This window comes from Oncorhynchus kisutch, linkage group LG10, assembly GCF_002021735.2.
Source record: "Oncorhynchus kisutch isolate 150728-3 linkage group LG10, Okis_V2, whole genome shotgun sequence".
NCBI lineage: Eukaryota > Metazoa > Chordata > Actinopteri > Salmoniformes > Salmonidae > Oncorhynchus > Oncorhynchus kisutch.
In genome coordinates this window covers 52930027-53072857 of record NC_034183.2, presented here as the reverse complement: position 1 = coordinate 53072857, position 142831 = coordinate 52930027, and the positions used below count along the sequence as shown (strand labels likewise).

Sequence of the window (142831 nt, the reverse complement as noted above, 5' to 3'; positions counted from 1 at the left end):
TCATGCTAGTGCCGCGATATGTGTTCTACAGACATATAGCAGAGATGTACAGTGTTCCAGTTGTGTACCTGTTGCTGGAGGGACGTCAGCCCCCACGGTCCTGGTAGCACTGGGTGGGGGAGGAGGTGGGACCGCCCTCCTGGATGACATCACACATGCGTATCATTGTTATCGCTGGCCCACATTGTGTCACAACATCAGTCTATGTAAGTGTGGGTACGGTAGGTGTTATGAATGGGGTTGTGTTATGAATCACCTGGTGGTGTCTCTGTGTGGTGAGGGTGCTAGCTCTAGGGGTTCAGGGGTGTTGCGGTAGACCAGGCTATGGTGAGGCAGGGGTGGAGGCAACCAGGTTGGGTAGGGCAGGTAGGCTGGGGTAGGCTGGTAATGGTAGTGGTACACCTCTGGATCCTCCTCCTGCAGTATTTAACCTTTATTTAACTAGGCAAGTCAGTCAAGAACAAATTATTATTTACAATGACGTCCTAGCCCTGCCAAACCCTCCCCTAACCCCAGACGATACTGAGCCAATTGTGTGCTGCCCTATGGGACTCCCGATCACGGTCGGTTGTGATACAGCCCGGGATCAAACCAGGGTCTGTAGTGACACCTCTAGCACTGAGATGCGCCACTCAGGAGCTGTAAAAAACAAAACACTGGGGGCCAGCTGGCCTGGAAGGGAGGATAAAAACAGCCTATTCAGACACAACATGTGTCAAATGGCACCCTATTCTGTATTAATATATTTTTTTTTAATAGTGCACTATATAGGGAATAGGGTGACATTTGGGGCACATCCTCACTCTCCCCTTCAATGGGTTGGATGACCAACTGCTTATGGAGCCTCAACACAACCACTAAACTGACAAGGAACAGTGTGACCCAAAACAGACTCCAAAAATAACTTTTAGGTGCATTAGCTAATGTGAGGAGCCAATCTGACCTCGGTCTGTTTTCTTTTCCAGATTGTCATATCAGGTTAGGTATGTCTCTACCTACTGAAACACATGTTTTCAGATGAATAATGTAAGATAAGCGTGCTGCACACGGACAGGCTGGATGATAAGTTGGCACATGTGACGAACAGTAAATGTACCTCAGTGGTGGAGAGTGGGGCCGGGAATAGCCAAATGACTGTACCTCAGAGGTAGACGGAGGGTGGAGCTGGGAATGGCCAAATGAGCTGAGGGCTGACATGGTCATGTTGTTCATGATGACCTGGTGCATCTGAGCATTTTGGATCATCATCAGCTCTACCAGGTCTGGAGAATAGCAGAGAGCAACATTACACACACACACAAACACACACACACACACACACACGGAAGCTAACTTATATATGCCTGTTGTGCTGTCCTTTATCCTTTAAGTGACAATCAACCTGTTTCAACCCGCATGGTGTCCAATCACGAGTTCTAAATCAAATCTGACATCCTGAATGTTCTATCCTCTCCCTTCCTCAATTTCTGCCTGATATCCTTCCAGTAATATGAAAATACATATTTTTCCCCCTGGCTGCTTGTCAGGGTACTCTGGCGACAGCCTGATGCAACATTTAGCAAAACGACACTATATTATACAACTCTGTCAAAATGAGAGGAATCCAAACTACTCATTGAATAATATCAGAAAGAATGCCACTACTGAAATGAACCTCAATATAAGTGGGTTGAAAGTAAGAAGAGCAGAAAGGTCAGCCAGAAGGATGTCAGTCAGAGCAAACAATCACTGCCCTGGCCTGAGCGACCAACAGACAGACACTCACTGCCCTGGCCTGAGCGACCAACAGACAGACAATCACTGCCCTGGCCTGAGCGACTAACAGACAGACAATGAGGCTAGAGGGGGAGAAGGAGTGCCATAAAGAGCCTTGACCGCCATTATAGATGGTTGAGCTCTGGCCCTTAGGTCCAGCTGGCACCTGAAGTGACATTCACAGTTTCACAGACACACACACACAGAGAGAACGAGTGAGGTGAGAAAATACACTGTATAATATTGCAGGCATGTGTTGGAGGCAGAAACCCATGTCAGGCAAGCTGAGAGACGTGGGCTCTGTCTGAAAAGTTATCTTGACAGCCTGCCATACGCACCCTGCTTAACGTGTCCTGGCCGGATGGAGGGAGTGGGAGATGACACAGCAGCAGGGAGCTGCTGGAGGATGGTTGTGGGCTGCTGGGAAGCCTGGGATGGAGACATGAGACTTTAATGAGGCTCGCTGACTGGAGGCATATAGCCAGGGAGAATATCTATCTCCCATATCTAATACTGCCATGGATGAACTACTGTTAAGAGGCAGGCAATATCAGCCCACTCTCTCAACATAGTTAACAGTAGCAATGCGTGATAAAACATCCAATTAAAACTACAAGGTAGTGAGCTGGAGATATGCATCAAGAAGATATGACTCATCAAGCTATTACAACAAAACTCATATCACAGCTGTTGGAATCTAAAGATGCCTCCCTTAATGATGCTGCAAATGAAGTCAATGGCATATAGAGAGCCAACTTTCTCTTTAAATGAGCGTGGGTGTTAAATATCACATAGAATTACAGTCTCTATGATATGCCAAGTAAACAGGTCAACTGTATTTTTTTGCTATTGAAAAAATCCCTGTTGGCCACACTTACAGGCTGTTGAAATATCTGCACATTCTGTGCGTCCTGGTTCCACTGCTGAAACTGTGGGTCATTATCATTTGTCCCAGCCATTGAGTTTCATATGTCGGTTAAAAAAAAAATTGAGCTGTAAAACAGTGACTGAAGATAAACCTTGTTTTGATCCAACCCAGGCTTGGAGTATACACTCACCAGTTGGGTTGCCAAGGTTTCAAAGCGCAAACAACAAGTGCGAGAAATATGCGCAGGTTGTTGCGCACACATAGGCAGGCTGGTGCGTCACTTACTGTAATGATTATGCTGCTATGGGATATTTAAACTAGGACTAATTAGTCACTCTCTCTATCACATCTATTTTCTTAGCATTTAGGCCGGTATGTACAGTACAGTATGATATAATCGAGTTCTAAACGTTTCTAAAAGAGCAAATGAGGTGGTCACACTTGAATTGATTTTGACAGCTGTGGCACAAAGGTAGCCTTCTTCCATGTAGCGAAGTGAGTGAATTCACAAAAGTAGCCTATAATTGAGATTTCCCGCCCCTAGACAATAAGCTTGGCAAATCCATATGGTCGCATGCAATGTTGACGGGAGGGGCAGGGAACAGGTGGGCCGCCGCTACGTAGGTCTCTCACTCTAAATTGAGTGGGCTAAGTTACGGACACCTGGGATAAGCCTGGGCCAGCTCTCTTTCACTTCATAGACCACTAATTACAGCTTTCATTTGACGAGTTTTTCGCTCTGACTCTCGCTATCTCCGTTCTCCTCCTCAGTGTTTCTCTCTTCTTTCCTTCTCCTATATGCTGTCACTGTCTCCCACGCGGATCCCATCCGCCCCCACCGCAGCATTTCAAACGGTGTAATTAATCAATGTGTGCGCCATCTCGGAATGATCGCCTCTATTTTTAAAAAGCCCTTTCACCAGGGCCGTTTCTAGCATTTTTGGGGCCCTAAGTGAGATTTATTTGTCTCCACCACGTCGGGGACAAAAGATATGAGTGCCCCCCCTCTTGGAAGAGGATAGTAAAAAAATCGCAGCTTTAAAGTGAATGTTCTGCAATTCCAAAATAATGTGCCATGGGGCATAGAGACATTTCTTGCAGTTCTACACATTTTGTCATGGGATGGAGATAAAATGTTTCCGTTTGAAAGCGAATTCCTATAATTCTGAGTGAGAGTGACTAATATAATCAACGGGGCCCCCTGGAGGTCAGGGCCCCTGGACACCAGGATTGGGCTCAATTCGAATTGAAGGCAGTCAATTCAGGAAGTGATTTGAATTTTAAAAATCGAAAACAATTTTGAAATAAATAGCTTCTACTTTTCAGTTTATTGAGAAGTTGTCAAAACATTTAAAAATGGTGTATTATTGAATTGTGATTTTAGTTTACTTCCTAAATTGACTGCTGGGCATTTACCTTGAGATTTGGCCATGATTACTACAAGGTTTACATGGCTAGAAACGTACCTAGCAATCTATAAAATGTTAGCTGACATGGGCTAATTGAGTGACTGTCAACGACTGACAGAGGAAACTGCTGATGGGTCTTTCTATAAACTGGGGAACCAGTTAGCATTTCTCTCTCTGTTTGGAGCTGTTACAAAGTCATTAATAATAATAATATGTTTTTTTTCCCCATTAAGATATAAAGGGGGAACATAGATACATTCAATATAATGAATGAGTTGAAACCCTTTCTCATGCTTGGAGTCTTTACAGATTTGGCAAAAATCGTATTGATATTGCTGTCGGACTCTTCTTTTTAAAAGGAGGTCTCAGAAGTGCACTGTAACCGCTTAACATTTTGTATCTCCCTATCTCATGGTGTGAAAACAGTTTTTATGGGCACACATGTTCAAAATAATGCATGTGATTGCAAAATCTAATGCTTCAAACAGAAATAGTAGCTTTAATATGATTAATAAAACTAAAATAGATACTGTCATTTAGTGAGGTTCTTTAATAATTATGCATAATAGTTGTTTGATGTGCTTTTACAGCCTGGTCTCATAGACTAGACAAAACATAGTGAATGTAAATCCGGGACACTCAAATTAGCATGATACACTACATGGCCAAAAGTATGTGGACATCCCTTCAAATTAGTGGATTCTGCTATTTCAGTCAAACCCGTTGCTGACTAGTGTATACAATCGATGCAAATGTAACTGCAAGTGCTGTAAGTGCTGTTAACGATAAGTCCTGTTATTGTGAAGTGGAAACGTAAAGGCGTAACAACGGCTCAGCCGCTAAGTGCTAGGCCACACAAGCTCACAGAACGGGACCGGCGAGTGCTGAAGCAGGTAGCGCGTAAAAATCGTCTGTCCTTGTGTGCAACACTCACTACCAAGTTCCAAACTTCCTCTGGAGCAACGTCAGCACAAGAACTGTTCATCGGGAGCTTCATGAAATGGGTTTCCGTAGCCGAGCAGCCGCAACACAAGCCTAAGATCAATTTGGCGCAATAACAAACGTTGGATGAAGCAGTGTAAAGCTCACCGCCATTGGGCTCTGGAGCAGTGGAAACACGTTCTCTGGAGTGATGAATCACGCTCCACCATCTGTCAGTCCAACAGACAAATCAGGGTTTGGCGGATGCCAGGTGAACGCTACCTTCCCCAATACATAGTGCCAACTTTAACGTTTGGTGGAGGAGGAATAATGGTCTGGGGCTGTTTGTCATGGTTTGGGCTAGGCCCCTTAGTTATAGTGAAGGGAAATCTTAACGCTACAGCATTCAATGACATTCTAGACGATTCTGTGCTTCCGAATTTGTGGCAACAGTTTGAGGAAGGCCCTTACTTGTTTCAGCATGACAATGACCCCGTGCACAAGGCAAGGTCCATTCAGAAATGGTTTGTTGAGATCGGTTTGAAAGAACTTGACAGGCCTGCACAGAGCCCTGACCTCAACCCCATCAAACACCTTTAGGATGAATTAGAACTCAGACTGCAGGCCAGGCCTAATCGTCCAACATCAGTGCCCGACCTCACTAATGCTCTTGTGGCTGGATGGAAGCAAGTCCCCACAGCAATGTTCCAACATCTAGTGGAAAGCCTTCCCAGAAGAGTGGAGGCTGTTAACGCAGGAAAAGGGTGGACCAACTCCATATTAATGCCTATTATTTTGGAATGAGATGTTTCAACGATTAGTTCATGTAGTGTATGTTACGTTTCGTATGGTTACGTTGGGGTTGATGGGTGTGCGTATAACGCAAACATCTAGCAACCCAAAGGTTTCAAGTTCAAAGCTCATCATGGACAAATTCATAACATATTGTACATTTTGCAAATTAATAACATATAGTACGAATTGTAATTAGTAACATATACTAAATGGAGTGTCCTCAGATTAACATACAGAATATTACAAAATGCTCTGAGACCAGGTTAACGTTTTAGTCTGAATGACATCAAGTGATAAAGAGATTGTGTGATACTGCACTCAATTTCAATACAGCCAAAGTGCAGGAATTAATGTTGATCTTGAGGATTGACAGAACATTTGTGTCTATGTTGTGAAATGGTCAAGGTAATTTGCCTACACCATAGATGACATGAAATCAAGATTCCTGAGGTAAGATTAAGGTCTGTGTACATTTTGATCCTTTGTTTTCCAAGCAAAGGAATAGTGGGGGAGCATAAACATATTGCTTGTTCGTGTTTTTGTTTTTATAAAATATAAAACCCAAAAAATGACTTGGTATTTCAATGTTAAAATGTGGGTGGGGTTAAATGTGGAATACCTGGTCAAGTGCACAGCCAACACTTCCTGTCCTTTCAAAGTAGGAAGTCACCCTTCTAACGCCATTTATGAATCTATTAGTCTATTCATTAATTGATTCATAGCTGCTCATAACATGCCACAGTGCCAAGATAGGGTAAGATCACTTTCTGCATAAGATTTAGTGTGTGTTGACTTATTAATGAACTGCTGTTACTGTAAATGGTTAGCTGACTGATATATCCTAGTTACTTGACGAACCATTGGTATTGGTATGTGTATGTTGTGTAGTAAGCTGTTAGAAGCCCATGTGCCTCACCCCAATATTTTGGTCCCTTTCCCCCTCATAACTTAGCCTACTGTTCCGACTTGGTGGTGCACATGTAGCCTATAGCCTGTTTTAGAGAAATGTCATCATCAAATATTGTAAGAGCTTTCATTGTCTGTTTACAGTGCCTTGCGAAAGTATTCGGCCCCCTTGAACTTTGCGACCTTTTGCCACATTTCAGGCTTCAAACATAAAGATATAAAACTGTATTTTTTTGTGAAGAATCAACAACAAGTGGGACACAATCATGAAGTGGAACGACATTTATTGGATATTTCAAACTTTTTTAACAAATCAAAAACAGAAAAATTGGGCGTGCAAAATTATTCAGCCCCCTTAAGTTAATACTTTGTAGCTCCACCTTTTGCTGCGATTACAGCTGTAAGTCGCTTGGGGTATGTCTCTATCAGTTTTGCACATCGAGAGACTGAAATGTTTCTCATTCCTCCTTGCAAAACAGCTCGAGCTCAGTGAGGTTGGATGGAGAGCATTTGTGAACAGCAGTTTTCAGTTCTTTCCACAGATTCTCGATTGGATTCAGGTCTGGACTTTGACTTGGCCATTCTAACACCTGGATATGTTTATTTTTGAACCATTCCATTGTAGATTTTGCTTTATGTTTTGGATCATTGTCTTGTTGGAAGACAAATCTCTGTCCCAGTCTCAGGTCTTTTGCAGACTCCATCAGGTTTTCTTCCAGAATGGTCCTGTATTTGGCTCCATCCATCTTCCCATCAATTTTAACCATCTTCCCTGTCCCTGCTGAAGAAAAGCAGGCCCAAACCATGATGCTGCCACCACCATGTTTGACAGTGGGGATGGTGTGTTCAGGGTGATGAGCTGTGTTGCTTTTACGCCAAACATAACGTTTTGCATTGTTGCCAAAAAGTTCAATTTTGGTTTCATCTGACCAGAGCACCTTCTTCCACATGTTTGGTGTGTCTCCCAGGTGGCTTGTGGCAAACTTTAAACAACACTATTTATGGATATCTTTAAGAAATGGCTTTCTTCTTGCCACTCTTCCATAAAGGTCAGATTTGTGCAATATACGACTGATTGTTGTCCTATGGACAGAGTCTCCCACCTCAGCTGTAGATCTCTGCAGTTCATCCAGAGTGATCATGGGCCTCTTGGCTGCATCTCTGATCAGTCTTCTCCTTGTATGAGCTGAAAGTTTAGAGGGACGGCCAGGTCTTGGTAGATTTGCAGTGGTCTGATACTCCTTCCATTTCAATTTTATCGCTTGCACAGTGCTCCTTGGGATGTTTAAAGCTTGGGAAATCTTTTTGTATCCAAATCCGGCTTTAAACTTCTTCACAACAGTATCTCGGACCTGCCTGGTGTGTTCCTTGTTCTTCATGATGCTCTCTGCACTTTTAACAGACCTCTGAGACTATCACAGTGCAGGTGCATTTATACGGAGACTTGATTACACACAGGTGGATTGTATTTATCATCATTAGTCATTTAGGTCAACATTAGATCATTCAGAGATCCTCACTGAACTTCTGGAGAGAGTTTGCTGCACTGAAAGTAAAGGGGCTGAATAATGTTGTACGCCCAATTTTTCAGTTTTTGATTTGTTTAAAAAGTTAGAAATATCCAATAATGGGACACATGATTGTGTCCCACTTGTTGTTGATTCTTCACAAAACATTACAGTTTTATATCTTTATGTTTGAAGCCTGAAATGTGTCAAAAGGTCGCAAAGTTCAAGGGGGCCGAATACTTTCGCAAGGCACTGTATATGCCCCCTTTATTTATCATACAATTCTGACTCGGTGTACAGGGAGAATACTGTAAGAATGGCCCATATTCTGAATTCTGTCGCTGTACATTTCAAAAGTGCTGAACAAATAGTTATATTGACTACGTCCATCTTAGCTTGCTCATTAATGTCTTAATCGAAAATATAGATTGAGCTCATGCCAAAGTTTGTACATCTCAATTGTCAGTAGAAACCACATATGTTTAAGGAAGTCAACCATATCAGCTCTGTTTTTTTAAAAGGCAGTAAATATAGGCTGAATTAACTGTTTCGCTGCCAGACAAGGCTCCGCCGACAACCTGGTGTATCGGTGGTAAAGATTCACGTCATGGTGCTGAAAAGAAAGCTCTGCTGTTAGGACAGCTTAGGTGTAGTGTAGGCCCTAACAATGTATGGGTACCATTTGTCACCGTTATAGTGCAATTAATGTATTGTTTAGTGTTGTGTAGTGGCTTTGCTGGCATGCATCGAAAAAACATTTTGGGAGTTTGCCCCACCAAGATTTATATGCTGAAATTGTCACTGGTCAGTGGTTGCACATCTAACTAACTAATAATAATATATCCTTTCACTGTTTGCAGCAGGTCTTCAGTTCACTGTTTACAGCAAGTCTCTGGCTACCCAGACCTGCCTGATCAGCCTGATAGTGTGCCGTGGGTGTGTCCAATTTACACCTGTGCAAATCTGTGTGTATAGCAATGGAATTAAACATCCAACCATTGCCTCAAGTGTGGTGCTGTCTGTCCACCCCACACCCGAATGTTTGTGGGGTCGTGTCCAGAAACAACCCCTAGACACTGTGGAGATCTGAGAGAATTGGACAGATTTAAGCAATACCGCCAAAATTCCACCACGCCTATCAGAGGGTAAGGTGGAGCTCTCACCATGTCACCACCCATCAATCCCTCTCAGATCTCCACAAGTGTCTAGACTCTTGGCTGTAGGGTCTAGGGGTTGTTTCTGGAAAGGCCATTGGTATTAGAGTAGCTCAGTCAGTCTGGCACTGTAAAGAAAAGGCATAACTGTCAAATACTTGCTTCATCTGTCCTCAATTGCATTTCCTTGATTTGTTGCGTCCTCTCTCCTCGTCTCCTTCTCAAAAACTATTGGATGAAAAGGTCAGAGGTCTCTCCCCTCTCACCCTCTTATCTAATGGGTTTTGAGAAGGAGGCGAGGATGTGAGGAATGAAGGAAATGCAATTGAGATTCTCCCCTTGTTTCCTCCATTCCCCACCTCCCTCTCAAAGCACATTGGGGGAGTGGAGAGAAGAGGAAGCAAGAACATGATGTCTAGTCTTCACACACACACACACACACACACACACACACACACACACACACACACACACACACACACACACACACACACACACACACACACACACACACACACACACACACACACACAGCTTGAAGTGTTTATTGATTCAAATTATTTCATTATTGGTTATTATTATTGTCAATTATTTTATTGATAGAACCCATTGTATTATCTTATTGCATTGAATTATTATATCAACTTTTTTTTTTTTAAATATAGAAATGCTGTTGTTTATCTTTTTCATTCTTCTGGAAGGTTCAGCATTGCTATAAATGATAGAGAATTTGATTAAAGCAAGTGACATTTTAAATTACTTGTAGATATTTGTTGTTGCTAGGAGTTACGGACTCATTGTGCCCAACTAAACTCTTATTCCTGTAACTACACATGTGAAGCTACAAGACAATCATATTTAAATGTATATCAAACCATTTAGAAATGTTGACCCTTATGTCACACATTGGCCCCTTTTTTATACACTGAACAAAAATATAAAGATAACATGGAAAGTGTTGGTTCCATGTTTCATGAGCCAAAATAAAAGATCCCAGAAATTTTCCACAAGCACAAAAACCTTATTTCTCTCAAATGTTGTGCACAAATTTGTTTACATCCCTGTTAGTGAGCATTCCTTCTTTGCCAAGATAATCCATCCCCCGGAATTCCCCTCGCCATTTTAGCAGCCAGACATTTTGCATTTCCCAACATCTTTGCAGGAACTAGTCGTTTCTAAGTGGCGTGGAGGCAACCACATCGCACTGTGCAACCAAAACAAAGATCTACACACATGCAAGAGGCTTCCAACTCGATACAATTTTTTTTTAAATGATTTTCTGAATATTCTCTGGTTTTTGGAGTTCCACCTGCAGCTGCTGGACACAGAAGTTTATAATAGGCTTTGTTTCTTCAGAGTCGAGAGTTCAAAAACTGCTGCCGTGGCCTTCCACAAGCTAAGGTGTAACGGCTGTATGGAAGCGTTCACGTATCCTCGTGTCACGAGGATCCTCGGTCGTCGTCGCCGGCCTACTAGCTGCCACCGATCCCCTTTTCTGTTTCATTTAGTGTTGTCTGATTAGTTGGACCTGTTTCTTGTTTGGGTTTTGGGCTATTTAAACCCAGTAGACCCGCCGGCTTTTGTGCGGGCTTGTTTTCTGCTTTTTGATGTGTGTGATTTCTGTGGAAGTATGTTGTTCTCGAACCGTTTCGTCCTGTTGTTTTGGACTGGGTCTTATTGCGCCCGTGTGTGTGGCGTTGACCGACACTTTTGTTTTGGACTGGGTCTTATTGCGCCCCTGTGTGTGGCGTTGACCGACACTGTTGTTTTGGACTGGGTCTTATTGCGCCCGTGTGTGTGGCGTTGACCGACACTGTTGTTTTGGACTGGGTCTTATTGCGCCCGTGTGTGTGGCGTTGACCGACACTGTTGTTTTGGAGTGGGTCTTATTGCGCCCGTGTGTGTGGCGTTGACCGACACTGTTGTTTTGGACTGGGTCTTATTGCCCCCGTGTGTGTGGCGTTGACCGACACTGTTGTTTTGGACTGGGTCTTATTGCGCCCGTGTGTGTGGCGTTGACCGACACTGTTGTTTTGGACTGGGTCTTATTGCCCCCGTGTGTGTGGCGTTGACCGACACTGTTGTTTTGGACTGGGTCTTATTGCCCCCGTGTGTGTGGCGTTGACCAACACTGTTGTTTAGGACTGGGTCTTATTGCGCCTGTGTGTGTAGCGTTGACCGACACTGTTGTTTTGGACTGGGTCTTATTGCGCCCGTGTGTGTGGCGTTGACCGACACTGTTGTTTTGGACTGGGTCTTATTGCGCCCGTGTGTGTGGCGTTGACCGACACTGTTGTTTTGGACTGGGTCTTATTGCGCCCGTGTGTGTGGCGTTGACCGACACTGTTGTTTTGGACTGGGTCTTATTGCGCCCGTGTGTGTGGCGTTGACCGACACTGTTGTTTTGGAGTGGGTCTTATTGCGCCCGTGTGTGTGGCGTTGACCGACACTGTTGTTTTGGACTGGGTCTTATTGCCCCCGTGTGTGTGGCGTTGACCGACACTGTTGTTTTGGACTGGGTCTTATTGCGCCCGTGTGTGTGGCGTTGACCGACACTGTTGTTTTGGACTGGGTCTTATTGCCCCCGTGTGTGTGGCGTTGACCGACACTGTTGTTTTGGACTGGGTCTTATTGCCCCCGTGTGTGTGGCGTTGACCAACACTGTTGTTTAGGACTGGGTCTTATTGCGCCTGTGTGTGTAGCGTTGACCGACACTGTTGTTTTGGACTGGGTCTTATTGCGCCCGTGTGTGTGGCGTTGACCGACACTGTTGTTTTGGACTGGGTCTTATTGCGCCCGTGTGTGTGGCGTTGACCGACACTGTTGTTTTGGACTGGGTCTTATTGCGCCCGTGTGTGTGGCGTTGACCGACACTGTTGTTTTGGACTGGGTCTTATTGCCCCCGTGTGTGTGGCGTTGACCGACACTGTTGTTTTGGACTGGGTCTTATTGCGCCCGTGTGTGTGGCGTTGACCGACACTGTTGTTTTGGACTGGGTCTTATTACCCCCGTGTGTGTGGCGTTGACCGACACTGTTGTTTTGGACTGGGTCTTATTGCGCCCGTGTGTGTGGCGTTGACCAACACTGTTGTTTTGGACTGGGTCTTATTGCGCCCGTGTGTGTGGCGTTGACCGACACTGTTGTTTTGGACTGGGTCTTATTGCCCCCGTGTGTGTGGCGTTGACCGACACTGTTGTTTTGGACTGGGTCTTATTGCCCCCGTGTGTGTGGCGTTGACCAACACTGTTGTTTAGGACTGGGTCTTATTGCGCCTGTGTGTGTGGCGTTGACCGACACTGTTGTTTTGGACTGGGTCTTATTGCGCCCGTGTGTGTGGCGTTGACCGACACTGTTGTTTTGGACTGGGTCTTATTGCGCCCGTTTGTGGTGTTGACCGACACTGTTGTTTTGGACTGGGTCTTATTGCGCCCGTGTGTCTGGCGTTGACCGACACTGTTGTTTTGGACTGGGTCTTATTGCGCCCGTGTGTGTGGCGTTGACCGACACTGTTGTTTAGGACTGGGTCTTATTGCGCCCGTGTGTGTGGCGTTGACCGACACTGTTGTTTTGGACTGGGTCTTATTGCGCCCGTGTGTGTGGTGTTGACCGACACTGCTGTTTTGGACTGGGTCTTATTGCGCCCGTGTGTGTGGCGTTGACCGACACTGTTGTTTTGGACTGGGTCTTATTGCGCCCGTGTGTGTGGCGTTGACCGACACTGTTGTTTTGGACTGGGTCTTATTGCGCCCGTGTGTGTGGCGTTGACCGACACTGTTGTTTTGGACTGGGTCTTATTGCGCCCGTGTGTGTGGCGTTGACCGACACTGTTGTTTTGGACTGGGTCTTATTGCGCCCGTGTGTGTGGTGTTGACCGACACTGTTGTTTTGGACTGGGTCTTATTGTCCCCGTGTGTGGTGTTGACCGACACTGTTGTTTTGGACTGGGTCTTATTGCGCCCGTGTGTCTGGCGTTGACCGACACTGTTGTTTTGGACTGGGTCTTATTGCGCCCGTGTGTCTGGCGTTGACCGACACTGTTGTTTAGGACTGGGTCTTATTGCGCCCGTGTGTGTGGCGTTGACCGACACTGCTGTTTTGGACTGGGTCTTATTGCGCCTGTGTGTGTGGCGTTGACCGACACTGTTGTTTTGGACTGGGTCTTATTGCGCCCGTGTGTGTGGTGTTGACCGACACTGTTGTTTTGGACTGGGTCTTATTGCGCCGGTGTGTGTGGCGTTGACCGACACTGTTGTTTAGGACTGGGTCTTATTGCGCCCGTGTGTGTGGCGTTGACCGACACTGCTGTTTTGGACTGGGTCTTATTGCGCCCGTGTGTGTGGCGTTGACCGACACTGCTGTTTTGGACTGGGTCTTATTGCGCCCGTGTGTGTGGCGTTGACCGACACTGTTGTTTTGGACTGGGTCTTATTGCGCCCGTGTGTGTGGCGTTGACCGACACTGTTGTTTTGGACTGGGTCTTATTGCGCCCGTGTGTGTGGCGTTGACCGACACTGTTGTTTTGGACTGGGTCTTATTGCGCCCGTGTGTGTGGCGTTGACCGACACTGTTGTTTTGGACTGGGTCTTATTGCGCCCTTGTGTGTGGCGTTGACCGACACTGTTGTTTTGGACTGGGTCTTATTGCACCCGTGTGTGTGGCGTTGACCGACACTGTTGTTTTGGACTGGGTCTTATTGCGCCCGTGTGTGTGGCGTTGACCGACACTGTTGTTTTGGACTGGGTCTTATTGCGCCCGTGTGTGTGGAGTTGACCGACACTGTTGTTTTGGACTGGGTCTTATTGCGCCCGTGTGTGTGGAGTTGACCGACACTGTTGTTTTGGACTGGGTCTTATTGCGCCCGTGTGTGTGGCGTTGACCGACACTGTTGTTTTGGACTGGGTCTTATTGCCCCCGTGTGTGTGGCGTTGACCGACACTGTTGTTTAGGACTGGGTCTTATTGCCCCCGTGTGTGTGGCGTTGACCGACACTGTTGTTTTGGACTGGGTCTTATCGCGCCCGTGTGTGTGGCGTTGACCGACACTGCTGTTTTGGACTGGGTCTTTTTGCGCCCGTGTGTGTGGCGTTGACCGACACTGTTGTTTTGGACTGGGTCTTATTGCGCCTGTGTGTGTGGCGTTGACCGACACTGTTGTTTAGGACTGGGTCTTATTGCGCCCATGTGTGTGGCGTTGACCGACACTGTTGTTTAGGACTGGGTCTTATTGCGCCCGTGTGTGTGGCGTTGACCGACACTGTTGTTTTGGACTGGGTCTTATTGCGCCCGTGTGTGTGGTGTTGACCGACACTGTTGTTTTGGACTGGGTCTTATTGCACCCGTGTGTCTGGCGTTGACCGACACTGTTGTTTTGGACTGGGTCTTATTGCGCCCGTGTGTGTGGCGTTGACCGACACTGTTGTTTTGGACTGGGTCTTATTGCGCCCGTGTGTGTGGCGTTGACCGACACTGTTGTTTAGGACTGGGTCTTATTGCGCCCGTGTGTGTGGCGTTGACCGACACTGTTGTTTAGGACTGGGTCTTATTGCGCCCGTGTGTGTGGCGTTGACCGACACTGTTGTTTTGGACTGGGTCTTATTGCGCCCGTGTGTGTGGTGTTGACCGACACTGCTGTTTTGGACTGGGTCTTATTGCGCCCGTGTGTGTGGCGTTGACCGACACTGTTGTTTTGGACTGGGTCTTATTGCGCCCGTGTGTGTGGCGTTGACCGACACTGTTGTTTAGGACTGGGTCTTATTGCGCCCGTGTGTGTGGCGTTGACCGACACTGTTGTTTTGGACTGGGTCTTATTGCGCCCGTTTGTGGTGTTGACCGACACTGTTGTTTTGGACTGGGTCTTATTTTGCCCGTGTGTCTGGCGTTGACCGACACTGTTGTTTTGGACTGGGTCTTATTGCGCCCGTGTGTGTGGCGTTGACCGACACTGTTGTTTAGGACTGGGTCTTATTGCGCCCGTGTGTGTGGCGTTGACCGACACTGTTGTTTTGGACTGGGTCTTATTGCGCCCGTTTGTGGTGTTGACCGACACTGTTGTTTTGGACTGGGTCTTATTTTGCCCGTGTGTCTGGCGTTGACCGACACTGTTGTTTTGGACTGGGTCTTATTGCGCCCGTGTGTGTGGCGTTGACCGACACTGTTGTTTAGGACTGGGTCTTATTGCGCCCGTGTGTGTGGCGTTGACCGACACTGTTGTTTTGGACTGGGTCTTATTGCGCCCGTGTGTGTGGTGTTGACCGACACTGCTGTTTTGGACTGGGTCTTATTGCGCCCGTGTGTGTGTCGTTGACCGACACTGTTGTTTTGGACTGGGTCTTATTGCGCCCGTGTGTGTGGCGTTGACCGACACTGTTGTTTTGGACTGGGTCTTATTGCGCCCGTGTGTGTGGCGTTGACCGACACTGTTGTTTTGGACTGGGTCTTATTGCGCCCGTGTGTGTGGCGTTGACCGACACTGTTGTTTAGGACTGGGTCTTATTGCGCCCGTGTGTGTGGCGTTGACCGACACTGTTGTTTTGGACTGGGTCTTATTGCGCCCATTTGTGGTGTTGACCGACACTGTTGTTTTGGACTGGGTCTTATTTTGCCCGTGTGTCTGGCGTTGACCGACACTGTTGTTTTGGACTGGGTCTTATTGCGCCCGTGTGTGTGGCGTTGACCGACACTGTTGTTTAGGACTGGGTCTTATTGCGCCCGTGTGTGTGGCGTTGACCGACACTGTTGTTTTGGACTGGGTCTTATTGCGCCCGTGTGTGTGGTGTTGACCGACACTGCTGTTTTGGACTGGGTCTTATTGCGCCCGTGTGTGTGTCGTTGACCGACACTGTTGTTTTGGACTGGGTCTTATTGCGCCCGTGTGTGTGGCGTTGACCGACACTGTTGTTTTGGACTGGGTCTTATTGCGCCCGTGTGTGTGGCGTTGACCGACACTGTTGTTTTGGACTGGGTCTTATTGCCCCCGTGTGTGTGGCGTTGACCAACACTGTTGTTTAGGACTGGGTCTTATTGCGCCTGTGTGTGTGGCGTTGACCGACACTGTTGTTTTGGACTGGGTCTTATTGCGCCCGTGTGTGTGGCGTTGACCGACACTGTTGTTTTGGACTGGGTCTTATTGCGCCCGTTTGTGGTGTTGACCGACACTGTTGTTTTGGACTGGGTCTTATTGCGCCCGTGTGTCTGGCGTTGACCGACACTGTTGTTTTGGACTGGGTCTTATTGCGCCCGTGTGTGTGGCGTTGACCGACACTGTTGTTTAGGACTGGGTCTTATTGCGCCCGTGTGTGTGGCGTTGACCGACACTGTTGTTTTGGACTGGGTCTTATTGCGCCCGTGTGTGTGGCGTTGACCGACACTGTTGTTTTGGACTGGGTCTTATTGCGCCCGTGTGTGTGGCGTTGACCGACACTGTTGTTTTGGACTGGGTCTTATTGCGCCCGTGTGTGTGGCGTTGACCGACACTGTTGTTTTGGACTGGGTCTTATTGCGCCCGTGTGTGTGGTGTTGACCGACACTGTTGTTTTGGACTGGGTCTTATTGTCCCCGTGTGTGGTGTTGACCGACACTGTTGTTTTGGACTGGGTCTTATTGCGCCCGTGTGTCTGGCGTTGACCGACACTGTTGTTTTGGACTGGGTCTTATTGCGCCCGTGTGTCTGGCGTTGACCGACACTGTTGTTTAGGACTGGGTCTTATTGCGCCCGTGTGTGTGGCGTTGACCGACACTGCTGTTTGGGACTGGGTCTTATTGCGCCTGTGTGTGTGGCGTTGACCGACACTGTTGTTTTGGACTGGGTCTTATTGCGCCCGTTGTGTGGCGTTGACCGACACTGTTGTTTAGGACTGGGTCTTATTGCGCCCGTTGTGTGTGGCGTTGACCGACACTGTTGTTTTGGACTGGGTCTTATTGCGCCCGTGTGTGTGGTGTTGACCGACACTGTTGTTTTGGACTGGGTCTTATTGCGCCCGTGTGTGTGGCGTTGACCGACACTGTTGTTTTGGACTGGGTCTTATTGCGCCCGTGTGTGTGGCGTTGACCGACACTGTTGTTTTGGACTGGGTCTTATTGCGCCCGTGTGTGTGGCGTTGACCGACACTGTTGTTTTGGACTGGGTCTTATTGCGCCCGTGTGTGGTGTTGACCGACACTGTTGTTTTGGACTGGGTCTTATTGCGCCCGTGTGTCTGGCGTTGACCGACACTGTTGTTTTGGACTGGGTCTTATTGCGCCCGTGTGTGGGCGTTGACCGACACTGTCTGTTTTGGACTGGGTCTTATTGCGCCCGTGTGTGTGGCGTTGACCGACACTGTTGTTTTGGACTGGGTCTTATTGCGCCCGTGTGTGTGGCGTTGACCGACACTGTTGTTTTGGACTGGGTCTTATGCGCCCGTGTGTGTGGCGTTGACCGACACTGTTGTTTTGGACTGGGTCTTATTGCGCCCGTGTGTGTGGCGTTGACCGACACTGTTGTTTTTGGACTGGGTCTTATTGCCCCGTGTGTGTGGCGTTGACCGACACTGTTGTTTGGACTGGGTCTTATTGCGCCCGTGTGTGTGGCGTTGACCGACACTGTTGTTTGAGACTGGGTCTATTGCGCCCGTGTGTGTGGCGTTGACCGACACTGTTGTTTTGGACTGGGTCTTATTGCGCCCGTGTGTGTGGTGTTGACCGACACTGTTGTTTTGGACTGGGGTCTATTTGCGCCCGTGTGTGCTGGCGTTGACCGACACTGTTGTTTTAGGACTGGGTCTTATTGCGCCCGTGTGTGTGGCGTTGACCGACACTGTTGTTTTGGACTGGGTCTTATTGCGCCCGTGTGTGTGGCGTTGACCGACACTGTTGTTTTGGACTGGGTCTTATTTGCGCCCGTGTGTCCTGGCGTTGACCGACACTGTTGTTTTGGACTGGGTCTTATTGCGCCCGTGTGTGTGGCGTTGACCGACACTGTTGTTTAGGACTGGGTCTTATTGCGCCCGTGTGTGTGGCGTTGACCGACACTGTTGTTTTGGACTGGGTCTTATTGCGCCCGTTTGTGGTGTTGACCGACACTGTTGTTTTGGACTGGGTCTTATTTGCCCGTGTGTCTGGCGTTGACCGACACTGTTTTTTGGACTGGGTCTTATTGCGCCCGTGTGTGTGGCGTTGACCGACACTGTTGTTTAGGACTGGGTCTTATTGCGCCCGTGTGTGTGGCGTTGACCGACACTGTTGTTTTGGACTGGGTCTTATTGCGCCCGTGTGTGTGGCGTTGACCGACACTGTTGTTTTGGACTGGGGTCTTATTGCGCCCGTGTGTGTGGCGTTGACCGACACTGTTGTTTTGGACTGGGTCTTATTGCGCCCGTGTGTGTGGCGTTGACCGACACTGTTGTTTTGGACTGGGTCTTATTGCGCCCGTGTGTGTGGCGTTGACCGACACTGTTGTTTTGGACTGGGTCTTATTGCGGGACCCGTGTGTGTGGCGTTGACCGACACTGTTGTTTAGGCCTGGGTCTTATTGCGCCGTAGTCGTGTGGCGTTGACCGACACTGTTGTTTTGGACTGGGTCTATTGCGCCCTGTGTGTGTGGCGTGAACCGACACTGTGTGTATGACTGGGTCTTATTGCGCCCGTGTGTGGTGGCGTTGAATCGACACTGTTGTTTTGGACTGGGTCCTTATTGCGCCCGTGTGTGTGGGTTGACCGACACTGTTGTTTTGGACTGGGTCTTATTGCGACCCGTGTGCTGGGGAGGTGTGACCGACACTGTGTTTGGACTGGGTCTTATTTTCGCCCGTGTGTTGTGGCATTGACCGACACTGTTGTTTAGGACTGGGTCCTATTGCGCCCGTGTGTGTGGCGTTGGACCGACCACTGTTGTTTAGAACTGGGTCTATTGCGCCCGTGTGTGTGGCGTTTGACCGACATGTTGTTTTGGACTGGGCTCTTATTGCGGCCCGGTGTGTGTGTCCGTTGACCGACACTGCTGTTTTGGACTGGGTCTTATTGCGCCCTGTGTGTGTGGCGTTGACCGAACACTGTTGTTTAGGCACTGGGTCCTATTGCGCCCGTGTGTGTGGCGTTGACCGACCTGTTGGGGTGTGTGTGGCGTTGACCGACACTGTTGTTTTGGACTGGGTCTTATTGCGCCCGTGTGTGTGGCGTTGACCGACACTGTTGTTTGGACTGGGTCTTATTGCGCCCGTGTGTGTGGCGTTGACCGACACTGTTGTTTGGACTGGGTCTTATTGCGCCCGTGTGTGTGTCGTTGACCGACACTGTTGTTTGGGACTGGGTCTTATTGCGCCCGTGTGTGTGGCGTTGACCGACACTGTTGTTTTGGACTGGGTCTTATTTGCGCCCGTGTGTGTGGCGTTGACCGACACCTGTTGTTTTGGACTGGGTCTTATTGCGCCCGTGTGTGTGGCGTTGACCGACACTGTTGTTTAGGACTGGGTCTTATTGCGCCCGTGTGTGTGGCGTTGACCGACACTGTTGTTTTGGACTGGGTCTTATTGCGCCCGTGTGTGTGGCGTTGACCGACACTGTTGTTTGGACTGGGTCTTATTGCGCCCGTGTGTGGTGGCGTTGACCGACACTGTTGTTTTGGACTGGGTCTTATTGCGCCCGTGTGTGTGGCGTTGACCGACACTGTTGTTTTGGACTGGGTCTTATTGCGCCCGTGTGTGTGGCGTTGACCGACACTGTTGTTTTGGACTGGGTCTTATTGCGCCCGTGTGTGTGGCGTTGACCGACACTGTTGTTTAGGACTGGGTCTTATTGCGCCCGTGTGTGTGGTGTTGACCGACACTGTTGTTTTGGACTGGGTCTTATTGCGCCCGTGTGTGGTGTTGACCGACACTGTTGTTTTGGACTGGGTCTTATTGCGCCCGTGTGTGTGGCGTTGACCGACACTGTTGTTTTGGACTGGGTCTTATTGCGCCCGTGTGTGTGGCGTTGACCGACACTGTTGTTTAGGACTGGGTCTTATTGCGCCCGTGTGTGTGGCGTTGACCGACACTGTTGTTTTGGACTGGGTCTTATTGCGCCCGTGTGTGTGGTGTTGACCGACACTGCTGTTTTGGACTGGGTCTTATTGCCCCGTGTGTGTGGCGTTGACCGACACTGTTGTTTTGGACTGGGTCTTATTGCGCCCGTGTGTGTGGTGTTGACCGACACTTGTTGTTTTGGACTGGGTCTTATTGCGCCCGTGTGTTGGCGTGACCGACACCTGTTGTTTTGGACTGGGTCTTATTGCGCCCGTGTGTGTGCGTTGACCGACACTGCTTGTTTTGGACTGGGTCTTATTGCGCCCGTTGGTGGTGTTGACCGACACTGTTGTTTTGGACTGGTCTATTGCGCCCGTGTGTGTGGCGTTGACCGACACTGTTGTTTTGGACTGGGTCTTATTGCGCCCGTGTGTGTGGCGTTGACCGACACTGTTGTTTAGGACTGGGTCTTATTGCGCCCGTGTGTGTGGCGTTGACCGACACTGTTGTTTTGGGACTGGGTCTTATTGCGCCCGTGTGTGGTGTTGACCGACACTGTTGTTTTGGACTGGGTCTTATTCGCCCGTGTGTCTGGCGTTGACCGACACTGTTGTTTTGGGACTGGTCTTATTGCGCCCGTGTGTGTGGCGTTGACCGACACTGCTGTTTTGGACTGGGTCTTATTGCGCCCGTGTGTGTGGCGTTGACCGACACTGTTGTTTTGGACTGGGTCTTATTGCGCCCGTGTGTGTGGCGTTGACCGACACTGTTGTTTTGGGACTGGGTCTTATTGCGCCCGTGTGTGTGGCGTTGACCGACACTGTTGTTTGGACTGGGGTCTTATTGCGCCCGTGTGTGTGGCGTTGACCGACACTGTTGTTTTGGACTGGGTCTTATTGCGCCCGTGTGTGTGGCGTTGACCGACACTGTTGTTTTGGACTGGGTCTTATTGCGCCCGTGTGTGTGGCGTTGACCGACACTGTGTTTTGGACTGGGTCTTATTGCGCCCGTGTGTGTGGTGTTGACCGACACTGTTGTTTTGGACTGGGTCTTATTGCGCCCGTGTGTGTGGCGTTGACCGACACTGTTGTTTTGGACTGGGTCTTATTGCGCCCGTGTGTGTGGCGTTGACCGACACTGTTGTTTAGGACTGGGTCTTATTGCGCCCGTGTGTGTGGCGTTGACCGACACTGTTGTTTTGGACTGGGTCTTATTGCGCCCGTGTGTGGGTGTTGACCGACACTGTTGTTTTGGACTGGGTCTTATTTGCCCGTGTGTCTGGCGTTGACCGACACTGTTGTTTTGGACTGGGTCTTATTGCGCCCGTGTGTGTGGCGTTGACCGACACTGTTGTTTAGGACTGGTCTTATTGCGCCCGTGTGTGTGGCTGTTGACCGACACTGTTGTTTTGGACTGGGTCTTATTTGCGCCCGTGTGTGTGGTCGTTGACCGACACTGTTGTTTTGGACTGGGTCTTATTGCGCCCGTGTGTGTGGCGTTGACCGACACTGTTGTTTTAGGACTGGGTCTTATTGCGCCCGTGTGTGTGGCGTTGACCGGACACTGTTGTTTGGACTGGGTCTTATTGCGCCCGTGTGTGTGGCGTTGACCGACACTGTTGTTTTGGACTGGGTCTTATTGCGCCGTGTGTGTGGCGTTGACCGACACTGTTGTTTTGGACTGGGTCTTATTGCGCCCGTGTGTGGGCGTTGACCGACACTGTTGTTTGGACTGGGTCTTATTGCGCCCGTTGTGGTGTTGACCGACACTGTTGTTTGGACTGGGTCTTATTGCGCCCGTGTGTCTGGCGTTGACCGACACTGTTGTTTTGGACTGGGTCTTATTGCGCCCGTGTGTGTGCGTTGACCGACACTGTTGTTTTGGACTGGGTCTTATTGCGCCCGTGTGTGTGGCGTTGACCGACACTGTTGTTTTAGGACTGGGTCTTATTGCGCCCGTGTGTGTGGCGTTGACCGACACTGTTGTTTTGGACTGGGTCTTATTGCGCCCGTGTGTGTGGCGTTGACCGACACTGTTGTTTTGGACTGGGTCTTATTGCGCCCGTGTGTGTGGCGTTGACCGACACTGTTGTTTTGGACTGGGTCTTATTGCGCCCGTGTGTGTGGCGTTGACCGACACTGCTGTTTTGGACTGGGTCTTATTGCCCCGGTGTGTGGTAGTTGACCGACACTGTTGTTTGGACTGGGTCTTATTGCGCCCGTGGTTGTGGCGTTGACCCGACACTGTTGTTTTGGACTGGGTCTTATTGCCCCGTGTGTGGTGGCGTTGACCGTACACTGTGTTGTTTTGGACGGGGGTCCTTATTGGCCGCCCGTTGTCTGCTGTGTCGTTGACGCGACACTGTATGTTTAGGACTGGGTCTTATGCGCCCGTGTGTGGTGCGTTGACACGAACACTGCTGTTTTGGACTGGGGTCTTATTGCGCCCGTTTGTTGTCGGCAGTTGAACCGACCACTTTTGAGGGGGGGTTGTTTTGGACTGGGTCTTATTGCGCCCGTGTGGTGTGGCGTTGACCGAAACCTGTGTTTAGGACTGGTCTTATTGCGGCCCGTAGTGGTGGTGGCGTGACCGACAACTGCTTTTTGGACTGGGTCTTATTGCGCCCGTGTGTGGTGGCGTTGACCCGACATCGGTTGTTTTGTACTGGGTCTTATTGCGCCCGTGTGTGTGGCGTTGACCGACACTGTTGTCTTAGGACTGGGTTCTTATGCGCCCGTGTGTGTGGCGTTGACCGACACTGTTGTTTGGACTGGGTCTTATTGCGCCCGTGTGTGTGGCGTTGACCGACACTGTTGTTTTGGACTGGGTCTTATTGCGCCCGTGTGTGTGGCGTTGACCGACACTGTTGTTTTGGACTGGGTCTTATTGCGCCCGTGTGTGTGGCGTTGACCGACACTGTTGTTTTGGACTGGGTCTTATTGCGCCCGTGTGTGTGGCGTTGACCGACACTGTTGTTTTGGACTGGGTCTTATTGCGCCCGTGTGTGTGGCGTTGACCGACACTGTTGTTTTGGACTGGGTCTTATTGCGCCCGTGTGTGTGGCGTTGACCGACACTGTTGTTTTGGACTGGGTCTTATTGCGCCCGTGTGTGGTGGTTGACCGACACTGTTGTTTGGACTGGGTCTTATTGCGCCCGTGTGTGTGGCGTTGACCGACACTGTTGTTTTGGACTGGGTCTTATTGCGCCTGTGTGTGTGGCGTTGACCGACACTGTTGTTTTGGACTGGGTCTTATTGCGCCCGTGTGTGTGGCGTTTGACCGACACTGTTGTTTTGGACTGGGTCTTATTGCGCCCGTGTGTTGGAGTTGACCGACACTGTTGTTTGGACTGGTCTTATTGCGCCCGTGTGTGTGGCGTTGACCGACACTGTTGTTTTGGACTGGGTTTATTGCGCCCGTGTGTGTGGCGTTGACCGACACTGTTGTTTTGGACTGGGTCTTATTGCGCCCGTGTGTGTGGCGTTGACGACACTGTTGTTTTGGACTGGGTCTTATTGCGCCCGTGTGTGTGGGCTGTACCGACACTGTGTGTTTTGGACTGGGTCTATTGCCGCCCGTGTGTGTGGCGTTTGTACCGACACTGTGGTTTTGGACTGGGTCTTATTTGCGCCGTGTGTGGCGTTGACGAGCACTGTTGTTTTGGACTGGGTCTTATTGCGCCCGTGTGTGTGGCGTTGACCGACACTGTTGTTTGGACTGGGTCTTATTGCGCCCGTGTGTGTGGGTTGACCGACACTGTTGTTTGGACTGGGTCTTATTGCGCCCGTGTGTGTGGCGTTGACCGACACTGTTGTTTGGGACTGGGTCTTATTGCGCCCGTGTGTCTGGCGTTGACCGACACTGTTTTTTGGACTGGGTCTTATTGCGCCCGTGTGTGTGGCGTTGACCGACACTGTTGTTTTGGACTGGGTCTTATTGCGCCCGTGTGTGTGGCGTTGACCGACACTGTTGTTTTAGGACTGGGTCTTATTGCGCCCGTGTGGTGTGGCGTTGACCGACACTGTTGTTTTGGACTGGGTCTTATTGCGCCCGTGTGTGTGGCTTGACCGAACACTGTTGTTTTGGACTGGGTCTTATTGCGCCCGGTGTGTGGCGTTGACCGACACTGTTGTTTTGGACTGGGTCTTATTGCGCCCGTTGTGTGTGGCGTTGACCGACACTGTTGTTTAGGACTGGGTCTTATTGCGCCCGTGTGTGGTGGCGTTGACCGACACTGTTGTTTTGGACTGGGTCTTATTGCGGCCCGTGTGTGTGGCGTTGACCGACACTGTTGTTTTGGACTGGGTCTTATTGCGCCCGTGTGTGTGGCGTTGACCGACACTGTTGTTTTGGACTGGGTCTATTGCGCCCGTGTGTTGTGGCGTTGACCGACACTGTTGTTTTGGACTGGGTCTTATTGCGCCCGGTGTGTGTGTGGGTTGACCGACACTGGTTGTTTTGGACTGGGTCTTATTGCGCCCGGTGTGTGTGGCTTGACCGACACTGTTGTTTTGGACTGGGTCTTATTGCCCCGTGTGTGTGGCGTTGACCGACACTGTTGGTTTGGACTGGGTCTTATTGCGCCCGTGTGTGTGGCGTTGACCGACACTGTTGTTTTAGGACTGGGTCTTATTGCGCCCGTGTGTGTGGCTTGACCGACACTGTTTGTTTGGACTTGGGTCTTATTGCGCCCGTGGTGTGTGGCGTTGACCGACACGGTTGTTTTGGACTGGGTCTTATTGCGCCCGTGTGTGTGGTTGACGACACTGTTGTTTTGGACTGGGTCTTATTGCGCCCGTGTGTGTGGCGTTTGACCGACACTGTTGTTTTGGACTGGGTCTTATTGCGCCCGTGTGTGGGTGTTGACCGACACTGTTGTTTTGGACTGGGTCTTATTTGCGCCCGTGTGTCTGGCTGTTGACCGACACTGTTGTTTTGGACTGGGTCTTATTGCGCCCGTGTGTGTGGCGTTGACCGACACTGTTGTTTTGGACTGGGTCTTATTGCGCCCGTGTGTGTGGCGTTGACCGACACTGTTGTTTAGGACTGGGTCTTATTGCGCCCGTGTGTGTGGCGTTGACCGACACTGTTGTTTTAGGACTGGGTCTTATTGCGCCCCGTGTGTGTTGGCGTGACCGACACTGCTGTTTTGGACTGGGTCTTATTGCGCCCGTGTGTGTGGTGACGACACGGTTGTTTTGATGGGTTTATTGCGCCCGTTGTGTGGCGTTGACCGACACTTTGTTTTGGACTGGGTCTTATTGCGCCCAGTGTGTGTGGCGTGACCGACACTGTTGTTTTGGACTGTGTCTTATTGCGCCCGTGTGTGGTGTTGACCGACACTGTTGTTTTTGGACTGGGTCTTATTGCGCCCGTGTGTCTGGCGTTTGACCGACACTGTTGTTTTGGGACTGGGTCTTATTGAGCCCGTGTGTGGTGTGACCGACACTGTGTTTTGGACTGGGTCTTATTGCGCCCGTGTGTGTCTGGCGTTGAACCGACACTGTTGTTAGGACTGGGTCTTATTGCGCCCGTGTGTGTGGCGTTGACCGACACTGCTGTTTTGGACTGGGTCTTATTGCGCCCGTGTGTGTGGCGTTGACCGACACTGTTGTTTTTGGACTGGGTTCTATTGCGCCCGTGTGTGTGGCGTTGACCGACACTGTGTTTTGGACTGGGTCTTATTGCGCCCGTGTGTGTGGCGTTGACCGACACTGTGTTTAGGAACTGGGTCTTATTGCGCCCGTGTGTGTGGCGTTGACCGACACTGCTGTTTTGGACTGGGTCTTATTGCGCCCGTGTGTGTGGCGTTGACCGACACTGTTGTTTTGGACTGGGTCTTATTGCGCCCGTGTGTGTGCGTTGACCGACACTGTTGTTTTGGACTGGGTCTTATTGCGCCCGTGTGTGTGGCGTTGACCGACACTGTTGTTTTGGACTGGGTCTTATTGCGCCCGTGTGTGTGGCGTTGACCGACACTGTTGTTTAGGACTGGGTCTTATTGCGCCCGTGTGTGTGGCGTTGACCGACACTGTTGTTTTGGACTGGGTCTTATTGCGCCCGTGTGTGTGGCGTTGACCGACACTGTTGTTTTGGACTGGGGTCTTATTGCGCCCGTGTGTGTGGCGTTGACCGACCACTGTTGTTTTGGACTGGGTCTTATTGCGCCCGTGTGTGTGGCGGTTTACCGACACTGTTGTTTTGGACTGGGTCTTATTGCGCCCGTTTGTGGTGTGCCGACAATGTTGTTTTGGACTGGGTCTTCATTTTGCCCGTTTGTGTCTGGCATTGACCGACAATGTTGTTTTGGACTGGGTCTTATTGCGGCCCGTGTGTGTGGCGTTGACCGACACTGCTGTTTTGGACTGGGTCTTATTGCGCCCGTGTGGTGGCGTTGACCGACACTGTTGTTTTGGACTGGGTCTTATTGCGCCCGTGTGTGTGGCGTTGACCGACACTGGTGTTTTGGACGGGTCTTATTGCGCCCGTGTGTGTGGCGTTGACCGACACTGTTGTTTAGGACTGGGTCTTATTGCGCCCGTTGTGTGTGGCGTTGACCGACACTGTTGTTTTGGACTGGGTCTTATTGCGCCCGTTTGTGGTGTTGACCGACACTGTTTTTTTGGACTGGGTCTTATTTTGCCCGTGTGTCTGGCGTTGACCGACACTGTTGTTTTGGACTGGGTCTTATTGCGCCCGTGTGTGTGGCGTTGACCGACACTGTTGTTAGGACTGGGTCTTATTGCGCCCGTGTGTGTGGCGTTGACCGACACTGTTGTTTTGGACTGGGTCTTATTGCGCCCGTTTGTGGTGTTGACCGACACTGTTGTTTTGGACTGGGTCTTATTTTGCCCGTGTGTCTGGCGTTGACCGACACTGTTGTTTTGGACTGGGTCTTATTGCGCCCGTGTGTGTGGCGTTGACCGACACTGTTGTTTAGGACTGGGTCTTATTGCGCCCGTGTGTGTGGCGTTGACCGACACTGTTGTTTAGGACTGGGTCTTATTGCGCCCGTGTGTGGTGTTGACCGACACTGTTGTTTTGGACTGGGTCTTATTGCGCCCGTGTGTCTGGCGTTGACCGACACTGTTGTTTTGGACTGGGTCTTATTGCGCCCGTGTGTGGTGTTGACCGACACTGTTGTTTTGGACTGGGTCTTATTGCGCCCGTGTGTCTGGCGTTGACCGACACTGTTGTTTAGGACTGGGTCTTATTGCGCCCGTGTGTGTGGCGTTGACCGACACTGCTGTTTTGGACTGGGTCTTATTGCGCCCGTGTGTGTGGCGTTGACCGACACTGTTGTTTTGGACTGGGTCTTATTGCGCCCGTGTGTGTGGCGTTGACCGACACTGTTGTTTTGGACTGGGTCTTATTGCGCCCGTGTGTGGTGTTGACCGACACTGTTGTTTTGGACTGGGTCTTATTGCGCCCGTGTGTCTGGCGTTGACCGACACTGTTGTTTTGGACTGGGTCTTATTGCGCCCGTGTGTGGTGTTGACCGACACTGTTGTTTTGGACTGGGTCTTATTGCGCCCGTGTGTCTGGCGTTGACCGACACTGTTGTTTAGGACTGGGTCTTATTGCGCCCGTGTGTGTGGCGTTGACCGACACTGCTGTTTTGGACTGGGTCTTATTGCGCCCGTGTGTGTGGCGTTGACCGACACTGTTGTTTGGACTGGGTCTTATTGCGCCCGTGTGTGTGGCGTTGACCGACACTGTTGTTTTGGACTGGGTCTTATTGCGCCCGTGTGTGTGGCGTTGACCGACACTGTTGTTTAGGACTGGGTCTTATTGCGCCCGTGTGTGTGGCGTTGACCGACACTGCTGTTTTGGACTGGGTCTTATTGCGCCCGTGTGTGTGGCGTTGACCGACACTGTTGTTTTGGACTGGGTCTTATTGCGCCCGTGTGTGTGGCGTTGACCGACACTGTTGTTTTGGACTGGGTCTTATTGCGCCCGTGTGTGTGGCGTTGACCGACACTGTTGTTTTGGACTGGGTCTTATTGCGCCCGTGTGTGTGGCGTTGACCGACACTGTTGTTTTGGACTGGGTCTTATTGCGCCCGTGTGTGTGGCGTTGACCGACACTGTTGTTTTGGACTGGGTCTTATTGCGCCCGTGTGTGTGGCGTTGACCGACACTGTTGTTTTGGACTGGGTCTTATTGCGCCCGTGTGTGTGGCGTTGACCGACACTGTTGTTTAGGACTGGGTCTTATTGCGCCCGTGTGTGAGGCGTTGACCGACACTGTTGTTTTGGACTGGGTCTTATTGCGCCCGTTTGTGGTGTTGACCGACACTGTTGTTTTGGACTGGGTCTTATTTTGCCCGTGTGTCTGGCATTGACCGACACTGTTGTTTTGGACTGGGTCTTATTGCGCCCGTGTGTGTGGCGTTGACCGACACTGTTGTTTAGGACTGGGTCTTATTGCGCCCGTGTGTGTGGCGTTGACCGACACTGTTGTTTTGGACTGGGTCTTATTGCGCCCGTGTGTGTGGTGTTGACCGACACTGCTGTTTTGGACTGGGTCTTATTGCGCCCGTGTGTGTGGCGTTGACCGACACTGTTGTTTTGGACTGGGTCTTATTGCGCCCGTGTGTGTGGCGTTGACCGACACTGTTGTTTTGGACTGGGTCTTATTGCGCCCGTGTGTGTGGCGTTGACCGACGCTGTTGTTTAGGACTGGGTCTTATTGCGCCCGTGTGTGTGGCGTTGACCGACACTGTTGTTTAGGACTGGGTCTTATTGCGCCCGTGTGTGTGGCGTTGACCGACACTGCTGTTTTGGACTGGGTCTTTTTGCGCCCGTGTGTGTGGCGTTGACCGACACTGTTGTTTTGGACTGGGTCTTATTGCGCCCGTGTGTGTGGCGTTGACCGACACTGTTGTTTAGGACTGGGTCTTATTGCGCCCGTGTGTGTGGCGTTGACCGACACTGTTGTTTAGGACTGGGTCTTATTGCGCCCGTGTGTGTGGCGTTGACCGACACTGTTGTTTTGGACTGGGTCTTATTGCGCCCGTGTGTGTGGCGTTGACCGACACTGTTGTTTTGGACTGGGTCTTATTGCGCCCGTGTGTCTGGCGTTGACCGACACTGTTGTTTTGGACTGGGTCTTATTGCGCCCGTGTGTGTGGCGTTGACCGACACTGTTGTTTTGGACTGGGTCTTATTGCGCCCGTGTGTGTGGCGTTGACCGACACTGTTGTTTTGGACTGGGTCTTATTGCGCCCGTGTGTGTGGCGTTGACCGACACTGCTGTTTTGGGAATAAACATTCCACATATCAACTACCCTGCTCTCTGCGCCTGACTCCTCCACCCACTACTTCTGGAAGTACATGACACCTCGTTACAATGTGCAGAGAGTAAGCATTTGTAGTCATGTGTGAATGTTGCTGTCTTATCCGACTTGCCAAAACTGAAGATCCTTCTGGAAAAATCAAGTAATTCTATTCTATACAGTTCAACCTGAGTGCTCAATTAAGTAAATATACACTTGGCCTGCTGCGTTAACAGGTAGGCTATCCTAAATAAATCTCCAATGTCTGTTGTGTGCTGCCTGCATCTGAATCACACTTAAATTATCTTCAGTAATATTTAATGAAAACACAAATACACTGGACAGTGTGGGTTAAGGGTTAGCTCCATCCCATTATAATTTATTAATGCTTTAAGCCTCTGATGAAACCTCATGCCTGAGATGAGTTCAGCTCCCCTTCTCATCACAGATAACATCATTAACATTAACTCAGCATTAACTCAAACCTCCACTGAATACATTATAGAAAATAGAGTGACAACGCTGCAAATGTTATCACGTTACTGTAAATGTTATCCTATTAGTGAGTTCATTTTGTGTGCTGGTGTTGGCACTACGAACAAGTAGGTAATAATGCTGAGGGTGCCGTTATGAATGGGTAGACTAGAGAAGGTTCTGCTTTTTAAACTTCAACCCCTCATCGGTCCTTATTCTGACTCACTTGCACCCCCCGCATCCCCTCCCCACCATTGCCCCCCTCACCCCCTGCGGCATGTGCTCAAGAACATGACCATTACCTTTATTGGTTCCTATGGCAACCCTACCCTGCTCTTGCAACCCATAGGTAATGGTGGTAGCAATGACAGTATGTGTGCTCAGTGGGGATTGTTAGTGTAACAAAAATGAATATGTTTACATTTAGGACAGATAAGTGCTATTTTGGAACGTACACTCAATCTCTCCTTCTCAGTCTTTGTATATTTCACTTGCTTGGTTTCACACACACACACACACACACACACACCTATTCATAATTCTTTAAAACACTAATGCTCATAACTAGGGATGAAGAGAGAAAGAGAGGGGGGGGTACAAAGAGAAAGGGGGAGGGAGAGAGAGAGAGAGAGAGAGAGAGAGAGAGAGAGAGAGAGAGAGAGAGAGAGAGAGAGAGTAAGTAAATGTTATTCTTTCTTTGACATATACCTTTTGAAAGAGAGAGAGGGAAGGATGGAGGGAGGGAGGGAGATAAGGCCATGAATACATGTCTGTCCTCCTTTTTTCTTGTCAGTACCCCAAGGAGAGTAGTTGAATGACAGACACACACACACACGCACATGCACATTCACACACACTCTGCGTGGTAGCATGTGTGTGGTGCTCCCCACCACCGACTGCTTCTAATTATCACGTCTCTGCACACACACTCAGCTCTTGAATACTGCATTACCCAGTTAGCAACAGACTCCAATTTCATTTGGTCTTTGAGGGAGCTGGGGAACGCTGGGGAGTTGGGGAACGCAAGCTCATTACAGGTGATTTTCAGTGGAAATCAATGGTACAATACCCTGAGTCCTCCTGGGATAGAGGGGTCAGAGAGAGACACTTTCATGTCAATTGTCTCAGACATCATCCTGGCAATTCTAAGCTCTCCAGAACCCATTGTTGATTGTTTCATGTTTTTTTACAGAGTCCCATTATTAATACTGAAAAATACCTACCTCTGTCTGCAGTGAATGTGGCAGAGCTGTCATGCCCGTACTTATGCTACTCCTATCCTGAAGAGATTCTTAAAGAGATGTTGTCTAGTCATTTTTTTTTTTTTTGTCATTACTGATCTCAGAACTGCTCATTAGTTGCTTTAGGTGCTAATGGCTGTGGGGGATACCTTATGGAAGGTACCCCCCCAAGACCATTGTGATTCACTTTACTGAAAGAAAGATGCCAGTCCGTGTGTAAACACACAAATTCTCCCTATAACCCAGGGGTGTCAAACTCATTTTGCCCCAGGGGCCGCATTCAGTTTTCAATGAGGTCTGGGGACCGCACAAAACAATGTGTTATTTCCTCGTCGTCAAAATGTGAAAAAAATCTTCCTCTACCTATATTCCCTGACTGTCTGGCTTTAATTCCGGTGGTTATTAGCATGCTAGACACAGGCAAGAAACTGTGTACATGTAGGTCCGTTATATGTTTCACACAGTTTTAGTCATTTTAAGTAACTCTAACCACCCGCGGGCCAGATTGGACCCCCTCCGGCCCACGCACCGTATGTTTGACACCCGCACTATAACCCTTTTAGCTTGTGATTGTGCATCTGTTTATTTCTATCCTGCAGCATAGGGCTGACCTGGACATGCTCCTCAACTAAATACAGAAACAGAGATAAAAGATGGGTCAATACAGTCTCTGATGGCCCATTCCTCTTCATGGGAATTTGATTTGGCCACAGTGCCAAAGGGCTGCCTCTGCAGACAACGAGCGCCGCAGTAATATAATGCTCAGTCTCAAACGTTCATATGGTTAGAGTGTCATTAGATCCATTCAATTCAGAATCCTACAGGTTTGGTAAATGAAGTCAAGAGGTCTGAACGTCAATATACGAGAGGGAGTCATAGACATAGTCAGCCCATTATTCCGTTTTTTATAATGATGTTGAACTTCACTGCAAGCGTCAGTATCGTCAATTGCTTCATAAGAATCTGTATTTTAGAATACCTGCATTCCATATTGGTTCAGGTGTAACAGTGGAGACGAATGGCAAACTGAAGGCTGAGTTAGCTGGCTGAATTTCCATAATAATTCCTTTCACATCCTGCAGTTTGAAGTCTCTTCAAATCCACCAAAAGCGTCTGTCTCATCAGTTGTTACCTGGTACACCTTGTGCATGCTGCTAAAAGATATGTCTTCCACATTTGTGTGAAGTGAATTCAGGGCTGGGGCTGGCTGATGGAGAGAAGAACAGCAGATGGAAAGCTGAGGAAGAAAGAAGCAGGAAGGAGGATGGTGAGGAGGAGGAGGAAAGAGGAGAACATCAGGACATGCTGACAGCTAAGGAGCTTCAGGACTGTGCAGGTAAATAACATTTCACCCTGGAGCTGAAGGTTCATATTTGACAGCATGCCATTATAATGCACATACAATTAACTACCATCACCATTGACTTGCATTCAACAGGCCAAACCTTCCCCTCTTACTGTACTATAGTAAGAATATTTATGTTTGTGAAAATGTGACACAGTGGAAGAGTACCTGTGTTTGTTTATTGACTGTTTTATTGGCTGAATATGCATTATGCTTGTGGGTGTTTCTCGAGAAGAAGACCGGCATCAAAATGGCTACCAGCCTTACAATATGGCTAACACTAGGGTTGCAAAGGGTCAGAAACTTTCCTTGGGAAGTTAATCCCTGGAATTTGGAGACATTTTAAATTAAATTAAATGTTTTAAATGTAGCTAATAACAGTGAACCTGTCACGACTTCCGCCGAAGTTGGCTCCCCTGCCTGTTCGGGTGGTGCTCGGCGGTCGTCGTCACCGTCCTACTAGCCACTACCGATCCCTTTTTCGTTTGTCTGTTGGTTTTGTCTTATTAGTTTCACCTGTGTGTATTTTAGTTTAATTAGCGTCCTTATATATAGTAGGTTGTCCCGCCCTTGTTTTGTGCGGGATTGTATTTGTTACTCTGTTGTATGGTGGTTTTCGTGTGGTTATTCTCCGGACTATTTTGGTCCTGTGTTTGGGCTGGTCTATTGTATGCGCCCTGTGTGTTGGCGTGACCGTTTTTGTGCGCCGGAGAATAAATTGACAATCTACTGAACCCTGCTCTCTGCGCCTGATTCCACCCACCACTCCTAGTATATCGTGACAGAACCTTTTTTTTATGGGATACACATAAGGGATATTTTGGTTAGACTATCCCCAATTCAATGGAATTGCTCTGCATGCACAGTGCATTCTTCCATCACATGTGCAGCTGATTCTCAAGATCTTGCACACTAATGAGATGCTATTTGTGCCCACACTACTACACTGTCTGAGCCAAGGACTACATGCTGTCTGGTAAGTTTTGATTAAAATTCTGGGTGGGGTGAATATATTGTACACGACAAACATGATTTTTTGTTAACTAGTAAATAGTAGCCTACAACAAAGTGTTTTAAAATCATTTCTAACTTGTTTACAATTTGATAGTTAGTTTGTCCTACCATGTGGGTTTTACCTTGCTTGAGCCTGCTAACTGAGGAGTGTTAATTCACCTGTTTCCATACATGTTTCATTTTAAAACATTTATCTTACAAAGGAGTTTAATCTAACTGCTGAACTATTTATCTGTACATGGAATTGTATTTTTTTAAATCTAAATCTTTACAGGATACTGTCACGGGCACTATCGGATGTGTGGAGACATTTCACTGCAGATAATGTAGAAGGAAAGCTGTACATTTGCCAGTACTGTGCCAAATCATGTGAAGAATGCAACAAAGATGCAGAATCTGGCCAAGTGCATAAAGTTCCCTCAGTGCTCACAACGAGCAACCTCTGACAAAAGTCCCTCTACTTCTATTCAAGGTGAAAATGATGTTTGAGACACATTATCTATAGCAACAGCTCATGGTCCTCCTGGAATCAGACGTTTCTTTGACTCAATGGAGGAACGTAGTCAGAGAAATGCTGATGAATGTCTTGCTCGAAATGGTTCACATCTGATACTCACAGGCAATGTGTATTAGAAGAGATTTCTGAATGTTCTTCACCCAGCATACACCTCTCCAACCAGACATGCTTAATCTACTCATTTTCTGGATGCAGAGTTCAGCAGAGTTCAAGTGAAGGTCAAGGAAATCATAGAAAGTAGACTGCATTGCAATCATCTGATGGGTGGTCGAATGTTCATGGGCAAGGAATAATTAACTTCATCTCCACCACTCAACCAGTATTCTACAAGAGCACAGACAAGGGTCAACTGTCACGTTCTTTCAAAATCGAACCCAGAAGCAGACCAGGACAAGGAGAGTAGGAAGAAGGTGAGTTTATTTACAAGTGAATGTGAATGGGTAGATATATCCAGGTGGCGTAGCGGGCAGCGGTGGTGAGTTGATGGGAGTAAATAGGTCGATCCAATGGGGTAGCGGAATCCTCCGACAACCAGGCGGGAATGGGGTAAATGATCCGGGTGAGTAACTGAAGACAGAACAAACGGAGGTAAGTTTAAGGCAAACTATACGTAAAAAACAACAAAACAAATTCTATCCAACTTGAGGCTGATACTATGGCACAACATACTGTTCATGGCTAACGATCCGGCAGGGAATGGATGTCAGGTCAGAGCTTTTGAAGGGGAGAGGTGATGATCAGGACAGCTGTGCAGATTACTGATGGGATACAGGTGCGGGTGAACATCGATCTCCCAACAAGCTAATTCGCCCCAGGCAGTTCCAGGACACCGGAAACACACTCCAGGACAGAAACACAGGCAAACACAGACTCAGGAAGCGGGATTCGTGACATCAACAGATACACCGGTCTCTACATTGCAGATGAGCTGAAGGCAGTCATCAATGACTTTGGACCACAGCAGGTATTTGCACTGTGACAGACAATGCTGCGAACATGAAGGCTACTTGGTCTAAAGTGGAGGAGTCCTACCCTCATATCACACCCATTGGCTGTGCTGCTCATGCATTGAATCTGCTCCTCAAAGACATCATGGCACTGAAAACAATGGATACACTCTACAAGACCGCCAAGGAAATGGTTAGGTATGTGAAGGGTCATCAAGTTATAGCAGCAATCTACCTCACCAAGCAAAGTGAGAAGAATAAGAGCACCACATTGAAGCTGCCCAGCAACACCTGTCGGGTGGTGTTATCATGTTTGACAGTCTCCTGGAGTCTCTCCAAGAAATGGCCATATCACAGTCTGCCAATATGGACAGCCCCATCAAGAGGATCCTCATGGATGATGTACACTACCGTTCAAAAGTTTGGGGTCACTTAGAAATGTCCTTGTTTTTTTTTTAAGAAAAGCACATTTTTTTGGTCCATTAAAATAACATAAAATTGATCCGAAGTACAGTGTAGACATTGTTAATGTTGTAAATGTCACACCCTGATCTGTTTCACCTGTCCTTGTGCTTGTGCCTAGAAGGCCAGCATCCCGGAGTAGTCTCTTCACTGTTGATGTTGAGACTGGTGTTTTGCGGGTACTATTTAATGAAGCTGCCAGTTGAGGACTTGTGAGGTGTTTGTTTCTGAAACTAGACACTGTAATGTACTTGTCCTCTGGCTCAGTTGTGCACCGGGGCCTCCCACTCCTCTTTCTATTCTGGTTAGAGCCAGTTTGTGCTGTTCTGTGAAGTAGTAGTAGTACACAGCATTGCACGAGATCTTCAGTTTCTTGGCAATTTCTCGCATGGAATAGCCTTCCTTTCTCAGAACAAGAATAGACGAGTTTCAGAAGAAAGTTTTGTATCTGGCCATTTTCAGTCTGTAATCGAACCAACAAATGCTGATGCTCCAGATACTCAACTAGTCTAAAGAAGGCCAGTTGTATTGCTTCTTTAATCATAACAACAGTTTTCAGCTGTGCTAACATAATTGCAAAAGGGTTTTCTAATGATCAACTAGCCTTTTAAAATTATAAACTTGGATTAGCTAACACAACGTATCATTGGAACACATATCTATGTAGATATTCAATTTTTTTAAATCTGCCGTTTCCAGCTACAATAGTCATTTACAACATTAAAAATGTCTTCATTGTATTTCTAAACATTTTTATGTTATTTTAATGGACAAAAAAATGCTTTTTTTTCAAAAACAAGGACATTTTTAAGTGACCCCAAACGTTTGAACTGTGGTGCATTTTGGGAGAGAGTGGTAAGCAGCCTGAAACTCCTGAAACCTATAGCAGTAGCCATTGCATAGATTGAGGGAAACAATGCCATCCTGTCTGATGTTTAGACTATGCTTGCAGATGTAAGAGAAGAAATCCATACTGCCCTGCCCACTTGCTCCAACCAGAGGAAACTGTAGTTCTGAAATACAGTTGAAGTCAGAAGTTTACATACACTTAGATTGGTGTCATACAAGTCATTTTTCCAACAATTGTTTACAGACAGATTATTTCACTGAAATATCACAATTCCAGTGGGTCAGAAGTTTACATAAAATAAGTTGACTGTGCCTTTAAACAGCTTGGAAAATTCCAGAAAGTGATGTTATGGCTTTAGAAGCTGCTGATAGGCTAATTGACATAATTTGAGTCAATTGGAGGTGTACCTGTGGATGTATTTTGAGGCCTACCTTCAAACTTGGTGCCTCTTTGCTTGGCATCATGGGAAAATTAAAAGAAATCAGCGAAGACCTCAGAAAAACAATAGTTGACCTCCACAAGTCTGGTTCATCCTTGGGAGCAATTTCCAAATGCCTGAAGGTACCATGTTCATCTGTACAAACAATAGTACCAAAGTATAAACACCATGGGACAATGCAGGGACTCTTGTCTCTTAGAGATGAACATACTTTGGTGTGAAAAGTGCAAATCAATCCCAGAACAACCACACGGGACAGGTACAAAATGTATCTATATCCACAGTAAAACGAGTCCTATATCGACATAACTTGAAAGGTCGCTCAGCCAGGAAGAAGCTTCTGCTCTAAAACCGCCATAAAAAAAGCCAGACTACGGTTTGCAACTGCACATGGAGACAAATATCGTACTTTTTGGAGTCAACTCATTTAATAAATTCTTTCTATTGGAAGGATTTAATCATTTGCAATTATGTCTACCTATGTTAAAAGGTAAAAAGTTTATGTTTCTGTCTCCACATGATATGGTAAATATCTACATTTAAATCGTATTAATATTAAATCTGCATATATTTCCGTTAATTATCATATATTCCCGTTAATTCCCACAAAGTTTCCACCCTGAATATTCCCCAAAATGTGCAATCCTAGCTACCAGCCTCAGAAAATGGCTGAATAGGAATGCATCTCCGTATATCTGAGAAGTATCAGAAAGGAGGATGCAGGGGGGAGAGATGGAATAGTAAAACCCCTTTTCTGTGTCGCTATTGTCTAGTGTCACTGCTATGCCTCCATTCTCTCTGTCTCCATTCTCTACAGCACGTCCCATTAGAAATGACTTGAATTGGGTTGAGAAAGGCCACTTAAATTCTAGTAAGCCTGGTGCCGGCACAGAAATTGTCTCTATTGTGGATTGCTCTCCCCCAAGATACAAGGAGAATAGCTACTTGTTTTTTGTAAAAGGTTGGACTCATCTCTCCCTGACAAATTTGTATTTTGTATATTTCTCAAATACTCAATCATTCCCAGACAGAACATATTCGGCAGCACTAGAAACCAATGTAATATGTGAAAGTTTCATTCCAGACAAAGTTTCTATGCTGGTGAATAATTGAATGCATTATTCCACTAAGTGTTAAATACCAACCGTGACTTAATCACCATTATTTCTGTCATGTTTCCAGTCCTGGTGTAGCATTCATTATATCCACTGATGGTTTCTGTTGTTAAAGGTCACCCCTGACGTTGCCTGACAAGCTAATATAGCTCTATGGAGCGCTCAGAGCAGTGTACCAGAGTAATAAAGGTCCACATTCTTCACAAAGGGGAAGGGTTAACGTCCGTCAGTCTAGCACTGAATGACTGCATGAGAAACAGCCCCTGCAACAATACAGTGTACTTACTGTGTGTTCACACAGCATAGCGATCCAATGATCTGGATGCCTCTCAATCTTCCCCATCCACCGTTTTGAAACAATCAGCCCCAACTCTCCCACACCAGTCCTCGCCATATCATTTGCATTTTTTTATTTATCCTTGTCACACAATCAATCAATCCTTCAAAGTGGAATTAGCATAATTAGGCATGTCATTCCTTTTAATCTTCAGTCTTCATTAAGGGACTTCAGATATGACAGTTCCAATTAGGTCCCATTGTTTCCATGATCCATCAGTGAGTGTTGTAGCTAAGCATTTTCCTTTTTTTCACATCTAAGTGTTTTCCTGTTATTGTCATCTTCCCTGCTATAACTAGTGGTTCATGATAGATTATGTTTTTCCTCCGACACAACAGTGTGCTGAACTCTCACCCTCTCACCCTCCCTCACCCCCTCCCCTCCTCCCTCCCTCCCTCCCTCACCCAGGCAGTCTGGGGTCTCATGTAATTTACTTAAGAAGTGAACTGTCTTTTCTTCTAAATATAGAGCAGCACGTTGTTCTCTCTCAATCAGCATTCACCTACAGATCATGACTGTATCTCAGAACACTACAGTGTGTTTGTTCTCCAGAATGGCCATGCAGAAATATCTAGATTCATAATCGTTAATGTGCCTTATAACCAGAGGTTAGCCAGTGATCAAAGAATGGTCATATCTACAGCAAAGAGCTTCAAGTTTCATGGGCTTCAAATCTAAGGGTTTTGTGGTCTCCATGTCAACGGGTCCACATTCTCAGAACGTTGTGGTGTGTTTTCTTTCACTTCTTTTGATTAAATGGATTTCAGCCTGAGGGTATGTGGATGCCTCAGTGGACAAGGAGCTTGTGTGTGTGTGTGTGTGTGTGTGTACTCATCCACCTCTTAGAGACTCAGCTCCCCTGACAAGTGATAAAATAATAATGAGAACATTTGTTGCTTCTGAGTAGGGAGTCAGAGTGGGAGAGGGAGTGAGAAAAGTAGAGGGGGTAGGGGAAAGCAGAGAGAGGGATATGGGAGAGAGAGAGAGGCAAAGAAAGAGAGAAAGATGGGGGATAGATTTTGACGTAGACTCTACTCTGTATGATTTCCTTGAAATGCAAAGAAACTTCAAGGAAGATAGGGAAAATGGTGAAAAGTATGATGGAGCAAAAATAAGGAAGGGTTTTGGTGATGGGGGTGAACAGAGTGAGGTCTGCTTTAAGAGACGTGACAGCAGGTCGAGATAGAGAATGTGAAGGATAGCTGTCTGAAGGTGCTTTGACAAACTCTCTCTCTCTGAACATTGTTTAGATCCTGAGGGAAAGAGATTAATGTGGATGTCTTGAGGACAGACGGTGTGCCTGGACCAAAGCCCTTAGGGTCCAGTAGATAGATGCCCCAGGGGTGTGAGGAGGGGTGAAAGGGTTCCTAATTGCAGTCAGTCAATTGCAGGGTTTGACTAGAGAGAACTGGTCAGATCCTGTGAACCCAATACGGTGTCAGTCCAGTCCTATGGGTTTTAGCTGAGGCTGTGCTCACATCTCAAGGTAGACAGTGTGAAGTGTTTTATTATTGGGTTTACAAGCGCTTATTCAGTTTAGAGTTTAGATTGTAGGCCTTGGACTGGGAGTACATAGTTAGCTGTTCACAATGTTAGCTGTTTACAATGTTGGTTGTTCATAATGTTAGCTGTTCACTACCCAGTATTCCCCATAACTTTGGAGGTTCATGAGCCACCCATACCGTGTGTGTGTGTGTGTGTGTGTGTGTGTGTGGCAACCAAAGAGTCTCATGGACTGGAGCCTGCATTGAGAGAAGATGTAGCACCTTGCTGTGTGACCAGACTTGCAGGCATAACTCAGTCTGACTTTGAAGTCTGAACCATATAGGTTACTGTCCCACTGGGCACACCACATCATTTCAATATGAAATTTGGGTAACATTTGGTGGAAATGTGGGTAATATTTTGTCTAGACATTAATCAATGGGATGTCAACCTTTATTCACCCACTCAAAAAGACATCCGGTGATTTGTTGAATTTCGGATGTGTTAGCACTATGCTATGAACCATCTAAAAGCACAACCAAATTACAATGGAAAAATAATATCAGATTTTTGGTTTAGTTGTCATCTAAATGTGTTATCACTTCACTTTCAATCATTTTTTATATTTTATTTCACCTTTATTTAACCAGGTAGGATAGTTGAGAACAAGTTCTCATTTGCAACTGCGACCTGGCCAAGATAAAGCAAAGCAGTGTGACACAGACAACAACACAGAGTTACACATGGAGTAAACAATAAACAAGCCAATAACACAAACAACTCAATGACACAGTAGAGAAAAGAAAGTCTATATACAGTGTGTGCAAAAGGCATGAGGAGGTAGGCAATAAATAGGCCATAGGAGTGAATAATTACAATTTAGCAGATTAACACTGGTGTGATAAATGAGCAGATGATGATGTGCAAGTAGAGATACTGGTGTGCAAAAGAGCAGAAAAGTAAATGAAATAAAAACAGTATGGGGATGAGGTAGGTAGATTGGGTGGGCTATTTACAAATGGACTTCACACTGTCTACAGCTGCAGTGATCGGTTAGCTGCTCAAATAGTTCACGTTTAAAATATCCAACTTCAGCGATTTTTGCAATTCGTTCCAGTCACTGGCAGCAGAGAACTGGAAGGAAAGGTGGTCAAATGAGGTGTTGGCTTTGGGGATGATCAGTGAGATATACCTGCTGGAACATGTGCTACGGGTGGGTGTTATCGTGACCAGTGAACTGAGATAAGGCGGAGCTTTACCTAGCATAGACTTATAGATGACCTGAAGCCAGTGGGTCTGGCGATGAATATGTAGCGAGGGCCAGCCGACTAGAGCATACAGGTCACAGTGGTGGGTGGTATACGGTGATTTGGTAACAAAACGGATGGCACTGTGACAGACTGCATCCAGTTTGCTGAGTAGAGTGTTGGAAGCTATTTTGTAGATGAAGTCGAGGATCGGTAGGATAGTCAGTTTTACTAGGGTAAGTTTGGCGGTGTGAGTGAAGGAGGCTTTGTTGCGAAATAGAAAGCCGATTCTAGATTTGATTTTGGATTGGAGATGTTTAATATGAGTCTGGAAGGAGAGTTTATAGTCTAGCCAGACACCTAGGTATAAAAGCAGGAGATGTATATTTTGTGCCAAAGACTTAGTCTGGCTTCCAGTTTGTCTAAAAATGTATAATTGATATGTTGGATTCATGTCTCCATTTCAACCAAAAGTATAAGTTAAGGAATAGGACTAAATCAAATCAAACCGTTATATGGTCAATTCATTATCCAACATATCAATTATTCATTTGTAGACAAAGTGGAATTAAAGCCAGATTTAGCCCTAGTTCAAACACCACTCTAAAACGTCCCTTTCTCACTGGAAGAGCGGGGATCGAGTGCCGTGCGCCTCGTCGGACTTCTGATAATAGTTCAGCAGCCTCTGCCACTCTTTCGGCGCAGTGCGGGTGAAGCACGACTCTGTTTCATGTGGCGCACCAGAGCAGTTCTTCCAATGTCGGAAGACATGGCAATACATACATATGTTAATTGCATGCAAATAAAGGAAGCTTCGCTACCACCACGGAGTCACAATCAGGGTCTCAGAATCGCAGGTGGAGGACTTCTGTGAGAGGTCGCTGTTATGCCTGAATTCGACCCAAAACCGACAAAAGATGTCGCTGCAGTGTTGAGCTGAGAAACCAATCCGTACGTCAAGCGAAGTTTATAACCGTGCCAGCCCGCTCTTAATTTCTACTCACTTCAACTCGTCATAAATTCGGCGCCTGGACGGTGCGTAAATCAGTGGCACAGATGGAACTATCCAAGCTGAAGATACCTCTCCTTCAAACGTTGATATCTGGTTGCAATGACAACCAAACATAATTCAATATCCAGTTTGTCTACACATGAATAATGTATATGTTGGATTTACATCTCCGTCTCAACCAAAGATAAAGCATAAAACTGGTCAATCTGGTCAAACTTTAAATGCACTTTAAATTATGTTTGATTTGATTTAGTGCTATGCTTTAACTTTTGGTTGAGTTGGAGATGTGAATCCAACATATTAATGATTAACTTGAAGATTACATTTGAAACCAACCAAAGCTTGAAACCATAAGTCTATACTGTATGAATGGTCTATTTGTAGTTGAACCGCGGGTTGAATTGAAACAGCTGTTGATGACTTGCAAATGCTATCTAGGAATAAATAGTATAATATTGATGATATGACTTATAAAGTATGGTTAAATTTGATTTGTTCTGTTTAAACCTGCTCGTTGGACTGACTTTGATAACAACAGTGCATATATTTAGTTATTTAGAGATTCAATAATCCTTCTCGTGATAGCACATTGGTAGTAGTCAGTGACAAATATCAAAACTAGCAGAGCTTGGGTAAAACTCTGGATGGGAGACCAGTAGGAGTTTATTGGATGGGCGACCAGTAGGAGCCCAGACTATTGTTTAGTTGTTGTTTTTTGATAGTGGATATAACATCGAAGATCTGACATTGTTTTAAAGGTACAAATTCAACATATTTTATACAAGGTTTGTCTATGTTGAAAGTGGTTTACAGTTATGACATAATCCTTCGGTTGAAATTCCATCTTCAAAACATGTTTACGTTGGTTACTTTTTTCAAATCCAATGTATTTTGCAGGTAGATCCACGTCACAATACATTTACAAATGACATTGAAACAACGTCGATTAAACCAGTTTCTGCCCAGTGGGATAATATGTCTCTACTCAACCTTGACTTTATTTGACTGCATGGATTTTGTAGCGAGATGGCCTCTATGGATCATACTCTCCGTGGATTATCTCCACTTTATCGTCAGACAAGAAATTCACAAATTCATTTTGATAAAAGTCAAGGCATGAGTGCACAACATTTAATAGTCTCGAGTACTTGTTCACCTGTGCATTAAAACAGACTACTCTTTCTTACAGCCAACAATATTAGATTTTACACAGTTATTTACGTGCGTAACTGTGCAAATGGTGAATAGTTTAGACTTGTCTATAAACCATTAATATGTAACCTTGTAAAATATTATTATAATTATAATAGACTAAACATTATCGTTATTATTATAATCACTGTTATTACTATCTTATATTATTGTTGTTGTTGTTACTGTTATTGGTACTACAGTACAGTATAACATGCACAAGATCCTCGATCACATTTAAATGTAATTCATTTGTTTAATTTATACTGCATATTTATGCTGCTTTGTGCGATAGGCCTATGCCATACATGAATGAATCGAATCTACTGCAACAGGTAGCCTAGATACATTATGTACAATAGATATCAATGAAGAGATACGACAACGTCACGTTTATTCGTAGCATGCTGCACTTTTCATTCAAGTTTCATCGTGGTACAAAAATCATGCAGCATCAGGTGCTTTCAAAAAGTGCAAAAACAGTAGGTTCAAATACCACCTTGTACGGTAGGCTACAGACCAAGCCGCGTGCATGCTTGGAACTGAACAAGAAAACACTATCTGAAGCAGTGATGGGGTTTGTTAAACATGCAAGATCCCAGCACCTTGAGTGTTTGCCCGACATGCTACTAAGAAACGGGACCAAGAAAAATATATTTTCAGAGAATTCCCACATCCAAAACATCCACAGCCTACTGTCAGAACTGGAAAGGGGGAAAAAAAACATAACATCTGCATGCGTAAAGTTGCTGACGAGTTAGTTGTGTTACTTGAACAATTATGAAATATCGACTTTTGCAAATAGAATTTGAGGTAACAACGTGTAAACACTTATATCACGAGTCCATTACTTTGTTCAAGTTGACAGTCAAAAACAAAACCATATCCAACAGCCAATGCGTAAACAACGATGCATTCCTTGTCCTCCTTGAACTTTTGATGTGAGGAATTGTCCGCGCTTGACTGCAATTGCAGTCTTTATTGGCAAACATATTTCGTAAGGAAATCAAACGCATTGCATATCAGCGTGCCACCCAAAAGACAGCGTGGTGAGGCTATGGGTCCGTGGCGCGCTGCTTACACACCATTCTCCATCCCGGCGCCAGAGACTAGCTGAGTCCTATCATCCCCGGCGCCTCTATGTCTTTGGAAGGTCTCCGGTCCTTCACCATAAAGTTAATCATACTCTCTGATTTGATCATGAGGTTGCAGCCGAGGAAAAAGATACCAAACATGACGGTGAGCGACAGTACGCACAGAACGGCGATCTGTACGACGCGACTGATGAAGAGTTTCCGCTCGTCCGGAGGTAGCGCCAGCGAGCCGCCGTCACTGGTTGCCACGTCGGTGGTGTTGCAGCAGTTCGCCAGAGTACCAGCGAGGATTTGGCTCCTGTTGAATAGTACGCCCTGGGCTTGGTCGAAGAAGGAGCTGTTCATGTCTCCGTGGATGTCAATCTGACAGCGCTTGGCAGATATGGGCGCACGCGGTTCCACAGACACACACTCACGGCAAAAAACTGGCTCGCAGTTTCAATTTGCGTCATGTGACTGGGAAAACAAACCAAAGTAAAAACCAAATGAGAAATGTATAACCTTCTTTTAAATTCGATAATAGCAGCACGGCCAAAAGCTGATATGTAGGTGCGTGTCAGCGGAGAGAAACTATCCCAACCCTAACCAGATGCCCTATTCAGCATCATACTTGCGAGTCAAAGTAATAAACTGAACATAACTTCTACGTAGCTCGAACCTCTCAAGCGGGTCCCCTTGGACATCTCGAAGGAGGTGTAAATCTGTACGTAAGACTGCCCTGCATGCGCACATGTGCCCGCTTTCATGCCAAGTCTCTCGTGCATTTTAAAGAGATGATGAGTTCCGCTCTCCATGAGGGGAGGTGGGCGGGCGTGCGGGTGCGGAGAGTAGACAATTGAACGATTTATGCAACCCTCATCGACTGTCAGTGACAGGCAGTTATATGGAGTGTTATTATTACAATATGTAATCAAAGGCATAAGGAATGGTTATGGTCTGTCACCACCACTTAAGAACTCCCATTAGATGATTTCTGATGGATGTAGAATGTGGCAATGCTTTGTAACCTTAATTACGGTAGATGAATGTATCAATCTCTACAACACTTTGCTCACTCTGCATTTCTTCCCGAAGTGCCAACATTCTCATATCCACTGCATAATAAAACGGGAGGCATAACAACAAAGGAGGGTTCTGAAAAGAAACCCGAGGTACTGTACAGTTCAGTTCTGCACTCATCCTCCAAATGCCACCGTGACAGTACAACCTTGAGCACAGTCATAGAGAGACACATTTCTCCATCTCTCAACTTGATTTGAGAGATGGAGAAATGTAATCAAGTTGATCAATCTGGGCAAACTTTTCAGCAGAGAAGTCTATTTCCACTCCTCCTCTCTCTCCATACTTTCCCCGTGTGTGTAGACCGCCAGTGCTATTTTCGCTGAGATTAACTTGCTGGGTAGCAGCCTCTCTCGGTTTTATTAACATGCCTTATTCAAATATCAGTTTCTCTCTCAAGTCAACAGTCAAGCTATTTCAGCCAACCCCCTGACGAAAAGTAAGATCTCTGCAGCACTATACGGCACTGTACTATTCGTACTGTAGCCTATACCTGTCAACCTATACCTGTCAACGAGATGCGCAGGTTTATATGCTCTGACAAATTGAAAGCAACCATAATCACCATCATCTACATGCAGATTGAAGATTGGGTATGAGAGCTTATTGCCTTTGCCTCCTATGGACTCAACCTTATCAACCATGCCTTTTGTATTGAAAACCGTATATGTGCCCTAGTGATAGGCTATATGATTGGCTATAGTAGTTACTGAAAGAGTATCCAAGGCTCACATTATGCATATCTTCAGTGGTTTGTAAGGACTTTTTCCCTTCCCAATTTGGCTTTCGGTGTTGAGCTCGTGTCAAGATAGAGGACCTCACAAGGAGCCTTAATGTTATGGCTGCAATCCCGTTAACGGGATAATTGTCATCAACAACTGCTGAATTGCATTGCGCCACATTCAATGAATATTACAAAAAATATTTATATTCATGAAATCACAAGTGCAATATAGGAAAACACAGTCTAGCCTATTGTTAATCCACCTGTAGTGTCAGATTTTGAAAATATGCTTTACAGCGAAAGCAATCCAAGCGTTTGTAAGTTTATCAATCAATGGACAAAACATTATGTACACTTAGCAAGTAGCTTGGTCACAAATCAGATAAGCAATCAAATTAATTGTTTACCTTTGATCTTCGGATGTTTTCACTCACGAGACTCCCAGTTGCACAATAAATGTTCCTTTTGTTCCATAAAGATTATTTTTATATGCAAAATACCTCCGTCTGTTTGGCGCGTTATGTTCAGAAATCCACAGGAAAGAGCGGTGACGACAACGCAGACAAATTCCAAATACTTTCCGTAATGTCAACAGAAACATGTCAAAGGTTTTTTTATAATCAATCCTCAGGTTGTTTTTAAAATATATAATCGATAATATATCAACCGCAAATGTCTTTAACAGTAGGAGAGGGAAAAACAATGGCTGTCCAAACTCTGTTGCTCGAGCAAAACTCATGCGACCACTTGAGGCGACGTTATCTTTCTGGCTCATTTTTCTAAATAAAAGCCTGAAACTGTCTGAAGACTGACACCTTGAGGAATCGATAGGAAAAGGAATCTGGTTGATATCCCTTTAAATGGAGCAAAGGGAGGCTATGGAACATGGCGTTTTCAAAATAGAAGCCACTTCCTGGTTTGATTTTCCTCAGGGTTTCGCCTGCAATATCAGTTCTGTTATACTCACAGACAATATTTGACTGTTTTGGAAACTTTAGAGTTTTCTATCCAATACTAATAATAACATGCATATATTAGCAACTGAGACTGAGGAGCTGGCCGTTTACAATGGGCACCTTTTCATCCAAGCTACTCAGTACTGCCCCTGAAGCCATAAGAAGTTAAAGAGGCAAATTGTAACTGCTCATATTCTTCCTCTCATGATGATCACCTGCTACAGTAATATTATTCTCCTGCTTCCATTACCATCTGTTATCTTTAGTACCATCAAGCCCTCTTTAATGGCTAAACGGGGAACTGTATTCTCATAGGTCCTTATCTCTGGCCTCAACAATGACTTTGAGTGTAGAGAACATTGACTTGGAACAGAAGTGATATCATTCTGAGTAATAAACAGTATTTCTCATCATAGACCAGACCACTACTATTATTCACATGGAACCTCCACGGTTCCGTATTTCTTATATTTGAACAGGAGTATTATAATAACCTTACTGTCATTTATGCTTGTCCTGTCCCTGGGCATTGTAGAGTAGGCTATTATATGAAGAAGCAATGGCACCAACGTTATGGGTGAGCAGGTGTAGGCTATGATGATGCTTTCAAAAAAAAATACTCCCTCAGATAATGTGAGAGAATATTAAAGCCCCCAGACCTAATATTCTGTTTATCTGCTCAACAAAGCCTTTGAAAGCCAATTGAGGATGCTCACGATATGTCTGGTTATAAGCGGCTTTAGGCTGCGAACTGACAAGCGTGTGTACAAACAACGATTAGCTGTTTACACATATTTAATTACACTTCTAGGGGGTCAATTACAGTTGATTTATCACTGTATAATAACTGGAGATCAAAACTAAGTGTTTTGGTGTCCACCAAGCTGGAATAATCCTATTAGCTTTTCTCTTTTCGATCAGGGACTTGTAAATGACAACAGTTGGTGCTATCAACTAATGCTGTGTAGATGTCATTCTGTTCATTCATTTAATAGTGTATTGTAATTATAGAAACAGACATGGATTTAAATGTCGATTTCCTTTGTAAATACAGCCTGCCTCCCCGTTAACGATAAAGCACACAGTCGTCTATTTATGAAACAATAAACTGCAGCCCACGCAAAGTTAAATACGGTTACAGTACAAAGTACAGCCAGGGAATTTCATTCCTGAATCAAAGTGAAGAGAAAGTTCTTGAATGAAAAGTCTGTTACTTTGGAACATTTTGATGTGAAGCTGCTTTACAAAAGACTCGTTCCCAACGTTTCAGCAGACTTTGAAGTCAATGAATGATATTTGTCTTTCATTTTTGCTGCATACAACCTGTTGGTTAAAACTGAGGCTTATATTGTGGAATACAGACGTTATAGTTTCGGAGAAGCAGCACGTTCTTTTTGGTCAATTATCGACATCATTAGTGACACTAGAGGCAATACAGAACTCAACACAGGTCACAGGTGGCATGAGCTCATTATTATTTCATATCATGACACACAGCATGTAGGCCTGTGTATAAAAATATAAATAGATATGGAAAGTACATATAGACATGTATGTGTGTCCAAAGACTTGTTCCTTAGCAACAGTAGACCTGTGAGCATAGAGATAGATGTCTGGTAAAGTTATTTTGGTTGAGAAGAGGGAGGGAGGGAAGAAGAGAGGGGGAGAGTGAGAGAGAGATGGGGTGCCTGGACGAAGGAGAAGGCAAAACGCTTCCACTTAGCACAGGGGAATTGGCAGCCTAGCAACACAAACTAAGTAAAGACATCCCCTAGCAACACGCAGGGGTTTAGCCCTTACCTCCCTCCTCCCCTTCCACCTCCACCCATGTCTTTAGAGGCCTTCACACACGGCATGGCAGCATCTGAACACAGCAGAGTAGAAGCCCACACCCTCCACCCCAACCCCTTCATCTCCACATCCCTTCTCCAGAGGTGCAGCTGGGGGCATACTTCTTAGGATGTTGATCAAGTTCAATTAGTCTAATAGATTACCTACAGCCAGGGCTTCATTAGATGAACAAAGTGTGTGTGTGCGACGGGCATGTTAGTGAGTGGAGGTCAAGATTCAATGAGAGAGTGAGGGGATTAACCAGCAGGAAACACACATAAACAGAGAGAAGGTTAGGGAGTATAGAAGAGAGAAAGAGAGACCGAGAGAGAAACAGAGAGAGCGAGGCCATGTCTGGGGTTGTGGGCACTGTCACCTGTGGGACAGTTAATCACATAGAGCTAAATGTAGTCATTAGTTCCCCTCTGACAGAGACTCCAGGTACACAGCAGCAGAGTGTTTCTGACCACTCCACTCAACAACCCCTTAACAGGCTGCATCCATTAGTCATTCAAGTTGTTTCAGGGAGATAATGGCTTCATTGCCTTAATTTGTTTTAGCGTTGTCCTGTGTGTGTGTGTGTGTGTGTGTGTGTGTGTGTGTGTGTGTGTGTGTGTGTGTGTGTGTGTATACATGTATGTGTGTGCGCACCCATTTGTTTGAGTGAGCGCATCTGTTTGTGTGTTTGAGGGCAGTGAATTTGAATTGCATTGCCTTAATTGAATTAACTTGCTTTTTCTGCCTCCTATCTCCAGGGAAAACGTCTCCCACACTTCCCTCATTGAAGATTCTCCTGGCCTAAACATATTGGCAGATCTACACATCCCTCATTAAACGTTCTAACTCTATTCCTCTCCTTCTTTCGCCCCCTCTTTCTCTCGCCCCCTCTTTCTCTCGCCCCCTCTTTCTCTCGCCCCCTCTTTCTCTCGCCCCCTCTTTCTCTCGCCCCCTGTTTCTCTCGCCCCCTGTTTCTCTCGCCCCCTGTTTCTCTCGCCCCCTCATTCTCTCGCCCCCTCTTTCTCTCGCCCCCTCTTTCTCTCGCCCCCTCTTTCTCTCGCCACCTCTCCCCCTTCCACCATATCTTATTCTCCGCTCTCCCTCCCCCTCTCTCTTTGTCTCCGGCTTTCTGTGTTACACAGCAGGCTATGAAACAACCCCATTGTGCCAAAGAGTGCTTTTAAAAAGAGCCCGTGGAAGAAAAATGCTCACCCTCTCTTTATCCCTCTATCCCTTTCTCCCCTCCGTCAAATGCCAGTTAAGAGTCTTTCTTTCCCTATAAGTTCTCGTTTGAGTTGCTCTTTACCTAGGGACACCTGTTGAGGAGAGGAGCAGTGCTCTCCGAGCCAGAGAGGCAGGGGGCCAGCGGGTCAGGAGGCACAGCGTCACAACACAAACAACATGTCCGCCATGAGAAGAGCTAGGCCACATCTCGTAAGGTAAACCCCAATGAGATATAGACTACCTGAGTTGCAACAAATCCCAGGTGGACCCCTCTTACATAATGAGGTGGTCTTCATTATATCAGACCCAGTGAAAAGGAAAGGGGTGACGTGGTGATGGTTGGTTATCCAAACACTGATATTGGCAGAGTGATTGCATTCTCAGACTCAGTGAAAAGCTTGACAATGTGCTCTATGGAGCATAGGCAGAGGTCAAGACCATCTCCTGCCCCCCCCCCCCCCCCCCCCCCCAATGATCCAGCTCAATGTCTTAATTGGGTGCCATCTGACCCCCTCTTTAGCTCTTTACCAGTACAATGTGAGCCATGGAGCATTATCCCCCACCCACAGCCAGGAGCAATCAGAGCCTAATGCAAGCACACTGCCTGCCTTCCTGGGTATTACAGCTTATCTATTTCTCTTTTTCTATCACCCCACCTCGCCGCAATTCCAGAACACTGGCTGGTGGCAGTAGCTTAGCAACCAGCGAGACAGAGAGAATAACGGTATAGAGGGAGAGGGACAGTGATTCAATAAATGGACAAGCTTAGAGGCAGAGAGAGAGGGAGAGACAGAGACATTGTCTGCCCCCCCCCCTCGTTGTTATCCCCCTCCTGCACTTTTAGAGGTACACAATTTCTCTCCTGCTCCATCACTCCACAATGGACAAGCCTGGGAGGGCCACTAAACAGGTCAGGTTCAGATAAAGGAAGAATGGATCAAACAGGACTACTGAATCCTTCTCTAAAGAAGAGATGGCAGATAATGGATGTAAATAGTCCAGCCTACATGCCCACATACACAACAAGCTAAATATGCTCAAAGCCCTGTAAAGCCTTATCTGAAAATTAAACAAAGATGCATACGACAACGTTTAAACACCTTTCTCTGCATTGTTATAACAGTGTATTGTTTTTGACAATACGTTTTGTATTTCTATACATTTTTTATTTCATGAGTCTTATTTTCATTTCATACATTTGTTTAGTTTATATATAAATGTATTCATTCATTTATTTCAGTTTTTTTTTTGTTGGGGGGGGGGGGGTATTGTCGAATAGACTTCAAAAGATTAGCAGGCAATTTGAATGTCTTGAATCACACATGCTTGCTACCATTATAGTGACAGACATATCTATGCCACTGACACGTGGAGAATATTCTTTAATATAATGCATATCCACACTCTCGTCTATATATTATGTCGTACAGTTACGTTTCTATACAGTAGCCTAAACGTGTATGTCAGAGCCTCTGAATCATAATCAGCATTGCATTTTGCAAGAATGAGGAAAAGCATTCTAATTGGTGATCCACTGGTTTGAGATCAGGCTACTAATACAGGAGGTGGAGCAGGCAGAGAAAGTCAAGCAGTCAGTCCTAACCCGTCTCTCCAACATGGGAACTTTTTTAGACCGTCTATGGATATTTTCTGGTTTATTATTAGCTTCTTCTGAAGTTCTTGGTAAGTATTTTCTTTTTAATTTAATAATTTGTATGTAATACGTTTTCCTCTGCCATTCTAAAATAAATTTTCTATTCTAGAACGCCGGCTAGAATTTTAATCATACTTTTGTTTTGTCCTAAGTTTTTAATAAATAATACGTCTTAAGTTCCAGGAAAACTCACCAAACGATAGTTTTTTTAAACAATTTTATTTGCTAAAACAATAAACTTATGGCACTGTATTGCGCTACCGGAATTGAACATTGGGCATGTTAATTCCTTAGAAGGGTTCGCTAATTCGCGAGACGTTGTGCCAGAGTGCGCTCATATTTGTACAGGCCACACCTTTGCATCATAAGATAACACTTTCACATAGTATTTGTTTTGGCCTCCTGTTCTTATAGAAACAGTGCTATATAGACAAGCGATCACTTCAACACGAACAATAGCCTAATAATAATAATAATAATAATAATAATAATAATAATAATAATAATAATAGAAAACGATATCTAACACATAATTAAACCTCAACACATAAAACAGACAACGCGTATACATCTCATAGAAAAAAATATATGATATGACTTGCAATCAGGTTTTAATAACCAACTGTTGCAAGACGTAATATTTAACATCAGAGACTTATTGAGCAGCGTCAACATGACACATTGTAGCGTCGTACAGTGTTGGAAATTCCTGCCTCTTTCACTAGCATCGAATTGCCTGCATGACAGCTGTTTTACAAAACACCGTGCGTGACAGCACAGGCTTGAGTAGCAAGCAGTATGGCGTAACAGAAGAGGAGAGAAGTAGAGCCTGGGGCAGAGAGGAAGCAGAGGAGAAGGAACCAGGAGAGAGAGAAATGAAAGTGTGTGGTAGAGATACGGAACCGTCTGTGGCCCAACTAACTACTGAAGTAGTGAGAAAAGTTGAAGTGTCGTTTAAATGCAGAGTCAGTGTGGAGAAACGTCATGAGACACAATTACTGGGCAAAACAGCAAGTAGAATAACATTGTCAGAAACACTCAAAAGCTAATAAAGAATCAATCTAAAAGTGTCCATACAGTACATAGCATACGTATATGATTCCTATTCAAGTGTCCATATATAGCTTCTTTGATTCCCACTACTGGACCTCATACCGATTCACTCATGTTTCTGTTGGTGTGTACTTCAGGCTCAAACATCTGCACGTCTCGAGGGGTGAGCACCTGCAGACAGTGTTTGGCTATCCACCCTAGCTGTGCTTGGTGCTTTAAGGAAGTAAGTATACCCCTGGGAGACTAAGTACAAAAAGTGCTGTAATTTCTAAATGGCTCACCCTATATGGATGAAAATACCCTCAACTTAAAGTTGACATGCTGCACTTTAATACCATAGTCATTGCATCATTTCAAATCCAAAGTTCTGGAGTACAGAGTCAAAACAACAAAAAATGTGTCACTGTCCAAAAACTGTATTAATCTACTGAACCCCCCCTTCCATTGTATTGCATTTAGATGCACTTTTTTAAATTGATCTCTGTCCCTTTACTGGTTGTCTCATTGGGAAGTGTTACTCTCACCAGTGTGTGTGTTGTCTTCCTGGGGTCAGGAGTTTGGCCAAGGGGGCTCCAGTGTGTCCCGTTGTGACCTGAAGCAGAACCTGTTGGATGGGGGTTGTACGAAGGGGGGGCTAGAGTTCCCCTTCAGTACCCTCAGTGTGCAAGAAAACACGCCCCTCAGTGACAAGGCATCGGGGGCTGCTGACGACGTCACCCAGATCAGACCCCAGAAACTCAGCCTCACTCTGCGACCAGGTACACTAACACAGCATAGGCTTACATACAAACACCCTTATACACTGGCTTCACAACTCATCTAAAGTACATTGAAGTACATCTTTCGCCTCTCCTCTCTCACAAATTCAAACACCTCCTTTTTATCCTTTGTACCCTACCTGATTTTGACCTCTCTCTCTCAGATGATGCCAGGCGTTTCACAGTGACAGTGAAACAGGTGGAGGACTACCCAGTTGACCTGTACTATCTGATGGACCTCTCCTACTCCATGAGGGACGACTTGGCCCGCCTGCGCTCCCTGGGCAACCAGCTGGCTGCAGCCATGGGCCGCACCACCAGCAACCTGCGTATGGGCTTTGGGGCCTTTGTGGACAAGCCCCTGTCCCCATATATGTACACCTACCCTGAGGAAGCCGTCAGTAACCCTTGCTATGGGTGAGTGGGGGGTGGAGGGGACAGAGAGGTGGAGGAGGAGGAGGAGATTGTTCAGAGTGGAAGATTTTGATTCTGAAAAAGGTTGATATTCTGTGTTGAAGCTCAAACTTCCTCAGGATGTGTCTTTGTAATGTATTTATCTTTCTTTCTCTGTCTCTCGCCACCTTTTTTTTGTCAATTTCCTGTTTTCGGCATGGCATGGGGTGTGATGTGTAGGATCCAGACGCGGTGCCTGCCTCAGTTTGGCTACAAGCACGTGCTGTCTCTGACCAAGCAGGTGGAGCGCTTCACCGAGGAGGTGGCGAAGCAGCAGGTGTCTCGTAACAGAGACTCTCCAGAGGGAGGCTTTGACGCGGTCATACAGGCAGTGGTGTGCAAGGTGATACAGTTGATGTCTGAAGTTTGCATACACCTTAGCTAAATACATTTAAACTCAGTTTTTCACAATTCCTGACATTTAATCCTAGTAAAAATTATTCCCTGTCTTAGGTCAGTTAGGATCACCACTTTATTTTAAGAATGTGAAATGTCAGAATAATAGTAGAGAATGATTTAGTTCAGTTTTGATTTCTTTCATCACATTCCCAGTGGGTCAGAAGTTAACATACACTCAATTGGTATTTGGTAGCATTGCCTTTAAATGGTTAAACCTGGGTCAAACATTTCAGGTAGCCATCCCACAATAAGTTGGACCATTCCTCCTGACAGAGCTGGTGTAACTGAGTCAGGTTTGTAGGCCTCCTTACTTGCACACGCTTTTTCAGTTCTGCCCACAAATTTTCTATAGGATTGAGGTCAGGGATTTGTGATGGCCACTCCAATACCTTGGCTTTGTTGTCCTTAAGCCACTTTTCACAACTTTGGAAGTATGCTTGGGGTCATTGTCCATTTGGAAGACCCATTTGTGACCAAGCTTTAACTTCCTGACGGATGTCTTGAGATGTTGCTTCAATATATCCACCAAATTTTCCTCCCTCATGATGCCATCTATTTTGTGAAGTGCACCAATCCCTCCTGCTGCAAAGCACTCCCACAACATGATGCTGCCACCCCCGTGCTTCACGGTTGGGATGGTGTTCTTTGGCTTGCAAGCCTCCCCCTTTTTCCTCCAAACATAACAATGGTCATTATGGCCAAACAGTTCCATTTTTGTGCATTAGACCAGAGGACATTTCTCCAAAAAGTATGCTCTTTGTCCCCATGTGCAGTTTCAAACCGTAGTCTGGCTTTTTTATGGCGATTTTGGAGCAGTGGCTTCTTACTTGCTGAACCACACTTGTGGAGGTCTACAATTTTCTTTATGAGGTCTTGGCTGATTTCTTTTGATTTTCCCATGATGTCAAGCAAAGAGGCACCGAGTTTGAAGGTAGGCCTTGAAATACATCAACAGGTACACCTCCAATTGACTCAAATTATGTCAATTAGCCTATCAGAAGCTTCTAAAGCCATGACATCATTTTATGGAATTTTCCAAGCTGTTTAATGGCACAGTCAACTTAGTGTATGTAAACTTCTGACCCACTGGAATTGTGATACAGTGAATTATAAGTGAAATAATCTGTCTGTAAACAATTGTTGGAAAAATGACTTGTGTCAAGCCCAAAGTAGATGTCCTAACCAACTTGCCAAAACTATAGTTTGTTAACAAGAAATTTGTAGAGTGGTTGAAAACAAGTTTTAATGACTCCAACATCAGTGTATGTAAACCCCTGACTTCAACTGTAAATACACACGCGTGTACGCACACTCCTAGAGACATACACACACACACACACACACACACACACACACACAGTGGTTTAGAAAACAGCACACAAACTTGAATACATACCGTTTCTCTTCTCTCCTCTTCTTTCCCTCTTCTCTCCCTCCCTCTGTCACTAGGACAAGATAGGCTGGCGTGGGGATGCCTCCCACCTGTTGGTGTTCACTACCGACGCTACGACACACATAGCCCTGGACGGACGGCTGGCTGGTCTAGTGCAGCCCAATGATGGACAGTGTCACATCGACAGAGACAACAACTATGACAAGTCGTCAATCCTGGTGAGTGGTGTGTGTCAGGGAGTTTGTGTTGGAGTTCTATTCGTCTGTTATCACAAGAGAAACCTAATGATAACGACGGTCTCCTCCTTCAGGACTACCCATCTCTGGCTCTGATCACAGAGAAGATGTCTGAGAACAACATCAACCTCATTTTCGCTGTGACCAACAATGTGATGCCCCTCTACCAGGTGAGTACACCTGACTGTTACCAGGGTCACCGGGGTTACTAGGTGTAGGGTCATGGTACAATACCGATTATGCCCCCTTGGAACCTCTTTCCTCAGAACTACAGCCAGCTGATTCCTGGCACCACGGTTGGAACGCTGTCGGATGACTCTGGGAATGTGATCCAACTCATCCTGGATGCTTACGAGGTAAGAGACAGCCGTATATATGAGAATTGGGTTTTGATTTCAATCACGCCCAGTCATGCCCACTTTACCATTAACGCGAGTTGGTAACAACTAGGGGAGAATTGTCATGCACTGAGAAACAGCCGTGCTGAGTGCGCTCTATCCAATCGTAGCAGCAGAATCAGCCTACAGCCCGGCCATTTACAGACAACAGAACTACCCATTAGCATGCAGCGCCTCATAGCCAATGTTATGTTGAAAGGACAGGAGCAAACATCACCAACACAACAGTCCTAAAAAATACAGGTACTCTAGAAAGCAGGAAAGGCCTTGAGCTGGTCATGCTGCGTCATGCGTTGCTAAACCATTCGGCACGTACATTGGCTGTTTGAGATATTTCAAGAGGAACACACAACATTAGTGAACATAACGCTCCCACTTCAAACTCTCATTGCTTCTAGCATTTCTTAATGAGGACGTGGAAAGCGAGGCTAAAAGGAGTGAGTTCAGCCCCCCTTAAATTCTCAAACAGTCTATTTGACTTCCCACAATCCCATGCGTGACAGATAGAACACTGTATATACACACTGTATCCATTTCCACAGAGACTAAGAGTAGAGGTTTTCTGAATCATTTATGTTTCTGATTGAGTTCTTTCTGACCTCTGCCCATTGACCCCTGACCTGTGGAGTAGAGGATCCGTTCCAAGGTGGAATTGGAGTTGCTGGGTGTTCCAGAGGAGCTGAATCTGTCCTTCAACGCCACCTGCCTCAACGGAGAGCTCATCCAGGGACTCAAGTCCTGCTCCGGACTTAAGATCGGAGACACAGTCAGTACCTGTACCACTCACCATCTGGATGATAAATGCTGGCCTAGTGTCAGATCTTAGGTATAGGAATAATGCTCTGTTCTTACTGCGCAGTTCAAATGTAACCTGCTGTATCACACACACCTTTCCCCCCAGGTGTCGTTCAGTGTGGAGGCAAGGTTACGCGGTTGCCCTAAGGAGAAGAACCATACCTTCACCATTAAACCCGTGGGCTTCAAGGACGCCCTGGAGGTTACGGTCCACTTCGCCTGCGGGTGTGACTGTGAGGCCACAGCCCAGCCCGAGAGCCCTCTCTGTAACCAGGGAAATGGGACCTACGAGTGTGGTGTGTGCCAGTGTCACCCGGGGCGCCTGGGAGACCGCTGTGAGTGTGCCGACGGGGACTACAGGCCCTCAGACCAGGGCAACTGCAGCCCCAAACCTGATGACCCCATCTGCAGTGGGAGGGGCAACTGTGTGTGTGGCCAATGCTCCTGCCACACTAGTGGCTTTGGAAAGGTGTGGGGCAAGTACTGCGAATGTGACGACTTCAACTGCCTGCGCTTCAAAGGAGAGATCTGTTCAGGTGAGTGGATAGACCACTGTGGTGTCTGTCAAGGAGACAGCGATGTTTTCTTTTTTTTTACCCCTTTTTCTCCCCAATTTCGTGGTATCCAATTGGTAGTTATACAGTCTTGTCCCATCGCTGCAACTCCCATACCGACTTGGGAGAGGCGAAGGTCGAGAGCCGTGCATCCTCCGAAACACGACCCAGTCAAGCCGCACTGCTTCTTGACACAATGCCCGCTTAATAACCCGGAAGCCAGCCGCACCAATGTGTCGGAGGAAACATCGTACACCTGGCGACCGTGTCAGCGTGCATGCGCCCGGCCTGTCACAGGAGTCGCTAGAGCATGATGGGACAAGGACATCCTGGCCGGCCAAAACCTCCCCTAACCCGGACGGCACTGGGCCAATTGTGCACCGCCTCATGGGTCTCCCGGTCGGCTGCGACAGAGCCCAGACTCGAAACAGAATCTCTACTGGCACAGCTAGCACTGCGATGCAGTGCCTTAGACCCCTGCACCACTTGGGAGGCCCCGAGTTGGTTTATTTTACTACATGTTCCTTTTTGCTGAGTTTTGAAGCTTAACTCATCAACACACGTTGTTTTTGTAACATTCCTTGTCTGTGTTTGCTTTAGGGTTAGGTTTTTTGGCAGACTTATGGTTTTAGCAGGATAGAGGGGATTTCCCTCTACAATGCCTCAGTTGACCCTTATCCAGTACTTTCTCTTTTCCGGTTAATTTAACCCAGTCGATGATTAGCTTGGCTTTAATCGTAGTTGATCCATTGTTACCACAGTTTCTTTGTTGTTCTTGCCACGGTATATGGCATTAACTATGTGAACCCTTTGGAAATACCTGGATTTCTGCATAAAATGGTCATACAATTTGATCAGAAAATTAATCTAGGTCACAACAATAGACAAACACAGTCTGATTAAACTAATAACACACAAACAATTATACATTTTCATGCCTTTATTGAACACACCGTGTAAACATTCACAGTGCAGGTTGGAAAAAGAATGTGAACCCTTGGATTTAATAACTGGTTGACCCTCCGTTGGCAGAAATAACCTCAACTGAACTTTTTCTGTGGTTGTGGATCAGACCTGCACAACGGTCAGGAGGAATTTTGGACCGTTCCTCTTTACAAAACTGTTTCAGTTCAGCAATATTCTTGGGATGTCTGATGTGACCTACTCTCTTGGGTTATGCCACAGCATCTCAATCGGGTTGAGGTCAGTACTGGGCCACTCCAGAAGGCGTATTTTCTTCTGTTGAAGCCATTCTACTGTTGATTTACTTCTGTGTTTTGGGTCGTTGTCCTGTTGCGTCACCCAACTTCTGTTGAGCTTCAATTGCCGGACAGATAGCCTAACATTCTCCTGCAAAATGTCTTGAGAAACTTGCGAATTCATTTTTCCATTGATGATAACAAGCTGTCCATGCCCTGAGGCAGCAAAGCAGCCCCAAACCATGATGCTCCCTCCACCATACTTTACAGTTGGGTGTTGGTGTAATGTGCCTTTTCTTGCCACACATAGTGTTGTGTTCCTTCCAAACAACTCAACTGTAGTTTAATCTGTCCACAGAATACTTTGCCAGTAGTGCTGTGGAACATCCAGGTGCACTTTTGCAAACTTCAGACGTGCATTAATGTTTTTTTTGGACAGCAGTGGCTTCTTCCGTGGTGTCCTTCCATGAACACCATTCTTGTTTAGTGTTTTACGTATCGTAGACTCATCAACAGAGATGTTAGCATGTTCCAGAGATTTCTGTAAGTCTTTAGCTGACACTCTAGGATTCTTCTTAACCTCATTGAGCATTTTGCGCTGTGCTCTTGCAGTCATCTTTGCAGGACGGCCACTCCTAGGGAGAGTGGCAACAGTGCTGAACTTTCTCCATTTATAGACAATTTGTTTTACCGTGGACTGATGAACATAAAGGCTTTTAGAGATACTTTCCAGCTTTATGCATGTCACCAATTCGTAATCTTAGGTCTTCTGAGATCTATTTTGTTCGAGGCATGGCTCACATCAGGCAATTCTTCTTGTTAATAGCAAACTCCAATTTTGTGAGTTTTTATAGGGCAGGGCAGCTCTAACCAACATCTCCAATCTCGTCTCATTGATTGGACTCCAGGTTAGCCGACTCCTGACTCCAATTAACTTTTGGAGAAGTCATTTGCCTAGGGGTTCACATTTTTTCCAACCTACACTGTGAATGATTAAATGATGTATTCAATATAGACAAGAAAAATACAATAATTTGTGTGTTATCAGTTTAAGCACACTATGTGTATCTATTGTTGTGACTTAGATGAAGATCAGGTCAAATTTGATGACCAATTTGTGCCGAAATCCAGGTAATTCCAAAGGGTTCACATACTTTTTCTTGCCGCTGTAAATAGTAGATAAATACCGGCTTAAACCAGGCTGTAAAATAAGGTGTTACCCCACATTCTTATTATATGCCATATACTGAACGTTGTTGGCTTTGAAATAGACCAAGACTACACAATGTTATGTAGACTTAAACAGAGAATGCAGTGGTTCACCATTGGTCGATGTCTTTGACCTTTAACATTTGCTCAAATCCACGATGCTTACTGTACTGTAGCTCCAATGGATATACCTCGGGTGAAAACATTTGAAGGAAACGGAACATGTTTACAATATACTTACTCACGAGAAGAAGTTATTCAGATTATTCAAATCAAAACCACGTCTTCTCCCATGATCATTTTAGCATATTTAGCATAGTAAACGAGCTCACAGCACTCACTGACTCTATCAATCTTCTAACCACTCTTGGGAATGAAGTATGAGGTGTCATCGCTGATCATCTCTCCCTACTGCATGCCTGCACAAGCACACCTGTTGCAAAATCAAAGTAGAAGCATTGTAATAAGTCCTGTCATTGGATAATTGAATGTTGCTGCGTAGCAGATGAGTCATGGTGCCGTTGCTGCGTTTATATACAGTGACATTCAAGAGTTTGGACATACCTACTCATTCCAGGGGTTTTCTTTATTTTCTAAAACTATTTTCTACATTGTAGAATAATAGTGAAGACATCAAAACTATGAAATAACACACATGGAATCATGTAGTAACCAAAAAAAAGTGTTTGAGATTTGAATTTGAGATTCTTCAAAGTAGAGGCCCTTTGTCTTCATGACAGCTTAGCACACTCTTGGAATTCTCTCAACAAGCTTCATGAGGTAGTCACCTGGAATGAATTTAAATTAAACAGGTCTGCCGTATTTAAAGTTAATTTGTGGAATTTCTTTCCTTCTTAATGAGTTTGAGCCAATCAGTTGTGTTGTGACAAGGTAGGGGTGGTATACAGAAGATAGCCCTATTTGGTAAAAGACCAAGTCCGTATTATGGCAAGAACAGCTCAAATAAGAGAAACGACAGTCCATCATTACTTTAAGACATAAAGGTCAGACAATCTGGAACATTTCAAGAAAGTTTAAAGTTTCTCCAAGTGCAGTCGCAAAAACCATTAAGCGATATTATGAAACTGGCTCTCATGAATACCGCCACAGGAAAGGAAGATCCAGAGTTACCTCTGCTGCAGAGAATAAGTCCATTATAGTTAACTGCATCTCAGATTGCAGCTCAAGTAACAGGCACATCTCAACATCAACTGTTCAGAGGAGACTGCATGAATCAGGCCTTCATGGTCGAACTGCTGCAAAGATGCACTACTAAAGGACACCAATAAGAAGAAGAGACTTGCTTGGGCCAAGAAACACGAGCAATGGACATTAGACTGGTGGAAATCTGTCCTTTGGTCTGATGAGTCCAAATGTGAGATTTTTGGTACCAACCACCATGTCTTTGTGAGACGCAGAGTAGGTGAACTGATGATATCCGCATGTGTGGTTCCCACCATGAAGCATGGAGGAGGTGTGATGGTGCTTTGCTGATGACACTGTCTGATTTATTTAGGATTCAAATCAAACTTAACCCGCAATGGCTACCACAGCATTCTGCAGCTAAACGCCATCCCATCTGGTTTGCGCTTAGTGGGACTATCATTTGTTTTTCAACAGGACAATGACCCAACACACCTCCAGGCTGTGTAAGGGCTATTTGACCAAGAAGGAGAGTGATGGAGTGCTGCATCAGATGACCTGGCCTACACAATCACCCAACTTCACACCCGACTTCAACCCAATTGAGATGGTTCGGGATGAGTTGGACCGCAGAGTGATGGAAAAGCAGCCAACAAGTGCTCAGCATATGTGGGAACTCCTTCAAGACTGTTGGAAAAGCATTCCAGGTGAAGCTGGTTGAGGGAATGCCAAAAGTGTGCAAAGCTGTCATCCAGGCAAATGGTGGCTACATTGAAGAATCTCAAATACAAAATATATTTTGATTTGTTTAACACTTTCTTTGGTTACTACATGATTCCATATGTTATTTCATGTCTTATTCTACAATGTAGAAAATAGCAAAAAATAAAGAAAGACCCTTGAATGAGTAGGTGTGTCCAAACTTTTGACTGGTACTGTATGTGTTGGCTGTGGTTATAACTCTGTGTTTTAACCACAGCCGTTCCCTTAGGGATATGACTGAGCTTTATTAGACAACCGGGACTTGGTTTATGGTAAAAGAGGTTAAAGTCAGATTGGCCAATCGCTGTTGTAATCTCTGAAAGAATGAGAGGCACTGGATACCTGTAGAGAGGTTATGTCTGTTACTCTTTCAGGGAAAGAGCTATGTAGTCTATTATCGTCATTTGACTGAAAATGCACTGTTTGATTCCCTCCATAAGACCTTTGTTGTCAAATAGATGGTTGCCATTAGTTCCCAGCGTAGCCCTGAGTCTTTTTGACCTAGGAATGAGGATGTTCCCATGGTCAACCGCCTCACATGTTTGTTTTCACATTGTCCAGACTTTTCCTCACCCCTCTTTCCCCTCACCCAGCCATAGCATGCCTCCACAGGGATTTAGACGGGAAGGCAGGGGGGGTCTGAGTCATGTGAGACAGCATCTCTTAACCTAAGCAGTCTAGCCCTTTGGGAAGGCACTATAAAAAGGGCCCGTGGGCTGAACAAGAAGGGTAATGTGCACCGGAATCATTTTTTAAAATTCAACGTATCTAAGGCAACCAGCTGCAAAAGGATTGTGAGTTTGCTCAATATTTGGGCATATAGCTGAACCAACATACATTCTATTCTACTTTATCTGCATATTTCCCCAGTGTAAAATGAAACTCTTCACGACAGTATATTACATATATCATCAGGCCTTTCTTTGAGGGCCTAGTTACACCCTAACGCAGTCATCTGAAACCCCTGGTGTACAGGCCACATCAAGCCTGCAAGTCACATTATGATGTATAATTCCTATTGGAATCCATCTAGGGTGAGGATATCCCAACAATTGGAACTTTCAATCACCCGCAACCTGCATTGAGAATGACTGACAGGGGTAGAAAATATTGATTATTGAGACTACCTAAATAGCCATCTCAGTAACGGGTACAAAAAGTCCAACTACAAACAGATTGGATTAGTTTTTTAATGTTTTGTAGCATAAGATTAATCAACCAATCATTGTACATGCAAAAACATAGATATTGAAACAAACTATTCTGAAAAGCAACCTGCAATTCGAGCATGCTGGGAAATATAATAACGATGGGTGTGGTTTTTAGCAAACATATTTGTAATTGTACTCCAAAGGAAAACCTGAACTTTGTCTCAACAAGTTCATATACATTCAGCTCAATGTGAGCAAAGTTTGTTGAATGAACAAACCTTCACACGTTAGCTACATTTATTTTCCTTCAATTCACAAAATAATGCTGATTAATCAATTGGTTAAGTTGGCTTTTTTGAGTGAAATGTATGCTGTGTGTGAAATGTTATGTATGGTGCTTAGGGCGAAGTCAGGACTTGGGAGTGGGTTATATTTGGTTAAAACAGTAATTACTGTCTTAACTCAGCATTATCTATGGTTTCGTCAGTGGAAAATATGTTGTTTGTGGGATTGTGGTCTTAGTCATTGAGATGTACTCTTGTCTATGGTTGGCACAGAAATGCAACAGTCCAGAACTCTATATTTAGTGAGTAGAGCACAGTGAAGGAGACTCAACTTAGTCAGCCTGTGTCTCTGGAGTCTTGTTGGCATTATGTCATTGCTGTGTGACAAACAATATAGTATAAGAGTCCCTGGGCCCAGCTCAATTTGAGTCTCCCCCATCCCGTCCTCCCAACCCCAGGCCCTCCCACATCCCCCGGAGGGCGTGTATTTTTCCCTCTGCTCTGGAGCTGGGGTTGGGGCTGGAGCTGGGGCTGTGGAGCAGGAGTCAGCAAGCACATCCCCAGGGCACACAAACAGGCAAGAGAGAACAGGAAAGTTAGCATTCCTCTGGCACCCTGCCCTCTCTTTTTATATCCTCTCTTTCTCCCTCTTTTAAAGTTAACCTCCATCACAAATACTCCCACTCATCTCCTCTCTCTTTTTTAAAATGTGTATTATTCTCTCATCGGTGTGTTTACAGTACCCCCTCTCGCTCTCTCGTGCTCTTTTTCTCTCCCTCTCTCTCTCTCTCTCTCTTTATGTCTCTGACTTCCTCCACCGCTTCGCTCTCATTCGCTCTGTCCTCCCTCCTGGACTCCATGTTTATGTGTCTCTGTAGTTCATGTTTACGACTTGATAAATTGGAGGATTAGAGTGCCATCTCAGACCGAGGCAGATTATTTAGACATGCATGCCAAATGGCACCCTATTCCCTGTATAGTGCACTACTTCTGACCAGGGCCCATAGGGCTCATGTCAAAAGTAGTGCACTGTGTAGGGAATAGGGTGCCATTTGGGATGTACACCTAGAAACTCCTTCCCATGTCTCTGACTCGACCCTACAACAAGTACAGTAGAGAGAACAAGGCACAAGCATGAACTCACTGTACGGATGAGGTAGAGTATAAGGAGCATTAGCCAAATGCAAGAACGTTTTTAAGAGAGGAAAACCGGGACTTTCTTTACTATGTGTTGAATGTGTCCCATTCAGTTGGGTTCATGCTCTGTTTGTGGCATACATACTGTAAAACGTTAACCAGCTCAACTCAGACAGCTTATGTGCCTGCAAGACAGTAAAGCGACTTTTTATACCTATAGCTGCCTCTTTCATTACAAACACACACTCACTTATCTCACAGTGATGACAGAGTCAGATAGGGCATGGGAACTGGGGAATTTAGCTGACGGAGGTGGTTTCACCTGAAAACAACAATGCCCATGTCTCTGAGGGCCTGTTTTCACAGTTTTACAGACCTCTGTTCAGTTTCCAGTGGTCACTCTAACCCAGCTGAGCTCTGAGACAGTGACTCAGTTTGTCTCTGCTCTTCGTCATTCATTGCCCAGCCCTGTTGCATTAACCTTCAGCCAGTATGTCTGTCTGAGGGCAATCAAACAATCATTTCTCAATTTTGCTGGCTGGTCTGAGAGATATTGTGGAGGCTCCAGGGAGTGGTCATCACATCCCAGGGATTGTCCCAGTGTTGGGAGTGGGATGGATTACCAGTTTGCTTCATTAAGAATGGCGCTTATCCTGCCATTGTCTGCACTGTCTGGTCATGATTTGATGACTTAATGTTCTGGGAATTATTACTCAATATGGACTCATCACACATGTGCCTGCCTGCCCATGCTCTCAATACACTCATGAATACAGAGACAAACACATGCAGAATTGCTGACAATTACACTGAACAAAAATGGAAACACAACATGCAACAATTTCAAAGATTTTGACTGAGTTACAGTTCATATGAAGAAATCAGTCAATTGAATTCATTAGAACCTCATCTATGGATTTCACATGACTGGGAATACATTCATTAGTCCCTAATCTATGGATTTCACATGACTGAGAATACAGATATGCATCTGTTGGTCACAGACACCTTAAAAACAATGGGCCTCAGGATCTCGTCACGTTATTTCTGTGCATTAAAATTGACATTGATAAAATGCAATTGTGTTCATTGTCCGTAGTTTATGCCTACCCATGCCATAATTCCATCACCACCACTGGGCACTCTTTTCACAATATTGACACCGCTCACCCACTGTAGAATAACTATCTTCAAAGTAATGACTCGGGACGTCGGGTTTGAAATAAAAGCTTATTTTAGTAATACTACTTGTTCACGTTACATTTAACAACTTCAGATTCTACAAAACAATAAAAGAAAGTTGCTAGCGAAAGTCAGGATAATCACTTGTCACATGTACATAACTGGCGCGTTCTCTCTCTACTTCCTGTCACAAGGCATTCTGGAACTTGCTGTCAATAGCGTAATCCAATACTAGCCAATACAACATAAATATGTACGTAGTTCTCTCAATCTCCAACACACAAATTCTAATACAATTCCATATGTAAATAACTGGGATATTGTGTTGATATTGTGTTGAGTGAAAAACTGCACATTTTAGAGTGGCCTTTTATTGTCCCCAGCACAAGGTGCACCTGTGTAATCATCATGCTGTTTAATCAGCTTCTTGATATGCCACACCTGTCAGGTGGATGGATTATCTTGGCAAATTAGAAATGCTCACTAACAAGGATATTAACAACATTTGAGAGAAATAAGCTTTTTGTGCATATGGAAAATTTCTGGGATCTTTTATTTCAGCTCATGAAACGTGGGACCAACACTTTACATGTTGGGTTTCTATTTTAGTTAAGTATAGATACAATCTGGCAAAAACACGTGCACAACCACTCACATACACAGTGCAAAATATACATTATTACGGTCTCTAAGTTAGACATAAAATGTCCATTAAAAAATTGACCATCCTCACTCTCTGTGTCTCTGCCAGGCCATGGGAAATGTGACTGTGGCTTCTGCAAGTGTGGCTCTGACTGGATGGGGGAGAACTGTAACTGCACAACCCGGACAGACACCTGCATGTCCAGCATGGGCCTGCTGTGCAGCGGCCGGGGCCAGTGTGTCTGTGGGGCCTGTGAGTGCACCCAGCCAGGGGCCTATGGGGCCACTTGTGAGAGGTGTCCAACCTGCCCTGATGCCTGCAGCATCAAGAAGTGAGTAAATACAGGGGGCAGTATAACTGCCTACACACAGATACTGTATGAGTACATGTGATGAGGAAATGGTGATGCAATAAGGAAGAGGAGGAAAAGGAGGATGATTATGATGAAGTTGGTGATGATGATGATGATGATGCGTTAACATTGTGTTGTATCTGCAGGGAATGTGTTGAATGTAAGCACTTCAAGAGAGGCCGTCTCTTTGAGGAGAAAAGCTGTGCCCGAATCTGCAGGGATGAAATTCAGAAGGTGGAAGAACTAGGTAAGAACTATTACACAATGTTCCCTTGTTGTGAGTTCAACATGCTCTCCAAGCAACAGATTGCATTATTTACAGTGCGTGTTAAAGTTCTTGATGTTCTCACATATTCCTATGATGTGAGTGGCAGGTAGACAGACTGGTGGGCTGGGCCAGTACCTGGAAGGTTGCTGGTTTGAATCACTGAGCCGACTACGTGAGATATTTGTCAATGTGCCCTTGAGCAAAGCACTTAACCCTAATTGTTCCTTTAAGTAGGTCAAAACATGTTATATAAACTGGGTGTTAACAACCCACATTGAGTCCCCAATTTCTCTACAGTATCAGAGCTTGTTCTCCCTGAGGAAACTCTGCAGTTTCAGGGTGGATATGACGCTGATGACCATTCTCTAGAGCTCATTCATTGAATTCCATTTTAACATTCAGTATGATCTGCTGATTCGGTAATCTAAACCTAAAAAGAACCAGAACAGGCTGAGTAACATTGTGAAACCAGGCAGCAGGATCCTTGGTATGAACTTACAGTAACTGACCTTTCTCACCAGCAACATACATGAATCATACGCAAGGAGCCATCCATTCTGAGACTCCTAGCATCCCCCGTTTTGATACATTTTTGTGTGCTTCCCTTAGAGCGCAGATACAGGCTCCAAAGGTTTAAAACGAATAGATCAAAACTCTCCTTCATCCCAGCTGCTATTAGCTCTCTCAATATGCAGTAGGACTGTGCTGTTTTGGTACAGACTGGTTTATTCATCTCTGGTTTAGAGGTCTAATTCTTGTGGACACTGCTGTTTATATTGTATTTGTTTGTCTGTATATTTAATGTTATGTGTCAATTGATTTTACTATGTGCTACGAAATAAATATAATTAACCTCCGGCTCCTCATCTCTCTCTATCTCCTTATCCTCCACTTGGATCTAACTCTCTTTCACCCCAGTCTTCTATGAGAAGAATGCTGTGAACTGCACCTATAAGGATGAGAATGACTGTGTAGAGCGCTTCCAGTACTACGAGGATGCCAGCGGAAAGTCCATCCTGTATGTCATGGAGCCTGGTGAGTGTGTCCATCCGTGTGTGAATGGGTCAGAGTTCTGTGCTCGTATGTACAGCATATGATATGCGTTTGGCAGGGTCTGGATGAGAGTGAATTCCTTTAGTTATCTAGAGAATAATTGTGTGTGTAGAAATAACGTGCATTACTATGTGTGCATAGGACTAATGCCGGGAGCTGTAGGAGGAGTCGATTTTTCTCCCTAGATAAGAATAGTGTGTTCCTGGGTGCCATGTCAGTCTTTGTCTTTGTGGCTGGGAGGCACCACTAGAGAGTAGAGCAGGTACAGAGAGGGCAGAATGGTTCTCTAAAGCTGATAATAGCACTCAGCCCTGCCACTCCTGGTAGTCTTCTCCCCTCTGACACGCACCCAAGAGGAACAAAGACAACCCCAAAGCAAGAGTGAGGTGCATTAATGCTAGTCCCCTACACAAATATCCTCTCTCTCCTCCTGTTTTCTTCTCTCTCTTTCAGACTGCCCTAAAGGGCCTGATATCCTGGTGGTTCTCATGGCGGTGGCGGGGGCCATCTTGTTTCTGGGTCTGGCTGGCCTGCTCATCTGGAAGCTGCTGGTCACCATCCACGACCGCCGAGAGTTCGCCAAGTTTGAGGAGGAGAGGGCTAAGGCCAAGTGGGATACGGTGAGTCCGACTATGCTTTTAAGACAAAGCTGCCATCTGATGGAGAAAATATGAATGGCAAGAATATTTATCCATGTCAAGATGACACGTCCTCTATTTGTTTCTATTTTCCAGGCTAACAACCCCTTGTACAAAGGAGCCACCACCACTTTCACCAATGTGACCTACCGTGGGAACTCTTGACCAATCACAATAAGCAAAACTCAGGGGTTTATAAGAGAGATGCAATGTAGTGACACAGAGGGGGTTGGTGGGAGCGGACCCTCTCCACCGTCGTGATAAAGTGTGCTAACTCTACTGTCAGTGAAATACGTTTGTTGATATTACACTGTAGTGATGGTATTCTATATATCATGTTAAAACCAAAGCATTAAAACAGCCTTATCCAACATTTCGATATCCGTCCAAATTATGGCAGGGCCTCCGGGACCCCTATTTCACCCACAAAGTGTGATGTCATTCCCAGAATAAGGCCAGGTATAGTTCAGAGACCCCAAACCTAACTTTAGAGAGAAAGACTGTTATGCTCTGTTGTTGTTTCATGAAATTCCACTGCACACACCACAGCACACTTGCCCACAGGCCTCTTTCACAAACAAACTGGTTGTAGTATGTTATTATGGAACCTAACTGCTTGCTTCTACTGCCATGGTTTACTTGCGTTATGACACTAAACTCAGGTATTCACACTGTATTACAAAAAGGTCAAAGCCAATACCTGTAATAAACAGCCACATGGGATATCATGAGTGAATTATGTCTTAGTTAATGGTGCTGGTGCCCAATTTATGCTGTATGTTAAAATATGTCAATGTTACATTTAATGTGTTTTGGGAATGAGTGGCTTTTTGGTTAGATTATTGGTTTTACTATGTTGATTTAAAAAAAAGTGAAATCACTCATCCATTTTTCTGTCTTTCTTTTTAGCAATTTCACTCTGCTAAGAAACATTTTTGAAAAAATGATCTGCTTTTGCTTTTATATATAACATCATGTTTGTAATTTAATGAGTATCAATAACACATTGTGCAAACCAGTACAAACACGATTTGCCATGGATAAAGATACGGAGATTTCTGCGCATGTGCAGGATTTCCACTCCGCTGCCTTTGTAGCTGTTGCTCAGCGCTCGGTTGCCGCTTCACCCACCCGTAACATGAGCATCTCGTAATTATATACAGATCTCCGGTTTCAGACACTTGCGAATTAAAAAGTTTAATTGGCAGGTGTACAGTGCACTGCTAAGATGCTGGCTAACCCCTAAAGTACATTGGTGTTTTGCCAAAAGTATATAACTACCCCTGTCCATATAAAATAATTCCAAAAACTTTACCAGAGAGCTTTGTTTCAAATCACACGTGCGTTTGGCCTATGGCTATTTGGGAAGCCAGCAATTTGAGCAGTGCTTGTGGCAATAGGCATAGCTAATTATTGAGTTGCTGCTGCTAGTAAAAAGCATTTCAAATGTGTGAAGATAATGTGTCTCGACTATAATTTAAAATGGAATCTAGGATTCCCAAAAACCACACAATACTTGTCTGAAGGCAGCCCAGACATTTAAAAACAAACTTTGTTTAGATTTTTTCAACATCTGTTTTTCCAGGTATGAATCTGTTAGTCAATGCGTTTCAATGGGCCAATAACAATAGCAGCCCAAATTCAATGTTTCCTCTAATCATGTTATTATATTTATTTTTGATACCTAAAAGGGGTCCTTAAATTCTACACCAGATAGCGAAATTATCCTTGGTATGACCATCTTAAAACAATTCCATATGTTAGCTGAGTAGAGGAACAGGATTTCCAGAGGGGCAGGTGCGAAGTCTTATTTCTCTTCTAAAGGATTTGGTTGGCGGAGCGCATCCAATTTTTATGGGCACAAACCACCACCTACTGTACTGGTATGTGAGGCCATTCACGGCCTACCTACATTACATTTTTTGATACAGTAATACAAAATTGGGAAAAAGGAAAATTACCGTGCCAACTATTAGCCCTCTTTCTCTCTCTCAAAAAAAAACAACACTACCCCATTCCACTTTTTAACCCTGTCTAATCCTGCTCCTGTCCAACGGTCGGGGAGAACAGAACACTATACCACTCAACACCACCTGTAAAACCACATTCCTTCATCTCATGCCCTCCTGCACACTTCTCACATCTAGGAATCTCCCCTCCTACATACTGCTGCAACATCCCCATATGCTTGACACCTAAAACAGTGTAGTATTTTCAGGAACAAAATCTCTCACGGGATACCTTACACTTCCTAACTTGACCTTGTCGGGCAAAGACTCTAAGTCTTCTCCATTTCCCCCCCGGGTCTGCGTCGCACCAAACGGCGGGTGTCACAGACACCGCGAATCTTCCATTTCAACTGATCCTCCTCAACACAATGCCATCCCTGTTATCACTCCTTTCAACTCCACCCTGCTCCAGAGAGCAAAGCAAGTCACATTTCTTGTCCCTAACTGCATGATCCGGAGCACCCGCTCCCTCTAGACTGAAGAAACACAATAAATCATCACTATTCCACTCAGTTACTTTCAACAGTCCCCAACCTCTTCTCCATAAAACCTGACACCACATATGGATTAGCCAAAAATGCAAGGATCGATTCCCCTCCACAAATCTCCGTCCCACTGGGCCAGAATCATCCTTTTCATCCTCGGCGATCCTCACAACACCCATAAACTCGCCAGGTTCCACCTCTGAGCTACTATAGGATGTATCCCTCTTTTTGCACTTGGCGCCAACCTCCCTCACCACACCGCTGCCCTACACTCAGCTTCTTCTCGGTGGTCATCACTGCACCTGCCACCACAATGAATTCACCCTCACCTTCCTACTCTAGCTCTTCTAAAAGTTCTGTGCAAATCTCAATTCATTACTCCCTCTAAACATAATCCCCTTTTTCCCTTATCCACCATCTTCTCCTTCGCCAGATCTTCCAGAAGGTGTGTGCAATCCCACACTGCATATTTATTCATACGCTGCACTTTTTTCCTTGCCCGCCATCATCTTTCATCCTACCTCCATTCATCCCCACTCGGGGATCTCACCAGCAGCCACGTTCTCGATCATAATGCCAAATGTAGGGCTATGGCGCGCTCAACTGGTGTAACAGAGTACTCACAGGCAATGCTGATTTACGGAGTATAGTGGGATATCTCGTTGACAATGTAGTCTTTGCTTCAACTTCTCTGGACATTCCTTCCGGTGCGTCAATTCAACATGGCAGCGCCCGTTACTGTGGGAGGGATCGTGGAGCAAAACATCACTGAAACGGAACAAATATTACCAGAATCCACATCTGGAGAACTGAAAAGACCTCAGTTCGGAACCCGTTTCCTGACAGACCCACGTCAAGTTTTTCAACACAACGCATGGTTCGTATTTGAGCATACTACTGGTGGTAGTACACACATGAATAGCCCTTGATCATGACTCTCAGTTCCATTGCATTACACAAGAGTCATTGGATGAAGTTGTCTTTTGTACATGTGTATTTTGTTTAGAGCCCCACGGCTTGGTCTGAACATAAACATGCATCGCTTGCGTACCGTTTATGCTTTGGAAGCATAAAGACCTTACATTTCATATCAGCGAGAAATCAGAACAAGGTTAAATTGATACACAGCTTTTTATATAGGGCTAGGGTTCCCACACGGCCATATTTCCATGTTACAGCGCCTGTTTGGCAAAACAGATTAACTATCTACGTCTTCTATCACCTTTTTGTACATTTGCTTTTCAACAGAACATGTAAGGTCCTTGGACTGTAAGGAGTAACTTTAGGCTTCATTAGTCTATTATTGGGCTAACATATGGACAGAACAGACCTAGGCATGGGGTAGCATGTCTTCCTCTTGGTTTCTAGTGGTCTTGGTGTCCCATTCACTTTCAGGGACAATGTGGAGTGGACAGAGGAGCAAGAGGCAGCTGCCAAGAAGAAGGTCCAGGAAAACAGTCAGCCCCTCCCTCAAGAGAAGCAAGGTTGGTTCTGAACCAGAATCTGGGCATACAGGAGATGTCCCCCTTTAAGGCGAGAAGCATCCATTCACCAGCTTTTCAAGCTTAATAATGTCAAAATACACGTGGAACTTACCAAAAACAGGAGTTTCACTGAGCAACTATCATCATTGCTGCCATCCCAGACAGTATGTACTTCCAAAAAAGGTCTAAAAAAAATTGACATGCACCTGAAAAAAATCTACCTCATTACTGCCATCAGAGATCTGTATATAATGTCTCGACTGACTGATCCACAAATGACATAAGTAACGACCCATTATTATTTGAAGATCAGTCAGTCAGTCACAATTTACCCATGATACATTGCAGTTTTAATGCTCTCGAACATGGCCAATACCTTTTCTGGAAATAATCTAAATCTACTTCTTCTGCACCTTCGGCAATATTAGTAACATAATTGAAATACACTAAAGAAAGCCTTGAAATATGCAATCACTAAAAACATACCCTATATTGTCTACTTAATCTATTATTGCATTCCGTGTAGCATGGGTGAAACAACAGATTGAGGTTCATACACTGTTGTAGGTGATCAAATCAATTTCCTTTCCTGCTGCTGGATCAGCCAATCTGTGCGTGGTATCAGAGAGGAAGAGGCGAAGCGAGAGGTTTCACTCTCGCCAAAATCAGTCCAAATATAAGCCCAATACGTTTCTATGGGCTTATTTTGGACCTAAGCTTGTCTACTGTTTTCCCGGCTTTGGGACAACAACTCCCATTGTTAGGGCGGAGACATGAGCATCATATACACATCTCTGGTGGCAGTAATGAGGTGGATTTGGCACATGAGCGATTGCTCAAAAACAAGGTTATTTCCATATAAGGTGTTTTTTCAGTTGTTTGTCACTTTTTATTTAGACAATTTCTGGGTAGGGCAGTAATGACGATAGCTGCCCAGTGAAACTCCTTTCTTTGGTAAGTACCAAATGTATATTGACATTAGAAGGGATACTTTGGGATTTTGGCAATGACATCTCTTTATCTACTTCCCCAGAGTCAAATGAACTAATGAATACGATTTTTATGTCTCTTCATCCATTGTGAATGAAGTTAGAGAGAGTTTTGCGAGCCAATGCTAACTAGCGTAAGCACCATGACTGGAAGTCTATGGTATCTACTAGCATACTAGCGGTTACCAAAGAATTCTAGTCATTGCGCAAACGCTAGTTATCAACTTCCTTTAAACTGCACTCAGAGACATAAAAATGGTATCCAAGAGTGCATCTGACTCTGGGAAAGTAGATCGTGAAGTATCCCTTTAAGCTTAAAAAGCTGCTGAATGGCTGCTTAAAGGAGAATGTCTCGTGTAAGCCCAAATTCTAGTTCAGGTTGGTTCATTGCACCCCGTTAATCCTTGAGAGCAGGTGGGTGGTGTTGAGGGGTGGGTGTTTCCCAATTGTGGGAACAGTTTCACCAACTGAGAGTATGGTATCAATTATTTCAGCGCTAGACGCTGATAAGTGATAAAACAAACAACCATACATAGGCCTGCTAGATACTTTTGTATATATAGTGTATGTGGACACCCCTTCAAATTAGTGGATTCAACTGTAAGTGCTTTTATTGTGAAGTGGAAACGTCTAGGAGCAACAACAGCTCAGCCGCAAAGTGATAGACCACACAAGCTCACAGAACTGGACCGCTGAGTACTGAAGTGTCGTCCGGGTTAGAGGAGAGTTTGGCCGGCCGGGATGTCCTTGTCCCATCGTGCTCATGCGGCTCCTTGTGGCGGGCCAGGTGCATGCATGCTGACTTCGGTCACCAGCTCTACGGTGTTTCCTCCGACACATTGGTGTGGCTGGCTTCCGGGTTAATCGAGCAGTGTGTCAAGAAGCAGTGCGGCTTGGCGGGGTCGTGTTTCGGGGAGGACGCACAGCTTTTGACCTTCACCTCTCCCAAGTCCGTACGGGAGTTGCAACGATGGGACAAGACTGACTACCAATTGGATATCACAAAATTGTGGAGAAAAAAAATATATAACCTCTCTTCGGTTACAACACTCACTACCGAGTTCCAAACTGCCTCTGGAAGCAACTTCGGCACAATAACTGTTTGTCAGGAGCTTCATGAAATGGGTTTCCATGGCCTAGCAACCGTACAGATCACTGTGCAATGCCAAGCGTTGGCTGGAGTGGTGGAAAGCTCCCTGGCATTGGACTCTGGAGCAGTGGAAATGCATTCGCTGGAGTGAAGAATCATGCTTCACCATCTGGCAGTCCGACGGACTAATCTGGGTTTGGCGGATGCCAGGAGAATGCTACCTTCCCGAAAGCATAGTGCCCACTATAAAGTTTGGTGGATGAGGAATAATGGTCTGGAGCTGTTTCTCATGGTTCAGGCTAGGCGCCTTAATCATAAAAAGTACACACATGAAAATCATAAATGCTACAGCATACAATTACATTCTAGATGATTCTGTGCTTCCAAATTTGTGGCAACAGTTTGGGGAAGGCCCTTTCCTGTTTCAGCATGACAATACCCCATGCACAAAGTGAGGTCCATACAGAAATGGTTTGTCAAGATCGGTGTGGAAGAACTTGACTGGCCTGCACAGAGCCCTGACCTCAACCCTATCGTACACCTGTGGGATGAATTGGAATGCTGACTGCGAGCCAGGCCTAATCGCCCGACCTCACTATTGCTCTTGTGGCTGAATGGAAGCAAGTCCACGCAGCAATGTTCCAACATCTAGTGGAAAGCCTCCCCAGAAGAGTGGAGGCTGTTATAGCAGCAAAGCTGGGAACCAACTCCATATTAATGCCGATGGTTTTGGAACGAGATGTTCAACGAGCAGGTGTCCACATACTTCTTGTCATGTAGTGTTAGTACCAGAACAAGATAAGGCATATGTAGTAGTCAATTTGCATCTCTTCCACTCATTTCAACAGAGGACTTTGACTGCCGGGCGAACGAGTACTGGAATGAATTCTACACCATCCATGAGAATCGCTTCTTCAAAGACCGCCACTGGCTCTTCACAGAGTTCCCTGAGCTGGCCCCACAGTGTCGCCTCAACCGGGACTCCTGTATTGGGGACGATAGAGCTGAGGACAGTGAACAACATGGTCTCAAACAGAGCCAGGGCCAAAGCAGTGAAGTCACCCCTCTGGCCCATGTAGATGGTGACTACCCTGGATCCAGTGCCATGTATCGCATACTGGAGGTGAGGAATATTGTATCATAGTATGACTGCAGTATATGTTAGCTTGAGTGCCAGTCTGTGTTATGCCAACTCATTGTCACTCATTGTAATGTCAGACATGTTTGCCGTGAGAATGAGCAATAGAGTTGGCAAGAGCACAAACAGATATGGGTCCATCTAAGTATATGTGGCACTCAGGCATAAAGTAGGCTAACCTATGTCCTTGTTTGATTCATTAGGTTGGCTGTGGTGTTGGAAACACTGTCTTTCCCATTCTGAAGACCAACAAGTGAGTGGTGGTTGGGACCACGTGTATTGATCAGTCCCATTATGCAGTATGCAGCCTGATCAGTTTGACGTTTTATACTAGCTACTACCCTCTTCGTATGCACATGCTGTATATCTGCTATTCAGATCTCAATATGTATTAGATGCAACCCTGTTCGCACCTCCATGTTCCATGACCCTGTCTTCTTTGTGTGGGACAGTGACCCTGGACTCTTTGTCTACTGCTGTGATTTCTCCAGCACCGCTGTAGAGCTGGTCAAGGTGAGATGGAGAAATGCTTGATAGACGGTGTCATTAGTTGGCTGATAAATGGATTCATTCATCTTGTCCCTTTCACCACCAGGCTAATTCAGAGTATGACCCCGGGCGCTGCTATGCCTTTGTTCATGACCTGGGTGATGAGGGCGCTATTTACCCTGTCCCAGAGGCCAGCCTGGATGTTATAGTGCTCATCTTTGTGCTCTCAGCCCTGCATCCGGACAAGTAAGACGCCCCTGTGTGACGTGTGTGTTTGAGTGTGGCAACAGGCAAGTGTGGGTGCGTGTGTGCGATAGGGAAAATTGAAGTGCAATCAAATCAAAAAAACATTCTCTGTCAGGATGCAGGCCTCCATCAGCAGACTGGCTCGGCTGCTGAAGCCTGGAGGAGTGCTGCTGCTCAGGGACTATGGGCGCTATGACATGGCACAGCTACGCTTCAAGAAAGGTTAGTTACCATAGGCATTAATGCGTGGTACTGTGTGGAATCGAATCAGATTATATTGGTCACATACACATATTTAGCAGATGTTATTGCGGGTGTAGCGTAATGCTTGTGTATATCGAAATGCTTGTAAATTGTGATTAGCAATATGTACATGTTTTGGGGAAAATATTGAATTATTGAATGTTCCTTTTTCAGGAAGGTGCTTGTCAGATAACTTTTATGTCCGGGGTGATGGAACACGAGTCTATTTCTTCACTCAAGGTAATAAATAAATCCAATCAAAAGGCTAGTATGTACTGCTTTTTAACAGTGGCAATTTGCAAGTCTGTTTTTTAATTTTTTTTAAGTATATCTTTTTATCTAAGCACCTGGGTGAACCCAGAGCTGTGCAGACAAATGGCTGAGGGAACCCAATAGCAAAACATGACTAATGTTTTACACACACATCACCCCTCAATCCATCTCCATAGTGTCCATCATCACAATGGTCTCATGGAGGTATCCCAATTCTATCCCTCCCTCCCAGGGGCTGAAGTCCCACATCTACCTCAGACACTAGACCTTTTTTTTGTGTTTTTTTTGTGTATAATATCTCCGTGACATCTCTCTCCAGATGAGCTACATGACTACTTCAGTGAAGCGGGTCTGGAGAAGGTCCAGAACATGGTGGACCGGCGGCTGCAGGTGAACAGAGGCAAGCAGCTGACCATGTACCGTGTCTGGATCCAATGCAAGTACCGCAAGCCTCATACCCAACCACCAGAGACACAGGAGTGAGCCAGGAACAGCAGAGAGAACACTGTGTGGCTTATCATTGAACATTTCAGTGTCTGAGGTAGATGTGGGACTGCAACCCCTGGGAGGGATGGATAGAGTTGGAGATGGATTGAGGAGTGATGTGTGTGCAATGCATTAGACATGTTTTGCTATTGGGTTCCCTCAGCCATTTGTCTTCATAGCCCTGGCTCAGAAATGGCATATAGAAAAGGATGATGAGCTAATGAAACCTGAAAAAAGGTCTGGAAACCCAATGTTCTAATGTTTACATTCAACAGACTGTTTGACATTTTTCATTGTTTTAGATTAATTGTGATGTATGAGTTAAAAAACAATTTTTACATTAACACTTTCAAGATGATTAAAAAAACGATGTGTAAACCCATCATTGTCACATGATTCATTTCAGATAATTGCCTTCACTTCACATTTCAAAAGATTGCGTTTCTGTCTCCCTGAAAAGTTATGGCCAGTTTTAGATTGCATGTAGCTAGTTTGTAAATCAGTTTCAATTGGTCTACAGTCGGTTTTGGGGGAAGGCGTGGTTGGGGTGAAGGTGGAAAGCCAAATTTGAACAATATCACGAGAATAAAGGAGATTTACCGATTGTTTATATTACCAAAAAAAAAAGAGACCAAAACCAATCCAGATTCAACTGAAATGATCGGAATAACACAATTTCCGTAACAGATTGTTTGCTAGGGCGAGGAAGGTGAAGCCAGACACCAACTTTGTTCTGATTGAGTACAGAATTAGACCGAACATATCTGATCGGAGGACAACATTATAACACAAAATAGCCACATTGTTGGAGCATATTCGCGATGAAAAGGGCAAGTGATGGTCATTGTTCGGGATAAAATACCTCGAAAGAGTCATGGTACGGCCCTTGATGAAAGGAATGTGAACCTGGGGATACCGGTGTAGGAAGTGCGGAAAGGCGGGTTCGGGATACCCCAGGACTTCTAGGCGGAGAAGGGAACTATCCGTCGTTATTGGGGGTCCAAGCAGACGCTCGTCTCCTAACGGGTAACAAATCAACACCGAAGAACGGGGATTTGGATGAGGCCTCGTTTGACAGTGTCGAGGTAGGGAGACAAGATTCGTGGACATATAAAGATTGGACCCGTGGAAAATATAATTACAACAGGTAACCTTGGTCGAGTTGTATTAATGTTTTATTTCTCACATAACTTTGGGTTGGGACATAATATTCCTGAAAAACAGCCGTTTTCATGTAGCTAACGCTAGCTAGCTAACCTTACATGTTAGTCGGACATTTGCCATATCGCTATCCATCACCCATAGCCTAGTAACGTTATCTATTTAAATTGACCATTTTGCAAGTAGTTATAATTTGGAAATATAAAATGTTTTTTTTTGTTTGTTACCTATCAGACATATTTGCCAACGAAGTGACCAACTTGCTAGTTAATAGTTAGCTGCACCAGGTGGCTAACGTCGGACGTTAGCTGGCTACTGTAGTTAACTAGCTAGCCAACAAGCGTTTAGCAACAAAAACATGTTTGGAATGCCATTACCAACAAGGCAGCCATTCCCATAGACTAGCCAAGGGGGGAACCTGAATTATTGACACATGTCAACTAATGTAATGAACACATGATCATGAGTCATGGCAATGTCTATCTATCATGTTACTCTCATTGTTAGTATTTTGTCACCTGCAAGTGGATGATGGCAAGCTGCCTGTACTCTTTGATCAGCTAGCTAGTTAGTTATCTATCGAGTTGATTTGATATACTATTAACAAGTTGGTTGGTCGCTGGCCTGACCCTTCTTGCCAAAACTGTCAGCTAACTAGCTAGGCAACGAAGCTATGTGGCAAAATGAGTCCATCAGATTCACTAATCTTATCACGATACTGTAATCACAGTTTTTAAACCATATTTGCTGAAATGTCCCTTGTCAGCACAGGAGTATGCTCAGCTCTTGCCTTTTTAGTCTTTGCTTCATCTCTTGTTGATCAAGTTCTGCGTTGGAATCAGTGGTGGTGACTTGATAAAAAAAAAAAAACAGGTGTGTCTGATGTTATCCGTGAGTCAGTTTCCACGAATTTATAGTTGCATGCATCAACACATTCATCTATAGGCAACCCTGAACTGGTTGTGTCACTAAATCCTCAAGCTGTTGTCAGAGGATTTCCAGCCCCTTGTATTCTTACTCTGTATGATGTTCGTCTGTGCTATGGAAAGTAAACAGATCTGATATCAAATTGTGTGTTTCTTGCTCATTTTCACTGCAGCCATGATGGAAGAACTGCACAGCCTGGACCCGCGACGCCAGGAGCTGCTGGAGGCTCGCTTCACTGGAGTCGGCGTGGCTAAGGTCTGTGTTACTACACTATATCATTGGAGATGAGAGGCCTATATAGGGTCTTGCTCCTTCCCGCTCCACCCTTTCTACTAATGTAGGACTGACAACAGGATCTCAGTAGTGAACTTTTATTTCAGGACCATATCTGTCTGTCTTTGTCTCTCTCTCACCCCTTCTCTTTGTTTCTCCCTTTCTTTGTTTGATTCTCTATTTCTGGTTGAGCTTGGTCAGGGACAGGAGAGCCCCCTCCGTCTCTCTCTCTCTTGAGAATGTAGAGCTGTGTGTCTGTGTTTGTTGGCTGGTGTGGTATGGTATCCTCTCCTACTGGCTCATGATGTGGCGGCTGCATATGCAAGTGCGGAGGGCTGCCAAGAAGGGAACGGGCAGGAGGGGGAAGTGGGGAAGGGCAGGAATGCCTGTCACTCTCATACGCGTAGAAACCCTGACCAGATGTTATGGCAGTAGCGCTCTGGCTTTTGATTAGAGGTCCTGCCTGGTGGTGCTGAGGAAGACTCCATCTTAGAGAGCTGCCGTTGTGGGAAGTGATTCGGAGCCCAGAGAGTGAATGAGAGCCAGGACTGGGCTCTATGCCAACCGTAGGCAGAACTGAGCCCAGAGCATGGTGCTGTCGCAGAGAAAATGGCGGCTCTCGCTAAAGCGTCACGCTACGGCCGAACCCGTCTGACCAGGTTCTGTCTGACAGAGTTGCAGTGTGTGGAAAGACTGGGGGAGAGAGAGAAAGGAAGTATTAGCCTAGAGAGAGATGAGACGTATAGCCTGCTCTGGTGTTATAGGTCTGAAAGCCCCAGGATGTGGTGGGGGCAGCTCAACTTGTGTCTCTCGACCTTGAACAGCCCTGTAGCTCTGCTCCCTATCAGTCATCCTGAGCTGCCTTATAAGCGTTGTGGGAGCGGCTTAAATCGGTCCAGAATTGGCGGCAGAGAGAAATGTGCTGTTTTTCAGCTAATTTCCTGCAATTCTATCAATTTTTCCATGGAGCTGAAAGAATTCTGCAGTGTGAAAGCAAATTCCCTGCAATTCTAAGCATTTCTGTGTTCTTATGCTTAAACATTAGAACATAACCTATGGGGACCCCAATCGGGGCCCCTTGGCATGTACCCTGCATGCCACGTCAGTAATCCAGCCATTCCAAAAATAGTATTAAATAAGTCGTTTAGCTAGTTTTTATTTTGGGGATTTCTAGTTCTCAAAGATTATATGACAATATATAGGTCCATTTATATTTTCTACATTCTGTCCATCCTTAAAATGTATTTAATTTCGCAGCGCTACTGCTAAGTGAATACAAGGGAAACACTGAAAGCCCTCCAATACCCTATCTGAGTAGTAGGATTTTAAAATTGTTTGAACAAGGCTGGAGAGAATGAGGATGAAATAATGAAAGGCGAGAGTGTGAGGGAGAAAAAGATTGAGAGACCTACTCCCACCTGCATTAGTTATGTCTGATGTTCAGCAATTTCAGGTTCAATTTAGTTAGAGGGAGCAGCATTATGTGTCCAGAATGACTAAGTATATTTCTCTGATATGGCAGAGTCTGGTGAATTCAAAAGTGAGTCATTTGAGTGACAGACATCACCTAGGCAACAGACATTTAGAATTGATAGGGTAGGTGCACAGTGTGGAGACGAATGGTGAGGATATTAGCTCAACCCTATTCCTCTTCGACTCTCTTCTTCTTTCTCTCAAACAATCACTCACCTTATCTGTTTACCAGAGAGTAGACATGGGGAGAAACAGTCAGTCATCCCTCCCTTCCACACCCCTGGTTTAACTGTGAATTAAGTTTAGTCCCTCCTAGCCCTTGGCATATCCTTCCACTCTTTGTCTGACGTGTAGTTGTGTGGGTTTGTTTGTTTTTGAACAGGGTTCAGGCCACAATGAGTCGTCCAATCAGAGCCTGTGCAGCGTGGGCTCTCTCAGTGACAAAGAGCTGGAGGTCAGTGGCGCCATAATTCTTTTCACTCTTGTTATATGATATTTTATGCATCTTCCACTGTCTTGTCTTAAAGTACAATGTGTTTCTCCTACTCATTTTCCAGACCCCAGAGAAAAAGCCCAACGACCAGAGAACGAGGAAGAGGAAAGCAGAGCTGTACGATGGCAGCCAAGGTGAGATGTCAGTCTCCCTTCCTCCGTGATCTCTCTCATTCACCTCAGTCGTGCCTTGCCGGCGGCCATTTTGTCAGAATATATCAATGACCCACAGATTTTCAGCCTTTTTTTTCTCTTCTCCAGGGAAAGGAGGAGGAAGAGGACCGAAAATTAGTGATTATTTTGAGGTGAGTGTGCAAGACGCACTTTTTGGCAAGACTCCTCCATAGCTTTGAATTCCTTCGCTCTTCTTCTGACTTTTCCATTAAATCTGTCAGTTTGCGGGTGGTAGCGGTCCTGGTACTAGTCCTGCCAGGAGTCTTCCTCCAGTTGTCCGCTCCTCCCCACAACATCACTCCCTCTCCAACCCCCCAGGCACGGTGAGCATGCTCCCTCACTTCTCCTTTCTTTTTCCGCCTCCCTTTTCACCGTGCCCCCCCCCCCCCCCCCCCCAATTCCTAACGAACCCATCGTGTCCTTCAAACTGACCTGAATGCAGAGCATAATGTTACTGTGGTCCATGACATGATGTTCGAGGTATGCGTGGATGTCTTTGTATCCCAGATGCAGCAGGGCAGCCCGTCCTCTATGGGTTCAGCCAACACAGAGCACTCATCCTGTTCCCTAAAGCCTGTCTCCCTCTACATGAACCACAAAGCCACACAGGTAGCTGTTACCTTACACCATCTGTACACACACACACACACACACACACACACACACACACACACACACAGAGCACTGGTGATGTCTGTAATAACTCCTGTATTATGACACGTCTCCTTGTCTCTAATGACTGTTCGACTTCGTCTCTCTTTCTCGTCCTCTGGTTCTCCTCCTGCAGTCTGACCTGACGGTAGAGAAGCTAACTGCTATGGAGAACAACAAGAACTCGGACCTGGAGAAGAAGGAGGGGAGGATAGATGACTTACTGCGGGTGGGAACACATCTGCCATCAACACGCCCTTGTTTTCCCATTCTGTCTTCTAATGGAATAGCATGTTGTGGGCCTCGTCATGAGACAGCATGATGCTCCAGACATGGAAACGGATCTCTTCAGAAACTACTAACTGACATTTTAAAACAACTTTGTTTCATTTAAAAGGACTATTAATTAATGGGATTTTGACCCGTTCTGTTTCAGGCGAACTGTGACCTTCGAAGGCAGTTGGATGAGCAGCAGAGGATGCTGGAGAGGTACAAAGAACGCTTGAACAAATGCGTGACCATGAGCAAGAAGCTGCTGATTGAGAAAGTGAGTTCTCCCTCTGTCCCTACAACAGGTTTAGGAGTCTAGAATACCATCACCCATATCTATTTTCTTGACCAAGGACTAGCTTTCCACAGGTATAACGTGTGTGTCTCTTCTCTCCCCCCCCCCCCCCCCCCCCCCCCAGTCGAAGCAGGAGAAGATGGCATGTCGCGACAAGAGCATGCAGGACCGTCTTCGTCTGGGTCACTTCACCACCGTCCGACATGGTGCCTCATTCACAGAACAGTGGACCGACGGATATGCCTTTCAGAACCTTATCAAGTAAGGGTCACTCAAAAGCCTCTCTCACTCTACATCTCATACTCCTCTCTACCCTCCCCTGTTGTTTTTAATCTTTCTCTCATACCAGCACTGACCCTCCCCGTCACCTGTCTGTCTGTGTCTCATCTCTAGGCAACAGGAGAGGATCAACTCCCAGCGAGAGGACATAGAGAGACAGAGGAAGGCCCTGGCCAAAAGGAAACCGCCGTCAATGGCCCAAACCCCGCCCCTTAGCCTGGAGCAGAACAAACGCAAGAGCAAGGCCAACGGAGCCGAGAGCGACGCGTACGTTACCCCGCCTCTTCCCCTCTGTTTAAATGCATACATTTTCCCAGGTTTGCTTCTGTTTGTGATGGTGAGTTTCTTCTTCTTCCAGGTTATCACAGGCCGAGTATCACGAACAAGAGGAGATTTTCAAACTAAGACTGGGCCATCTCAAGAAGGTGGTGTGCTGTTTACCTGCAATGTTTATATAGTTTGTATACTGTTAATCTGTTGGTTCCTGTAAAAGTTGCTAATAAGCTTGCCGTGTATTGCAGGAAGAGGCAGAGATCCAGGCTGAGTTGGAGAGGTTGGAGCGAGTACGGAACCTGCACATCCGCGAGCTCAAGAGGATCCACAACGAGGATAACTCCACGTACGTGCTCTCTATCAGTGTTCTCTTATTTGTGTTCCCTCTGTTTGACTTTTAATCAAAATATGTCTGCTTTCCGCAACAGGTTCAAAGACCACCCTACGCTAAACGACCGGTACCTACTGCTCTACTTACTAGGCCGAGGTGGCTTCAGTGAAGTTTACAAGGTGAGGGCACTCATTGGAACTGACCTTTTTGTCATCATGGTCTAATGCATAGTTGTATACCCATTGAATTAAGTACAGCGACTACATGGTCTAAAGGATTTCTCATAATGATGAACTTTTGATGTTCACCTGAATCCATTTTTAAGTCTCTGCCAAGGTTTCATATTGGTGCCAGGTTTCGCTCGGATACGATAAAGAATAATGGATGTGATCGAAAGATTTATTTGTAATTGATGTGTCTTACGTTTTGAAGGCCTTTGACCTAACGGAGCAGAGATACGTCGCAGTCAAAATCCACCAGTTGAACAAGAACTGGAGGGACGAGAAAAAAGAGAACTACCACAAGTGAGTTCCCTTTTTCTTATCATAGACGGACACCTTTTTTTTGTTGTTGTTCTGACACCTTTTTTTTTTCTTTTTCTCAGAGTGATACGGGTAACAAAAGCACTTTGGTTTTAACATTGGAGTTTTTAACGAGGTCTCTGTTTCAGACACGCATGTCGAGAGTATAGAATCCACAAGGAGCTGGACCACCCACGGATAGTCAAACTCTACGACTACTTTTCACTCGACACAGACTCGTAAGTCGCCACACAGCCGATTGCACCGTCATTGTTCTAGGTTCTGTGCGTTTCTAGCGCTTAACAGTACCACATCCTCTCTCTTGTTATGTCCCAGGGTCTGTACGGTTCGAGATTAAAACACTACCTCACCGTGGGTTCCTCTGTCTCGTTGTGTTCCAGGTTCTGTACGGTTCTAGAGTACTGTGAAGGGAACGACCTGGACTTCTACCTGAAGCAGCACAAGCTGATGTCGGAGAAGGAGGGCCGCTCCATCATCATGCAGATGGTCAACGCCCTCAAGTACCTCAACGAGATCCGCCCACCCATCATCCACTACGACCTTAAACCTGGTGGGTACACACAGCAACGGATCGCATGGACACTAGCATGGCAGCAGTTACACTGCAATATTAGTACCAGGTCAACACTGATGCCATCACTTAGAGTACCAGTCAAAAGTTTGTACACACCTACTCATTCCAGGGTTTTTCTTTATTTGTACTATTTTCTACATTGTAGAATAATAGTGACGACATCAAAACAATGAAATAACACATATGGAATCATGTTGTAACCAAAAAAGTGTTAAGCAAATTCTTCAAAGTAGCCACCCTTTGCCTCGATGACAGCTTTGCACTTTCCTGGCATTCTCTCAACCAGCTTAATCTGGAATGCTTTTCCAACAGTCTTGAAGGAGTTCCCACATATGCTGAGCACTTGTTGGCTGCTTTTCCTTCACTCTGTGGTCCAACTCTTCCCAAACCATCTCAATTGGGTTGAGGTCGGGTGATTGTGGAGGTCAGGTCATCTGATGTAGCACTCCATCACTCTCCTTATTGGTCAAATAGCGATTACAGCCTCGAGGTGTATTGGGTCATTGTCCTGTTGAAAAACAGATGCTAGTACCACTAAGCGCAAACCAGATGGGATGGCGTATCGCTGCAGAAGGCTATGACAGCCATGCTGTTTAAGTGTGCCTTGAATTATAAATAAATCGCAGACAGTGTCACCAGCAAAAAAACATCACACCATCACACCTCCTACTCCATGCTTCATGGTGGGAACAACACATGCGGAGATCATCCATCCACCTACTCTGCGTCTCACCAAGACAACGCGGTCAGAACCAAAGATCTAAAATTTGGCGTCATCAGACCAAAAGGACAGATTTCCACCGGTCTAATGTCCATTGCACATGTTTCTTGTCCCAAGAAAGTCTCTTCTTATTGATGTCCTTTAGTAGTGGTTTCTTTGCAGCAATTTGACCACGAAGGCCTGATTCACGCAGTCTCCTGTCAACAGTTGATGTTGAGATGTGTCTGTAGCAGAGGTAACTCTGGTTCTTCCTTTCCTGTGGTGGTCCTCATGAGAGCCAGTTTCATCATAGCGCTTGATGCTTTTTGCGACTGCACTTGAAGAAACGTTCAAGTTCTTGAAATGTTCCGGATTGACTGACCTTCATGTAATGATGGACTGTTGTTTCTCTTTGCTTATTTGAGCTGTTTTTGCCATAAAATGGACTTGGTCTTTTACCAAATAGAGCTATCTGCTGTATACCACCTCTACCTTGTCACAACACAACTGATTGGCTCAAACGCATTAAGAAGGAAAGACATTCCACAAATGACCTTTTTAATAAGGCACACCTGTTAATTGAAATGCATTCCAGGTGACTACTACCTCATGAAGCTGGTTGAGAGAATGCCAAGAGTGTGCCCAGCTGTCATCAAGGCAAAGGGTGGCTAATTTGAAGAATCTCAAATATAAAATGTGTTTTTGATTTGTTTTTTTTTGGTTAATACATGATTCCATATGTGTTCTTTCATAGTTGTGATCTCTTCACTATTATTCTACAGTGTAGAAAATAGTCAAAGACATCACATCCATACATCTTGAACATTCTATCGTTGCCCGACATCAAACTTGTTGTTGTTGTTATGATATGCAGCCTGGTGGTCCAAATAGCATAACTGGTGTATTTTAACACCGATTAACCCATCCGTTAATTCGATATATGTTAATCTAGCAAGCCAGACAACTAAAAGCAACTTTAGAAACAATGTTTTGATTAGTTTCTAGCGTGTTAGAAGGTAGGCAGTTCAAATAATGAGCATAGCTGACATCTTTTCAGGGAAAGGGGGATACCTAGTTAGTTGTACAACTGAATGCATTCAACTGAAATGTGTCTTCCGCATTTAACCCAACCCCTCTGAATCAGAGAGGTGCGGGGGGGCTGTCTTAATCGACATCCAAGTCTTCGGCATTTGGGGAACTGTGGGTTAACTGCCTTGCTCAGGGGCAGAACGACAGATTTTTACCTTGTCAGCTCAGGGATTCAATCCAGCAACCTTTCGGTTACTGGCCCAACGCTCTAACCACTTTTTTATTCATTATTACAGGAAAGTAATTTTTCAAGGTAAAGGCAAGCTAATTACAGAAAATTGCTTACGGTTGCGAGTGTGACGTATTAAATGCAGGGCACTCTACTGGATATTTTTTAAAACTTGTCTCATTGCTGTCGCAGTCAGGTAACCATGACAACACTTTTTAAATCGGTCTGCGACAAGGAAACTGAAAGTCTCAGTGACCGTCTCTATAGACATTCCACCGGAGTATAAATGAAATGTTGTTTGACCCAGCGAAACTTGTCATATTCGAATTGTCTACAGACACGTCGTTAGACCAATTTATAAACCAGCCTTGACCACATATTACTGAGGAATGTTCATTATGACCTTCTTTTTTTGTCTTGATCTCTGACTTGTCTTTTCCTCAGGCAACATCCTCCTGGTGAATGGCACAGCCTGTGGGGAGATCAAGATCACCGACTTCGGCCTGTCCAAGATCATGGACGACGACAGCTACAACTCAGTGGATGGGATGGAGCTGACCTCGCAGGGTGCAGGGACCTACTGGTGAGGCTTCGCACAAACTACAACAATAGAATGACTATCTTGTTTTGGATGATTTGTTATTGTGGAAAGAGTGTTTCTCTAATAAATGATCTTCCCTTGCAGGTACCTTCCCCCAGAATGCTTTGTGGTGGGTAAAGAGCCTCCTAAAATCTCCAACAAGGTGGACGTGTGGTCAGTGGGAGTCATCTTCTACCAGGCTCTGTATGGACGCAAGGTAATGCAAGCACGCACACGCTACTAACTACTCTCGGAATTGTATTCATACTCTTTATATTCCATTTAAGAGATGAGGATGTTTTGTGTTGCTAACTTGAGCCTTTTTTCTTTCTTTGTCTTCCCCTCCAGCCCTTTGGCCATAACCAGTCTCAACAGGACATCCTGCAGGAGAACACCATACTGAAGGCAACAGAGGTGCAGTTTCCCCCCAAACCAGTAGTCACCCCAGAAGCTAAGGTACTGCTTGTTTTTTCTGTCTGTCCTTCCCTCCCCTTTCTGTCATTTGTTAGTCCATTCCTTAAAATCATCCTCACCTGGTGTTGTTTCTCCAGCCCTCTTTCACTTTACACATTCATCCCTTTCTGCTCTGTACACAAACTCTTCCCCTGTCACAACGTCTCTAAATGTCCCCTCCTTATCTCTCTCCAGGCCTTTATAAGGCGCTGTCTGGTCTACCGGAAGGAAGACCGTATCGATGTGCACCAGCTAGCCAGTGACCCCTTCCTCATGCCTCACATCCGCAAGTCTGTGGCCACGTCCGGAGCCTCTGGCACGGCTATACCTTCCACCTCCAGCTCCTCCAACAGCAGCGCCTCAAACTGAGCCCTCACTATCTATCTCACTATGAACTGACTGACCTGAGTGGAAGGTGGAGGTGGGGGTGGCTGCCTGATTCAGCCCCCTCACCACTTACCATCCTGCTATGTCCTGCCATGGCTCAGCACCCCAGGGAAACCTCTGGGGTGCAGGCAAGGGGAGCGCGAGTAATCATGGGTGGGGTAATCAGTGTTCCAACTGCAACTTGGAGCCCTCCATCTCCCATGTTCACCCACCCAGCTTCCCTGTCTCTCCCTCCCCTGAGGGGCGGTGTTGTTCTGGGGGTCAAAGCCCTAGGGTCCCCCCACAGTGAGGAGGGGGACATGGCACTGAGCTGATGAAAAATGGGAAAATTCAACAATTTTAAGATGAAAAGAATGGAATCGGGCTGCATTAGTTTTGAGAAATGGGACTGGTTTTCCATCTCATACACACCATGCCTCAGAGTTGACCCAGATGCTCTGGGTTCTCCTTTGATAAATGCTTTGGTTGTCATCTAACCCCCTCCCCTGACTGACAGTACCAGTCTAGCCTGCCTTTAGACTGGACCTGTACAAGACCTATGGAGTTGATTAATTTAAGCCACTCTCCAGGGTCCAGGTAGTTTTTGAAGGGAGGCATACCCACCCCCCCTGTCTGTTTTTAAATCCTGTGACCAAAGCTTAAGACTTCCAGATGGTGGCACTGTTCCGCTGCAGTTTTTTATATTGGTTCTAGTTGTGTTACATGATATATGAGGTGGAAAATGAATGAATGGTCCCTTTTTTAAGAATTGTTACTTTTACATTTTCCCAATTCGAAGGGAAAAAAAGCAATTGGTGGTTTTTAAATTAGTTTTATTTTGTTTTTTGCCCTGTTCTCTTTTTAGTAATGGCCCCTTCATGAAAACACATATTTATTTAGGTCTGTTTTATTGAATTTTTTTGCCAATAAAATGCAAGGGACTGGTTTACGCATTGTACTGTTGGGAGGAGATTGGGCCTTAGCAGAGAATTGCATAACCCATTAAATGCTATTGGTTAAACTGTGCGATCTGAGTGTATGTGGGGGGGGTTGGTTCTGGTTGGGTTGTTTACTCTCAGAAGGCTCGGCAAGCTCATTTCTCTACATCAACAACACAAAAGCACACTTGTGTAATATTTATTATCTGTAACCTGGAATTTCTAGGGGGAAAAGGAAACTGGGAAGACCCAGGAACAGCTGGAGGTCTATCGAGGAGGAAATAAAATAATCAAGAACATCTTTCAAAGGGAGGCAGGTAGTCCAGCGGTTAAGATCTTTGGGCCAGTAACCGAAAGGTCGCTGGTTCGAATCCCAGAGCTGACTACAGTTGAAGTCAGAAGTTTATATACACTTTAGCCAAATACATTTAAACTCAGTTTTTTACAATTCCTGACATTTAATCCTAGTAGTAATTCCCTGTCTTATGTCAGTTAGGATAACCACTTTATTTTAAGAATGTGAAATGTCAGAATAATAGTAGAGAGTGATTTATTTCAGCCTTTATTTCTTTCATCACATTCCCAGTGGGTCAGAATTTTACATACACTCAATTAGTAGTTGGTAGCATTGACCTTTTAAATTGAAATGTTTTACCCAAGTTAAACAGGTAGCCTTCCACAAGCTTCCCACAATAAGTTGAGTGAATTTTGGCCCATTCCTCCTGACAGAGCTGGTGTAACTGAGTCAGGTTTGTAGGCCACCTTGCTTGCACACGCTTTTTCAGTTCTGCCCATGCATTTTCTATGGGATTGAGGTCAGGGCTTTGTGATGGCCACTCCAATACCTTGACTTTGTTGTCCTTAACCATTTTTCCACAACATTGGAAGTATGCTTGGGGTCATTGTCCATTTGGAAGACCCATTTGCGACCAAGCTTTAACTTCCTGACTGTTGTCTTGATGTTGCTTCAATATATCCTCATAGTTTTCCTCCCTCATGATGCCATCTATTTTGTAAAGTGCACCCACAATCTGATGCTGCCGACCCCGTGCTTCACGGTTGGGATGGTGTTCTTCAGCTTGCAAGCTTCTTCCTTTTTCCTCCAAACAGTTCTATTTTTGTTTCATCAGACCAGAGGACATTTCTCCAAACAGTATGATATTTGTCCCCATGTGCAGTTGCAAACCGTAGTCTGACTTTTTTTATGGAGGTTTTGGAGCAGTGGCTTCTTCCTTGCTGAGCGGCCTTTCAGGTTATGTCGATATAGGACTCGTTTTACTGTGGACATAGATACTTTTGTACCTGTTTCCTCCAGCATCTTCACAAGGTAAAGGACGTTCATGTTGTTCTGGGATTGATTTGCAATTTTCGCACCAAAGTACATTCATCTCTAGGAGACTGAGCGGTATGACGGCTGTGTGGTCACATGGTGTTTATGCTTGTGCACTATTGTTTGTATAGATGAACGTGGCACCTTCAGGCGTTTGGAAATTGCTCCCAAGGATGAACCACACGTGTGGAGGTCTTGGCTGATTTCTTTGGATTTTCCCATAATGTCAGGCAATGAGGCACTCAGTTTGAAGGTAGGCCTTAAAATACATCCACAGGTACACCTCCAATTGATTCAAATTATGTCAATTAGCCTATCAGAAGCTTCTAAAGCCATGACATTTTCTAGAATTTTCCAAGCTGTTTGAAGGCAGTCAAATTAGTGTATGTAAACTTCTGACCCACTGGAATTGTGATACAGTGAATTATAAGTGAAATAATCTGTAAATAATTGTTGAGAAAATGACTTGTGTCATGCACAAAGTAGATGTCCTAACCGACTTGCCAAAACTATAGTTTGTTAACAAGAAATTTGTGGAGTGGTTGAAAAACGAGTTTTAATGACTCCAACCTAAGTGTATGTAAACTTCTGACTTCAACTGTAAGTGAGATCTGTCGACGTGCCCTTGAGCAAGGCACTTAATCCTAGTCGCTCTGGATAAGAGCGTCTGCTAAATGACAAAAATATAAAATTAATATAACGAAGTGGGGGAAACCAAACCTGATGGAAAAGTCTGAATGACCTAGAGACGGGTTGGCTGACAACGTCACGAGAATGTGGGCACATCGATGAGGAAGAAGGCCATGTGGTGGTATGATTAAAATAGCTAACAACCATGTGGGGAATCGTAGGTGGCTAGTTTCATCTCGTTGATACTGTGTTGAGGTGTTTTGACTCATGTCTATGCTAATATGGCTCAAATTCGCTAGCTAACCAACAACTGTAATGATGTATTTGAGAAACAAGTGCTCCTTGTGCAAATGTATTTGTTTTCAATAAACATTTTGAGTAAATATAGTTTACATGTCAACAATCTAAACCAACACTGTATGTTTTGCCCCATTTTTTCTTATGTGTTTTGTTGCTAAACAACCAACCCGTCTATGCTCCCCAGGGCTTCTCAAAGTGGGGTCCACGGACCCCGAGGTGCTGCAGGGGGTCCGCGGTCTGATTTCAACATCTCTCTTTCTATACTCTGTATGTTAAACTGAGTGTGGTTGTGTGCAGTGCACTGCCAAAGCCACAGATCAATAACGATCAGTGGAGAGGGAGACAGACAGGGCCCTGAGCCATACATACTGCTAATGGTCCAACAATGTCTGTGTTCACAAGAGAGAGGATGAAGCCAACACATCAGGGACACCAGCTTTGATCTGTTAGGATACATGTGCAGATTGTGCACACACTCCCACATTGTCCACCAATGTAAGATTGTTCTGATTGATGCATCATTCTTGCATTTCCCAACAGATTGACATGGGATTGTTTCCACTTTCCCCCACATCCACCACTACCAATCCCCAACACGGAATCATTCCAGGGGTGAATAAAGACGACTCCATGTGAAACTATGTGCACCATGGCATCTTAATTGATTCACGAGGAAGGGACAGCAATACTGTGATAATCAAATCATCCAGAATACTTTCTTCACAACGGTGGAGGCCAAGAAGCTATCACTTTAGCATTTTTAAAAACATATTTATGAGTTAGCTTTGTAAAAAGTGTTTCTTGTTGCAATCTCACTTGGATGATCTGTGTGCTTTAACTGTCACCCCACTGCTGATTTGGGGAATGATTCTATGAGCCAGAATCTAGTAAAATAAAACATTTCTGTTTTCAATCTTTACTGTAGTTTTAAATAAGCTAAATCGAGTGTATATAGGTGTAAATATATATATATATATATATTATATATATTTGTAATGCCAATACCTTATTTTGAAGGAAACAAATGGGCCTAGGGTAGCTAGGCTACATATTAGCAGCATGTAGCGTATCACAAGCAGGGATGTTGTTACAATGTAACAGCAGGGCAGATCTCAAGAAGATGCAAAGTAACAATGTTGCATGTCTGAGATTCTGAGATACAATGACGCATATCTGCAACAAAATGTGTCTAGTTTGTGCACAACTGTGTATGCATGTGAGGCGGGCTAGAGTATGGTGACGCTGACACAACGCGTCTGCTAACTTCACTTTTAACGACGCACTAAAAAGACACAGAGCCCACTCTACTCCTCCTCTCTTCTGCACCCCATCATACTCACCACCACTCTACCCATCCGTCCCGAAAGAAAAGCTTTCAAAAAATTGCTCCGATTTACAATTTGCTGAGCAATAGCGGGCATGCCACGCTGCGACCGAAACAAGGATTCGAGGAGAACATGGAAAAAATGCCTTCACTTTTACAAATGCACTTTATATTTATTCATCTTTAGTCTGGAACTAAACAGCAGCGTTTCAGGTAAGAACAATATGTTGCTGTCGAATGCTTCTCGGCTTTTCATTCAAGAGTCGCAGACTCTCTTTGTTATGGCACGTTTGAATATCCACCTAAAGCTTATTTAGCTTTTTTTTGTTTTGGGGTAGGAGACCTGGTGGGATTTTACTGGTACTTTTTAAATCTGAAATTCACTGATCCATTGGAATGCCACGAAAGTCCGAATTCTAAGTGGAACCAGATGTATGTGTGTGTGTGTCTGGGGGGGGATCTTTGGAAACTTAAAATGCCATACATGTCCTACACCTCCGTGTCCTTCCTCTGTAAGCTGGTATGGGACTGCCCCGCAGGCAGATGTGACCCTTACATCCTGTTATACAATTATGTCCATCTCTTCTCGGTCCCCTTTTTAGTCTTTCTCACTACCGTGTAGGCCTATTGCCACGACAGTGACCTCTCGCTTTTGAACACTGACCTGCCTTACTCCTAGGCATGCTATGGGTCGATTTGTAGAGATTAAATCTAGGTTTTAAAAAAATAGCTATATTACATTAATGAAGACTGATAACACTAGGCTATAACAGTTAATTTGAGAAATACCACACTGCCACTCTGAAATGAAAGACAATGTGTCGACAACTTTTCGAGGTGGGCCTAACTAAAAACTGAAATCCTCAATTCCTCCCAAGTGGAAACAGAACTTAAACTTACTTGGCCGACCCTAGATCACAAATCCAGAGGGAATTGAACTTTGAACAAGATCTATTCAGTTCTTTGATATGGGGGTCTCCCCCCCGGAATATACATTGTGTGTTATGGGGTCAGAATTAGTTCAGTTAGTACAAGGGAGAGGAAACAGTGTCAACAAAGCTGAGTATGATGATTCAAGGTGATGACATGAATAAGACGACCATACACTGTAATTGACCAGGTTTCTGTTATTGCTGTGTTATTACAGTCATTGTTTTTGGTTTCTGTGTGATTTCTCTGAGGAAAAGAACAGTTGCGTCATCTCAACACAATGTCATGTAAGGGCCAGATATACTGTTGTGTCTAACTGTTACACCTGCAGTGCAGATGTTACTGGGTTTGTTTGCCGACTGCAAAGGCAAGGCAGATCTCTCATTCACATGCTTTCGTTCTTGTTTTCCACCATTTCTATTTATTCTGTCTTTTAGACACTTAATTCACAACCTGAGGTCTACCTGAGTGTACAGGTCTCAGAACAGGTCTCTATCCTGGGGCTCGGTCTTACCTTTAGGATCATGGAGGAATTTCAGGTCCCACCTCTGTGTCTTTGGACTCGAGCTGTACAGAAAGCAGGAAGCCAACAGCCTGATCATCCCCTAACAAATCCCCCCCCCAACCACCCACTAAAGGGCTGATCAGCCCCTAACAAATCCCACCCACTCACTGCTGCTTCTCCTCCCCTCCCACTGAGATGTTTCCTGGGTGGGGGCCTACCACCTCTTCCAGCAGTGTCAGAGGCTGGCCTGGACTGTCATAAAATAAATAAAAACAAACATACTAACAGGCTGGAGAATGTCCTGTCAATTTGTTGGTTGTTGTTTTTACTGAACAAGGAGATGTTCTGTTTTATAAAGCTTACCCGGTAAACAAGCGTCCCCTTTCATCTCAAACATCTGTCAAAATAAGAAAAAGGTTCAAGGGACAATCCTTTGGTCCCACCACCAGACCCTCATCTAGACCTGGGGGTCTTTAACCTGATACCAGAATCTATCATCGTTGTTGTTCTTATCCAATAACATCCACCCACACTTTTACTCCAACTTTGCTTCAACATCTATGGGAGTAAAATGCTTGTTATCTCAAATTGACATCCCAATATGGTTCCCAGTCCCAGTGCCTCCATCTCTACAGTACGTCTCACCTCAGTGTGGATCAAGTCTGTCACCTTGGTTTCGTGTACCTCAGCCTCCATTGGACCTCTGTCCTCCAGCTCCAGTGCCCTGCTCACACCCCCACGCCCAGAGAGACCTCATCAACACACCAGCCAGTGTTGGAGGAGAAGAAGGTGGTCTCTGGGAACATCAACCTCTCTGCTCTTGGCTCCTTGTGTTCCGTTGTTCTTGGCTGCAGGTTTAAGCCTCTCTCTTTTGCAGCAGGAAACTGGCGTGGGTCTAAGTAGGGTGACGGGGCAGGGAGTGGGAGAGAGGGAGAGGAGGCATCAGGCTAGATGGGTGTTGTTCTGGTTGTATTTCCCCAAGGTTTAACTTTCGCCAAGATTCAGTGAAGCTGTTCATCTGTGCTTCACTGTATTCACATCAAACACTTTCAAATCCGCTTCTGGAATTACATTCAAAGTTTGTCCTTTACTTGGCAGAGCCGTCTGAGGTTGAATCAGCACTTCAAAACACAGCTGCAGGGCCCAGCTTTGAGCACTTTGAGAAGTTAAGAGCTTCTACTTCACAACATCAGTAACATCAGCACCCAGCTTGTTGGGTACTAGTCATAGCCTGTGGGAAATTGGTCATCCCCTAACAGGGAGTCCCAGTTTCACTGCCTTGGTAGCAACAGAAAACAAACATTCCTGTTGTTGTGGCTCTTATTCTCATCACGACAGAAGACAAAATGACATCAGGCGGCTTTTAATAAAATGTACGTCTCCTACAAACTCCTCTTACCACACCGTCGGGAGTGTTGCTAAGCCAAGCGTTAGCGTGGCCACAACCATCGTTATGTAAGCCTTGTCAGGGACATCACACACTACTGGAGGCAGCGCGGCTTGCCTCAGAGCTTAAGTCAGCGCTGTAGATGTCCAAAATGAATTCATTGTTCTGTACAGTGTTTTGACAAATTTGGGAAGGGCGAAGTTGATCCTGTAATCTGCTCACAGCTGGGGTGGATTGCCTGTCATGGCAGAGTAGAGCCAATTAAAATAACAAATAGAAAGTTTGGATTTTCAGACCCGAGGTAGCTGGGAGCACTGCTAAATGTTTTGGCATGGAACAAAAACTAAGAAACATCATTGAGTTGAGAGGCATCAAAGACAGCGACTTTGCTGAGCGGTCTGCTCTACAGGGTCCATACGGTATGGCATTAACAGGACTCAGTTTATCTTTGCTGTTGGAGATCTGTAGAGAATGCTTGAGTAACTGTAGCAAGGTTATTGAACACGTGCCATTTAATGGAAATGACAGACAATGAGTTCCCTGGAGAGAAATGACTCCATGGAACGTTTTTTTAAAATTCCAGACTGTTATGGATTGTGTTACGTTAATAATAGGAGTCTGACATTATAAACTCATGGAAAGGCAGACTTGTCAATGTTAAGACATTCAGTTGCTTTTTGTCTGTTGGAATCTCATTCTTTTACTTCAATGACGAAGGTGCTATCTAGAACCAAAAAGGGTTCTTCAGCTGTCCCAATAGGAGAACCCTTTGAAGAACCCTTTTTGGTTCCAGGTAGAACCTTTTCCACAGAGGTTTTTTACATGGAACCCAAAATAGTTCTACCTGGAACCAAAAAGGGTTCTTCAAATGGCGACATCTGCAGAACTGGGCTCCCGAGTGGCGCAGCGGTGTAATGGCACTGCATCTCAGTGCTAGAGGCGTCACTACAGGCCCATATTCGATTCCAGGCTGTATCACAACCGGCCGGGATTGGGAGTCCCATATGGCGGCCCCGCAATTGGCCCAGCGTCGTTAGGGTTTGGGCGGTGTAGGACGTCATTGTAAATAGGAATTTGTTCTTAACTGACTTGCCTAATGAAATAAAGGTTAAATAAATAAATAAAACATTTTGGAACACTTTCTTCTAAGAGTGCCGAGTACAGATGTTTCCAGAGGTGCCCCGTTACCAGGTGAGAAAAGGTCTTTTGACTTCTGACTCTTTACTGCGTCACAATTAGTGGACAGCAAACAGGACTAACAACAGGTTGCTACAAGGAGACGTCTGCAGCAGTCGGCTCCAGCTGGTAATTGTATCTGATTACACTGTACAAAGCACTGCCGGTGGAGGCTCTCACAGCTCCGTGGAACCACGCAGCCATTGTGTTTTGTAACTACAGCGTTCGCAGCATCTGGAAGCCGACCAAGGCCACAAGCTGACTATTATTTCTCAACAACGTCGCAACGGAGGTTGTGTGAGTCTTGAGAAAAACAGTGCTACACACTGATTGAAGGTCTGCTTTATAACAACTTTTGTAGGGACTCTTTTTGTGGAGCTTCTCCGTCGTTTTAGTGTTGGTAGTGCTGCAAGGGCGGTGTTGCTAGTTCTGTGAGAGAGCTACAGTGGACCGATTAGATGACTTGAGGAGGTTTTTTGTGCTACAGGCCAGGACCCCTGTTCTGTGTATGGACTGAAGTACCCCCATACCAGTACCATCTGATTCAGAAGGGGTTAAATGCGGAAGACACATTTCAGTTGAATGCCTCCAGCTGTGCGACTGACTAGGTATCCCCCCTTTCCCTATGTCCAGCCCAACGCCCAGTGATCTGTCCCACCTTCTCTACTTCCTGGCCCCTCGGAGGGCCCCGTGAAGGAGGAATGCTGACGCTCTCTCTCTGTTTCTCTGGACCCAGATTCACTAAGGAGAGCTTCTGTTTGTTTTGGGGTCATTCCTTTTCTCTCCTTGCTCTTTGTGTTCGCTTAACATCACAGCTGCTCTCCCCCTCCTCTCTTTCTTCCTGTCTTTCTCTCCCTTTCCATCTTTCGCCCCATCTCTCGCTCTCTTCCACCAGTGCGCACACTTTTGAATCACCTGGCCTTAACCTCCCAATCTCCGCACCCCCCCCCCCCCCCCTTGCAGGAGAATAAAAAGAAAATATTGGAGAAGAAGTGGGAATGAGAGAAAACCACACTGGGTTTTTTGGATGGCTGTTGGGTTTTCTTCCCGACATTCCAGTCATAGAGGCTGGAGTCCAGCCAGTATCGTCTAGCTAGCTCAGAGTTAAATATCTCACTTTCTCTCTACCTCCTCCTCTTTTCAGTTCATACAGGCTTGGAGTGTATACAGTATACTTACTCTGGTCTTACACAGAGCCTACAGTGGAGACCCAATGTGCATGGCACATTGACATATACATTACTACATGAGGATGAAATAAGCCAAGGTACAGTTCATGACATTTCATTGTAACGTTTTTGAGAGTTAAATGTAGGGTTACTCGGTCTGGGTAAATTACTGACATAATTAAGTGAAGTAATGACATGTAATATCATCCGATATTGACAACAGAAACATCTTCAAATATGAAACCAGACATTTTCTCCTGATAAAGTTCCAAACCAGTCCCCCAAAACCCCCAAACCGCCCAGTCCTCATTTCGTTCTTCAGCCAACCTTCCCTCACATGACATTCAGACCACAGACTCCCCGTGAGGAGAAAGGTCATTCCAGGTCACATGTCTGAAATGGGGCAAATGTCCCAGAGTCTGATAGGAAATAACAAATACATAGACATTACCAATGCTAATAGACGCGTGAAAAAACACGTGCAACTACATTTTCAATGCAGCAGGCCCGTCCAATTAACACATGTCTAGACACATAACCTGGGTCAATGTCTGCTTAAGTTGATACAGGTTTTAGAGCCTCCTTTGGTCTTTTAAATATGCTAATTAAATGATTTCTTTCTCCAACTTTTTTTGCCTGCTTTGTCATAGATGTGAGAGGAGACATGACAGTGGGCTAGGTATCGTTGTGAGGAAGCTAGCCTTTCGACAGCACCACGACCAGCTGAAATATGCTTGCTCTAACAAAGCAGGACATCCATTAACAGTGATATTGATCGTGTTCCTGGCTCTCTCCACATTAGCAGCTAAAGATGGAATCATTTCTGAACAGTGTTATTGACTGTCCCCTCTCTCTCTCTCTCTCTCTCTCTCTCTCTCTCTCTCTCTCTCTCTCTCTCTCTCTCTTTGTATCTCTCTATGTGTGTGTCTCTCTTTCTCTGTTTCTCTATCTCTCTCTCCACAGAGCCTGTGAATGGTGATGTGTTTGTGTTCTTCCACGAGGGGGCTCAGGGCTGTCTAGGGGTGCAGGGTCACTCCCTGTCCCTGTCCGAGTCTTGCGAGGATGACGCCCAGAAGTGGAAGTGGGTGACCAGGGGCCGGCTCTTCAACCTAGGCTCCTCTCTGTGCCTGGGCCTGACAACAGGCAACTACAGCTCCAGGGAGGACGCCTCACCACTGGGCGTCTACCCCTGTGACAGAGAGCCTCCAGGGGTCCGATGGACCTGGTACTGTGTCCATGTGTTGGAGAACCTCAACCTGTACATGCCGTCACCCTCGCACCCTGTTAACCCCTCCGCTAACTCCTCAGTGGTGGCCTCGGATGTCAAGCCCCCACGGGAGGGGCTCAAGTGGAGGCTCTTTGGGGACGATCAGGACCTTTGTTCTAGGGCCTATCGTGGTAAGTAGAAGAGCTTCTGCTTCTGGTTTACAAAGTCATTCCAGTGGATTACAAAGGGTTGATGAGGCTATTTTGGTACTCTTTGTCTGATAAATTCAAGTGTAAGTTGAGTCATTCTGGCCAGGAAATGACTGACATGTACAGTTGAAGTCGGAAGTTTACATACAGCTTAGCCAAATATATTTAAACTCAGTTTTTCACAATTCCTGACATTTAATCCTAGTAAACTTCCCTGTCTTAGATCAGTTAGGATCACCTCTTTATTTTAAGTATGTGAAATGTCAGAATAATAGTAGAGATAATTATTTATTTCAGCTTTTATTTCTTTCATCACATTCCCAGTTTGTCAGAAGTTTACATACACTCAATTGGTATTTGGTAGCATTTCCTTTAAATTGTTTAACTTGGGTCAAACGTTTCGGGTAGCCTTCCACAAGCTTCTCACAATAAGTTGGGTGAATTTTGTCCCATTCCTCCTGACAGAGCTGGTGTAACTGAGTCAGGTTTCACAAAGCCTTGCTCGCACACACTTTGCTCGCACACATGACGCCATCTATTTTGTGAAGTGCACCAGTCCCTCCTGCAGCAAAGCACCCTCACAACATGATGCTCATTATGATGGTCATTATGGCCAAACAGTTCTATTTTTGTTTCATCAGACCAGAGGACATCACCGGTGGACCAGAAGCCATGACATCATTTTCTGGAATTTTCCAAGCTGTTTAAAGACACAGTCAACTTAGTGTATGTTAACCTCTGACCCACTGGAATTGTGATACAGTGAATTATAAGTGAAATAATCTGTCTGTAAACAATTTTTTGGTGGTTGAAAAGTGGTTGAAAAACGAGTTTTAATGACTCCAACCTAAGTGTATGTAAACTTCCGACTTCAATTGTAATTATATAAAGTGTTGGTTACTTGTTGGTTGATGGAGCAACAAGACATTAGTTTGAATCTGGTAGAACAGGGGAGTCAGCCATTTTGCAATATAAAATACAAGTCAGAATATGGTTTGTCTCTATTTCTCCCAACAGTGCTTGTAAATGAAATGCTGAGGCAGGGTTAGTCAGCTGTGTTGCACTGTTGAGGAGGGTACAGCTGTGTCTGTTCAGACGCACGCTGCAATTTTTTTTGCCCTGGGCCTCTCTGTTGACTGTATGACTGACTGGCAGCCCGCCAGCTAGACAGCTAAGGAAAGCCCTCTCTCTCTGTGTTCGTAAACTCAAGACGTAAACAGTGGAATGCCCTTGCCCTCGCATAGACCACGGTAGAGCTGGGACATTAAACCGGAAATGATCGACACCGACCATAACAATCATTTATCGCGGGCATTTTCCTGATATCGTTCATTACGATACGTAGCCTATACTAGAGGAATGTGAAGTTTGAAATGAAATAAGTGTGTTAATGTGGGTGATTGTTAATGGGACAGTTGATGGCTACAACCATCAGACTAGTAGTAGTTTAAAGGAAACGTTTAAAAAACTTGTTGCACATTAATGTTATAAACTATCCTTCTATTTATCATCATCGCATCAATTCAGGCAATTTATCACAATATGGATTTTTGTCCATATCGCCCAGCTTCAGCCTACGGTATGTTAGTGCTTATGTAGGACTCAGGAGTTGAAGCCCCCGCTTAAGGGTTAGCAGTGTGGTCTTGAAGCAAAGCCTCGTTTCCACTATTATTAGTATTATTATTCATACAGATATCAAATGTCATAATTTAAGTTGCACTGACAGCCTTTCTGCTGGCCTTAGTCTGTGAAATACTGTCTCTAGCCTGTCTGACTGCAATTAAAACCATATTTCCGACAACCTAAGTCCAGAAAACGACTTCTTTACTTTCCTCCTCTATCTTTCCTCTCCTTCTTTACTTTCCTCTATCTTTCCTCTCCTTTACCTTTCTCCTCTATCTTTCCTCTCCTTCTTTACTTTTCTCTATCTTTCCTCTCCTTTACCTTTCTCCTCTATCTTTCCTCTCCTTTACCTTTCTCCTCTATCTTTCCTCTCCTTCTTTACTTTTCTCTATCTTTCCTCTCCTTCTTTACCTTTCTCCTCTATCTTTCCTCTCCTTCTTTACCTTTCTCCTCTATCTTTCCTCTCCTTCTTTACCTTTCTCCTCTATCTTTCCTCTCCTTCTTTACCTTTCTCCTCTATCTTTCCTCTCCTTCTTTACCTTTCTCCTCTATCTTTCCTCTCCTTCTTTACTTTTCTCCTCTATCTTTCCTCTCCTTCTTTACCTTCCTCCTCTATCTTTCCTCTCCTTCTTTACTTTTCTCCTCTATCTTTCCTCTCCTTCTTTACCTTCCTCCTCTATCTTTCCTCTCCTTCTTTACTTTTCTCCTCTATCTTTCCTCTCCTTCTTTACCTTTCTCCTCTATCTTTCCTCTCCTTCTTTACTTTCCTCCTCTATCTTTCCTCTCCTTTACCTTTCTCCTCTATCTTTCCTCTCCTTCTTTCCTTTTCTCCTCTATCTTTCCTCTCCTTCTTTACCTTTCTCCTCTATCTTTCCTCTCCTTCTTTACTTTTCTCCTCTATCTTTCCTCTCCTTCTTTACTTTTCTCCTCTATCTTTCCTCTCCTTCTTTACCTTTCTCCTCTATCTTTCCTCTCCTTTACCTTTCTCCTCTATCTTTCCTCTCCTTCTTTACTTTTCTCCTCTATCTTTCCTCTCCTTCTTTACTTTCCTCCTCTATCTTTCCTCTCCTTCTTTACTTTTCTCCCCTATCTTTCCTCTCCTTCTTTACTTTTCTCCTCTATCTTTCCTCTCCTTCTTTATCTTTCTCCTCTATCTTTCCTCTCCTTTACCTTTCTCCTCTATCTTTCCTCTCCTTTACCTTTCTCCTCTATCTTTCCTCTCCTTCTTTACTTTTCTCCTCTATCTTTCATCTCCTTCTTTACTTTTCTCCTCTATCTTTCCTCTCCTTCTTTACTTTCCTCCTCTATCTTTCCTCTCCTTCTTTACTTTTCTCCTCTATCTTTCCTCTCCTTCTTTACTTTCCTCCTCTATCTTTCCTCTCCTTCTTTACTTTTCTCCTCTATATTTCCTCTCCTTCTTTATCTTTCTCCTCTATCTTTCCTCTCCTTTACCTTTCTCCTCTATCTTTCCTCTCCTTTACCTTTCTCCTCTATCTTTCCTCTCCTTCTTTACTTTTCTCCTCTATCTTTCCTCTCCTTCTTTACTTTTCTCCTCTATCTTTCCTCTCCTTCTTTACCTTTCTCCTCTATCTTTCCTCTCCTTCTTTACCTTTCTCCTCTATCTTTCCTCTCCTTCTTTACCTTTCTCCTCTATCTTTCCTCTCCTTCTTTACTTTTCTCCTCTATCTTTCCTCTCCTTCTTTACTTTTCTCCTCTATCTTTCCTCTCCTTCTTTACTTTCCTCCTCTATCTTTCCTCTCCTTCTTTACCTTTCTCCTCTATCTTTCCTCTCCTTCTTTACTTTTCTCCTCTATCTTTCCTCTCCTTCTTTATCTTTCTCCTCTATCTTTCCTCTCCTTTACCTTTCTCCTCTATCTTTCCTCTCCTTTACCTTTCTCCTCTATCTTTCCTCTCCTTCTTTACTTTTCTCCTCTATCTTTCATCTCCTTCTTTACTTTTCTCCTCTATCTTTCCTCTCCTTCTTTACTTTCCTCCTCTATCTTTCCTCTCCTTCTTTACTTTTCTCCCCTATCTTTCCTCTCCTTCTTTACTTTTCTCCTCTATCTTTCCTCTCCTTCTTTATCTTTCTCCTCTATCTTTCCTCTCCTTTACCTTTCTCCTCTATCTTTCCTCTCCTTTACCTTTCTCCTCTATCTTTCCTCTCCTTCTTTACTTTTCTCCTCTATCTTTCCTCTCCTTCTTTACTTTTCTCCTCTATCTTTCCTCTCCTTCTTTACTTTCCTCCTCTATCTTTCCTCTCCTTCTTTACTTTTCTCCCCTATCTTTCCTCTCCTTCTTTACTTTTCTCCTCTATCTTTCCTCTCCTTCTTTACTTTTCTCCTCTATATTTCCTCTCCTTCTTTATCTTTCTCCTCTATCTTTCCTCTCCTTTACCTTTCTCCTCTATCTTTCCTCTCCTTTACCTTTCTCCTCTATCTTTCCTCTCCTTCTTTACTTTTCTCCTCTATCTTTCCTCTCCTTCTTTACTTTTCTCCTCTATCTTTCCTCTCCTTCTTTAACTTTCTCCTCTATCTTTCCTCTCCTTCTTTACCTTTCTCCTCTATCTTTCCTCTCCTTCTTTACCTTTCTCCTCTATCTTTCCTCTCCTTCTTTACTTTTCTCCTCTATCTTTCCTCTCCTTCTTTACTTTTCTCCTCTATCTTTCCTCTCCTTCTTTACTTTCCTCCTCTATCTTTCCTCTCCTTCTTTACCTTTCTCCTCTATCTTTCCTCTCCTTCTTTACTTTTCTCCTCTATCTTTCCTCTCCTTCTTTATCTTTCTCCTCTATCTTTCCTCTCCTTTACCTTTCTCCTCTATCTTTCCTCTCCTTTACCTTCCTCCTCTATCTTTCCTCTCCTTCTTTACTTTTCTCCTCTATCTTTCATCTCCTTCTTTACTTTTCTCCTCTATCTTTCCTCTCCTTCTTTACTTTCCTCCTCTATCTTTCCTCTCCTTCTTTACTTTTCTCCCCTATCTTTCCTCTCCTTCTTTACTTTTCTCCCCTATCTTTCCTCTCCTTCTTTACTTTTCTCCTCTATCTTTCCTCTCCTTCTTTATCTTTCTCCTCTATCTTTCCTCTCCTTCTTTACTTTTCTCCCCTATCTTTCCTCTCCTTTACCTTTCTCCTCTATCTTTCCTCTCCTTCTTTTCTTGCCTTTTTTTGTGGCGAGGCAAACGGGCATTTGTAATTTTGAACTGCCATTCCTCACAACTTGCTTTTGTGAAGTCAACAGGCTGCTGAATAATGAATGCCACGGACATTAGTCACCCCGCTGTGTAGCTAGCAGGCTAGCAGCTTGACACGAACCAGCCACTGGTGGAGGAGAGTTGGGAATGAAGGAGGGAGGGAACTTTCTAGGCCTTTCCCAGTTTTGTTTTAACACATATGCCCTACTTTCCATGGGCCTGGCTAGTTCTCTGTGTGTTTTGGTAACATCGCAAACACCCTTCTAGTCTTTCTCTTTTACAGCTCTCTCTCTACCTCTCTCTACCACTCTCTTTCTCCCTTTCTCCCTCAACCTTTCTCTCTCTTTCCTCGCTCTTCTCTCTCTCTCTCTCTCTCTCTCTCTCTCTCTCTCTCTCTCTCTCTCTACCACTCTCTTTCTCCCTTTCTCCCTCACCCTTTCTCTCTCTTTCCTCGCTCTTCTCTCTCTCTCTCTTTCCCCGCTCTTCTCTCTCTCTCTCTCTCTTCTCTCTCTCTCTCTCTCTCTCTCTCTCTCTCTCTCTCTCTCCCCGCTCTTCTCTCTCGCTCTCTCTTTCCTCGATCTACCTATCTTTCTTTGCTCGCTCTCTTCCCTCTCTCTCTCTCTTTCTCCACCGTGTCTTGGAGAGTTGATTTGCGTTTTCCCCCTGCTGCCCTTTCCTTCATACCCCGCCATCCAGTGGAATGCAGAGGCTACCGTGGCAACCCCTGGGCTTTTTGTCAAACTGTGGAGATCAGGTTTCATTCAAAGTAATGTTCATTCACCTCTCAAAAAATAAGTTTAGTTTATACATGGCAGTCTCATAATAGACTGGAAAAATAACTAAAACAGCTGCTTAGAAATTAAACTCATTATTTCATAAGTTTTTTTGGAAGGAGTATCCTTTCTACCCTTGTCATTTTTCTGGCATACATTTTTAGTTTGAGACAGTGTATTGAGTTTTCAAAAGCTTTGTCCTCAGTTATATATTTTTCAGGTGAAAATCATTTGATTGTTTTTCCATTATCTGGTCTATTTTGGTTTATTGTTTACATCTGATGAGCTTTCCCATACCTTTTGGTCCAAAATCACACTTTGGCGTGTGTCTTCATTTCCTGCAATATATCTAGTATTTATTTCTCATGTCTTTGAGTACACATATTTGTTTACTCAGTAAAACGGTCCACACAAATCAATATGGGACAGGAAGTGGAGCTTCCGTGCTTCCTGGGATGTGAAGTCTTTCCATCGTGTGCCTTTGCAGAGATCTATACTATCCAGGGGAACTCTCACGGTCGGCCCTGCTACCTGCCCTTCATGTACGATGGCCAGTGGTTCCACAACTGCACCAGTATTGGCAGAGAGGACGGTCACCTGTGGTGTGCCACCACCTTCGACTATGCCAAGGACGAACGCTGGGGCTTCTGTCCTGTTAAGAGTGAGTCACCCCCCCCCCCCCCCACACACACCACAGACTCTATGTTTCTTTATGACTTTTTCCCCTTGCAATGATCTCTGTTTCTCCTTCCCTCCCCTCTCTCTCTCTCTCTCTCTCTCTCTCTCTCTCTCTCTCTCTCCCCCTGCCAGGCAATGACTGTGAGACGTTCTGGGACACAGACCCCCTGACAGACAGCTGCTACCAGTTCAACTTCCAGGCCACCCTGTCATGGAGCGAGGCTCGCATCAGCTGCCAACAGCAGAGGGCTGACCTGCTCAGTATCACCAAGCTGCATGAGCAGACCTACATCAACGGTAGGAGGCCAGAGGAGAGGCTAAAATTCAGTCCTCTGTGCTACAACATTCTCGGTTTGATGGAAATGTGTTTATAGGTGTGTTATGAACTGGTATTAAACATTACTGGTATACAACTATGTATTAAGCATTTATAAGCCATTTAAAAGGATACCTTAAAATCAAGTGTTACCATCTCTTCCCAACTTACCTCTTCTCCAATAGTTTTAAAGAGGTAGAGTGTGTTCTTGTCTCGGGTTAATATGGGGACATCTTAGGTTTTTAAGAGAAGTCTCTCCCCGCTGCTGTAGGTTTGCTGACTGGTTACAGTGCTGCTCTGTGGATCGGTCTGAATGACCTGGACATCAGCGGAGGTTGGCAGTGGGCTGACTCCTCCCCGCTCAAATACCTCAACTGGGAGAACGGTGAGAGAACACTGCCTTTAACCCAACCCAACCTCAACCATCCTCAACCATCTGTTTAACCCAACCTCAACCATCCTCAACCATCTGTTTAACCCAACCTCAACCATCCTCAACCATCTGTTTAACCCAACCTCAACCATCTTTTTAACCCAGCCATAACCATCCTCAACCATCTTTTTAACCCAACCCAACCTCATCCATCCTCAACCATCTTTTTAACCCAACCTCAACCATCCTCAACCATCTGTTTAACCCAACCTCAACCATCTGTTTAACTCAACTCAACCTCAACCATCCTCAACCACCTGTTTAACCCAACCCAACCTCAACCATCTGTTTAACTCAACTCAACCTCAACCATCCTCAACCATCTGTTTAACCCAACCCAACCTCAACCATCCTCAACCATCTGTTTAACCCAACCCAACCTCAACCATCCTCAACCTTCTGTTTTACCCAACCCAACCTCAACCATCTGTTTAACCCAACCTCAACCATCCTCAACCATCTGTTTAACCCAACCCAACCATCCTCAACCATCTGTTTAACTCAACCCAACCTCAACCATCATCAACCATCTGTTTAACCCAACCTCAACCTCAACCATCTGTTTAACTCAACCTCAACCTTCCTCAACCATCTGTTTAACCCAACCCAACCTCAACCATCCTCAACCATCTGTTTAACTCAACCCAACCTCAACCATCTTTTTAACCCAACCTCAACCATCCTCAACCATCTTTTTAACCCAACCTCAACCATCCTCAACCATCTTTTTAACCCAACCTCAACTATCCTCAACCATCTGTTTAACCCAACCTCATCCATCCTCAACCATCGTTTTAACCCAACCCAACCTCAACCATCATCAACCCTCCTTTAAAAGCAGATTGATGCTTATTGTCATGAATCTTCCCCTGGAAGCAGACCAGAGCGATCTTCGCTCGATGGGCCAGCTGAAAAGTCCAAATTGGCTATATAGTAAAAATGTATGAAAAGGAAAATGAGCGTTTGGGCTTAATTTAAGGTTAGGGTTATCAGTGTTAGGGTTATGGTTAAGTTTAAAATCAGATTTTATGATTTTGTGGCTATGCCAGCAAGTGACCACTCTGCAGAGCTGCCTTCAGGGCAATATTCATGACAATAAATGCCAACCTACGCATTTTAACCCAATCCTCATCCATCCTCAACCATCCTTTTAACCCAACCTCATCCATCCTCAACCATCCGTTTAACCCAACCTCATCCATCCTCAACCATCTGTTTAACCCAACCCAACCTCTGCCATCTGTTTAACCCAACCCAACCTCTGCCATCTGTTTACAACACCAACACCACAGACTACACAGATAACATCTAACGTTCCCTTCTTTCTATCTCACAATATGTGTTGTATTTCAATCCCAGACCAGCCGAGCCATGTGGATGAGGAGAACTGTGCGGCGATCAGGACAGAGTCGTCCGGCCGCTGGCAGAACAGAGACTGCTCTGTAGCCCTTCCCTATGTCTGTAAGAAGAGACCCAATGCCACCCTGGACCCCTTCACCACCGGTACGTCTGCCTAGTCTCCGGCCGAGACTCTAGACCTCCTTATCAAATCCTCCCCGCTAAAGCTTTGACAGCTGTAGGAGCTTAATTTGATCACTCTTCTGTTGCTGAGAATTGTCCTGCAAAACAGGAAAGGCACATTTTTAGTATATTTGAGTTTTTAGAAAGTTTTAGAATGTTTGTAATTTCCACTTTCAAAATTCAGACTTGATTTTCCTTTACGTAAAATGTATCAACACCTACAAAATGTCAATTTGTTACAATCCACATAAGAATTCACATTTCCTGTTGCTGCAGGCTTATTTTCCCGCTGTGGCAAACCGGCTCAAATTAAGATACATCTGTAGCTTGTTGTTTCATGGATAGTTACACCCCCTGTATGTGAGCAGTTAGAGTCATAGAAAGAAATCATAGATTTGTGTTACCATCGGGTTATATGCTTGCTACTGTATTAACAAATAGTTAATATAGGGTATATTTCCCTTCTGTTTGCTCTCTGTCTCTGCTCTGTGGGCTGCAGACTCGTGGGCGGATGATGAGAAGTACGAGTGTGATGTGGGCTGGCAGGCGTTCCAGGCAGGCTGCTACAGACTGACGTCAGAGAAGGTGGACTGGGACGCTGCTCAGAAAACCTGTCAGAAAATGGAGGCCAACCTGGTCAGCCTCCACACCCTGCCTGAACTAGAGTTCATCATCAACAACATCAAGCGAGGTACACAGATAGTGCAGCATGTCACGGAAAGGTGCCTCAACCCGAAGACAGGCGGCTACACAGATAGCACAACAATGTACATGTCTCGAAAGGGAGCTTCAACTTCGGTGTCAACAGTTTCTCTCACGGGAGACAGTTGATCTTGGTTCTTGTTCGTGATTATATATAGCACCTATGTACAATTTGTTTACGTTGTTTACCTGAAACAACAACAATGAAATTAAATAAAAATATAGAGTACCAGTCAAAAGTTTGGAAATGTTTTGGTTAATACATGATTCCATATATTATTCTACAAAGTAGAAATAAAGAAAAACCCTTGAATGTGTTCAAGGTGTGTTCAAGCGTTTGACTGGTACTTTATATAATAAGTTATTTACAACTTTTTCATCACCACACTATGAGGACAGGGGTTGGCATACTGTAGTTCCACCCTGCCTACACTCTTAGAAAAAAAGGTGCTATCGAGAACCTAAACGGGTTCTTCGGGTGCACTCATTGGAAAAACCCTTTGAGGAACCCTTTTTGGTTCCAGGTAGAAAGAACCTTTTTAGTTCCATGTAGAACCCTTTTGGGTTCAAAGTAGAACCCTTTCCACGGAGGGCTCTACATTGAACCCATAAGGGTTGTACCTAGAACCAAAAAGGATTCTCCTATGGGGACAGCCCAAGAACCCCTTAGGAGCATATTTGTTGAAGATTGTCTAATACTCCAATCCACTCACTGCTTCTCCCATCTTGTTTCTGTCCTAATGTGATTGCTGTAGTGTCTCCTCCTCCCTGCTCTGTGATAGTTATCATCCTATCTCTGTGTGTCAGATGTGGAGGAGCTGTGGATTGGTCTCCATGACACGGCTATGCAGATGGACTTCCAGTGGACAGACCACACGCCCGTCATCTTCACTTACTGGCATCCCTTTGAGCCCAACAACTTCCAAAACACCCCAGAGGACTGTGTCACCATCTGGGGACCCGTGAGTGACCCTTGGCCTTTGACCCCTATAGTCTGGACCCTTCGTCATCTCACAGCATTGTGTTCTGACTGCCAACAAGCCCTACAGAAAACGATTGTTTATACTCTGCAGCTGTGCCCTCTCTCTTTCTGTCTGTGTGTGTGTGTGTGTACAGGAAGGCCGCTGGAATGACAGTCCCTGTAACCAGACCCTGCCGTCTATCTGTAAGAAAGCAGCCCAGAAGACTGACGGAGAGGCACAGGACCACGGGTGCAAACCAGTAAGATTTACTGTAGTCCCTTTCTTTATTTCCCTCTCTCTACGTTCTGTTTTTCCCTCTCCCTTTGTCTCTCCTCTGTTTCTCCCTCCCCCTCTCTCTCTCTCTACGTTCTCTTTTTCCCTCTCCCTTTGTCTCTCCTCTGTTTCTCCCTCCCCCTCTCTCTCTACTTTCTTTCTCTCTCACTCCTTCTCTCTATTTCCTCTCTCTCTCTCTCTCTCTCTCTCTCTCTCTCTCTCTCTCTCCCTCTCTCTCACTCCTTCCTCTCACTCCCCCACTCATTAATGTGCTTGCTGAAGGCAAACAATTCCATCTGTTATTCCCCTCCTGTATCTATTGTATCTTTCTTATTCTGTCTGATCTGTCGCTCCCCGCCATCCTTTATCTGCTTCCCTTTATCTCCGTCTCTGTCTGCCTAGAAACGCTCTATTCCCAGTTCTAGCAGCGTCACGCTGTTCTAACTCCAGATGCAGACAGTCAGCACTGGCACTCTGAATGCAGATGGTACATATTTGAGTGCACCCCCTCACACTCTTCTCCCCCTCCCTGTGCACCACTCCGCCCCTTCCCCCTCCGCCCCTCTGCCCTCTGACCACACGCCACCTCCCCTCTGCCCCAGTCTGTATTTGCTCTGAATCACTCCCTCAGGGCCAGGGAGATCAGCCAGACAACCCCCAGACAACCCCACAAATGTGTTCACATTCACAAAAAATACCCACACACAAATGAACCATATCCACAGGTCTCACATCTGGTAAACCCATCTCTCTCTCTCTCTCTCTCTCTCTCTCTCTCTCTCTCTCTCTCTCTCTCTCTCTCTCTCTCTCTCTCTCTCTCTCTCTCTCTCTCTCTCTCTCTCTCTCTGTGTCTCTCTGTCTGTCTCTCTGCAATTTCACAGATTGTAATTCTCTTCTTATCTTTGACTAGTTTCCCCCGTGGTTGTGTGCTCTCCTCTCCTGCTATATTTCAACCCTCTCCTCCTGTTTAAAGGGTTAAAATCATTTACTTGTGGCAGAGGTATGGCTGTTTGATCCTGATGCTTCAGTAATTTAGTGTTTATGTACTCTCTCCCTCCCTCACTAGACATGATGGATAGCCCAGCTAATGCCTCATGGCAAATGAGCTACTGCTGTTAGCTTGGCTCCTGCGTGGCCAACTTCTCTGTGGAGTTGACTGCATTGTGCGATTTTGTACGAGTTAATGCTCGCTTTTTTGTTGTTGAGTTCACTCAACATCTGAAGAGAAAGTGTGAGACAACCAAGTTACTGACTTAATGGTTCTGCGGTTCTGCGGTTCTGTCGGAACAATAGGGTCTATATGATCCATAACTCATTGGCTCAGGGAACTGTACCACTAGAGATCCCCAGAGAGTGTTGCATTGTGGGTCATGTGACAGGAGAGAGAGAGAGAACGAGAGAAAGAAATAGATAACATGTGCATCTGCCTCTCCAGTATGATTCTCGTATAGAGGAGGGCTGCTCACCAGCTGGAAGTCTGAGGTTTCTCCCTCCCTGCCAAGTGCAGTTGTGCAAAAGCCTGAAGTTGGACTGAATCACACAAAGTGACTCTCTCCACCTCCCTCTCTCCCTCTCTCGCGTACGCACTCACTTCAACGCACACATTTACATGACTACACACTCAAACCCTTGTGACCTTTTTGTGTGTTGGAGAGAGAGCGAGAGAGAGAGAGAGAGAGAGAGAGAGCGGTGGAGAGAGAGCGTAGCTCTGAGCCTGGACTTGTTCTGTCCTGTCCCGGTTTTATAAGTAGGGGAAAAAGAATAGCCCTCTCCTTGTTAGCCGTGTGTGGTTTATAGTACTTTATGCTTATACGTTACCATCTCATCTGGTTGTGTTTTCATGCAAGTCTCTGGACGTAGATAGATCTCTTTGGATAGTTGTAATTTCTACACCTCCTCAACCTTTCACCTCTCTCTCTCTCTCGCCAGGGCTGGAGATGGCACAGTCCGGCCTGCTACTGGGTGGGAGAGGAGCAGGTGACCTTCGAGGAGGGCAGGAAGGCCTGCGCTGGCAGCGGAGCAACCCTCATCACCATCACCAATAGGTACGCACACACACATGCGTACCTGTACATACACTCATGCACATATGCAAGCAAGCAAGCATGCACAGACACAAACACACACACCTAAGGTAACCTCTGACCCCCGAGCCTTTTCCATATGCGTTGTTGTAGGTTTGAGCAGGCATTTGTCAACAGTCTGGTGTTTGGCCGTTCTGGGGATTCGTTCTGGATAGCCCTGCTTGACCAGAAAAGCCCCGGGAAATTCCGCTGGCTCAGCGGGGATGAAGTGGCCTATACCAACTGGAACAGAGACCAGCCAGGTGGGGACATGGACCTCTGTCTCTCTATCTGTCCACAGAGCTATCATGACGGACATGCTGGTCTTGTACTAGTCTTCAGGGCACCTGTCTGTGCTGTATGCCATATGCCCAGAGCAAAGTCAAATCTAGATACGGTATGAACACTTATCTCTTGAATATTCGTTGTGGATAAAATTGCCAATGACTTAATCAGGTGATTTGTTTGCCGTTTTCAAGACCATCTTTTTGCCACGATCTCTACCATCCCCACTGGTGTGCCAGTCAGTCAGTTACTCCCAGACCCAGACTCATGCAACTACGTAACATGGACCACTCTCTCCCCCCTCTCCTCTGTCAGGAGGAAACATCAAAGGGGGCTGTGTAACCATGGAGACGGGCTACGCCACAGGCCTATGGGAGGTGAAGGACTGTGCGTCGGCCCGGGCCAAGTTCATCTGTAGACTGAACCAGGACACGTCCCTCAGCCCTGAGCCCCCCATCCCGCTCCCCACCCCCAGCCTCACTGGATCCTGCCCCAACGGGTGGAAGACAAACGGCAAGCTGCACCACTGCTACAAGGTATCCTACACCTTTTCCACTGCTTGATATTACTACACAGTGAAGAGGCGAGTCCAGGATGCTGGCCTTCTAGGCAGAGTTCCTCTGTCCAGTGTCTGTGCTCTTTTGCCCATCTTAATCTTTTTTTTTTATTGGCCATTCTAAGATACTATATAATGAAGCTGCCATTTGAGGACTTGTGAGGCATTTGTTCCTCAAACTAGACATTGTAAGGTATTTGTCCTCTTGCTCTGTTGTGCACCGGGGCCTCCCACTCTTTCTATTCTGGTTAGCGCCAGTTTGTGCTGTTCTGTGAAGGGAGTAGTGCACAGCATTGTACGAGATCTTCAGTTTCTTGGCAATTTCTCGCATGGAATAGCCTTCATTTCTCAGAACAAGAATAGACTGACGAGTTTCAGAAGAAAGTTCTTTGTTTCTGGCCATTTTGAGCCTGTAATCGAACGCACAAATGCTGATGCTCCAGATACGGAACTAGTCTAAAGAAGGCCAGTTTTATTGCTTCTTTAATCAGAACAACAGTTTTCAGCTGTGCTAGCAAAATTGCAAAAGGGTTTTCTAATGATCAATTAGCCTTTTAAAATGCTTAACTTGTATTGGCTAACACAACGTGCCATTGGAACACAGGAGTGTTGGTTGTTGATAATGGGCCTCTGTACGCCTATGTAGATGTTCCATAAAAAAATCTGCCGTTTCCAGCTACAATAGTCATTTACAACATTAACAATGTCTACACTCTATTTCTGAACAATTTGATGTTATTTTAATGGACAAAAAAAATAGTTTTTCTTTCAAAAACAAGGACATTTCTAAGTGACCCCAAACTTTTGAACGGTAGTGTATATTTTAAGGATATGTATTAGTTTAGTCAATATAGATACCATTTATTTGCCTCTAACGCCTCTGTGTGTGTGTGTGTGTGTGTGTGTGTGTGTGTGTGTGTGTGTGTGTATGCACGTGCCTGCCTCCCTGCCTGCATGTGTGTGTGTCCCAGGTGTTCGACTCGGCCCAGATGGACCAGAAGCTGAGCTGGCTGCAGGCCCACCTAGCCTGTCAGAGACACCATGGAGCCAACCTGTTGAGTGTCAGTGGCCCAGAGGAGGAGCACTTCATACTGCAGATATTACACGAAGCCTTTGGGTGGGTGGACACTCCACCTTGATCATGCATGGGTTGTAATAAAAGGGTCTCTATTACAGGGCCTAGACTGGATGGAGGGAGAATGTTGTTCTTATTTGAAAAGGGGATGTGTTTGTAATTTAAAGAGGGAATGTGGATGTAAGGATGAGGATGATAATAATAAATATAATAAGAATTTTTGGGGGGTGCTTATATTTGTCCTGTTACACACAGTGCGTAGTGGAAATGTGTTTTTTCCCAAATCCCCCTGAGATACCCGCAGGGAGTGGGTCATGGGCAGGGTCACCATTGTACAGCACCCCTGGAGCAATTAGGGTTAAGTGCCTGGCTAAAGGGCACAGTGACAGATTATATATATATATATTTTATGGTGAAGACTATGATGCTGATGATGGTGATGATGATAGTAATGATGATGCTGCTGCTGCTGCTGATGATCACAATGACAATAATGATGATGCCGACGACTCTGCTCCTGCTGATGATGATGTTGATGATGATGATGGTCCACAGGGAGTCAGAGGACCATGAGCAGCGCTGGTTCTGGATCGGCCTGAACCGCAGGAACCCCATGGACAACGGTAGCTGGAAGTGGAGCGATGGACTGGCCGTGAGTCACAGCATCACCGTCCCGTCATCCAGCCACAGCATTACACCACAGCATAGACCTAATTCGAGCAGCCAAACCACAGCACTATCTATTATTGACCCAGCTTGACACAGCGACCTTGATTTACCGATAGCTACAGCCCAGCTGCAACATCATACAGCCTCTTGCACCCTATACGTGTACCTCAAAGCTTAGAGATATAGCTACCTACTTTTCAAGCTAATTTTGTAACGTCCTCTAACACCATCTTCCTCTGCATGTCAGTATACATACCAGAACTTTGGGCGTTACTACTACAACGTCCGTCAGTGTGCAGCAGCAGATCTGGGCACCATGACCTGGCTGGCCATGCGCTGTGAGGCTGAACTGGACTGGATCTGCAAGATCCCCAAAGGTAACAGCAAGACAACGGAACCACACATAGACACTGATACAGTCACAAAGGAGTGCTACTGCTGTATACAGACACTGTAGAGACACGCTGACACAAGGGGCGCTTGTTGTTGCCTGAAAGCTTTCATTTTGAACATTCAAGTCTGTGTTATATAGTGCTGAGCGAATAACCCCCCAAAATGTTTATATCGGTTATTAAACAACTAATTGTCTGACGTCGGTTCAATTACTTGAATTCCATTTCGTTTTTTGGGGGGGTTGGCGGGGGGTGAGCCTAATGCGCCGTTTCTCTGGAGAGAAATCAAATACTTCAGGAGAGAAATCCAGTCATTAAATATGTGGGATGTTGAAGGGAGTTGTAGTTTTCAGTAAGCAAATATGTGACCGACCGGCTCGATTCGGTCTTATGTAGCAACATTTGCAATGGTGTTTTTTTACATTGGATAAAAGTCGAGACTCGGAGCTAGAACATTTGATGTCTTACACTACAATCAGTGCTTAATTTGTAACTCGGGAGGTTCTGGAACAAAAAGGGAGCACGAGAGGGGGGTTGAGAAGTTCTGAGGTTCTGAGGTACCTTTATCGTAAAGCATTGCATGCATATCATTGCATTTGCGTGGTGACATAGAGCAGTAGAGTAGAGGCACTTACACAAGTTGCACACATTGGGGAACATTTTTGGAGACGTTGGCAGAATATTTTTTAATACAGCACAAATGTGAATCTGAGATCAATAAAAACAACCTAGGCCTAGGTGTGTGGAGGTGCATGTTGTAGGCCACAATATGAGGAGGAAATTATAGTCCTAAAAATACTTTCCAGTTTCACTGACTCACCCAATGACATGCAGCTCACTTGCTGGTGATGGCCGATGCGTTCGTGCCAAAAGCCTCTCTCTCGCTTGTTTTACTTTGTAAAACAATAATTGGAAGTTCATCAAATATGTTGGTAGCCTGCAACATAGTCTTCTCTTTTCAGCAGGAGACATTTTGCTTTCCAACCTCTGTTTTCCCTCGATTGTATTTGTCTGTTTTGTCTGCATGCTGCTTGTTCACTGACAAATTTGCCACGCGTTCACAACTGTAGGCTATTCTTTGTTATTGGGCAACAATCCACAAGAAGCTATTGATCCTTCTCATGGTGTAGTAGGCTATTCGGAATGATTTCATTTATTTATGAACTGACAGCAGTAATTCTAGAACCATTCTGTAAGGAAATAAATGATGAAGTGCAAGGCTTGAGAGATGAGAGTTGCAGGCTCTATCAGCTCTATCAGTCTATCAGAGCAGAGAGAGAGAGAGAAAATAGAAAGTGAATCTCATCCTAGTTATGTAAGAGATACAGGCATGCTTCTCACACAGCCACCACCCGTTCGTCTCACACATAGAGTAGGTTACAATGTTGCACCATGTTCTTTTGTGGGGGCAGGAGAATTAACGAAGGGGCAACTCGAATGAACTTTGATCGCTTTTATTCAGATTTTTACATTGTAATTTTTTACCGTATAAGGACAAATTGGTTCGGGATCAAAATAGTCCAAAACAGCGAGGTCCCGGATCCTGTTCCAGCAGAATCCCGCTCAAATTAAGCACTGGCTACAGTTGAGGAACAATAGAAAAGTAATTCTGCTTTGGAAGTTGATAACCTTGTAACACCACTTTTGAGAAAATGTCCCTTGAATGTTTTGGCACACCTACAGGAGAGCTCTTCTTTATCTATACACATTCAGCATTGTTCACACCCTCTTAAGCCTTAGCCCCACCCATCTCTTTAAGGATTCACACGTGAGGCCATCTGCTAAACAGAGTGAGTACGGTAGTGCACTAAACAACCAAAGATTTCAAGACTAACGGCTGGTTGATACTACTTCTATCGACACGTCCGTAGACAGTTGTTGCAGTGACATCAAGAATATTCTACTGAACACAAAAATGAGCAGCCTGCTGGTCTAAAATAGCATAAATTGTCTATTTTAACACCAATAAACCGATCTGTTTAAAAATGAATTTAGTATATGTCAATCTAGCAAACCAGGCAACCAAAAGCAACTTTCTAAACAATGTTTTAGTTTGTTTCTAGGTTGTTAGCTAGCTAGCTAATGTTAAGTTAGCTAAGGAGATGGAGAAAATTCTGCCGTTCAAATATGCGGAGGGAGTCAAAAAGGGATACTCTGCTTCCACTGGACATTTCACTGATTTTAAAACTCACTTCATCTTGAAAGTGGCAAGCATTAGCAACACTTTTGCAGTTTTTCACGATATCTTCCAAAAAAGCTGTGTTAAAAAGGATTACCTACACATACTGAGCAGCTCATGTTATACAGACATGGCCAAAAGTTTTGAGAATGACACAAATATTAATTTTCACAAAGTCTGGTGCCTCAGTTTGTATGATGGCAATTTGCATATACTCCAGAATGTTATGAAGAGTGATTGGATGAATTGCAATTAACTGCAAAGTCCCTCTTTGCCATGCAACTAAACTGAATTTCAGCCCTGCCACAAAAGGACCAGCTGACATCAGGCCAGTGATTCTCTCATTAACACAGGTGTGAGTGTTGACGAGGACAAGGCTGTAGATCACTCTGTCATGCTGATTGAGTTCAAATAACAGACTGGAAGCTTCAAATGGAGGGTGGTGCTTGGAATCATTGTTCTTCCTCTGTCAACCATGGTTACCTGCAAGCAAACACGTGCCATCATCATTGCTTTGCACAAAAAGGGCTTCACAGGCAAGGATATTGCTGCCAGTAAAATTTCACCTTAATCAACCATTTATCGGATCATCAAGAACTTCAAGGAGAGCGGTTCAATTGTTGTGAAGAAGGCTTCAGGGTGCCCAAGAAAGTCCATCAAGCGCCAGGACCGTCTCCTAAAGTTTATTCAGCTGCAGGATCGGGGCACCACCAGTACAGAGCTTGCTCGGGAATGGCAGCAGGGAGGTGTGAGTGCATCTGCATGCACAATGAGGCGAAGACTTTTGGGGGATGGCCTGGTGTCAAGAAGGGCAGCAAAGAAGCCACTTCTCTCCAGGAAAAACATCAGGGACAGACTGATATTCTGCAAAAAGGTACAGGGATTGGACTGCTGAGAACTGGGGTAAAGTCATTTTCCCTGATGAATCCCCTTTCCGATTGTTTGGGGCATCTGGAAAAAAGCTTGTCCGGAGAAGACAAGGTGAGCGCTACCATCAGTCCTGTGTCATGCCAACAGTGAAGCATCCTGAGACCATTCATGTGTGGGGGTTGCTTCTCAGCCAAGGGAGTGGGCTCACTCACTATTTTTTCCTAAGAACACAGCCATGAATAAAGAATGGTACCAACACATCCTCCGAGAGCAACTTCTCCCAACCACCCAGGAACAGTTTGGTGACGAACAATGCCTTTTCTAGCATGATGGAGCACCTTGCCATGAGGCAAAAGTGATAACTAAGTGTCTCAGGGAACAAAACATCGATATTTGGGTCAATGGCCAGGAAACTCCCTAAACGTTAATCCCATTGAGAACTTGTGGTCAATCCTCAAGAGGCCGGTGGACAAACAAAAACCCACAAATTCTGACAAACTCCAAGCATTGATTATGCAAGAATGAGCTGCCATCAGTCAGGATGTGGCCCAGAAGTTAATTGACAGCATGCCAGGGCGGATTGCAGAGGTCTTGAAAAAGAAGGGTCAATACTGCAAATATTGACTCTTTGCATCAACCTCATGTAATTGTCAATAAAAGCTTTTGACACGTATAAAATGCTTGTAATTACACTTCAGTATTCCATAGTAACATCTGACAAAAATATCTAAAGACAGTGAAGCAGCAAACTTTGTGGAAATTAATATTTGTGTCTTTTTCAAAACTTTTGGCCACGACTATAGACAAAAGCCTGCTACATGGCAGACCAATCCGAAATCTCGGCATGTCCAGCCCATCCATTATCTCAGTCAATTATGGCTATCCGGAAGATTCCTGTCTTTTCCGTGTCTAAAACAAATAGGCTCGTAAATTAACAATTTTATTCGTATTTACAGATAGGAAACAAGTTTGTTATTAAGGCACATAAAGGTTCACATGTTCCAGAAGGCATTTCTGCTAAAAAATGCCTTTTGATAAAGAAATTTATGTTTACGTTCAAATGTCTCTCCTGTGAAGTAGTGACGCGCAACATTCGCCTAGTTTCCTGAAATGAGATGTTGTGGAAATTCTTACACAGGGACACTCAAAGTCAATTTGAAATGAATCGTTGTTTATTGACACTGTGCTGGAGAGGTTCCAACAAACCTAATGCACCATAGTGAATGTCTGTCAGGAGCTCTGCTGGGGCAGTCCCAGCAGTTGTCTTATATAATGGCTTTACACAGACAAGTTCTATTTGCATGATTTAGCATAATTCATTCCTCATTACCGTTTTGTTTCATTCATTCGACCGACCAATACTGGTTCATAACATGTGACATACCAACACCTCACAAGGCTTCTTCTCTCTTGAAACTAAGATATCTTTCATTCTCAAAACAAAGGTCTGGTCGTACAGCCTAATTGCAGCTATTGATAGTGAGGATTCGTTCAGTAAGTCACTCACATGAACACAGGCATTAGTTTACAGAAAAGCAGAAACATGCAACATAGGAATTGGTAGATACAATAGCACAAGTATAACATTTCCATCACAGAGTCACATATTCAACCTAGTTCAGCACTAAAAAACGTGGTAATTAACTACAATGAACATAATGCACTGCGCCAGTTTTTTCTGACTCGGACAAAGACAGGATCAGAGAAGAAGAGGCAAAGCGAGAGGTTTCACCCTCGGTCCAAAATAAGCCCAAAATATGGGCAATTCCTTCGACCTCATGGCTTGGTTTTTGCTCTGACATGCACTGTCAACTGTGGGACCTTGTATAGACAGGTGTGTGCCTTTACAAATCATGTCCAAACAATTGAATTTACCATAGGTGGTCTCCAATCAAGTTGTAGAAACATCTCAAGGATGATCAATTGAAACATGATGCACTTGAGCTCAATTTCGAGTCTCATAGCAAAGAGTCTGAATACTTATGTAAATAAGGTATTTTTGTATTTCTTAAAACCTGTTTCGTTTTGTCATTATGGGGTATTGTGTGTAGATTGATGAGGAAACACATGTATTTAATCTGTTTTAGAATAAGGCTGTAACATAACAAAATGTGGATAAAGTGAAGGGGTCTGAATATTTTCTGAATGCACTGTCTACCCAATGTGGACCTGACAAGACAATGGAATATTTTCAATGTTTTGGCAATTGAATGTTCACAATTTATGGTTTTGGAATTTCCATTAAAACACTCTAAAAATAATTGTAATGTCATTCATTATTTCATAATGGATTTAATCTTTTAAAAAATGACCAAAACTGAAATCGAAAACAGTAATTATTTATTAATAATCTACCCGAAACCGAAACGACCTCAAAAAACACTAATCACTCAGCACTAGTGTTATGCATTTGTTCTGAATTATGAATTCAGACCACTTTTTGTTTTGTGTTTTCAGGAAATGTTGATAAGGATCCAAACCCCACTGAAGGTCAGTTTAAAAACCACACTCCTCTCATTGTCTCTGTTATTCTTGATAGTCTTCCGTCATAACCCACTAGCACCAACTTCTCTTTTCTTTCTCCTATTTCTCTTCACCCCCCCCCCCCTCCCCAGCCCCCACTGCCAGTGAGTGGGTGGGCTTCCAGGAGGCAGAGTATAAGTTCTTCGACCACCGGTCTACGTGGGACCAAGCCCAGAGGATCTGCTCCTGGTTCGGTGCTTCTCTGGCTTCCATCCACTCTTCTGCGGAGGAGGTTTTCCTTGCCAACACACTGCACAAGGTACCACACATAAGCTTTTATGAAAACATTACAACAACTTGTATCACCCTTCATAAAGTAACACATCCACTGCTGAGAAGGAGGCCTTCCTGGTTGACATAGTGCACAAGGTGCGCTACATAACCTTTATAAACCTTCGTAAAAAAAATGTTATAACCCTTTTATAGCTACTTCATGTTCATGAAGAACGTGACAGAAATTAAACATCCACGTGGGCACTTTCATAACTCTACAAAATGTACCAGCCACCACGTGTTGTTTTATCCAAGCCAATAGTCTTTGCTGTACATGTACTGTACATGTCACTGGAGGTCAAGTGTGTATGGCTAGAGGTCACGTGTGTTTTCTCACCTGCAGATGACCAAGGTAGAGGGGGACCACTGGTGGGTGGGGCTTCATACGTATGAGAACGATGGCCGTTTCCACTGGTCAGACCACTCTGTGCTCAACTATGTGTCCTGGGCTCTCAGCAGGCCACACCCACTCAGCCGCGACCGCAAGTGTGTCCACATGTCAGTCAGCAAAGGTGAGGGTTGTGGGATGCTGTAATGTTTGTCCCGTAAATAGCATATTTTGTGTTTTTTTTTTTTAAACCATATTTAATATTTAATTCTAAAACGTTCTACAGCGGAGTGGGCAGATCAGAAATGCCACTCAGACTTGCCCTACATCTGTAAGAGAGTGAATGTCACAGGCACCATCCCACCCACACCCTCCACCCCCCTGCCCCCCGCGGGCTGCCCTGATGGCTGGGGCCCCTTCCTACACAAGGTAGGGCTCCTGGGTTATGTAGTTTCTACTGTGCTGGTAAAGATGTGACAGTTATATGAATGTGACATTACGGTGTTATGTTTTGATTTGCTCTTCCATTTTAGCCTCTCAGTTGTTATCAGATCTCACGTCAGATCTCAAACAGACCTCTCACCCGAGGTACTGGTTTCTCCTGGGTTATGTTACGTGTGAGAGCATGATGGTCCTTCCTGACCTGACCTCTGACCTTCCTGTGTGTGTGTAGTGTTATAAGGTGTTTGGTCATGAGGAGAGCCGGAGGGCCACATGGTCAGGAGCCAGGCTCATGTGTGAGTCACAGGGAGGAGCCTTGGCTGTGGTGCCCAATCACGTGGAGCAAGGTAGTTTTATACTCAACTGACACACGCACGCACGCACACACAAGCAAACAAACACACGCACGGTTTCACATACCCACACAAGGGCAAACACACACATACACCATCCAGTAACATCAGTGGTTCCCAAACTGTCGGGCTGTCGGCAGAGGGGGGGCGGAGAGGTAGGGGGAGATGAACATACACGAAAACATACTTTTTGAGGAACTCAGTCGGGCTTTCAACTTACTCTTGAAAGTTTCGAAATTGGGGAGTGCATCAGCAGTTTTGCTCTTGTCATGTCAGTCATTGCAGACCTTAGAGAGCTTTTTGTAACTTGTCCCAGGTCCCCAAAGATGAAAGAGGGGCAAAAAAGTTTGGGAAGCACTGAATAACATCATGCATGCTGTCTCCCACAGCCTTTGTCACCACTCTGCTGTCCAACGTGAGTTTTGACCTGTGGGTGGGGCTCACGTCTGACTCTAAAGGCCACTTCCAATGGGCTCGTCCTGGACTCCTCAGCTACACCAACTGGGCCTCTGGAGAACCCCTGGACAACAGTGGACCACTCCACAACAAGAGTCCGGTATATACCACCCTGGTCTAATCTTTTTCTGTATTAATCCAGTCTTTGGTGGCATCCCAAATGGCACCCTATTCCCCACATAGTGCACTACTTTAGAACCAGGGTACTAGTCAAAAGTAGTTCACTATATATGTAATATGGTGCCATTTGGGACGCATATTTGGTCCGTGGGTTCAGTCTTTGTCATGTCCATTGTTCGTCATTGTCACCTGACAGGGGAACTGTGTGGTGATGATCCATGGGAACCCAACTAAAAATACTGGCATGTGGGCATCCCGGGCCTGTGAGATGGAGAAACATGGCTACATCTGCCAGAAGAAACAAGGTACAGGACATGTCACAACTCCAAACGGCACAGCCACTCGCAATTCAACAGTGCATAACATAACTAACCAGTGAATTATGTAACAGACAAGCATTCCTGTGTGAATCTATTACATAGTACTGTACCTACTGAAACACATACCTGACATATTAAACAGTTGTGTTTATATCAGTCATCAGAATTAGTTTCCTTTATATACTGATTTAACTTTGTCTCCTTAGACCCAGCTCTGCCCCCTGGCGCTGCCCTCCTGCCCTCCTCCCTGTCCGGAGCCCTGGACCTGGGTGGGGTGTCGTACCGCATAGTGAAGAAGCGTCTGGACTGGATGGGGGCGCTGCATGTGTGCGAGTCTCTGAACGGGACGTTGGCTTCAGTGAGAGACCCCTACCAACAGGCTTACCTCACCCTGCTGATGAACAGCCTACACCTCCCAGCATGGATAGGCCTTTACAACTATGGGGTGAGGCCCTGGTCATGACAAGCTGGGAGGAGTAATGCACATCTACGAGATCCTTAATTGGTTTGTTTTGATACAACAACATGGTAACATGTAGGGTGAGATAATTGTATCACTACAAATCAATATTACATTGATATAATCAGATCTTCAAAGATTGATTTAACTAGATTGACCAATGAGGTAAGATTTAGGATTAACTCCTCCTCTGTTCCACACTCAGGGACGGCACTTCAGCTGGTTGGGCGAGGAGGACCTGATTTACACTGCCTGGCGGGATGGGGAGCCTAATACACTGTCTGGATGTGGTCACATGACCACGGTGGGGCAGTGGACTATGACCCCCTGTGATGCTAAACTGGATGCTGTCATCTGTCAGATTAATACAGGTGTGTATGTGTGTGTGTGTGTGTGCATCCGTGTGTGTGTGCATGTTTGTGTGTGTGCCCTAATACAGTATATGAACATGTGTGTATATAGTGTGTAAGCCCTGTCCTCTCTCTCTCTCTCTCTCTCTCTCTCTCTCTCTCTCTCTCTCTCTCTCTCTCTCTCTCTCTCTCTCTCTCTCTCTCTCTCTCTCTCTCTCTCTCTCTTTCTTTCTTTCTTTCTTTCTTTCTCCCCCCCCCCCCCCCCCCCCACACACACCAGAGGAGGCTTTGGTGCACAAGTGGAGTTTCCCAGGACAGTGCCCTCACTCTCTGGGCGACTGGGCCTGGGTGCCTTTCAGGAACCACTGCTACTCCTTCAACCTGCAGAGCCTCCGGCTGCAGACCGACGCCCACTCCTCCTGCAGGAAGGGTAAGGAGGACACTCTGTCAACTGCCAATCAAACAGTCCAGATACGCCCTTAGTCAGCCAGACACTCCTTAGTCTCTATACATGCACATTGAGTGTGTCCCAAATGGCACCCTTTTCTGTATGTAGTACACTACTTTTGACCAGAGCCCTATAGAGAATAGGATGCCATTTTGGACGCAAAACAGTGGATTCCGTGACGTGGTTCGACTTTAGCAGCAAGGACCACTATTTCTTGTCTTTAAATCCCGCTTAACTGACAGGTTAAAGTCTGCTTGAAAGCTGCTAGCCATCAAGCTAACAGAGTTAGTCCCAGATTAGTTTTCCATTGGGGCCCTTTTGTCCGGAGAAGTGAATGACTGGTGCCAGCCCTGTAGGAGCTGCTGAGGATTATAGGCTTGAGGTGGCTTCCTTGATTATGCAGGTCGCCAGCCTACGTAAAAAACTAGAGAAAACGGAATGTTTACCTTGCCGGTGGCTGGACGGCGTTCGGCCTTGTTGGATGCATCTCCACCTTGTCGTTTGTCGTTATCCGACTGGCCGGTGTTGCCAGGAGTTCTTCACCAGGGGAGCAATCTCCTGCCTCCCCTCCCCCTTCTGATAGCGGAGTCGAAGGAGCACAGCAAGAGGAGTTTGGCAATCAACGATGGTCGCATGTCTCGAGCCGTGGAACCAAAGACAGCGGCCTCCCGTAAAGCAGTCTACACTCCCAACGAGAGGCCCGGAGCGGATTAAAAACAACAAATAGTTTATCTGCCCTGGAGTCTGAACTTCCTGCACCTTGGTCACTGGGGGTACCTGTGTCTGCAGCCGCTGTAACTACTCCTACTCCTTCCCCTATGATTTCGAAGTTGACCCCTGCAACCTTCTGTCCCTGCTCTGGATTGCTGCTTATTTTCAGAGCCACATTCCTGTAAAGATTAGAGAATAGGTTCATAATAGGTTCATCTGCCTCACCTAAAGACCATTCTTGTGGGAAGCTGCTACAGACCACTAAGTGCCAACAGTCAGTATCTGGATAATGGCTGAAATGCTTGATAATGTATGTGATATCAACAGAGGTATATTTTCTGGGTGATTTAAATATTTACTGGCTTCTTGACTGCCCACTCAAGAAAAAGCTTAAAACTGTAACCAGGTTCAGGATATCAGTCAACCTACCAGGGTAGAATGAAATCATCAACATGTATTGATCACATCTTTACTAATGCTGCAGACATGTGCTTGAAAGTAGTATTCAAATCCATTGGATGTAGTGATCACAATATAGTAGCCATATCTAGGAAAACCAAAGTTCCAAAGGCCGGGCCTAATGTAGTGTATAAGAGGTCATACAATAACTTTTGTAGTGATTCTTGTGTTGTTGATGTAAAGAATATTTGTTGGTCCATGGTATGTAATGAGGAGCAAACAGACGTTGCACTTGATACATTTATGAAATTGCTTATCCCAGTTACTAATAAGCATGCACCCATTAAGAAAACGACTGTAAAAACTGTTAAATCCCCGTGGATTGATGAGGATTTGACAAACTGTATGGTTGAAGAGGGATGAGGCAAAAGGAATGGCAAATAAGTCTGGCTGCACAACCGATTGGCAAACGTACTGCAAATTGAGAAATCATGTGACTAAACTGAATAAAAAGAAGAAACTACACTATGAAACAAAGATAAATGACATAACGAATTATAGTAAATTGCTTTGGAGCACCTTCAATGAAATTTTGGGAAAAAGGGCAAACTCAGCTCCATCATTTATTGAATCAGATGGCTCATTCCTCACAAAACGGACAGATATTGCCAACTACTATTATGATTTTTTTTAATTGGCAAGATTAGCAAACTTAGGCATGACATGCCAGCAACAAACGCTGACACTACACATCCAAGTATATCTGACCAAATTATGAAAGACAAGAATTGTAATTTTGAATTCTGTAAAGTGAGTGTGGAAGAGGTGAAAAAATGATTGTTGTCTATCAACAATGACACGCCGCCAGGGTCTGACAACTTGGATGGAAAATTACTGAGGATAATAGCGGATGATATTGCCACTCCCATTTGCCATATCTTCAATTTAAGCCTACTAGAAAGTGTGTGCCCTCAGGCCTGGAGGGAAGCAAAAGTCATTCCGCTACCTAAGAATATCAAAGCCCCCTTTACTGGCTCAAATAGCCGACCAATCAGCCTGTTACCAACCCTTAGTAAACTCCTGGAATAAAATTGTGTTTGACAAGATACAATGCTATTTTACAGTAAACAAACAGACTTTCAGCACACTTATAGGGAAGGACATTCAACAAGCACAGCACTTACACAAATGACTGATGATGAAAAGATTGTGGGGGCTGTTTTGTTAGACTTCAGTGCGGCTTTTGACATTATTGATCATAGTCTGCTGCTGGAAAAACGTATGTGTTATGGTTTTACATCCCCTGCTATAATGTGGATAAAGAGTTACCTGTCTAACAGAACACAGAGGGTGTTATTTAATGGAAGCCTCTCCCACATAATCCAAGTTGAATCAGGAATTCCCCAGGGCAGCTGTCTAGGCCCCTTTTTTCAATCTTTACTAACAACATGCCACTGGCTTTAAGTAAAGCCAGTGTGTGTGTTTGTATACGGATGACTCAACACTATACACGTCAGCTACTACAGAGACTGAAATGACTGCAACACTTAAGAGCTGCAATTAGTTTCAGAATGGGTGGGAAGGAATAAGTTAGTCCTAAATATTTAAATAACCATAAGCACTGTATTTGGGACAGATCATTCACTAAACTCTAAACCTCAACTAAAATGTGTAATAAATAATGTGGAAATTGCAAGTTGAGGTGACTAAACTGCTTGGAGTAACCCTGGATTGTAAACTGTCATGGTCAAAACATATTTTTTACAACAGTAGCTACGATTTGGAGAAGTCTGTCAATAATAAACTGTTGCTCTACCTTAACAGCACTATCAACAAGGCAGGTCCAACAGACTCTAGTTTTGTCGCACGTTGACTACTGTTCAGTCATGTGGTCAGGTGCCGCAAAGAGGGTCTTAGGAAAATTGCAATTGGCTCAGAACAGGGCAGCACAACTGGTCCTTGGATATGCATGTCAATCTCTCCTGGCGCAAAGTGGAGGAGAGATGACTTCATCACTACTTGCATTTGAGAGAGGTATTGACATGTTGAAACGTAACGATATGCGCGGAGAGTCAGGAAGCAAGTTCAGGGAGTGAATAGATTTAATTAATTAATTTACAAAACAAGAAACACAAACAGCGCACCGACATGAAACAGCAACAATGACGACTGGGGAAGAAACCAAAGAGAGTGACATATAAAGGGCAGGTGATCAAGGAGGTGATGGAGTCCAGGTGAGTGTCATTATGCGCGTAACGCTGGTGACAGGTGTGCGCCCTAACGAGCAGTCTGGTGACCTAGAGTCCAGAGTTGACTGTTTAAATGACTAGCACACAGCTCAGACCTTTTATGTTATTTCATCTTTATTTAACTAGGCAACTAGACAAATTCTTATTTACAATGACAGCCTACCCAGGCCAACCCCTAACCTGGATGACGCTGGGCCAATTGTGCGCCGCCCTATGGGACTCCCAATCACGGCCAGTTGTGATAGAGCCTGGAATCGAACCAAGGTCTGTAGTGACGCCTCTAGCAATGAGATGCAGTGCCTTAGACCGCTGCGTCACTCGGGAGCCCTGAGACACACATGCACACCCCACAAGACATACCACCAGAGGTCTCTTCACACTCTTCACAGAACAGACTATGGGAGGCGCACAGTACTTCATAGAGCCATGACTACATGGAACTCTATTCCACATCAGGTAACTGATGCAAGCAGTAGAATCAGATTTAAAAAACAGATACAAAATACACCTCACGGAACAGCGGGGACTGTGAAGCAACACAAACATAAGCACAGACACATGCATACACTCAGATGATAACATGCGTACTATACACTCACATACACATGGATTTTGTGTTGTAGATATGTGGTTGTGGAGTAGGGGCCTGAGGCCACACACTTAGTGTGTTGTGAAATCTGTTCTGAATGTATTGTAATGTTTTTTAAATTGTATAACTGCGTTAATTTTGCCGGACCCCAGGAAGAATAGCTGTTTCCATAATGGTGATCCATAATAAATACAAATACAAACCGTCTCTATATGTAGCTAATGGGGATCCATAATAAATCCAAATACCGTCTCTATATATAGCTAATGGGGATCCATAATAACTACAAACAGTCTCTATATGTGACACTTTACATGCACATTGTGACACTAAAAGATCACAGAGTACATTACAGCTCTTTCCACTCAATCGCTGTAGTCATGGAGAGAGCTTTCAGCGCTCAGCACTGACGTCAATGACCAAATACGTCAATAAGGGTAAATTAGCAGTGATTCATTGAGCTGTAATTGAAATGCACTCGATTTATTATCTCATGATTTCCCACTTTCATTTTCCTTATCATCCCACTCTTTCCTTGTTTCACACCTCCCTCTGTCTGTCAACTCCTCTCTGACCGCATTTAATTATCTCAATATGGTTATCTGATCTTCTCGCTCTCTCTCTCTCTCTATACCCCCCTCTCTCCCCTCCAGTGGGTGGCCAGCTGCTGTCGGTCCTGGATGAAACAGAGAATGGCTTTGTGTGGGAGCACATCCAGGGCTACCAGGAGCAGGCCCACGGAGCCTGGCTGGGTATGACCTTTAACTCCAAAGGTAAGGAACTCCTCAGGATGTACACAGTGAAAAGTATACACAGATGGTTCCAACTGTTAAAAACATGTAAATATCATATACTGCAAGGTCATATAATCTAATGGGTACTGTAAGAAGAGTCATTTATCAGAGTGACATATGCTATCCATATACTCATTCATATATTACATACATGATTTGTACACGTCAATAAGTCTAAATTAGCAGTGATAGGGTTCTCCAGGGATATTTCAAGATATTCTTCAGACAAGCGCGTGTGTGTGTGTGTTGTTCCTGGGGTTGTCTTGCAGGGGGCAGTCTGATGTGGTCTGAGAGTGCGGAGGTGAAGTTCACTAACTGGGAGGTGCAGGGCACCAACTTGAGCACGCTGTTTCCCAACGCCTGCTTCTGGATCCAGAGCAACACAGGCCTTTGGAAACCAGGCTCCTGCAAGAACCACACACACGGAGTCATCTGCAAACGGCCACGCAGTAAGGAAGGCCTCACCCTGTAGCACAGACAAATAACACTATGGACAATGCCATACGTGTACACAGTGATAGCAAAGATGTATGACCACCTACTGTGCTTCATTTATATCTGCAAACAGCAATCTCTGAACTGACAACACAACTCAAATGTTATCTTTTCCGTTGCAGGTGCTGAGGCTTTGGCGGTAGTCTGTAAGTATGGATAGGATATACCATGTTGATGGTTCAAGTCATCAAATGTTAGATTTGTTTAAATCTGTAATGCTAATCTGTAAAAAAATAAAATAAAATAAAAAAACAGTCCCTCTTTCTCTCCTTCTCTCTCTCCCCCTCCCTCCCTGTCTGTCTCAGCTGAAGAGGACCACCTGCCCACTCTGATTGTGATCATGGTGACGGGCCTGGCGTTGGTGATCCTCATCGCAGGCGTGATCTACCTGTACCGCCGGCGCCAGGCAGGCTCCCGTGGATCTTACGAGGGGGCGCGCTACAGCCGCACCAACTCCAACCCCTCCGAACAGGCCGAGAAGAACATCCTGGTGTCTGACATGGAGCTCAACGAACAGCCGGAGTAGCACAGCCAACCAGGCCTGGCCCCTCCCCCCAGGGCAGGAGACACCTGGGAGTACCTAATACTGACTGACCCACTGTCTGACTGATACGCATTCTGCTTCTACATTTTATGTCCCTGTTCTGTTTGAAAAGATGCTGAAGATGCTGAAGGGCTGTGCTGTGTCGAGCGCAGCAGATGCCAATCAAATTCCCTTTAAACAGTCATTCTCCAATGGGGTTAATAATATGCAAATTACAATATGAACTGCTTTTCTTAGTAGTATAGCAATAATGTTTCTGATGTCAGTTTCACATTTCATTTCAAACACTTCCTGTTTTTGGTCCCTAAGTCAAAAAGGCAGATGCCAAAAGCCAAAGACTAAGGCTTTGCACCAGTCCTTCCTTTGTCAGGAGACTCAGTATCATCCAAATATCAACACAATTTCCATCGAGACCATGACAGTATTTACCTGAGGTTAACTTCAGGTTTGCTTTGTATATTTCCTTTTGGTTTGTTTGTGTGTTTTTTTGTCCAGTGCAGCTGTAGTGAATCTGTAGCGAATCCTCCTTCTAATTCTGGTTGTTGTCGTGAAGCTTTTGTTGTTGCCCGACCCCTTCCCTCCCCCCCTTCTGTTCTGACTGACACGTCAGCAAAGGCTGGTTGGAAAGCAATACTTACTTCAGTGTGGAAGAGAAGAGGACAGTGATTTTTAGAGTGGTGATTTTAGAGTGATTTTAACGAGTCCCTGGCCTGTTCACCACAACTGCACATACAGTAGGAGAGAGAGAGAGAGAGAAATTTGACGTTGATACAGACTGATACCGTCTTTTGTTGTCTTGGTACAGTGTGATGGGGTCGATAAGGGTATGACACCCATTATATTTCAGTATGTAACATTCTAGAGGGTTTTAGAGGGTTTGTTTTAGCACTTTCTACCACCATCATGAGAAGAGCCAACATTTATTACTTAAAGTAACTGTCCAGTGTTTCCAGATTTCTATGAAATAAGACCTATAATTAATTACAATATGAGTGAAATAGTTTTCCTTAAAAATTTTAAAAAGCAGCTTTTCTGTGTTAGAATGGTGTGGGCGTACCCCAACAACAGAATGGTGTGGGAGTATATCGGTCATTAAAAATATTCATGCGAGTAGACCGCTGACCGCCAGCACATCCTCCTTAGGAGGATGAAATCATCTTCTATGAGGAAGTAGCAAGCGTTTTTTAAACAGTCTGTTTGAGATACAGGTTTGAGGTGGGGTTTTTGAAATATTTTTTCTCCAATTCATGCTTTGACCACAAATACGAGTATAGGATAAGTCAACAACATTACTTGGTTATGGGTTAACAGAAGAAAAAAAGTGAGATTTTCACTAGACAGTTACTTTTGTTTTTGTTGATCTTGTCTCATCGCTGCATCTCCCCAACGGTCTCAGGAGGAGCGACGGTCAAGTCATGCAGCCCTCCAAAAGATGACCTGCCAAACCACACTTCTCAACACCCACCCGCCAGCTGCACTCTCCAACTAATTACAGCATGCAGGCACCCAGCCTGCCACAAGAGCACAATGACTCAAATAAAGCCCCCCGGCCAAACCCTCCCAGGACAACGTTGGGCCAATTGTGCGCCGCCCTATGGAACTCCAGGACATGGACAGTTGTGACACAGGCTGGTATTGAACCTGGGCCTGTCGTGGCACCTCAAGCACTGCAATGCAGTGTCTTAGACCACTGTGCCACTCAGGAGACCTCTAGACAGTTACTTTAAGCAAAGGACAGTGCATTCACTCCTTTCTTTATGCGTTATTACTAAGGTACTTTTCAATTGTTTTTGTGTTATTTCCTTCCTTTGACTTTTGGATGGGTAACATGGTGTAAAGTATGTGAACGTCTGTGTTAGTCTCATGACTGGTATGGATGGTTAGATTTCCCATGTTAATGTCTGTGTTGGTGGTACGATTACACACTGACCTGCAGCCATGGAAAACATACCCTATATATACAAAGTATGTGGACACCCATTCAAATGATTGGATTCGGCTATTTCAGCCACACCCGTTGCTGACCGGTTTATTAAATCAAGCACACAGCCATGCAATCTCCATAGTCAAACATTAGCAGTAGAAGGCTGTTTCTGAAGATCTCAGTGACTTTGATGCCACCTTTCGTCAAATTTCTTCCCTGCTAGAGCTGCCCCGGTCAACTGTAAGTGCTGTTATTGGGAAGTGGAAACGTTTAGGAGCAACAACGGCTCAGCCGCGAAGTGGTAGGCCACACAAGCTCACAGAATGGGACCGCAGAGTGCTGAAGCGCGTAGGGTGTAGAAATCATCTGTTGCAACACTCACTACTGAGTACCAAACTGTAACTGTAAGCAACATCAGCACAATAACTGTTTGTCAGGAGCTCCATGAAATGGGTTTCCATGGCCGAGCAGCCACACACAAGCCTAATATCACCATGCACAATGCCAAGCGTAGGCTGTAGTGGTGTAAAGCTCTCCGGCATTGGAGCAGTGGAAATGCATTCTCTGGAGTGATGAATCACGCTTTACCATCTGACAGTCCGATGGACAAATCTGGGCTTTGGTGGACGCCAGCAAAATGCTACCTACCCGAATGCATAGTGCCAGCAATAAAGTTTGGTGGAGAAGGACTAATGGTCTGGGGCTGTTTTTCATGGTTCTGGCTAGGCCCCTTAGCTCCAGTGAAGGGGAATCCTAATTCTTAATGCTTAATGTATTCAATGACATTCTAGATGATTCTGTGCTTCCAACTTTGTGGCAACAGCTTGGGGAAGGCCCTTTCCTGTTTCAACATGACAATGCCCTTGTGCACAAAGCGAGGTCCTCACCTCAACCCCATCAAACAACTTTGGGATGAATTGGAACGCCGACTGCTAGCCAGGCTTAATCGCCCAACATCAGTGCTCAACCTCAATAATGCTCTTGTGGCTGAATGGAAGTCCCAACATATAGTGTACAGCCTTCCCAGAAGAGTGGAGGCTGTTATAACAGCAAAGGGTGGACCAACTCCATATTGATACCCATGATTTTGGAACGAGATGTTCGATGAACAGGTGTCCACAAACTTTTGGTCATGTCATGGAACTTAGGTCACTTGTAGGTCATTCACTTGAAAGTGACACATCTGACATGAGTTGACATGTACGATACCAGTCAAAAGTTTGTACACACCTACTCATTCCAGGGTTTTTCTTTATTTTAACTTTTTTCTACATTGTAGAATAATAGTGAAGACATCAAAACTATGAAATAACATACATGGAATCATGTAGTAACCAAAAAAGTGTTTAAAAAATAAATAATAATATGTGCACACTCTTGGAATTCTCTCAACCAGCTTCACATGGAATGCATTTCCAACAGTCTTGAAGGAGTACCCACATATGCTGATCACTTGTTGGCTGTTTTTCCTTCAATCTGTGGTCCAACTCTTCCCAAACCATCTCAATTGGGTTGAGGTCAGGTGATTGTGGAGGCCAGGTCATCTGATGCAGCACCCCATCACTCTCCTTGGTCAAATAGACCTTACACAGCACGGAGGTGTGTTGACCAACAGGACACTTTTTGGTTACTACATGATTCTATATGTGTAATTTCACTGTTTTGATGTCTTGACTATTATTTTACAATGTAGAAAATAGTAATTAAATTTTTTTTTAAATACCCTTGAATGAATATGTAGTATTACAGTTCTGGATGTTGTGACAAACTTGTTGTCATTTGTATGTGGTATGTTCCACAAGGTACTAGAGAACCTTACTTAAGGGGTACCCTCTATATCAATGCAAAATACAGCTAGGAAAACCAAAGAACTAGTTTGAAAAGGGAAAGAATCCACCACATACTTCAAATATTTAGAAATAGAAAGATCAACTGATCCATCTTATTTCCCCTTGTCGTTTCTTAACCTTGTGTAGTACATTATTGGGGGGAGGAAAGTAAGGTTTCTAACAAAGCACAACTAGATTCAATGCAGGGAATCAACCCAAACCCTAACTTCTGGGTTCCCATTTGAATAGGAGGCAAAAACAGATGTTTTCTCCCCCCACATAACATTCCTCTTCCTACAGTTCCCTCCTTCTCATGACCGGATTTCTGTCCTCCTGATCCGTGGAATTCTTTGGAGACGTTTGAGATAGAAACTCTCGGTGGGCCAGTGAGCCACGCTTCGAAACCAGCTCTTTTCTGCTCTGTCAACCAGACAAATGGGGCTGAGGAGAGATGGGGGGAGGGAAGATGGAAGGAGAGGGGGGGGGGGATCGTGTGTGTGTGTGTGTTGTCATCTCCAACTGTGGAATGTTGAGTCGACAAGAAGAACTCAGTGGCAGGTCTGGAACCAATCAGAGCAAAAGGGCTCAGGGCCGAAAGAGAAGGGTGAGAGAATGGGAGAAATGGGGGGGAAGAATGGAGGGAGAGAAAGAGACAGGCACAGGCACGTATGGGGAAAGAAAGGGTCAGGGAGAGAGGAATGGAGATGAGAGAAGTGAAATGTCATCGGTTCACCCTGCCTCCTAGTGGAGGGTTGCTGTAGCACCCTGCTTCCAAATGACTGCCGAACTGGTTGTAATAAATTTGAGCTGCCTACCAAGTTGGAGTTGCCTACAATGTGACGATGTATGAGTCTGGCCCTGATGTTCTGCCTTGTCTGGGACTGACTGTGTGACTGTGGTGGGCTTTTAAAATTTGAGTCCCTGTGAAGAAAGGTTCAAGTAAGCACCTGTTTTGATTTTTAAAATATTTGTTGTTTTTATATGAAATGAATAAAATATATGTTGGCTAAATGACTGTCGATAGAATTATTTCATAAGTTGTACTTTAGTTACACCAATATTTGCACATTATTGTGGGGGACAAGATGTGACTGAGGTTGACATATCATGACTGAAATAGTGGTGATGTTGAAGAACCCCCACCAGAGGGCAGAACTTGCTCACAGTAACAGCTTGACTGTGTTTCCAAATGAGTTCCTCACTTTCCTGGTCTGATGCTTCATATTCTCTCTCTGTCTTTGTCTTTCTCTCTCTCTCTCTCTCTCTCTCTCCACCCCATACATATCTACTGTATGTGCATGTTTCTGTGTGCTTGAATGTCTGCGGCTGTGTCTCCATCCAGTCTTTTCAGACTCTCAGTTCAGGCTGTGATCCTGATCTGCCACACCTCATTGGAGGAGAATGGACCGAGGACCTCTACCTTTGCTCTGGCAGGGACTCCGCCTGGCTTGGCAGGCACCAATAGCTTTTCTATGTGTGGCCTGCCTGTTGCGGCTGATCTGGCATTATGGCTGCCCCCCCCCCCCCTGCTCTGTTTCGCCTGTCCTTGTGCTTGTCTCCACCCCCCTCCAGGTGTCGCCCATCTTCCCCACTTATCCTCTGGGTATTTATACCTGTGTTTCCTGTCTAGTTGTGCCAGTTTGTCTTGTTTGCCAAGCTTACCAGTGTTTGTCCTGTCGGCACCTGTCTTTTCCAAGGCTCTCTTTTCTCGTCCTCCTGGTTTTTAACCCTTGCCAGTCCTGACACTGTACCCGCTCGACTGACCACTTTGGCTGTCCCTGAGCCTGCCGTCCTGTACCTTTGCTCCTACTCTGGATTATTGACCCCTACCTGCCTTGACCTGTCGTTTGCCTGTCTCTGTTACAATAAACATTGTTACTTCATACAGTCTGCACTTGGGTCTCACCTTGATACTTGATAACTGTGCTGTGCTGTGAGCCATTGTAACGAGTTCAACTGGAGCCTTTTAAGACAGACAATCAGTTTGTCAGACCAGGTATGCCAGCCAAGTGGACATGAGGCCCGACGGCTCTATCCACTGGCCAGGGGTACACTGTTTGGCATATTATTTGACCTAGGTGTCTCTCCAGGGTTTGTTCCATGGACCAATGAACCAGGGGTGTAGTGATTAGGCAGAACACTTGGATTAATATTGGTATTTAGGCAGATTGTTTGTGCCCTAATCAAGCGAGAGACCTCTCTGTCTGAGTACGGATGGAATCGCTCATCCCAAATCAAACAGAGGAGATTGTTTCTCTTGCAGGGAGAGAACTAAATGTCTGTCATTATCTCACTTAGACTGCCTGTCAAAACTCATCTGCCTAAATATTTTACACTGTTAGTGGTATTGATATTTTAAGTTATTACCGTATTATTTATTTGTACATTTGTTCATATTTAGAATATTTATATCCCCCTTTGTATAGGCTAGCACAGACTAGCCTATACAAAGTCTATACACAGACTAATATGTTCCGGGATTCTTCCGATGGCATTGAGGAGTACACCACATCAGTCACTGGCTTCATCAATAAGTGCATCGATGACATCGTTCCCACAGTGACTGTACGTACATACCCCAACCAGAAGCCATGGATTAGGTAGTGCGAAGCTTATAAGAAATCCTGTTATGCCCTCCGACGAACCATCAAACAGGGAAAGCGCCAATACAGGACTAAGATGGAATCGTACTACATTGGCTACGACACTCGTTGGATGTGGTAGGGCTTGCAAACCATTACAGACTACAAAGGGAAGCACAGCCGAGAGCTGCCCAGTGACACAAGCCTACCAGATGGGCTAAATTACTTCTATGCTCGCTTCGAGGCAAGTAGCACTGGAACATGCATGAGTGCATCAGCTGTCCGGACGACTGTGTGATCACGCTCTCCGCAGCCGATGTGAGTAAGACCTTTAAACAGGTCAACATTCACAGGGCCAGACAGATTACCAGGACGTGTACTCCGAGCATGTCTTCACTGACATTTTCAACCCTCCCTGTCTGAGTCTGTAATACCAACATGTTTCAAGCAGACCAACACAGTGCCTGTGCCCAGGAACTCTAAGGCAACCTGCCTAAATGACTACCGACCCGTAGCACTCACGTCTGTAGCCATGAAATGCTTTGAAAGGCTGATCATGGCTCACATCAACACCATCATCCCAGAAACCCTAGACCCACTCCAATATACATACCGCACCAACAGATCCACGGATGATGCAATCTCTATTGCACTCAACACTGCCCTTTCCCACTTGGACAAAAGTAACACCTATGTGAGAATGCTATTCATTGACTACAGCTCAGCGTTCAACACCATAGTGCCCTCAAAGCTCATCACTATGCTAAGGACCCTGGGACTAAACACCTCCCTCTGCAACTGGATCCTGGACTTCCTGATGGGCCGCCCCCAGGTGGTAAGGGTAGGTAACACATCCGCCACACTGATCCTCAACACGGGGGCCCATCAGGGGTGCGTGCTCGGTCCCCTCCTGTACTCCCTGTTCACTCATGACTGCACGGCCAGGCACGACTCCAACACCATCATTAAGTTTGCCGATGACACAACAGTGGTAGGCCTGATCACCGACAACGACGAGACAACCTATAGGGAGGAGGTCAGAGACCTGGCCATGTGGTGCCAGGACAACAAGCTCTCCCTAAACTTGATCAAGACAAAGGAGATGATTGTGGACTACAGGAAAAAGAGGAAGGAGCACTCCGCCATTCTCATCAACAGAGCTGTAGTGGAGCAGGTTGAGAGCTTCAAGATCCTTGGTGTCCACATCACCAACAAACTAACATGGTCCAAGCACACCAAGACAGTCATTAAGAGGGCACAACAAAACCTATTCCCCCCTCAGGAGACTGAAAAGATTCGGCATGGGTCCTCAGATCCTCAAAAGGTTTTACAGCTGAACCATCGAAAGCACTGGTTGCATCATTGCCTGGTATGGCAACTGCTCGGCCTCCGACCGCAAGGCACTACAGAGGGTAGTGCGTACGGCCCAGTACCCGGGCCAAGCTTCCTGCCAACCAGGACCTTTATACCAGGCAGTGTCAGCGGAAGGCCCTAAAAATTGTCAAAGACTCCAACCACCCTAGTCATAGACTGTTCTCTCTGCTGCCACACGGCAAGCGGTACCGGAGCTCCAAGTCTAGGTCCAAGAGGCTTCTAAACATCTTCTACCCCCAAGCCATAAGACTCCTGAACAGCTAATCAAATGGCTTCCCAGACTATTTGTATTGCCCCCCCCCCCCCCTCTACGCTGCTGCCACTCTCTGTTATTGTCAGGTACTCCCTGTATATAGCCCCGCTATTGTCTTTTGCTGCTGCTCTTTAATTATTTGTTATTCTTATCTCATACTTTTTTTTAGGTATTTTCTTCAAACTGCGTTGTTGGTTAAAGGGCTTGTAAAGTAAAAGCATGTGTCAAATACGACGCGTGTCAAATACCATTTGTTTTGATGCTCCATTTAGTTGAATCCATATGACGTCATATCCCTGACATCACTGCTTCAATCAGTAGACGAGAAGAATACCGTTTTTGAACACGTTAAATTCAGTTTCATTGTAAACTTTTCATGACCATATAAAAGGTCAAAACGGAGAAACCTTTTGAATGTTTTTATTTGCCTCCGACTCACTGCTTTTTCCATAGAGCGTGGTTGAATGTTTTGAGGTGCCTGCCCCACCGCAGTTTGTGGAGAGAGTGGTCCTGATGCCTCGTCCATTCAGGACAGATGAGGCTCGGTTAGAGTCTGAGGCAGGGCCGGCGACAGAACGAATCAATTGGACGAGCCTTTGATATCCAGAGGTGGGGACGTTATTTCCTAGTAGACCATTGCAGCTCGTGAGTTTCAAGTTTGGCTAAGCTTGTAATTTAGCCTACCATTTCTACCGATCTGAGTGACAGTTATGAGTATTTTTATATTTACATTTGAGTTAAAAAAAAACGCTTTGTTTCTCAAAAGCATTGTCACATGGTTAATCATACAATTATAAAAATCTTTAAGTTGAAGTTCAACTCAAGCAAGAGCAACAGCCTCTGTCATATGGACACATTGATACACTGTGGTCCATTGGCGGCTGAAGAAATAAGCACATAGCTTATCAGAGATACATAGCCTTTAGGCCAATGCAGCAGTAGGTATCTTTAATTAAGCACAATAAATAAGCCTAAAGTCAACAAACAAAAACAGTAAAAATGCAGTTTTTTCCAATCACATTCACCTCTCTACTGTGGGAAGTTAAGACAATTGCCAAAGGTGAAGAATCCCGGAACATATTCCAGTCTGTGCATGTGCACACAGCAGGCCAGGTACATGACTGTAATTAATGCATCCATTAACAGAAATGTATGTAACCAAATGACGGGGGATTAACTGTACATTTACTTGGTTTAGTGGTGACATATGTAATGGGGAATTGATTAAAAAAAGAAATTACAATCAAAGGGAAAACAATTCACAGAATGAAATAATGAATGAACAAGAATTTGAAGGAGACAGCTGAGAGCATGCATTCTGGAGAGCTGAGAGCATGCATTCTGGAGAGCTGAGAGCATGCGTTCTGGAGAGCTGAGAGCATGCGTTCTGGAGAGCTGAGAGCATGCGTTCTGGAGAGCTGAGAGCATGCGTTCTGGAGAGCTGAGAGCATGCATTCTGGAGAGCTGAGAGCATGCGTTCTGGAGAGCTGAGAGCATGCATTCTGGAGAGCTGAGAGCATGCGTTCTGGAGAGCTGAGAGCATGCATTCTGGAGAGCTGAGAGCATGCGTTCTGGAGAGCTGAGAGCATGCGTTCTGGAGAGCTGAGAGCATGCGTTCTGGAGAGCTGAGAGCATGCGTTCTGGAGAGCTGAGAGCATGCGTTCTGGAGAGCTGAGAGCATGCGTTCTGGAGAGCTGAGAGCATGCGTTCTGGAGAGCTGAGAGCATGCGTTCTGGAGAGCTGAGAGCATGCGTTCTGGAGAGCTGAGAGCATGCGTTCTGGAGAGCTGAGAGCATGCGTTCTGGAGAGCTGAGAGCATGCGTTCTGGAGAGCTGAGAGCATGCGTTCTGGAGAGCTGAGAGCATGCGTTCTGGAGAGCTGAGAGCATGCGTTCTGGAGAGCTGAGAGCATGCGTTCTGGAGAGCTGAGAGCATGCGTTCTGGAGAGCTGAGAGCATGCGTTCTGGAGAGCTGAGAGCATGCGTTCTGGAGAGCTGAGAACATGCGTTCTGGAGAGCTGAGAGCATGCGTTCTGGTGAGCTGAGAACATGCGTTCTGGAGAGCTGAGAATATGCGTTCTGGAGAGCTGAGAGCATGCATTCAGGGAGAGCTGAGAGCATGCATTCAGGGAGAGCTGAGAGCATGCATTCAGGGAGAGCTGAGAGTATGCAGTCTGGAGAACCAAGAGTATGCAGTCTGGAGAACTGAGAGTATGCAGTCTGACTCTAGCGGCTCTGGACAGACGGGAGACTCTAGCGGCTCTGGACAGACGGGAGACTCTAGCGGCTCTAGACAGACGGGAGACTCTAGCGGCTCTGGACAGACGGGAGACTCTAGCGGCTCTGGACAGACGGGAGACTCTAGCGGCTCTGGACAGACGGGAGACTCTAGCAGCTCTGGACAGACGGGAGACTCTAGCAGCTCTGGACAGACGGGAGACTCTAGCAGCTCTGGACAGACGGGCAGTTCAGGCAGCGCTGGGTAGACGGGCAGCTCCGGCAACGCTGGAGAGGAGGAAGGCTCTGGCAGCGCTGGACAGAGGAGCTCTGGCGCCTCTGGACTGAGGGGCTCTGGCGCCTCTGGACTGAGGGGCGGAAGCTCTGGCAGCGCCGGACAGGCGGGAGACTCCGGCTGCGCTGGAGAGGAGGAAGGCTCTGGCAGTGCTGGACAGAGGGGCTCTGGCGCCTCTGGACTGAGGGGCGGAAACTCTGGCAGCGCCGGACAGGTGCTGATGCGTGGTGCCGGCACTGGTGGTACTGGGCCGAGGACACGCACCTCAGGGTGAGTGCGGGGAGGAGAAACAGGGAGTACTGGGCTCTGGACACGCACAGGAAGCCTGGTGTGGGGGGCTGCCACCAGAGGGCTGGTGCATGTAGGTGGCACTGGATAGACCGGACCGTGCAGGTGCACTGGAGCTCTTGAGCACCGAGCCTGCCCAACCTTACCTGGCTCGATGCCCACTCTAGCCCGGCCGATAAGAGGAGCTGGTATGTACCGCACCGGGCTATGCAACCGCACTGGAGACACCGTGCGCTCCACAGCATAACACGGTGCCTGGTCGGTCTCTCTCTCTCTCCGGTAAGCACAGAAAGTTGGCGCAGGTCTCCTACCTGGCTTCGCCATACTCCCTGTGTGCCCCCCCCCCCCCCAAGAAATATTTGGGGCTGACTCTCGGGCTTCCTACCGCGCCGTCGTGCTCGCGTCGCCAACCTCATTCTCCTGTAACCTTCCTCGCACTGCTCCATCGTAATGCCGCCTCTCTGCTTTCGCTGCCTCCAGCTCTGCTTTGGGGCGGCGATATTCCCCTGGCTCTGCCCAGGTTCCTTTTCCGTCCAACTCGTCCTCCCATGTCCATGAGTCTTGTGATGCTGGCTGCTTCTCCTGCTGCCGCTCACCACAGGTTAATGAGAAGCGTGTGCTTGAAAGGATGCACATAACTCTGCAATGTTGGATTGTATTGGAGAGAGTCTCAGTCTTAAATCATTTTCCACACGCAGTCTGTACCTGTATTTAGTTTTCATGTTAGTGAGGGCTGAGAATCCACTCTCACATAGGTACGTGGATGCAAAGGGCATCAGTGTCTTAACAGCGCGATTTGCCAAGGCAGGATACTCTGAGAGCAGCCCTATCCATAAATCTGGCAGTGTCTTCTGATTAAATTCAATTTTCACAGAACCGCTCGTTGCAATTTCGATGAGGCTCTCTTGTTCAGATATTGGTAAGTGGACTGGAGGCAGGGCATGAAAGGGATAACAAATCCAGTTGTTTGTGTCAACCATTGCACACAAAAAATCCTACAATGATAGAAAGACCTGTGTGTTGTCCTTGTTAATGCAGACAGAAAAGGTCTTAATCATAGCCTCAATTTTGTCCCGCACATTGAGTATAGTCGCGGAGAGTCCCTGTAATCCTAGATTCAGATCATTCAAGTGAGAAAAAACATCACCCAGATAGGCCAGTCGTGTGAGAAACTCGTCATCATGCAAGCAGTGAGACAAGTGAAAATTATGGTCAGTAAAGAAATCTTTGACCTCGTCTCTAAATTAAAAAGAAGGTGCCAATACTTTTCCCCTTGATAACCAGCGCATGTATGTTGTCTAGTCGCTACATAAGGCTAGTCACTTAGCTCTCTATTTCCATGTTAATAGGATACCCTACCAGAATACTGTTAGCATGTTTAATACCTAAAATTACAAGTTTATACTCCCAAAGGACCACGTGTATTATTGAATACTAGTTGACTGGTTGGCCCACTCTGGTGCTTCGTGGCTGCTAGCACGGGGCTGCAAGTTGTACAGCCGAGTGAACACTGCAAGACGTGTATTAATTACCAAGCATTTGCCAGTCATTTTTTCTGTGTTCTGGCTTGTTAGGATGTTCAATCGAGGGTTACATTTATACAAATGATGAATTATACTGGGTTTGTTTTCCTATTTGTTTGGACATACCTACTCATTCAAGGGTCCAAAAAAAGTGTTAAACAAAATCGATTTGAGATTCTTCAAAG

General features: G+C 45.3%; 6 protein-coding genes across 9 annotated transcripts in view; 4 read left to right on the top strand and 2 right to left on the bottom strand.

The window, feature by feature from the left end:
* The window catches only part of LOC109897589 (proline-rich protein 29), a 4239-nt gene extending 737 nt beyond the window's left edge, over positions 1–3502 (bottom strand). The window contains exons 1-5 of the mRNA XM_020492102.2: positions 2634–3502; positions 2094–2184; positions 1141–1262; positions 257–417; positions 69–139 (exon numbers count right to left, since the gene is read on the bottom strand). Of these exons, the coding sequence (XP_020347691.1) occupies positions 69–139; positions 257–417; positions 1141–1262; positions 2094–2184; positions 2634–2714 (526 nt within the window). The 5' untranslated portion in view covers positions 2715–3502. The remainder of the gene's footprint in view (positions 1–68; positions 140–256; positions 418–1140; positions 1263–2093; positions 2185–2633) is intronic.
* Positions 3503–43622: 40120 nt separating this feature from the next.
* On the bottom strand, positions 43623–45089 carry LOC109897588 (reprimo-like protein). The gene has a single exon (XM_020492101.2). The coding sequence runs from the start codon at positions 44684–44686 to the stop codon at positions 44357–44359; it is 330 nt and encodes a 109-aa protein (XP_020347690.1). The 5' UTR covers positions 44687–45089; the 3' UTR covers positions 43623–44356.
* Positions 45090–51685: 6596 nt separating this feature from the next.
* LOC109898406 (integrin beta-3) lies at positions 51686–69727 on the top strand. Its single transcript, XM_031833983.1, has 15 exons — positions 51686–51814; positions 52976–53061; positions 53392–53596; positions 53761–54013; positions 54230–54392; positions 55898–56059; positions 56152–56247; positions 56344–56433; positions 57107–57241; positions 57377–57806; positions 66643–66865; positions 67033–67133; positions 68073–68189; positions 68661–68827; positions 68942–69727. Exons 1-15 carry the CDS (start codon positions 51748–51750, stop codon positions 69008–69010), a joined length of 2364 nt encoding a protein of 787 aa, XP_031689843.1. The 5' UTR covers positions 51686–51747; the 3' UTR covers positions 69011–69727.
* Positions 69728–72016: 2289 nt separating this feature from the next.
* LOC109898405 (tRNA N(3)-methylcytidine methyltransferase METTL2-like) lies at positions 72017–78160 on the top strand. The gene is made up of 9 exons (XM_020493370.2): positions 72017–72216; positions 72735–72823; positions 75751–76025; positions 76244–76293; positions 76493–76553; positions 76636–76775; positions 76891–76997; positions 77193–77258; positions 77611–78160. The coding sequence occupies exons 1-9, from the start codon at positions 72062–72064 to the stop codon at positions 77772–77774; spliced, it is 1107 nt and encodes a 368-aa protein (XP_020348959.1). The 5' UTR covers positions 72017–72061; the 3' UTR covers positions 77775–78160.
* A 51-nt stretch (positions 78161–78211) lies between these two features.
* LOC109898404 (serine/threonine-protein kinase tousled-like 2) lies at positions 78212–89875 on the top strand. Of its 4 annotated transcripts, none has more exons than XM_031833980.1 (21): positions 78212–78924; positions 80038–80120; positions 81994–82065; positions 82169–82238; positions 82365–82408; positions 82499–82600; positions 82785–82886; positions 83065–83157; positions 83365–83475; positions 83618–83754; positions 83887–84039; positions 84131–84197; positions 84294–84391; positions 84474–84555; positions 84809–84900; positions 85047–85136; positions 85299–85468; positions 87895–88033; positions 88136–88247; positions 88379–88486; positions 88679–89875. In XM_031833980.1, the coding sequence occupies exons 2-21, from the start codon at positions 80040–80042 to the stop codon at positions 88850–88852; spliced, it is 2097 nt and encodes a 698-aa protein (XP_031689840.1). In that variant the 5' UTR covers positions 78212–78924; positions 80038–80039; the 3' UTR covers positions 88853–89875. The 4 variants fall into 4 exon arrangements, with proteins under 4 accessions (XP_031689840.1, XP_031689839.1, XP_031689842.1 ...); XM_031833979.1 differs by having other exon boundaries at positions 78266–78862; XM_031833982.1 differs by lacking the exon at positions 82499–82600 and having other exon boundaries at positions 78266–78862.
* A 3458-nt stretch (positions 89876–93333) lies between these two features.
* LOC109898403 (C-type mannose receptor 2) lies at positions 93334–135127 on the top strand. The gene is made up of 29 exons (XM_031833977.1): positions 93334–93584; positions 99502–99936; positions 106024–106197; positions 106347–106511; positions 106802–106915; positions 108323–108466; positions 108984–109175; positions 109994–110148; positions 110303–110407; positions 112351–112466; positions 112599–112747; positions 113085–113305; positions 114297–114442; positions 114956–115052; positions 115317–115446; positions 120968–121000; positions 121126–121292; positions 121650–121818; positions 121921–122063; positions 122308–122422; positions 122818–122984; positions 123201–123309; positions 123531–123769; positions 123990–124155; positions 124415–124564; positions 129184–129303; positions 129594–129773; positions 129942–129965; positions 130125–135127. The coding sequence occupies exons 1-29, from the start codon at positions 93467–93469 to the stop codon at positions 130343–130345; spliced, it is 4464 nt and encodes a 1487-aa protein (XP_031689837.1). The 5' UTR covers positions 93334–93466; the 3' UTR covers positions 130346–135127.
* The last annotated feature ends 7704 nt before the right edge of the window (positions 135128–142831 follow it).

What these genes read in the sequence shown, in the direction of transcription:
- LOC109897588 (XM_020492101.2), bottom strand. Translation starts at nt 44,686, where the DNA reads ATGAACAGCTCCTTCTTCGACCAAGCCCAGGGCGTACTATTCAACAGG.
- LOC109898406 (XM_031833983.1), top strand. Translation starts at nt 51,748, where the DNA reads ATGGGAACTTTTTTAGACCGTCTATGGATATTTTCTGGTTTATTATTA. An exon ending in GTCAGTAACCCTTGCTATGG is followed by an intron (nt 54,014 to 54,229) that starts GTGAGTGGGGGG and finishes TGTGATGTGTAG; the next exon opens with GATCCAGACGCGGTGCCTGC. An exon ending in ATGACAAGTCGTCAATCCTG is followed by an intron (nt 56,060 to 56,151) that starts GTGAGTGGTGTG and finishes CTCCTCCTTCAG; the next exon opens with GACTACCCATCTCTGGCTCT.
- LOC109898405 (XM_020493370.2), top strand. Translation starts at nt 72,062, where the DNA reads ATGGCAGCGCCCGTTACTGTGGGAGGGATCGTGGAGCAAAACATCACT. An exon ending in TCAGCCCTGCATCCGGACAA is followed by an intron (nt 76,776 to 76,890) that starts GTAAGACGCCCC and finishes ATTCTCTGTCAG; the next exon opens with GATGCAGGCCTCCATCAGCA. An exon ending in ACAGCTACGCTTCAAGAAAG is followed by an intron (nt 76,998 to 77,192) that starts GTTAGTTACCAT and finishes TTCCTTTTTCAG; the next exon opens with GAAGGTGCTTGTCAGATAAC.
- LOC109898404 (XM_031833980.1), top strand. Translation starts at nt 80,040, where the DNA reads ATGATGGAAGAACTGCACAGCCTGGACCCGCGACGCCAGGAGCTGCTG. An exon ending in TTTTCACTCGACACAGACTC is followed by an intron (nt 85,137 to 85,298) that starts GTAAGTCGCCAC and finishes GTTGTGTTCCAG; the next exon opens with GTTCTGTACGGTTCTAGAGT. An exon ending in AGGCTCTGTATGGACGCAAG is followed by an intron (nt 88,248 to 88,378) that starts GTAATGCAAGCA and finishes CTTCCCCTCCAG; the next exon opens with CCCTTTGGCCATAACCAGTC.
- LOC109898403 (XM_031833977.1), top strand. Translation starts at nt 93,467, where the DNA reads ATGCCACGCTGCGACCGAAACAAGGATTCGAGGAGAACATGGAAAAAA. An exon ending in GATCTGCAAGATCCCCAAAG is followed by an intron (nt 115,447 to 120,967) that starts GTAACAGCAAGA and finishes TTGTGTTTTCAG; the next exon opens with GAAATGTTGATAAGGATCCA. An exon ending in TATGACCTTTAACTCCAAAG is followed by an intron (nt 129,304 to 129,593) that starts GTAAGGAACTCC and finishes GTTGTCTTGCAG; the next exon opens with GGGGCAGTCTGATGTGGTCT.